This window comes from Corvus moneduloides, chromosome Z (genome assembly GCF_009650955.1).
Source record: "Corvus moneduloides isolate bCorMon1 chromosome Z, bCorMon1.pri, whole genome shotgun sequence".
NCBI lineage: Eukaryota > Metazoa > Chordata > Aves > Passeriformes > Corvidae > Corvus > Corvus moneduloides.
The window spans coordinates 49857051-49989248 of NC_045511.1; the positions used below are offsets into that span (position 1 = coordinate 49857051).

Below are 132198 nucleotides of genomic sequence, written 5' to 3' on the forward strand. Positions count from 1 at the left end.
AGAAAGTCAGGAACTCATCATTTATGGAAGTCTTAGAGGGAAGATTTTCAGCACTTGCTTTCTCTGGTTTAAGGTAACATTTTTATAACTAAAGCACACTTGAGAAAACAGCACTTCAGGCTGTTCCAAGTGAGTGTCGGTCTACCAGAGCAGCACCATCTTCCTCTTCTTCCTCTCCATTTACCATGCCAGCATAGGCATGTGAGGCCTGTGGTGTCCATTTACCGGACATATGTAGCTAACCTTTAATTTTCTTTTTTTTTTTTTGGTGGCTAGGAGAATTTAAACCGCAACTAGCTCTCTGAATTTTTTTTTTTTTTTTAAATATATATGATAAATTAATTGCAGCTAAAAGTAAGTACTTGTCTCAAAAAGAAGGGCTTGGATGATCTCTAATCTAGTTATAACCACTGAAAATCCATACCTTGCTCATTTTTCCCTCTATTAAGCAAGCTTACACTAGTGAGCAATGTTCAGGCAAATTTCAGGTGTAAACTCTGGTTACCATTTCCACATTGCATTAAAAATTCAATGTTGGACTTCTATTGATTGCTCTCAGTTCCAGTTAAAAAACCCAAACAAACAAAACACATCAGAATTTTGCTGGACTCCAAATGAGTTTATTTCATAGATGTCCAACTTCTCAACGATTTTATCCACTTTACAGGAAACTCATACCTCAGTCTTTAGAATGCTTTAGCAACAACAATAATACAGTCTGCACTCCGGGGCTCAGCCAAACTGAATACCACTTCACAGGGTTATTGCAAGACTTTCAGGAACTATTTCAAGTATTCCGTTTCCAAAGGAAAAAAAAAAAAAATTGTGGATAACAAGATCTGAACAAGACTTCTTAGTCTTGTTGCTCAACATCTTGTTTACAGAGAGCTGAATTATGGCACATACTCAAGACGATTTACTTGTTCAGGCAGATGGTCTGTCAGGGCTGTGCTTCAGCAATTCTTCCTAAAGGCTTAGGACTTTACAGCATGTTTGCAAAATCTGAGGCTCAGTATGGACAATAGCTACTATCTTTGTCCACTAGAAAATAAATGGGACAAGAGAAAGGAAAAAGACTGCCACTGACTCTGCACAAAAGGAATGTGGCACTTTGATCAGAAATGCCCTGTAACAAACTTCTGAGAGTTGCACTGAGGTCAAGTCTCAGAACAGATCCACCTGCTTCCCTCTGTGAATCCCACATCCATCTCACTCAGGACATCTGTCAGCAACTGATGTAGGTCATGGAGCATTTGCTGGTGGTTTTGGCCAATGCCACGAGGTGGCAACAGTGCCCTGAGTAAAAAAGAGCAGGTCCTCTTCAAAGAGTTTTGCTCGTTTACGCAACAGAGCAGGAGAGCGATGGTTAAAAGAGGTTTCCCATACACCCCTGTGATAGCATTTTATACTGCAACACACAGAAAGGCTGAAACTGTGTTTTGTACATGCAGGACTGGCAGATCTGGAGACCTAAATGCTTCTGAAGCAGAGGACATCACCTGAAATCAGTCGGCAAAACATCAGGTAGCAGTACAAAACACCTATCATTTTTTTCCAACCCAAATCCCAGATAGGTGTGAAAAAAACCTTAAATACATCTAGAGGATAGCTACATTAGGATGGCAATAAAGCAGATGGTGTAGGGGTAACAGCTTGGCTCCATGAAATTGAAACCACACCAAAATTTCAAGTATCACTTCAAAGTATGGATACAATTGTGCTACTCATGATACTCACCCCTTGCTCCCAGATTCTACCTGCAATGACTTATGTCGGCCCCGCTCTGCTCCCTATGTTTTTCCCTTGCCTATCCTGCCATTGCCTTTCCAGAAATGGGATAGTGTAGCCTTCTTTTTTTTCTCCCTTGGAGGGATGTGCTGAGTTACTTGTAACTCAACTTTCCAGCTGCAAAGTCAGTGCCAGCATTTCCTCTTACCAGACATGAGGGATTGTTTTGCATGCAGAGGTGGTGGATTACTGAGGGGAACAGTGGATGAAGCAGGGGCCTGGACTAGACTAGATTGCCTCTGTTTCAGGAATTCAAATAGGATAAATGTGACTCCTCACACAGTAGTCAGTTCTGTGAAGAAGTGGTCATGCCAGAACAGTTTCTAGGTAAGGGTCCCCAGCAAGGTACAGCAGGGTGGAGGAGCAGTGGGGAGGTCAGTGTGGGAAGGGAGAGAGGAGTTCCAGCTCTCAGCAAGTCACTGGGAATCCAGACGGCCTCTCACCCGATGTGCAGCAGTTATACCAGGTCTGATGTTAAGAAGTCTCAAATATCACTACTATGTAGAACTAAAGTGCCCGACATAAACCAGGAACACCATGTATAAAGATTCCACATACGACATCAACTAGGTCTGAAAAACATCCCCAAGTATTAAACTTTTTTTTTCATCTTACCTCCACAAAAAGACAGTGTCTCATTAATTTTGTGAGAATTCAAACACTCAAAAGATGTTTTTCTTTCAAAAATTAAGAGCAACTCAAATGGTGGCACAAGGATGGTATACCTAAAATTAGGTAATAGTTGTTGTTTCTGTTTTCCACTGTAAAACTGCAGTTATCTGGGGCACCCCCCTCCAATATTTTTTCCCCAAATATTTTTTTAAAACCTCTAGAACACACTTTTTAAAAACGTAGTTAATTTATAGTAACAGAGATGTGATCAGAAGAAATAGGATATTCTAGTTCAATCAGTGTTGGGTAGAAACAAATGCTTACCATGTTTTTAGGTGTGTATGAAAATAAAAAGTACTAAATCTATGTTTTCTACTTCCTGACTGCCTTAGAGCATTTAATCCTAAATGTATGACAAATGCACTTACATTCCCTATGACAAAAGATGAAGCAGGAACTGCCACCACTTAAAACATTCCCATTACTCAAAACAATGCTATCTAAGCAAGTGAGATTTTCCCAAAAATCTTGATCTGTATTTTAAGCCAATGTAGAGTTATCAAGTTCTTCATTTCTGTAAGTGAAATTGAAAAAGCAAATCTACAATAACCAATCTCCGTTACCAAATACCAGAAATTACACACTTGTCTTAACTGTGAAACTAAGAGAATAGTACTAAGGAACACATTAACTGAAAGCATTAAATAGCATCTATTTAGCACAAAGCTCATATGTTCACTTGGCTATACAGCTGTTTCATTCAAACCAGATTTTTATAACCGAACACTCTTACTTGCTATCAGTGCAGTTGACTGTGAGGAGAAAACAGTAGCAAGTCCAGCTGATGAACAGGAAAGCAGAGCTGAAATGTGGCGTTATGAGGCCAGGCTACAAATATATTTGACTCAAAGATAAAACAATGCATTCCCAAAACAGATTATTTCAACATCTACATAACATAGCTTATTTTTAACATCAAGAAAAAGCCAGCAGGAACTTACCTGAGAGTAAACAGTGAGCATGTTTGGGAAACATAAAACTAAAGCTATCATGTTTCCCCATTTCCTGAGAGTTTGCTTTCATAATCCTCTGTGGTTTCTACTCCACAGTTTATACTGTAAATGCAGACTGACCTTCAAGCTTGGGACCAATTCTTGACAGCTCTTCAATAGTTGCTGCACAAATAATCTAATTTCTTTTCAAAATTCCTATGGAATTTAAACACAGCAGACTCAATATGTAGATACCTGTAAATCTAGAAAGAAGTGTACCAGTCTATCAAACAATGTGAATTGGGGGTTAAGAAGTGAAAACTTCTCTGCAAAAATCACAGGCACGACAAAATAAAAACAAGAGCATTTTTGGTCCTAATGACTGCAAGGGAAAAACAAAAATTCAAATTTGTCATAGTGGGTTTCTGATCTTTATGCCAATATTTATCAGAAATAGGTGAAATACAAACACTTAATAGTGAATGACTGGGCAAACAGTGAAAAAAAATTACTACTACACTAAAATATGCAAGTATTTAAGACAAATCTGTCTAAATATAAAACTTCAAGAAAAAGAATGTAATTTAAAAAAAAAAATTACTACTCAAAACTGGTATATTGTGATGACTGACAACAAACACTGTTGCTTTGTTTTAGATTTGTGAACTTGATACATTTTTTTGTTTCTCTAGTTTTTAGGAAGCATGCAAGTACACTTAGCATGAAATGTTGCATTTTAAAGTCATAAGGTGTAACAAATGTCAGCATCCCCTGCATGACTCTGGGCAACACATTCTGCAGAGCCTTCACTGACCACGCACACACGGAGCACCTCCGGGTATGTACTGTCTATCTGTTTCTTCCAGATCCTTTGAAATGTGGTATCTATGAATATTTATCCTTTGAAGGGTGTTACACATGAAGGCCAACTCTTTCTTTTAGATGCAGACGAAAAATTCTTCACAGAATTAGATGTACACAGGCCAAAGTGCACAACAAAAACCAGAAACCATTCAAGTTAATCATGTTTGTGCAACAAAGATCTGAAAGAAGATAATGTATTTGATAACCACGGAGATTTATGCTCATCTTATCTGATCTCCAACTCAAATCTACTTATGCCTTCTTACCAATTGGTTTCTAAATGAAACCAAAATTGAACAGGGTTAGAAATGCTTGATGTTGTGTGAGACTTGAAGTAAGAATTTTTTATCACCTTGAAACTATTTCTAACACCATTATATAAAGAAAATAACAAATCCCCCAAATTATATTTACTCCAAATTCATGTGTAAAGCTACAGTTTTTCATTTCACCTAGTACTGGCTTCATAGAGTAAAAACACTGTAACTACAAGTGTCTATTCTAAAATTGGCTGTACAGGTAAGTTAATTATTCACGGATGGTTTATACTAAAACTCAAACTAGAGGTACATGTTATTTTGACTAAATAAGACAAATGAAACAGTATCTTCTGCATTTCAGTGGAACTATCAACCCCAACAAATAGTATCTGTTTCTGCACTGAACCGGAGAGAAGCTATTGATCAAAGTGTCTGATATACCTCCAGGAAAGGAAAAAGGGTTAGCAACATTATGAAAGATAAAGTCCAGGTAGTGACAAAAACCATCAACAGTTAAGATCTGTGAAGGCACCCAAAAGGCTCTTGTTTAACTGTATTTGTGATACCTGATTCCCTCTTAATTGAAATATGTATTTCTACTTTTATATACATTTTAGTGATTACAAAGTTTTTGGGACCACTTTCATTACAAAAATTAAGAAATTTAGTTTTAGGCTAAAAGCTTGAATATATTCAGTACCCCATGACAAGCCTGTCCCATCATTCTGGTCTGCATAAACCTTGATTTAGTACAAAATAAGACAGCAGTATTAAACAACTGCCTACCTGGTAGGCTGTTCAGAAATAGTCCTAAGTCATGTACACTTCATCCACAAAACAAAGTGCTTTCAAATGCCACTCTGCTGTATTCCTAAATGTTTATGTTACCAGTAACCAATACCTTTATGGTTAAAATACTTTAACAGATACTGTCCACTCACATTATGACTAAGCATGACTGGAGCTGCTGGGGGCAGAAGTGCTCACATCTTCTCCCCCTAGGAGGACACAAGTAGCTGGATCCTGCTGCTGTATTCTTGGTTTCTTTACAATCTTTAAATATCAAAATCAGTTGACAGCACTTGAAGCAGAATGACAGAGGACAGTGAATACAGATAAGCAACACATCTGGAATTACCTGTAGTTATCAATAAACAGCCCTCACATGTTCTTCATGTGAGCGCTCATTCATGCTCACACCCTTCTCCTCCAGAGGAAACAAGGTTGCCCAGGGCAGCGACCTTGAAAGGCTCCTTTGCAAAAGACACCTACGCCTGTCGAAGGTACCCTGCGAAACCCTATCCCTGACCACAGGAAAATGCTAAGGAACTCAACTGAGGCCTGACAGGAAGACATGCCATGCCATGCATTGGCTAACCCTGTCTTTAAAACTAACAAGCGCACCTCATGGGGCTGAGAAAACCCCACGTGAATGGGGCTGAAACCGTCTAGTTGACAAGAGGAAGCATTTGGGAAGGGACGCTGTCCCAGTACTCCCAAGACTTCTGAGTATTTTTGAAGATGAGGAAGAAATGCTCAGTAGAAGCTCATACCTCAGACTGAGAAAGGGGGAAGGCATCCAGTTGCGGTGCTAGGAATCCATAGGCTCAGAAACTGAAAAGCCATTACTTTTTATAGTAAAAAAGAAAGGTAAGGCTTAGGACTTCTTATTTCAAGTTCTGGGGTTTTTTTCAGCTTTTATGCTGTGTCTGTCATTAGCAGCCCAGATGTTTAACCAAACTGAGCTATCTTGTAAGACAACCTCCCAGAAGTCATTGACTTCCCTACGTAGGAGAAAGATCTCACTATTCTGTTTATGTGATATATTATGACTGTTGACTGTCAACACTAAAGCATGACAGCTGTTCTCTCAGTGGGAAAATGCTAGACATCCCTCCATACTCCATGGAGCTGCTGTGCAGAGGTACACAGAAATGCTGAGCCTTAACCATCCAAGAGTACTGGGGAGAGCAGCTTCCACGTAATCCAATTTGGATGGGTCATTCCTCTAAAAAACCTTGTCTCGCCCTGCAGCATCCAGAAAGAATTTAGAATTCTCAGGACAGCAATCACAGCTATTGTCAGGGAGTGCTGATGCCTTGCATATGTAGAATACAGCATGAGACAGTATGTCAACTGATGACATCACACACTCCACTATATCATACACCTGAGAAGGGATGTTCATCATGATACAGCTGCAACAAAATGGAAATTGTACAATCTGTGTCCAAACACAGAACAGAAGAAGAAAAAAACCACATCCTTTCTGGAAGGAGTCCAAAGATGTGGTGGTGAGATGCAATTGGAGGCAAAGACAGGAAGACAGTCTCTATAAGCAACAGTGCTGCTTCGTTTCCTGAATATATGGACAAGTACAGATGGTCGTAACATTAAGTAAGAAAGGCAGCATTTCCTAAATTCTGGCTTAGCTTCTTTCAGAGACAGTACAGAAAATGAAGGGAAACTCCTCAATGGCACAGGTCTATCCTTGCTGTTGTGACTCCAGAACCTCTTGCAGTGAAAATTCAAAACAAGGTGATCTTCTGGAAGAGTATTGGAGTCAGCTTACTTCTTTGAGAAAAGGAAATTACTTTAATAATTTAAGTCTAGTGAATATAACCTATTTCAATAGTTTATATTCAAATAGTTGAATATAAAACAATTTCAATTTGGTGTGCTAACCTGTGAAGTAGCTTGGCAATACAAACTTTAACACAAGCACCATGGCATATACAGATTTTCACCAAAAGATCAGATTAAAACTATCAGTCTTCTTCATAGTCAATAGCATCAAGTGAATTCAAGATGGATAAAGAAGAAACCAACAAGTTAAGCAGTAAAACCATGTGAAACTTGTGCTTTCCAAGGCTTTTATTTAGATAGTCTATGTTGATATTTGTTGCTTGTGGCACATTGCTACCCCAATTTCTGTAGCAATCAGACACCAGAAGAAAGCCTCATAGAATTTGTCAGAGCCTTCAGACTTGTCACCATACATTTCAACAACTTTGGGAAAGGCCCCAAAGCCTGCGTAGCAGCAGATGCTGGAGGTGTAAGCCACCCTTGACTGAGGTGGAGGGTGAGAAATCACCATTTGAGAAATCACTGTTCTGCAGCAGATGGAGAACAGAGCATGCTTTCATGTCCCTGTATAAGTGGAAGCATCTTGAGGTTGTATGAGTACAAAATAAGCTATGAGATAATTAAAAGAAATAAATTTTAAACTATTAAAGAAATAATTTATATTTTAAACTATTTTAAGGGTGAGGCTGACATACATGAATGAGGAAATCACCAGAAAGGATAACTCTCAATGCCAGAAGGTACTCTACCACCTTCTGAGTTAATCTTACCTGCCCTCGAAGGAAGGAGCTGGAGAAGTCAGCTCTCAGGCAGCATCTAGCTGACAATGGAGAAAAAACTGCCAGGAGACAGGCTTTCCTTTGCAGTTTCTTCACCCTGCCTTGAAAGCTCAGAACATATCAGGCTCTTCAGTAAGAAAAAAACACATGTTCCTTACAGTACTAGAAATCTCCCAGTTCATGCACTGCAATGAATGCGAGGGTCTGGGTGGGTGATTGGAAAATTAAGCCTACCAGTGAAGCATAGGCATTAGCAAATTTTGGCACTATGAACTCAGAACACAGCTAAAAGCTTTCCTCACGCTAAATACTCACTTGTGAACACATGGAGCAGCTACACCAGGCCAGAGCAAAGTTTTGTCACAGATGTCTGCCTTCAACGGTGCCCAAAAGCAGGAAAAGCACAAGATATCTAAAGGGGTGCTACCTCCAACCACTATCCCAACCACCTGCAGTTCAGGATTCATCAGAAGCAGAGATGGCATGGATTGCAGACAGTGATGTGCAACATAAAAGAATTTGAGAAAGCATCGGATTTTACAAATAAAAATAGAGAAGAACATAAACAGGAAGGATTAGGAACATATTTGAAAGTTCATAAATCTGTAACTTGGGAAATACATTTCATAACTGATTAAGTTAAAGCTTTTAGCTTGTATGATGTGTAAATATCAGATGACAAGCATATCAATCACTAAGATTTATTACAACATTTACTTAAAGGATTTACATGGGAACTACTGAAACATCTGTGCAAGTTTTTCATGTTTTAAAGCTATTATCTATTATTTGCTGCATCCTGTCCCTGTATCAACCTATCTGCATTTCTTAAATATTATAATACTAGATGAAAGTTATTTTAAATACTTAAGGACCAGCACATAATAATTTGTTTTAATTTACAAACAAATATAGTTAAGGGGCATAAAAATAGGATTTAATTGTTTATATTGTAAAAGCGAACCTGAAATTAAAAAAAAAGTTATATTAATTTATAAGGCAATCAAAATATCTACTTTTGTTCATTTATGTCAATGGAAAAAATAAATCCCTAAACAATGTACTCTTCAAGCATCTCTTGAAGAAGTTGGAAAAAATCCTGAAGAGTAAAATTATACATCTATGTTTTCAGCACTCTGGTTCAGCAGATAATTAAATACAACTGTAATAGGGAGGAAAGTCACAGCATCTTGGCTTCTGTGAATTGTCCTGTTTTGTTGAAGTATCTCTATCACAACTAACGCTATTTTGAATCACCTTCTGTATTGTGGATTTGAGAGAAGCAAAGAAGAACTACAGCAAAAACTCAGTATTCAGTCTAACCAGCTTAAGAAATAATATCATTTTAACTTTCTCATGTATTTTGAAAAAGCGACAGCAAATTAGGATTTAAGACTATCAGCTTTCCTCCCTTAGTTTAACATACAAGTATGTAGAACAATCTGAGTCCTTCTTTCGTATACACTGACTTTCCACTTGCATTGAGAAGCTATACAGAAACAATTAAACAGCTGCCAAGGAAGAATATTTTTAAAACTCTGTATATTTGCTAATAGAAATACAAAAATACTTTGACATGCACATGTGTGTCAGCTACACATGTACTTACTGAGATGTTTATGGAGCAAAGGGTTTTTCTAATACACGATGCACACACGTGGATTGCAGATGCTACATCAGCCCTTCTCATACACATCTTGCAATGCAACCCTGGCACTGCTGACCATGAGATACAAATATCCATAAGAGCTAACTACAAAATTAATCATTAGACACAGCTGTACAAATGGTTAAGATTAATGGAAAAAACCCTCAGTGTCCGGCATCTTTTGTTTTCCATACATCCATTGTACTTAGGCGTTGCTAGGTCAAACTCCCCTGCTCTGCAAGGTAAATCTCTCACTTCACTATGACAAGTGGCACAATAAATGCCACACACTACAGTGGCCCAACATACACGTTACGGATCATAAGCCTTAGTCAAAGGCAGTTTTTTCAGGTATACAAGTTAATGTTTGAGAAACAAAGCTAAGCTGTATCAGGTACTGAATGATCCAAAAAACCCCATACTTCAAAAACTGACATAGAGAGGATCAAACACCCTTCCTAAAAATACATCAGAATCCAAACACTCTGCAAAATTTCCTTTAAAATTCTCATATGCAGATCATGATTATATTGATTTAAGGCTGAATAATTTACATCTGTAATTTAGGAAAACTTCAAAATAGCAAACAATAAAGGGGAATGGAAACAGTGAAAAAGTGATCTGACCAACTACTACTGCCTCTTGGTTTACAGCAGCACTCCAGGTTATGGAATGCTTTTTAAAACGAGGTTAAAGAAACTGAAACATTACTTAGAAATGGCGATCTTAAAAGTGGGTTATGTGAAAACAACCTATTACCTTTTCCAATTCAGATATTATATGAAAAACTATATATATACAACATTAGGTGAGTATTAATACCTAGGTTGGACAGTGGAGTTGCTAAAGGAAAAATGATAGCAGGGGGTATTGGGAGAGGAAATAACAGACTAGAAGAAGACTTCTTCCAGAATTTGGGAAGCCTAAATCTTTCAACATATTTAATCTAAACTTCAGTAATAAAACTTGGCTCAATAAAATTTGTGAGCATTTGTGAGATGTCTCCCACAAAGCTGGGAGGCATCCTTAACAGAGAAAGACAACACACACAGGAAAAAAGGAACAGATCAGGGCAGGGCTGATTTCAGTGAAGTGGGTATCCAAGCACAAAATCAGACTGAGAGACTTTTATGAACACAAACTTTTAAGCACTGCCTCCAAATGAAGTGGTTGCACAATTCCCAACCCTCAGACATGTTATACCCACTGTGTCTTCTCCTTTCACCCAGCCTGAGAGCTCTCTGTGGTAGCAAAAGCATCTGTTCAGCTGTACAACACATCAGATTGAAAAACTGATTCACAGAAAAAGATTGCTGGGGGGAAAATAAAAAAGGCTAACTGATCTCATTATTGAGTTCCTCATTCTGACGAACATGAACGTTTCTGCTGACACAAGGAAGGAAACAATACAAGCATGGGAACAGGACAGCATGACGTTTTTGGCAGCAGCAGGAGTGTGAAATCAGTGCCAACTGACCTGAATCCTTCAGCAGAGAGGATACCATCAACTGAAAACAAAAGGGAAAGGTCCTGTGCCACAAGATGATGACAAATCCACCAATCTGTCACTGCCCCGAAAAAGATAAGACAACAATAGTGGGACATACAAGACACTCATCTGCATACAAAGGATGACACAGACACTTGGTATGTGGTTAAACAATAAAGCACAGTTTCAACTCTTCTGCAGAAACTCACTACAGGCATAAAATGTGAGGGCTTAAGGATGCGTTGCTTTTTATCCTGTACCCAAAGTCATGTAAGTATCATAATTCTTTAACCATTTAGAGACCACATACGTTAAAAAAATTGTTCTGGTCATCTCTTTCCTGTTCTGAGACTGAAAATTTATTAGCTCACAGTATTTCCTTCAGTTATGCAGCCCTTTACTGCAGCTACCTTTCCACTGGTGTATCTGTCATGCATAATCCTGTGCTGCTTGATTACACAGGGGCTCCTGCATTTGTAACAACATTCACACAACACACTTTTTGAAAAATACTTCTTTTGTGTGCCCTATTTCTCAGCCCAAATTCCCATTACCTTCAGTCAGGCATTTTGCACACTTGGTAACAGTTACCAGCCCGCAACCCCTTTCCCTAGGTGCACCACATTTGTTTCTCTCTACCCACCCTTCACCCAACCTGACAGCATTTTGACCATCTCAAGACCCAAATTCAAGCCTATCATGACAATGTCCCCAGCATGGATGTCATTGCATCAAACCTGCTTGTCAGCATTGGTGGCTGATCCCATTCATTTCATCAGCCACCTCTTTCATTGCATGGCACGCAATTCTCATGGTGGAGGTAGGCAAGAAGATAACTCCAAAACCATTCCCGAAATGCTCCAGCACAATATTCACCCCACAGCTTCCTTTCAGGCTCACGTACCCACAATCTCAACACCTACTGGTGCATGAAACACTGTATGTCTAAACAAACATCACCAACCTTCTCTCCTTCTGGCTATTTATCTTATTAAACTGGGCCTTCTTCATCCTCAGGCCAGCTCTAGATGAGTAGCTACCTCAGCAGTGTGTGCTGAGAACAGTGTTTAACCTTCACTTGAAACAAGGATAATTTCCAGGGACCAGACATTTTCCACAATGGCTCTTAAAAGCTCAAATGGCTGATTCCTGACAACATTTGCTGAGGAACTGTACACTTTGTCACATACAGCAAGTGAATGAACCAAACATGCCACATCTCTTTTTGCTTCAGTTACCACTTCACAGCTTTAATTGCGCACCAGGACCTCACCAGGTCGACCCAGGACCTTACAGCCCCATATGCCCTTGAGCTCCAAAAGTGTCTGCTACACCATCACAAACATTGCTCAGAGCAGCTGTCACAGCTAAGCATGAAGAAAAACATGTCTTGCCACATGTTTCCTAATAGTGTGCACAAGAATCTGTTAGTAATGCAGCCACATGAGCCTGCATGTTGATGACTAGTCTTAGAAGCTTAGAATAATTTAGGTTTTAAAAGATCATTGAGTCCAACCTTCTTCCAAGCTGTACCAGAAATGCTGCCACAATAAAACAACAGTTAATGCCAAAGTGTATCTATGCCTGTGGCAGCAAGAAAAGGCTTAGCAGAAGAGTCTGCCTGTCTCTCTAGTAAGAACAGAAGAGAAAAATCATGAGCAGTGATTCCAGCAGACAGAACTCCACCTAGAGATGTTATTTATGACAGATGTGTATGTATGTTTGCAAAGAAAAGCATGCACTTGCCTACAGTGTTCAGGAGAGCAGGATTCAAACCATGGGAATCGCAAAGGAAGAGCATAGCAGTCAAGAGAAGGGAGTGCACAAGCAGGCAGAAGAGTTTGACATATTTACTCTTTAAAAAAGTACACTCATCAGAGAAGACATCAGTCTCTGAAAATATCCAGGGTCTGAATAGCAGGTAACAGAATTATTTTAGCTCACAAGATGATCTGAAAACATGTGAGAACAGGCCAGCCGCAAGACAAGTAAAACTGTATTGGAAGACCCCAACACTGGAGCAAATCCCCCACCTACCTCTGAAAAGAGCGGAAGTGCCTGTGCAGAGTTAAAACCAGGTTTACCACAACATGAGATGCAAATGCTTGCTACAGATGCACCTGTGATTCAGAAGGCAGGCTTCTTCCAGCTATTTCTTCCTAAAGCACAGCCACCACCACCAGCCTAACGAAATTGGTATGAGTGCATAACAGGACAAAACCTATAAAGCTCTGTCTTAATTATTAAAGGCAAAAATTCTGTCAAGTGATTTCAAGCTAGCAGCACAAATTTTAGCAAAAAATATTTACTGATCATCCCAAGGCTTTAAGCAATATAACACCAGAAAACATTTTCTGTGAGTCAAAGTGAATAGCATTCAATATTAACTGAAGAATAGCAGTGAAATTTAGATCCAGAAAACTAGTATTATTTTTTAAAATTGTCAGAAGAAGCAGGAAAATTCCCCATAATGAGTTTGATTCTGATTAACTAGTTGTTATAAATTTAACTTTTTAAGTTAAATCTCTTTAAATCTATCTTCTTATTAAAAATAAAGAATTATTTAGTAAAGTCATAGATACTTCTCAACTTCTGCCATATTAAAAATTATTTTAACAGGCTTCAAATATTATATATTTAGTTTCTGCTTTCAGGAAAGAAGCTTGAGAAATGAGGGGGTTTTTACAGTTCCCATCTGAGAAACAATGAAAGAGAAGAATCTGAGTGAAAGCAGCTGATGAGTGCAGCATTAGAGTTGGTTTCAGTCTGTGACTGAAATTATGCTGGTTTTAACATGCATCATCTGAAGCAGTCTCTCAACAGCTCCAGATTCCTGGCTTCAAGCGCTCCAGTAAGGAAAGAAGTATCAGTCACCCAGAGACTGGTCTCCTTGCACAGTCTCTACAACAAATATATTCATTATTTTGCAAGTAGGCAAACAGCTGCACATCCTGGAGTGTGCTGTAACTTGTCATCTTCTTCAGCAAGTAATGTTAGCAAAGTTCAATGAATTTGAAACAAGAAAAAGTTGTTATACAAAGGATTCTGTACAATTTCCTTATTATATGGCTATTGACAAGGTACACTTCCTGAGAACTATCTGGTGCTAGATGTTGTAGCTAACACAAGGAGGTGCTTTAACTGCTATTCTGAGTTACTGTTAGAACTTCATTCTGAGCTACACAAATAACTTGCAGCAGAGTAACAAATTTCCATAATTTTACCTCTGAAAAACAGGTTCCCAATCTACATATGCTACCCAAGCAAGCATGTAAGGGCTGAAAGTGCTCGCTTCCCATGGCTGACAAATGTTTCTCATGTTTACACATAAACAGAAGTTTTAAGGAAAAAAAAACAAACCAGAAAATACCAAAGTAAGTAATACTTATAAAAATACAGAAACAATCTAAAAATACATTTTCTGAATCTAAGCAGAGAAAAAGTCCAATTCATCTAAAAGGTGTAGTACCCTGCACTCAACTATTTTTTTCTTTTAATGATCTCAATAGATAACACGTTTCTATGTAAATCATCTAGAAATCTAATGCAGATTTCATTTTTTTCTCAGAAATTCCTAAACACTTTCATGATACCAGAATTATCTGGAAGCTTCACAGCTAAATGTTAAATTAATTAAGCTTCATGCAAACTGTATCTTCTTTTGCATTTGCTAAAAACATCTCTTTTTGGAAATGAGACTCTTTCACTTGCTTATCATTCTAAACAGTGAAAAATCACAAATATAATAAAATATTCCTTGAAACTTCTTATTGGGATGCACTGGGATGTAATCAAAGCCATTGAGCTTGTCACCTGGCACAGATACACGACTGCATTCACTGTTCTCACCTTACTAGTCTTTCCAAAAGGATTAAGGCCGTGCATTTTTTTTCATAACATTAGGCAAACTTTCCCTGAAAAGAATACAGACTGGTGGGACTTAAAGCAGAACAGCTTGTGACTTTCATTACAGGGCCTTCCCTTCTTTCTTTCTGGAACGAGCTATTGCCCATCTGTAATGTTCTAGCTGCACAGATTATTGACAGAGGTGTGAGCTGTAAATATGGTCAAGTGTATGCAACAGAATCTAAAACAAAAATAGGGAAAATTGGATATAAGATGGGAGTGTGCCCTTGCAGCCCAGAAAGACATCAAAAAGCATCAGAAGCAGTGGGGCTAGAAGGTCCAGGGAGATGACCCTGTCTCTCTACTCCCACCTTGATTGCTGCATCCAGCTCTGGGGCCCCCAGCATAAGAAGGATGTGAACCTGCTGGAGGAGACCACAAAGATGATCCAAGGACTGGAGCACCTCTCCTATGAAGACAGGCTGAGAGGTGGGGTTGTTCAGCCCAGAGAAGAAAAGGCTCTGGGGCAAACATTTGCAAATCTTTCAATACTTAAAGGGGGATTAAAAGAAAGAGGATGAATGACTTTACTAGAGTCCACAGTGATCAGACAAGGTTAAATAGTTTCAAACTGAAAGAGAGTAGTTTTATGCTAGGTATAAGGAAGAAATATTTTAGCATGAGGGTGGGACTCTGGAACACACTGCCCAGAGAAGTTGTGGATGTCCCATCCCTGTAAGTGCTCAAAACCAGCTGGAGGGGCTTTGAGCAACACCATCTGTTGAAACATGTCCTTGATGACTATGGGGGCCAGGGTTAGGCCTAAACTATCTTTGAAGGTCCCATCTAATCCAGTCCATTCTATTATTCTGAAAAAATGGGAGCACATAGTCAAAGAAACAAGGAGAATACTAACATGCTGGAATTATCTCTACACTAGGCATTTTTCAAGTAAATATAGGCATAAAGTTTGCTTAAGAAAATATTTAAAGAGCTATGAATGAAAATGCAAGTCTGAATATTTTGAGCTACTTTCTTCAGTCCAAGAGTAATACATTGAAAGAATAAGGGAAAAATCAAGTTTTGAGAAGAAATTTAACTTGTGTTCCCAAGCACAGAAAAGCTTTAATCATAGTAGTTTCTGTATGCTATTAATACCGAGGAGAACACTGCTCAGAAGTACTACTCTTACTTGAGGTACATGTAACTACATGCAGCTGTTACAGAGAAATTTAGAGAACTGTGTCTGGATTTGCCACTCTGTGAAAAAGAAAATCAAGAGATATGAATCATAGGCAGAAAAACAACTTTTAAAGCACATGGCAGTTAATGAATCAAATCAATAAATAAGCATTACAATTACATGTCTGAGAAACATTCCTGTGTATAACAAGGTTTAGCTTGGTATGAATTACCTCCTAAACTGTGTAAAAAACCTGATGTTATATAAGAAAACTATCTCAGTTAATACTAATATTACCAGTTACTGAAAGTTCCTCACCTGAATTAAGGCAAAACACAACAGAAATTAAATTCTTCTATTTGACAGTTTGGAAAGAAGTTTTATCCCAATAGAGAAATACGAACTCTTCCCATCATGTAAAGCAAAAGGAATTTAAAGCATCACAGAGAAAGGTTTCCCCCAACAGACTCTTTTCAGCTTGGTTTAGACTTGTTCAAAACAGACAACAGTATCTGGAGGATATTTACCCTGGATCACAGAACCAGCTTTACAGTCACCAGCACTAACTCACTTACACACCTCCATCATGAGTAAGAGATGTTGTGTACTCAAAGAGGAACCCATTTTCATTTAGTGATGATTATTTTTTACTGAGACATCTTGGACTGCCTTTACCTTACACTACTCAAATATCTCCAGGGGGTTTTCAGGAGCAGAAGAGCATGGGAAAGAAGAATTAAGTACAAGCTCTGCATAGAAGGAGCACGTAAAAAAGAGGAACTACTAAATTTGCTAATCAGAGTAAACATTCACATGTATACATGTACATGTATAGTGCCAGAGGTACTACAAGAAGAGATGGGTGTAAAACTAATCCGCTTACTTCCTTTAGAGCGCTGAAAAGAAGAGGGTACTTACTAAGGGAGCTGACAAGTATTGCCTGAAGTCTTCCCACAGTTTTTGAATTTCATCTTCTTGTTTCACTAGCTTATGTTAGAGTACCTTCATCAGTTTATCCTCCCACCTTCTCTCAGCAGTTAGGCTAGACTGCAAAAATATCGTTGCTCTAACATTTTTCCTAAACTATACGGATTTGTGAACCTCCTCAGGATTCCCATTTCAAGTAATAGAACTACTCCATCAATGTCTGTTTATAGGTAAAAACTAAATTATGCATAAATATCACACCTTGAAATAATTTTATGGGAGGCAAAAAAGATGTTATGGTTTTGAAGCACTTGACTGCTTTTTGTTCCCTTGATGCAATCTTGCATCTTGAAGTTTTCAAGATTTATATCCAAAATAGGATTTAGTTTTGCTATAAGTTGCCAGACACTAAGTATTACAGAACAACTGCTGCACAATAACTGGAGGTGTACAGACAACTATTTCCCATTTCAAACCTTGCTATATTCAGCCAAACTTTTCAGACATGGGAGCACAACTTTTGGGACACAGTCACCTAGTGCTGTGCTCTGCTGTAGGTTCCCAGAGTCCCAGATCTTGCTCTGAGGCCACTCATGGAGAACAGAGCAAATAATGCTACAATGTGCTTTTTCACTGAGAAGTCTAGCAGGACCTAACAGCCTTTGCATGTTTTATTCTGGAGAAAGTTACTGTTTTTCTAGTAGTTTCTTTCAGTAAAGGGGGTTGAGAGTGGGATGGGGGCTGTACAGAGAACAGGATTTCCCAGCTCTGACGCTAAAGGGCTTCTGCTAGCAGGACACACAGCTTTCCACAAGCAGCACTTTCTCCAGAGCCTGAACATCATAATTATAATACAGTCTTGTTTAAGGTATAAACAAGCTTAAGGCATGTTATTTTCAGGGTTACACTGAAGCAACACTAAGCACCTGAACAAACTGCCTCCAAATTAGTCAGGCCCAGTAGCGTTGCCCTTGAGGGAACTTCGAATCCAGCTGAGCAGAAGAAATTAGGCGATGGTCACAGCTCTTCACACTGTTAGGGTGACATCAATTGACAAACTGTTTATTTGCTTCTGTTGCCAGCACAGCCTCATGAGATCTGTACCTGGTCACCCACCTAACACAGGGGACACAAACACTCCTGTCTGATTCTGCACCATTGCTGAAGGGAGATGGTTTGTCAGAGCAAGGAACCACACTTCGGGCACATGGTGAGGGCTTTGCAAGGCACTCTGTGTGATGTGCCTGCCCCCCTGCAGACCACCCCAAACAACACAGGATGCCCACGGCAGGCGTGGCACTTCAGGCACTTTTGCTCCACACACCCCTGTGGCACCACACCAGCAATCAACCCTCACAGAGAGATGTGCCCCAGCTGTGAGCTCCTTGTAATGGTACAGATGGGTCTGACAGCTTTTCTTGAGGCAAGTGCATGCTCCGAAGTGCTCTAGAGCCAGCAAGACTTCAACACATTTTTATTGCCATGTTTTCAGCTCATACCCACCCCTCCAAAAATATATATATATCCAGAAAAGCCTTAGTTCACTACCACTTTCACAGAGAACGCCCTTAGTTCACTGAGCACAGAAAAAAAGCTGCATGATAAGCTAGTTTCAGACCGTCACACTGGCTATCTAAACCACTTCTCTTCTATGAAGAGCCTTTGAAAAAGGCTCTCTTCTGCCTGGCACTGTTAAATGTTTTATTAGCTTTAGCTTATTTTATTATGGTGTTACCCAGTTCTTCATCTTAAAAAAAATAAAGCCTTAAACACACTTTTTTTTCCCCTCTTCAGTCTTTTGTTTTTCATCTCAGGAAGTTCATTTAAGATTCTCAAGGTTCTCCTAATCCTTATTCCAGTATTTTATTTGATCAAGTTCTGAATTTAATCCTCCTAGCTAATCTTTATTCCTTTGCCTATCTGTTAGTTGCCATTCTTCTCCATCAATGTATTTATTGCTGTCAAGACACAGAACACCACCTTTCAGATTTGTGCTGTAGCTATTCAATTTTCAAACAACATTGTTGTAAGACAAAGTTGTAATAGGTCACAACTGCATTTTTAGCTGTGGACTTCTGTACTATTTTCTCACGCACAGTTGTGAAAATTAGAGAGAATTAAATGCTGCATGCTGCATTTAAGCTTGGCTAGTAGAGAGGTCTGCTTTCCTATAATTAAAAACTAAATTTCAAAGTCCGCTGTAACCCCACACTCTCCTTCCCCAACCTCAGTAACATACATAAAACTTCTTGTGCTTGAGCAGAAAGCAGGGTTGGTTTTGTGACATGGTGTCCTGTGTACAGAACAGCACATACTCTGGTTTTAGGCACTTAGAGGTTTTATAGGTCTCAAATGCTTAATCCTCATCAGGTGGACCCAAACACTCTGAAATTTTTTCAATACACCCTGTTCTGTGATCACTGAAATTAAATACTTGATATGTAGAACTTGGTACTCCTTGTAAAGCAGATCTTTACACAAACACAGTATGTTTTGGGTTTTTTTTTTACAGGCCTTAACTTTTAAATCAAGTAATTAGAAAAATGAGTATGCTGAAATGCTAAGAAACTTCTAAAAAACGACAGGTAACAATAAACAACTTGGACAAAGCTCATGGGAAAACACAGGCAAACAACCAATGTTTAGGGATCCCAGATGAGATGGACAGCACTGTAGAAGCTGCAGTCAACAGTAAGGACTATGTCCTGTGCTTTTCATCTTTTGATGTTGCCTAGAACATGGTTTCAGCAGATGGCTCTTTTAGTAGCAATTCAGGCTCTCTATATTATCCAATGTAATATCTGAAGCAGAAGAAATGTGTAAACTGTTAATCACCTGAGATTACACTAGAACACCTTATAGGGATAAATAAAAATGCATACAGAATTGTATTGCCTATCACTGACCTCACATTCACTATTCCCCCTTATCTATTCCCCAGTTATCCTCCTGGTATTAACAACAAAACTGACATATCAAGTGACTTTAAACTATCCACCTGCTTATTCAAAACCACTTGTACAGCAAATACTGCTGGCAAACCTGCACAAAAGCATTTGGTCACAATCAGCATACTTTCTGCATCATTGACCAGTGTGGTGTTTTGCAGACCAATACAACACAAATTCATTGCTTGGATTACACAGATTTTTCTACAATTCAAATGTTAATCACATTTCTACTACTAGTCAACTCTACCTGTAATATCTAATAAATTCTCAAAAGCTTCAATCAAAACAAGATTTGAATATTTCTTTTTCTTTAACATGAGGGTAATCTAATGCACTGAAGTACTACAACTTAATGGAGAGCAATTTAAGTAAATATGCCTGGAAATAACTGAATTCACAAAAACAGCAGATAAGATCTTGGTATGAAATTCATGGCAATACAAGTGTATCATGCAAACCATTTCTAGAATAAGATCTTCAAACAAGAAAAAATTTCATCTCTCAATATGTTGTCAAGTACAGGAGCAAAAAAAAAGGTCTGTCAGCTACACAAAAGTATCGAGATTCCTACTCCACTGCCTATAGTAACAGATCTGTATTGTTTCATTAGTTCATCAGAGAGGAGGCTAAAACATCCTGTAACTTTAAATACACAGTAACTTTAAATGCTACTCAGTATACAAGAAACTAAAACTGTAGTCAAACAGAGAAGGACCATCAGCTTCCCCTCAGTGTTTAAATTATTCTGAAACCACTGGAAATCACAGGAATATAGAATCGTAGAATCTTAAGGGGTGTAATGGACCTTAAGGATCAGCAAGTCCCAATCCCCACTGTCATGGGCAGGGACACTTCCCACTAGACCAGGTTGCTCAAGGCCTTATCTGAACTGGCCTTGAACACTGCCAGAGATGAGACAACTCACAACTTCCCTGGGCAACCTGTTCCAGTATCTCCCCACCTCCACAGTAAAAAATTTCTTCCTAATATCTAACCTAAATTTCCCCCCTTTCAGTTTGCACCCATTACTCCTTACCCTGTCGCTCCAGTTCCTGATCAAGAGTCCCTCCAGCTTCCCTGCAGGCCCCTGCAGATACTGCAAGGTTGCCATGAGGTCTCCATGCAACCTTCCCTTCTCCAGGCTGAACAGCCCCAACTCTCTCAGCCTGGCTTTGTAGGGGACGTGCTTCAGTCCCTTTCTTGACTTCATGTTCCTCCTCTGGACTTTCTCCAACAGTTCCATGTCCTCCTTATGGTGGGGACACCAGAACAGGACACAGCAGATGGGGTCTCACCAGACCACAGCAGAGCAGAGGGGCAGAATCCCCTCCCTTGCCCTGCTGCCCACGCTGCTTTGGGTGCAGCTCAGGACATGTTTGGCTTTCTGGGCTGTGAGCACACACTGCTGGCCCATGTTGAGTTTTCCATCAATCATCACCCCCAAGTCTTCCCCCACAAGGCTGCTTAATGAAGAGGTTCAGAAAAACTTTGCTACACCCATCTTGGATCCACTTGAAACTCCAGGAGGAGATAACCCTGCAAATGAACTTCACATATTGTATACGGTTGCTTTTATTAACTTATAAGCAGTTATAAGAGGAGGGAGGAGAAACTTAAAATATTAAACCCATTATCCCACCAATGCAAATCTAGTTCAAATGCAGGACAGTCAGTTTGCATCACGAGGTTAACAAAATGGAACAGCACAACTTCTTGTTTTTGTTACACAAAAATTTCAAGTACAGCACAGATACAAAAAGTCCTTGAGCTTTCTTGTTCCCTGTTTCACTGTAATACTAGCCATAACTAAACATCTAAACATAAAAGTTATCAACTACCTTCTTCTAACTTGACTTGCAACTAAGCAAACTTCAAGGCTCCTACAACATACTCAGATTTGTCTCTCTTGCCCGATCCTCTTGTCCTCCTTCCTGTAGCTTTTGCAAAAAACTTCTACTTTTTAATCTCGTAAAAACCATAATTGATTTTCACTAAACCCCATTTAGCTGCCCACAAAATCATTCCAGTCATACCAAAAAGATAACACTGAAAGTTCTAGCAATACCATAAATAAGATCAACTCTAGACTACTTGAGACACAGATTTTATGTCTGGAATCCCGAACACTACAAGCTGGAGGCCCAACAGTAGCAAAATATTTTCCTCCATATCAAAGACATAAAGGCAAACAATGTTTCCTCAGAAGAGGATTTTTTTTTTTAATAAAACAGTTCTGCAGTTAGTCATAAAGACAGTACTATACACATCAGGATTAAACAAAATCTTAGTATCAACAGTTACTGAAAATAAAACACTAAGATGAGCTGGAATTAAAAAAAAAAATTTCCTGAACAGTTGTTGTTCATTTTTGTTTCACCTTGTAAAGCATAAAATTAAAAAGTCATCTGAAGTGCAGCTGATAAAATGCAGATTTTGTGTTTTGAACTGAGGAGGAAGGATGTGGGACAAGCTGAAGGTGGGCAAAGGTTCTTCCACAGAACCTGAAAATTACTTTAATACATTAAGGGAAATGGGCTAAGCATATATACAAAACAAACAACCTTCTGCCCAGAAGTGGAAGGATATCATAAATAAACACATATCTAATAATGAATACTCCAAACCAACTCAATAATCAGGGCTTAATTGCAGGCCATTTAACTAGGCTTACCTTATCTTTTTTAAGCATGCACATACCTACCACTCAGAAAGAACCATCTGCATCAGATGAGTCAGAAAGTCACAGGTACCTTCTAGTACCAAACTACTATTTTCTACATTCTGAAACCACAGTATGTAAACACTCAAAAAAACCCATCTACCAAAGGTTTCGCAAAAGATGGAGGTATGGTTTTGCTACTTATTTCATATTAGATAACCATGATATACAAGAGAGAGCTCTAAAATGCATTTAATCTTAAATGCTGATGCTTTATTAATAGCAATTAACTTAGCAGCAACTTCCTCTCTGTTCCCCAAAGCAAAGTAGCACAAAAATCCCCTTCATAACTGTTATTATAAAAATAGCACTATGTGCTGGTTTTGTGTGGCCAATTTTGGTATTGGGGGTTACAGGGGTGGCTTCTGTGAGAAGCTGCTGGAAGCTTCCTCCCTGTCTGGCAGAGCCAATGCCAGCAGCCTCCAGGACAGATGTGCCACTGGCCAAGGCTGGGCCAATCAGAAATTATGGTAATGCCTCTGTGATAACAGATTTAAGAAGGAGAAAAAGGTTATTGGGCAGATGAAAATGTGCTGAGAGGAGAGGAGTGAGCACATGTGAGAGAAACAATTCTGGAGACACCAAGGTCAGTGGAGAAGGAAGGACAGGAGGTGCTCCAGGTGCTGGAGCTGAGATTCCCCTGCAGCCCGTGGTGCAGCCCATGGTGAGGCAGCTGTGGCCCTGCAGCCATGGAGGTAACAGGGATGCAGAGATCCACCCAGAGCCCATGGTGGAGCCTCACATCGAAGCAGTTGGATGCCTGAGAGGAGGCTGTGAACCCCAGGGAGGCCTTTGCTGGAACAGGCTCCTGGCAGGGACCTGCACACCTGTGGAGAGAGGAGCCTGTGCTGGAGCAGGTTTCCTGGTAGGACTTGTGACCCTGTGTGGGACCCACGCTGGAGCAGCCTGTCCTTGAAGGACTGCACCCCATGGAAGAGTGACCCACACTGGAGAATTTTATGTAGAACTGTTGCCCATGGGATGGACTCACATTGGAGAAGTTAATGGAGAACTGTCTCCTGTGGGAGGGCCCCCGTGCTGGAGCAGCAGAGGGACTCCTCTCCCTGAGCAGCAGCAGAAACGTGAAATGAACTGGCCGTAAACTCCATCCCCCATTTCCCTGCACCACTGGAGAGGAGAAGGTAGAGCTGGGAAGGAGGAAGGGTGGGGAAGGTGTTTCTAACATTTATTTTACTTCTCATTATCCTGCCTGTGACACCATTTGGTGGATGATCTCTCCTGGTCCTTACCTCAACCCTTGAACACTTTGTTCTATTTTCTCTCCCCTGTCCAGTTACCAGGATGAGTGATAGTGCAGCTTTGATGGGTGCCTGGCATCCAGCCAGGGTCAACCCACTACACACTGGAACGCTTTCAGTAACTCAAGAGGCAGTTATTTACTTCGAACATTGCAACAAAAAATCTGAATCATATTTTAGAGCATCTCACTATTTTTAGCTGTTGGGGGGATAAGCCTTCTGCTATACACTGGACCATTTATGGATAAAAAGGATTTGCTACAAACACTACCTTTTGAAATTGGAACATAACAGAAGATTTATGGGCCCAGACATATCCTTTACTTTTATACTTTCCAATACAAAGTTTAACATTTTCAGTGCCCATGTCCGTAAGAAACCAGTAGACATTATTTTATTCCCATCCCATCAACAATATTCCAGTGATAGCAGTGACCTGGTTATGTCTCAAGACTCCTGCAGAACTGGCAAAAGCAGGAAGTTACACTTTTGTTTCTTTCAGAACTAAGTGAGAGCAACCAATGTATTCAGGTTGGAAGTGCTAGTTAGCACATACACCCAACAGACTTCTGACAGAGAACGCTCCTCATCTCCTGAAGCCCGATTCTTAACATGGTTTTTTTTCAGGATTTCAAGATTAACTTCCAGAATTTCAGCTGTACTTATAGGTAAAGTTCTTCAGGCAAGTATATTATTCTGCAGTAACGCCAACATACTTTAGATAGCTCCATACTATGCATCAAATTGGAAGTGGGCAACACTGGTATATGGGAATTGGGTCAAAACCAACTTATTTAAGCTGGAAGCTAAAGGGAAATTCCTCTTCAAGGAATCACAGTGGTTACATACATCATATTGCACAATCAATAATTCAAATGTGGTAACATTTTCTTTGATAAATTTCAATTTAGCATGTATTTAGATAAAATTATTATCTCCTTCCTAAACACTTTTTTACCTAACAGGCATATTTTTTTTTGCCTCGCTGGATCACTTGTTACTTTAAAATGCCTTTGAAGACAGCCAAATTACAACACTATCTGTGTGCCATATATATGCTGGAGAGGACAATCAGTTATTGGTAAGTAGTGGATTTTATTTCCTTCACAAGAGAGGTGTTCAACTTCAAAGCTCAAGAGACAAATACTTTAGCAGACAATGACATGCAGGTATAGGCTTTCTCCTTTTGGACCTTATTTTTCTGCTTCTCAGTACTTTAAAGTTCAATATATTCTTTCATTTTACACGTGATTAGTATGTAGAGGAATGACATGGACTATAGTTACATGTTTTTCTTCAGTTATTTACAGTTCACTCTGAGTATAACTGAGCCCCAGTAACTTCTACAGACAAAACATCAAACAAGAAAAAAATATATTGTCCCTATAAAAATACTAGGTTATCTGGAAATTTAGTTTACAAGTACCAGACAAAGACACTAAAAGAAGCAAGCATGTAAAGTCTTCAACTATAGATGCCAGTTCTGTTTAAAACACTTTGCTTTGCTCTGACATTTCCTGAATTCCTCTCAAGACCTCCTTAGCATGGGCACATCATCCAGACATGCTCCAGTAAGGCTCTGATACTACAGCAAAAATGAAGCCATTAGTTGAGAAAGGTTTAAGCACAACACACAATAAAAATTTTGCAATTTATCAAGTAATAAATATCAACTTGTATGGCAAATGGAAGTTCCACCAGTTCATTCTGGGGTCTCCAGACACAGGTACAGAACAGACCAAACACTCTTGCAAAGGCAGAGAGCTCAGCCCATGGCTCACAAACACACACCTCCCTCAGACGAGTTGTCACCCATCACTCAGGGTCAGACGTGTATCCAAATAACTACCATTAGCCACAACTGCACCCAGCCTCATTTCCAAAGGCCAACACCAGTGCACTCCTGCTTTCTTCACTGCCTTATTCTATAAAGTGGGAGAAAATGCTGGGTTTTAATGTGTCCAGTTTTGTTGATCCCATTATATAAACTGAGCTTCAAAAACAGTTATTTAAAAACACACAACCCTATTTCTGGAAGAAAGATGAGATTTTGGATTAAGTCAGGCATATTTAAAACTAAAATTTAGAAGAAGATACGATTTTAGTTAATGAGAAAAGATTAAAAGAAATGCAGATGTCTTCCAGACTTAATCCTCAACACACAACTTATCAATGCCAACTAAGGGTTTTATCATCAAAAACTGATGTAACACCTTTTAAGTCCCTGTAAAGTTTGCTCAAGGGCTGAGACACTTACTGTTCATTATCTGGATTTCCAAACAAAAGTGTATTGAAATTAAGGAATAGTTTTAACTCATGTAATTTAAAAGCTATGTATTTTGTTTAATACTCGATCTCACACACCTGCCTTACTACAGAGATTCCAGAAACCACCACAATGAAATGAAGAAAGAAGTGACGTTTTGGCTTGAACTGTCTCAGCACCTGAAACACAGGATTAACAGCTTCTAATACAAATCCTGTATTCCACACTTTTCCCCTTCTTTGAGACTTGTTGGGGATGCCAAGGAAACAGCCAAGTTCTACCACTGCTCTGCAAATTACACACCTAGTCTCAGAGCACAGAGCTTGCTTCTCAGTGGGGGTGAGATCCATCTCTAGGTTAAAAAAGGAAATTCTGGTTTGAGCAAAACATTACTTGAGAAAGAGAATGTAAAAATGCTGTGTGAAACCTCTTGTTCACATGCTTAACTGAAAAATGCCATCTTAACTTTGACTTGAACACACATAACATTTACTCTGGGTCTTATGATCTGATGACATTGGAGGCATAAGAGGAAAAAAACCACCTAATTTCAAGCCATACTCACTTCCAGTGATTGAAAAGCTAGTATCAAATAAAGAGGCCTAGAATTTGCACTACATCACAGCTGAAGAATGTTATAAACATTTTTATTGCTTATACAATTGATGACATGGCTGCTCATGACTGTTAGTAGATGGACACAAAAAATTCCCCAGATCAGCCCAAGAAAGTCCCCAAGTTACTCTGACATTAAATCATAGCTCCTGGAGCACCACAGTCTGTGTACTGATACTCTAAAAAAACCAAAGAGCACTAGAATCTGTCAAATTGAGGTGCACATTACTGGAATTTGTCTTGACACTTGTTCAAGATATATTGCGTACAAAGAACACTTTCCCTATAAAAAACCTCTTCCTATATACTTAAGTTTCAGTAAAATTTTGGTTTGTTCATCAGATCAATCTGATTCACAAAATGTGACTTAAACACAGTGTAAGAAATTTGTCAGTGGGAGAAGATGAAAGTAGTTTAAATTATCTTTCTAATATAGGGAAAATGTAAAAAATGACAAGAAACCTACCTACAAAGGCAGTGGGAAAAGAAAGACAAAAGGAAAAGAAGCAGAGCACCGTCTACTTGCCTTGTGATTTAACTTAGGGATGTAAGAAGCTGTAACCAAATTTACCTAGACAGTGGTCAAAGCTGCTAGAATGTAATAAACATAGAAATAAACTATGGAAAAGATAATACCAACCTTTTAGATTAAGGAGGCAATTTAAAAGGATATATACGATGGTAAATCATGACAAATACCACTTGGTGACTTTTTTCCTTTTCATCTTCATACTGTTCATTTACAAGAATTAATAAAAAACATAAAGGCAAATTCTAGCCCAAGACCTCTATTATGTGGTAAACTCAAGAGCAAACATCTGCAACTTGGAAGAAAATTCATCCTAAGATGTAACTTATCTCAAACCAGCTGCTGTTTACATACCATACATTGCTATTCAGTATAAAACTAATCTGTAAGGATGTGTTATCTGCTTTAATTACAATTAGGCATTTTACTGTCCATCACTTGGAGGACTTGCCTTGTTGTACCAAAATAAGAAATTGACCAAAATTGAGATTTCCTAACCATGTAATTATCTGCTTAGCCTTTTCAAGAAGCAATTATTATTCTCTACCCAGCAGCAGCTATTTAAAGGAACCTCAAAACAGATAAATTAAGCCATGGAGCACACTGAAATCTACGTTTAGTCAGATTAGGCTAGTTACTATTTAACGGAAATGAGCGGCTTCCTGTTGTCAGGGCAAACAGCGAGCAACTTCCATTTCAAGATGCAGTGTTCTGTGCTCCTGCAAAGATCTGCACCGTGACGTCTATTTCAATAGTGTTCCACGTGAAATTTGCTTTCAGGTGAAATAAAGATACTGAATGTACTAGAACGTTTCGGTTCCAGTACTAAATGTAAATGTACTAGAACATTTTAGTTCCTTCTTCCTGCTTCTAAGCATGTTCTAAGTTCACAAAGTTTTGTCTTCCAAATACAGGTCTTGGACCTCTTTCCACCACAACACTCCTCCCCTCCAGAATTTTTTTTTTTTTTTTTCTCTTGTTTCCACTGCCGACGCTCTTTCATAGCAAATTCCCTATTTAGAGCTGAAAAAAGATAAACAGAGCTGGCAGCAGTCAATCCAGCCAGAGAGTGCGAAAACGACTGCTGGGAGAAGCTTTGACCAGGCAGTTTGTAACGTGAGTGGTTTCACTGATGAGTTACACAAACAACTTGCAAAGGAGCGTAGCTGAAACCAGACACGTGCAGACAGAGGGAAGCATCACTTGGACCGTGTTTTGCTTTATTCGTGAGAGAGTGGTCAGGTAAGACTGTGAATATGTACCTCTAGAGACACACAGACCTCGTACGTGGAAGGTCCGACCATTCAGGTTTCTAAAAAAGGAAAAGCCCACACTGAACTGTGATCTCTCTTATTTAATTAGTAGTATGTAAATAAGATACAGCTAATTCTACTGGCGGAATGTCAGGATTTTTGCTAGTAGTATTTCAAAGCCAAACTGGCACTTCTCAGAAAAGTTTGTCTTGCACCACCGTGCAGACTTCAGCTGCATCACGACGCTTGCCTCTGTCTCAAGAGCTACAGGTCAGTTGCGTACAGCCCAGTACAGTCCGCGCCTAAGCACACCCGAACGAGGGGGACGGCTCACTCCGGGTGAAAACAGAAACATTTCTGGAAAAACAGCGACAAGCTAAGCCCAGGAGGAGCGGAGGTTCGATGTCCCCGAGCAGAGCAGCCTTCACCCAAACACATCGGCGGTGAGGAAACTCTCCTCGCGTAGTTCCGGGCAGCTCCCACCTGGAGCGCGGCTCCGGGAGCCGACGGGGCAGGAGGCGGCGGCGACCCGGCCCCAGACCCAGCGCCGCATTTCGCCCCCCGCGCTGAGTCCAGCGTTGCTGCCGGGGGCGCCGCCGGCCCCAGCCCGCCCCGCTGCCGCTCTCGGCCGCGGCTGCCGCGGGCGCGCAGGGCCGGGGCCGGGGCCGCCTGGCGCGGCGGGATCGGGACGGGGCCGGGGATGCGGCCCCGCGGAGCGCGGCGGCGGCACTTACTGTGTGTGAGTGCGCGGGGCGGCGGCAGCGGCGGTGCCGAGCGGAACGGGCGCGGCGGCGGCGGCGGCAACTCCGGGCTCCCCGCCGGGACCGGGGCGGGGCGAGCAGCCGGCCCTGCCCTGCCCTGCGCTCGCCCCGGGCCGGGGCGGGGCCCGCCCGTCCGGCTCGACCCCCGCGCCGCCTCTCGCCCAAGCCTAAATAAAATTTATATCTACTGAGCCGTGTGCCGAGGTATTTTAAATTTTGGCAGCGGCTTGCTGCGAGCCTGACGAGATGCGTGCTCTACTCACACCCACTGTGTGAACTCGCGTAGGGGCTGTTAGAAGTTAAGACCAGGTACCTGTCTTAAACGCTATTACGGTCAGAGAAGAGACGAATTTGTGCCAGGACGGTGCTAATTCCAGGCTTGGCAGCGGCAAGATCTGGTTAGCACAACCTGGTCAATACATCCCCGCTGGGACAGACTGTGTGAAAAGCAGCAGCTCACAGACCTATCACCGAAGAAAGAACAGACAGACTTTGCAACCACCAACAGTCTCCAAAGTACCCCCGAACAGGGCTCTGTGGATACCAGGAACCTGGACTGCATAAAGCAGTACTGTCCAATGACCTAGGGGAAGGTTAACAAAGCTTGTGAAGAAGGATGTACCACTGACAGTGGATACAAAAAGCGCAAAATGCACAGGCCACAACGACATCTGGCAGAACTCCGAAGACTAATAAATCCAATTCAGCAACTGTGCTACAGTCATCTCTGACTGGATAAAAGGTAACTCCAGCACGGGGAGATTGCAACCACCTGCTCACAGCCCTCCAAGAAAACCACTGACACAAAAGAAGAGAAAGAACTGACTAATTAGCACAAGAAGCAATGGAATCATTAACCAATGGAAGACAGAGTACTAACTAGAGAACTATGCAACTTGCAGCCAGTAAGCATGAATTCCTTTGTTTGCAAAATGCATAGTGAAAACTTTCCATAGTCAGTGTCTGATCTTGTGTACCCAACACCCCTTTCTGCACAGAACTTACTACAAGAAGAATGAACCAGGTCCCCCCGCCACACCACTGAGAAGCCCAGAGTGAAAAAGGACCAAAAAGACAGCGCTGGGTCCACAGGTGGTGACTGTCCCCTGCTGACGCTCTCTTTCTCCTACACACTAAAAGCTACAAAATAAAGTCAGTATTGTTGAACTGGCATTCTGTCTCGTTTGCACCTTAATTGGGGCCTCTCTCACTAATCGGATTGTTACAGGTGCATTCATCCTTGTACCTCTACTAGATGTGGAAACATAGAGGTGGGTGAAGCTCCCCAAGACCTTCACAGGTTTTCAAGCTTAAATGAAACAGAAAAGGGGCTTCAAAGGTTAAGTTGTGGCAGACAACAGAAAGTGCCATCACTACATCAGCATTACACTGCAAAATAATTTAGTTTTATTCAGCTCTGCTACTTATGCATTGAAAAAAAGAAAAAAAAAAAAAGAAAAAACCACACCCCAGCCCTCCCTCCCAAACACCAAAAAGCTAGAACAAGGGAAGATAAAAAAGCATGAGATGATAAGACACTAAAAAAAAAGAAATATTAAATCATGCATATTTTAGAGCTAGAAATGGGAGGAATAAGAAACACTAAGAAACTTGGTAAATCAATATCTTTATTTTATAGAAAGTTTGATCAGTGTGCTGAACCTGCCATTAGCGATGGTTTTGCTATTTTTAGTAAAAATAAACATTTGAAAGTAATTACCTTGGAAAATAATTCTCCAAGTTTATTTCCCCATAATCACTGTAGCTTTTTTCATAACTATTGCATCTAATCTAACACTGGGTGCTTTTAATAGGAAGGGGGTACCTAGCGTAGGATATCTCCATAGTTTATTTCCTGCAACTGGTTCTGAGGTTCCTAAAATGCAGTAGAACATGTACGACCTCACTCTGCACCACCACGGCACAGTACAAAATCTGCATCTATTCCACCTTTCTCCATCAACATCCTGCAATGTCAGCTGTCAGCTGAGAATTTTCTGGTGTAAAGTCACACAGTAAGCCAGTTTAAGTACCCAGATGGCCAGAGTTTTAACTTCCACAAGTTACTGAAGTAATCATAAAGAACTTGGATCATGTATCTGAGGTAATGGAATCAGTTAGCAACACAAGAATGACACACTCTGACAGCATTATGTATTGCTACACAGACAAACACAAGTCACAACTCCCAGTCTATGATACTTAAAAGGGACATCATCAACTACAAGCTAAATTATTTTGTCTGGGCAGTAAATTAGTATTGATTAAGCACTGGCAAAGGCAAATTTTATGTTCAATTTGTGCACACGGTTACTTTAAGCACGGGGACCTCTACAGGCACTAGTACCCTTAAGTTTGAGTAACTTGCATAGCAACAGGGAAAAAGCATTAGTTGCTGGAGGACAAAAGTCAGTGGAAATTAAGGGCAACAGCCAGAGAGTTCTGAGTTCAGTTTTTCTCCAATGACCAGATTAGAAGTTGAGAGTGTCCCTTTAAAAATTTCAGATACAACAAAATTTAGCTCATTTTGACTTCATCATTACAAGAAAGCTATTGATAATTTTTCTTATAATAATTAAACATCAATGAACAATATGCAAGTGAACAACTGATTTGTAAATGAAATAGCAGCAACATGGAACTCTAGAAGGTTGAGTTTCTGCAGGATTTATTGGAAAGATTATAAAGGTGTGGCAAATACATTTTGATTTTACATAATTTAGTTTTGAGAATAGCTTATGGTAACTATAAATATTATTGAAAAAGCTTGTTCATGGTCAGTACTTTTCTGGTATAAGCATAATTTTGTCAGGATTTTTCAAAGTGCAGCTTTACTCAGAAAAATGACAACATTGTATGTCTTGGCAAATTACATATAAAATCTGCTCATTTCACAGATGGTAAGACAGCTTTTTGTGATTGCCAGTACAATAGAATTGAGCTTGACGTATTAAAGCTAATGAGATATAAATATTTAGGGACAAAACATCAAGGACAATTATATTAATACTGCCATGATTTTTGCACATGTAACATTGTTAGTTCAGTGGATGTATAAAACTGATGCATGTATATAAGCAGCTACGAAGTCAGCTGATAGTAAAGGAGTGTGCTACTGTTTACTCCACTGTTTTCCTTCTTCCATAAGAATAAAGAATATTAGAAACTCAGCCATTGAGCAGATAACACGTACTCATTGGGCAAGTCTGTTTTGTAAGGTGGTGTCACTTTTAGTCACTTTTCTGGTCCATCACTGTACTTAAACTGTTTTGATATCAAGTTCCATTTCAATCTGTAAGTTTTAAGGAAGAGCAGTTACAACTGAATCACTGAACAGCTGTTCCAGTTTGAAATGCTGTCACATGTTTCTTCACGGCATAACATTCACATTCTTTTTATTGCACAATTTGAAAATTCAGGTTATGTGCATAAAAACCTTCATAGTGTTTGCACTGCAACTTGCGAAACATACATTTAAAATGACCTTAATACATTTTACAAAATCTTTTTAAACAACTTTATATTCTTAAGATAAAAGCATCCTGAGAATGTTACATAGTTCATTATACAAGCCCTTCATTTCTGCTATGCTTTATTTATCCCCATAGTTCCTAATTTGACAAGTTTATTTTACAGTTAATATCTTGGTGCTATATTTCACAAAATATCTTTTAGCAAAAAGTACACCATTGGCATTCAAGTAATCCAGCCTCACATCTAATTTACAAATTAAACCTTTGTCAAGCTCTCAAGTAAGGAAAAGTAAACCAAAATACATACAGAAACAGTTTAGCTGACTAAAATAAAAAGTAAAGGCCTTGTGCATTAATAATTTGGTCAAACATTTAAGTTATGCAGTTTAATATTTTGGCAAAAAAAACCCTCTACATCTATCCTTCCCAATTTGTTTTCTTTCATCTGACACCAGATGTAAACATAAACATCAAGAAAGAAAGACTGACAGTGTAGAAGTACTTTGCTGTTGAACTACTTTTTTCCTTTTTTAAAGTACTTAGGAAAAACAGACAAATGTTAAGTGCTAAGAATGAACTATCTTTGGGCTAAATTAAAGTCTTACTGGAAAAAAGAAAGTAAAAATAAATTAGGTTCAGTTTTTCTTTTATTTCCTCTACAGACATCTAAATAAATAGTCTTTGAAGAAATTCTAGTGCCATATCCTAAAGCAGTATCTTCCTGTATCTTTTTGATCAAGTCTAAGGCTTCACACACAATCTTGACTATTTTACTAGGAAGATATCCATTCATATTTACATTTTATTCTTGTAAAGGGAGTGTTCAGGGTTAAAAATATATTTATTTTTAAAAGGTAAGCCTGCCATCCTGATGGCAGTGATTCAAGCTATAGAACAAAAGACAAGTTACAGAACATCCTTCAGTTTCTTATACTCTAGATGAGAGGAAGGAGATCAGGCAAGTTAGAGAGGTAAACAGCCTGGATTTCAGGAATGGAGAAAGAGAGTGGCTCGTTATATGAATGCCTGCATGACCAGGAGTATTCACTCCTGGAGACTTTATTTCTCTTCTGCATACAGGTATAAATTTTTGTTGTCGGCCGACTAAACAAATTCAGAGGTGAGACAGTTATGGTTGCCACAGTGAAAAACATTACCTAAGCTCTCCATCAGGACAGACATGCTTTTACAAGGTGGCCAGGTGTTGAATATAAGCAGAGGTCATGCCTAGATGGTACGCTCCAGGTGAGAGTGTAACTACCTCAAAAGAAAGAGTAAACCACTACGGCAACATCTTAATAATATTATAATGATGTAATTTGGAGTCATATTTAGCTTGTATTTTAGGCAACAATCAAAATCTGAAGGACCTTTTAATCTTTAAGGCATTAGTGCATCAGGGACTAAAAGCTCCAGGTAATTAATAAATAGGGGGTTGGTGGCAGAAGGGGAGAAAGAAAAAAAACCCAAAACATCTTGTGTCACAAGCTTTCATTACGCATCTGCTTTGTTGGTTAGTTCCAGGAAAAATACCTTCAGGGATGGCAGAAGGGGAATGTTACTCACTATTCTGAAAAAAACATTAGATCATAAACTTCACATCATTTTTTAACACATCTTTTAAAGGGCTGAATCTATCAGGCAAGATTCTCATCTTTACTGTTCCATCAGCACCACAGGAGAATATGTGATTTGCTGGTCCTGTCTCAATTTGCATGACTCCTGTCCCAATGTTTCTGAAGAGAGACTGTCGAGCATGCTCACTGATGAAAGTGTGAAGAAGATTAAATGTAGACAGACTCCATACCTGAAAAAGCATCAAAACATCAACCTCTTATACAGATAATTATCATGACCTTAAAAATCATCAGCAGTGAATTGTGGAGAAATTGCACTGCATTTTGCATTTATTTTTCTGACACTAACTGTAAAAGAAGAATATGTAGCAATATGTAATGACACATTTAGAGAATACTAATACTCATTTTCTGTAATAGGAACTATAGAGAGACACTAAGGTATCAATAATTAAAGGAGGTATCAGCATTAAAAAGAGGTAAGACTGACATTTCATAATTAAATTAGTTCATGTGAAGGTCAGAGTTAAGAACAAATGCAGTACATATGACATCTGATGGTTCCACACCTGCACAAGATTCTTTCCGAATGTACACATCATCTCTGCTCCCTCCCCCTCATTAATACCTTTATGTTGCCTTCAGCAGATCCTGTGACAAAATACTCCTCTGCAGGATCAACAGCAATTGCTTTGACTGGAGAATCATGACTCTGGAGTAACTGTTGCTGCTGCTTTTGGCGAAGATCAATTATACAGGTAAAACCTTTTCTGCCTCCAGATATTAACAGCTGGTGTTTTGGAGCATATGCTAGCACAGTTGCTCCACTATCATGACAGATAAAAGCTGAAAGCCAAAGCAAAGTAATTTAAATAAAACACAGTACTAACTTCAATTTTCAATCAACCTCTAATAGTTCAAGACAGTAGCAACAGTGACTTTGATTATGTAATCCAGCTGCCCACACCCAGTCCACTTATTGCAGTATCAATACATATGTAAACCCAGGTTCCCATCAGACATTCTGAACTGCAGTATTCTCAAATTAAGAAATTAAAATATGTATTAACAAAATATTATATCCTTTTTTCTAAGCCTATGTAATCACAATCTATCAATCCAGAAATAGATTATTTTAATAATCCGCTATTAAAGTAACAGGTTTATTTGTTATATTAAGTAATATAATTTGTTTGTTCTTTTAAGTCATATAACGCCCACCAGAAATTCCTCCTAAATGACCTGCCCAAATCTCTTGCAAGTTTCCACCAGTCATTTTAGTGTTAATTTGTTTCTATTCACATTTATTTGGCTATGTCTACTCCCCTAAATGCGTGGAAAAAGTGAATGAAAATTACAATTACCAGAACACAGCTTGGTACATTGTACTTGTAGTTCAAAGGGCCTATGAATTTACATTTAGAAATTCCATCTGTCTCTCAAATACACTTAGGCATTCACCATACTTTAAGTACAAGGAGTTCACAACTCTGTGATCTTAATTCTGTATTTCTGATACTGAAAGGCATTTGTTGTATTACATGCAACAAAATATTAGTAATAAAACTAATGAAACCCAGCTAAATATTTATTGCATCTCCAAAATCCTACTTAGAGGAATAACTGTTCTAAAGCAGAAGCTGCCCAGAACCTTTTAAAAAAGAACAGAAATGTCTGGCTTGCACTTGTGCTGCAGGGACAGAAGGTATGCGAAGGAAGGTGCTCATGTCCATGAAACCAATCATGTACACAGAACACCAAGTAATTTCTCAAGAATCTGGTTTTATATTCCAACTGGTGCACTCACACAGAATGGTGAAAGACATTTTACCACCAATGTTAAAATTACTTCCCACAATAACTCTTCCATAAAGAGAGACACATAAAGAGAGACACAAATACACCTTTTTGTAACATGGTCAAACATTTTGGTTGTTGCATTTTACTTACCATGCACCAAGCTATTTGTAGGAGAAACCAGAGTATCCCAAAGACAAATATTTCTGTAGAACAAAAATATGGCTTAATTCAGCAACAAATGTTCTAAGGTATTTTGAACACTTGAAAAGTCATCTGCACCTTAAAAAGGTTGTTTCAGGCATAAAAGCACTGTAAACAGACTTTCAATGATTACTTTTGAGCAGACCCCAAATTACTTCTATAGTTTAACATACACTGCAAGAACATGCTTCTACACAAATGATTCTATGACTGGCTATTTCCATAAAGGATTTATGTTAATAATATTTTGTAGCTGAGTTCACTGGAATGTTAGCAGGTTTTGATATTTTTTTATCATTAGTTACTTATGAAAACAAATGAGAAATGGACAGCTATGCAAATCCCCCACAGCTATAAAAATAATTTAAGACAGGTTCATGTGTGCAGAACAGAACAGAATAGTTCAGCTGGAAGGGGCCTAGAAGGATCATGTAATCCACCCAGTGGACAGCTTCAGGGCTGACCAGGAGTTAAAGCATGTCATTAAGGGCATTGAACAAATGCCTCAGACTCTGACGGGCTTTGGGGATTGACCTCAAGGAAGCCTGTTCCAGTGTCTGAACCTCTTGGTAACAAAATGTTTCTCAATGTCCAGTCTCAACCCACCCCCCCCACCCCCAGCACAGCTTTAAGCCACTGCCACATATCCCTCACTGGATTCTGACAGAAGCACTCAGGGCCTCCCTTTCTACTTCCCTTCCTCACATGGAACATGAACAGAGTATCTGTGCTTCCCTATAAAACCTCCTTTAATAGGCACATGAATTTAGCTGCAAACATTGCTTCTCTCCCCCTCCTGCTAAGAAACAAAGCAGAAGTACTCTTAAACTGCTCAAGAAGAATCATAGGAAAAACAGAGTGGGGGAGAGAAAATATGGCACCACTTCACTTTTATGCATTATCACAACAGATATTACCTGTTGTCAGAAGAAAATCCTGCTGTAGCTATCAAAGATGATGAACTGACGAAAACAAAGTCATTGGCTGTTTTGTTATGACACTGCCATGTCTGAAAAATTGCAGTTAGAAATTATTAATTAAAAAGGAATCTATTTTGTGCAAGCAGGCAATATTAAACTTCCTTGAGAAGGAAAGGTGTTTCCAAAGAAATTTAAAGAACATGGGATATAAAGGTATTGGTACGCCCTGTAAGACTCTTCGTTTTTCATGGAAATACACTCTGCAGTCCTGCGTAACTGTCAATTAACTGACAAGTGACAACTATTGACAAGTCTCAACGAACATTAAAGCTATTTCAGATCTCATGTTACATTTTCCAGTCTCCACTTAGTCAGTATGATTAGAATGTAAGAACCTGTCATACAGATCACAGGATGGCAGCAACATATAACTTAATCTTGATTAATACTGGTTATCAGCACAATCCTTGCCCTCTCCAAGCTATTCTGAAGGGAACAGAAGTAAGGAACACAACATAAGTTTATGGAAACTAATTTAGTTTTCATCTTACCAAATATGGCTTAGGTGAAGTTCCAGTAAGTGGACAACATTTCCAGTTTGTCTGATATAAACTTATATATCCATCAGCATCAACAATTCCAAACTGAAAGAAAATATATAGTAATAGTAAATACATATGTATGTCTTGCAGAGAAAAATAGCCACAATTTTGAGAAAATACTTTCTATTTGAAGCATGTGATGTTTCTGCTAATTTACGGGGAGGGGAGGGGAAGGGAGGAGAGGGGAGGGGAGAGGACGCGTACAGAAGCATTTTGTCAGTTACCTTATTTCCTTGGTAATTGAATCTCATTCGAGTTACCCTTGAGTTGCCACCAGATCGAAAACATGTGATTTGTTGTGCATGACCCCATTCAAACATTCTTACACTACCATCTTGAGCACCTGTCAGGTCTGCAACAGAAAATACTGACATGACTTTTCACAAGAGTTGTAGCTTCTATAATTTCAAGAAAACACACACCATCTCAAAATAACTTGTGCCACAATTATGCCATAGTATCTGGCTTAGTGTAGGAGCAGGACATACCACTGCAACTTAAAGTCGTGTTATTCCTTATTTGATTAAGAATTGTATTTAGATGCTCATGAAATATGAAGCTATTTACTTGGAGGTAATAACACACCTTTTTCCTACTATCTTTCATTCTAGTCATAAATAAGAGAGAAATGCAGTACTTTTTGCTGTTTCTAAAGGCTATTCTACATCCCCCCCATGTTTTTTAAAATGAAAAGTAGCTTCAGTACATATGGCTTATAAACACCTTTCGAAACATATACTAACTGCTGTGCTAGTACAAAATAGCACACTAAGAAACAGGTGAGTGAAAAATATATAGTCTTTAGATAACTTTCCTCTTTTTTAAAAAAACCTGAACTTACAATATGGCAGTGTTGGATGAGAAGCCATTCTTCTGACATTATTAATAGCTTTCTTGAGCATCTGTTAAATATATAAAAAAATAGAAAAAAATTAAACAGTTTTACTGAACAGAAGTTATCAAACTAGAGAATAATTAGTGATTGCACAGAGTTGTTTCCGATCAAAAGTTCTACTGAAAACAAGTACTGGGTTTAGAGATTCAGATAGAAGTCAGTGTCTTCCAAGATAATGTAGATGTTAACACTTTTGCAGCTTTATATATCTAGATAAATATTAAACTTTTGCTTCAGAAATGTATGGATCCAAATATAAACACTCCTTAGACTGCAGTCTTACCTCTTTTCTTGCCAATTCCTTTCTGATTCCATTAAATTTATTGGAATATTCCTGAATATTGTAAGATAAGTAAGAGAGAGGCAGAAGCATGTAAAGAAAGAGGTAAACAAACTTTAACAGAAGTAAAAACTAGGAAGGAATATATCTATTTTCAAGTCTAGTTAACTTATTGCCATTGATTGAAAAGTGGTTATTTGTGACCATCCAGAATAAGCAATATACCGTGTAACTGGTATAAAAAATAAAAATAAAAAAATTAAGAATTCTTCAAAAGTGTTTATAATTTCACAAATACAGATCCAATGAATTTTCAGTAGCATATTTTTTCCTAAATTCCAAAATTTGCCTTGTGCAAAGTGCATTACCAAGACTTTTGTTTTTCTTATTTTATTAGATATATTATATATACTGGGAAGAACTGGATGTGTGAAGAGGACTGGAGACATTAGACAATTATATTTAAACCCCATCTATTTAAATTATATGTTCAACACACAAAAGGAAAAAACCAGTAGGGATTTTCTTATCAAGGAAATACACCTGTGCCTGTGATGTCTCCTCCCTTCTTTTCTTTCTATTAATGTATGTTAAAGTTAAGTTTTCATTCCTTTATGGCCTGACAGCTCTCAAAAGTATCTGACTACTTTGAGGACTGTCTTTCATCAGAGAATTGTTGGATTTGGTTTGCTCATGCATGTATTATTTACCTCAACATTAGAGAAGGACAAAATATATATTTGTGCAGGTGTTAACTTCAAACGAGAAAACGTAACGAAATTTTGTTGCCAGGACACAGCAGCTTATCACTTACCACACACCAACAGCAAGCTGGCTCTGAACTGCTTTCAGAGAAACATTTAGGTTGGAAAAGACCTTTAAGATCATTGAATCCAACTGTGACTTTCAACTGCTATAATTTTGTACAGTCTTATAACACTGCTTTGTCATGGAGCAGTAGATAGTGATGAGGTATTTCAAGTATGCTATTCTGCCCTGGCCCCCAATTATATCAGGGTGTCTACTGGATGGAGGCAGGAATTACAAACTTTCACGAGCTTCATATTCCTAAATATGATCAATAGAGTTTAAAAGAAATAGCCTCTAAATTATCAGTTTGTGAACAAAAATGAGAAAAAGTACTTGGAAGGGAAATAATCAACTTTCTTGTAAAAATTTCCCTGGGTTTGGATTAGTGGAATAACTGCAATTCTCTTAATTACATTTTGGAAGCAGATTTAGGTCTTTCAATTCTCAAAGCTTTATCATTGTTGAAGAGAAAGCCACGTGCCCCTCAGTTATTCATGTCCATTTCACAACACTTTCTGAAGATAAAAAATATGATATTGAAATATGTATTTCCCTTTCTTTTTTCTGAGTACTTTAAATGTCAAGGAAAAAACTCAAATGGTTTGGTAAAACTATATATACACATTTTAAAATTTAGGACAAGACAACAGAAAATGATATTCCTCAAACATTTACGGATTGGCATGTGCACTTATAATTGCAATACTTTGCTCTCTAAACTCACAACTTATCTTCTATATGTAAATGGCAGAACAGTAATTCATGTTCACTCTATTTCTTCCCTAAAATGAAGGGCTGTGTGGAGTTTTACAGCTATTAACTTTTATCCAGAAGTCAATGGAAGTCATCTTCCTCCATTCAATAGATAAGCACACATCATGATCTCCTAACCCTTGCTGGATTACACTTCAGAAAAATGCAGATTTACGGAAATGTGCCTTTGAAAGGCTACACTAACATAACTCTGTGGTGCAGTATCTCCAATTTAGAAGACAAGTACAATTATCAAATGCAAATACTGCCATTAATAATGTAACTGACATTTGACACTGCTAGCCCTCAAGTTTCCCCTTAGAACAGCTGATGGCTAGAACAGTGCTTTGCTGAAGAGCTGGGTGCTTTGGGCCTAATATACATTAAGACAGAAAAATAAAAATGCATGTAGAATCCACCCCACCACTAAACTGGTAAATATTGGTGTCAGTCACACTGACTTGTACAACAAGCTGTTGGTAACACTGCCTGAGTTTCAAAGCTGTAGGTACACACTATTTCCTTCAGTACTCTCTTACAAACACCTCCTGTAAGAACTGTGTAAACAAACTGGGCTGAAGTCTCTGGTGGTGACCCTCCTTACTTACCTTGCATGAACTGTGTGACAGAAAACAGTGAAGAGTGACAGAAAAACCTTACAGCTAATAAAATGTTAACTGCCTGAGTGTCCCTTGTTGATGAAAGTGAAGCAAAGATGAGACTGAAAAGCCAGTAATGGTACAGAACAGCTAAATGGTCTGCACAATATGGAAAAGCAAAGGTGACACCAAGGATCTGAAGGAACAAAATAGCAAATAATAGCAAAACAAAGGTCTTAGTGAAGCTGCCTTTTTTCCAGCTTTGAGTTTTTCTACAGCAACACTATTTCCTCCCAAGAGTCCCTATTTCTTCCTTCATTTACTTCGTCCTTCATTAGGTACCTCTGTCTTTCCTCCCTAGTGGGCAGGTGCCGTTCTGTGCTGTGGTTGGTTCTCTGCCACAGTCAAACAGTATGCCAGACAAAATTTAGGTCCAAAGCTTAACAGCAAATGCATTCCAGACAAGCATAGCCAAATATATTTAGGAAGAAAGTTTTACTGCATGCAAAATAGAAGGTCATGTAAGTACCATTTACATTAATTATATGCAATTATATGCAATAATTAGCAATTATTTAATGTTGACAAATACACAAACACAAAAATTCTTTATGTACATATATATATATTTAAAAAATGGAAGCGAGAGGAGAAAGTGGCAAACGCATTCAAAGAATACTTGTAGAAGTGACCTGATTGGGATAGCAGAGCTGTAACACTGGCACCTAGGATCACTGGTTCCCAAAGTGAAGGCCGAGGCGTAGGTACTGGCACAATACCCACTTCCATAAGTGGAAAACGTTACCATTCTTATACTGCTTATTCCTTATTTATTCCACCTATTCATCAGCTACTTTCAAAAGCCAACTACAATATTAATTAACATACGGTTATTTCATTCTGCCACCAGTTATGGACTTGCTTTGAACTGTTAAATGACAGCAAGTGCAGCCAAGTCACAAGACTTAATGCATTTGGTTACAGGAACACTCCTCTTTCTGCACTACATGTGCAGAAAGACTGAGAGATGCTGGTGTCTTGTATGACCATTGCAGCTCACTTAAGTGTCTCCAAATAAGCATCTCCCAGCCAGCTAATCAACAGATCTGCATCTGTGCTCCACAGGAACTAAGATAAGAATGTCAATGGCCAGACTACAATTATAATTAGATCTGAATTAAATCTAACCTAATAGCTTTCTGCTCAGGGCCAAGCTTCATTCCAGACACAAGATCTCTTTCTAAAACTCAGAATGAAGCTGAAGATTATGCTTAAAATAAAAGCTACCACAACATCTCATATAGATATTTCTACCCTATCCTTAAGAATTTATATTCTGAAACCTACTGAATATATGCTTTTTAGATAAACCATTTGGCTTCAAGTCATTAAAGAAGAAATTATAGGGCAACTTCTTACCCAAATGCTGATTCTTTGCTTTTAAATGATGCATTAAGTAAGGAAAAGCATATATGGTTTGATTGAAAGTTTTTCTTGTTTAGTTGGTGTGCCTTAAATTCTGCACAGCATTTTAACCTATTAAGTGAATTGTTATAAAAAAATCCAGCTTGCCTTGATTACACAGAAATGCTATATTTAGTTGTATGTTAATTGTAAAATATAACAAGCAAGACTGAACAGACAAAAGGAGAGAAGTAGACAGAATACATAAAGCTAACCTTTGACAAGTGACTTACCACAGATGCACCCCTGCCAGTTTGTGTACTACCAAGCCAAGGCATATTGATAGGTGTGCCAGGATTACTATGAGTATAAGGAGTGGTTCCCTGAACATTTACCAGATCATCACGAGCATGTATAACTAGGAAATCATCAGCCCTATAAATGAAAGAAACATTTTGAATTAAGATTCCGAACAGCAACACTAAATACCATGTTTGGTACTCTGATTTATGTACAGTCAAGTGTGATACTGCAAACAAAGAATATATACCCTTTATTTTCTATTTCTGTATCATCATCAACCCAGGTATAGATCTGCGTAGCTAAAATTGCAGAAACATCCAATTCTTGAATATCATGACTTGATGCTATTGCAATGCAGTTCCGATTTGCCTGAAAAAAATAACATGCAGAAAGACAGATGCAAAAGGAAACCTCAAAAATTCATTTATTTTATTTTTTTTCTGGTTACGGCACTGTTGCTCATAAAAATACACACTTAATTTACAAACCCCAAACATTTACATCTACAAATCTATGTAACTTTATACTTGACATCTTCCTTTTAAAACTTATTTGCATCTGGGATAGTATCACACACTATTTGCATCTTATACCTCTCAAGCAGCTCAAGTATCTCCTCGCTTTTCTCAGAGGATAAGCAACAGGTAACTATACTACATGGCTTGCAATCAGGCTCCCCTCCTCCAGCTCTGAAGGCTGAACAGAACATGGCTGAACAGAGAAGGAAAGATTATTTCCTCTTTGATAAAAAAGGACAAATACTCCTACACACAAGCCTAAAGAAAAAGTAGAAGCCACCCTCCCTTCCATCAATCCATTACACAATAGCAAAAAGATGACAATTTGTAGTAGAAGTTTATGAAAAGGTAATTTTGAAGTGCTTTAGAGATGGGACCACTAAAAGTTGTAGCTGCTAAAAACAGCAGGATGGCTGGCAAAGCCTATCTCACCCAGTCACAACGGGACTGTGTATCAGGTGGAAGTACACGACAATTAGATTATTCTACCTCCTTTATACTCTCACCTTATTGACTGCAAAAGCAGTGATGATATCAGACTCTTTATGGATTATTCTTGCCTTGCCACCTGGGTATCCCAAATCTGTTTCTATCTGTATTTAAGAAGCAAAGCACAGTTAAATGCAAACTTCCGTGTAACACCACTTTTTACTGGAAGTACAGAGACCAAACAGTGTTTTGTGTGAAATTTTTCTTTTTCCTTAATTTTAATTCTAAGAAAACTCAGCAAACATAGCCTGTAACAATTACAGTAAACCTGTTTTGTGTAACAATACAGCTTCCCATTGCCATGTTAAGATTACCACAGCAAGAGAAAAAGTGTAATTTGTCACAGAAGACACAGTACTGTGTTCATTCTCAGGTTTTTCAGGGATGCTGAAAACCAGCAAGGCTACACGCAACACACTGTTGATTGAAATTTTGAATCTTGATGTTTTGCTCTCAAGAAAGTTTGCTAAGACTTTGATTGCTCTTAGCAAACACCTTTTCCCACTGAAACTGATGAGATAGTCTAAAAGAATGTGCAGGCAAGCTCCTGAACAGGAAAATGTAACAGGAGAATTTGAACTTTGTCAGTGCATCTATTCACAATTATTACAATTAAATAAATCTGGAATCCTGCACATTCCAGAACCATAAACCTTTTGCTAACACATACTCTTTTTTTTTTTTCCTCAATGTGGTATACTGTTGGATTTGAATGTTGCCTCCCATTTTGTATTTTAGAAATGCATCCAGGTACATGCCAGCACACAACAAAACTCTACGCTTTACCAGCACTGTAGCAGTCTTTTTCAAAATTAAAGAGATCAGCACTGCAAGTACTAAATTGATTAGTTACAGACCCAGACTGTTGCAGTTCCAAAATTATTTTACAGTAAAAACAGTAACACTGCCAAATTAATGGTGACCTGTGAATTCAAACCTGAATCACAAATGTAGTATTTAAATTTTTTTTTTTAAAAAACCCAAATAATTATTTCAGAACTATTTCCAGCCTCATATCCTCAAATTCTTAATTTTCTGTGCTTTAAAAGAAAACAGTAAGATTCTTCTGTCAGAGAACTGCAAATGATCTTTTTCAAAATCTGAAAAAAATAGCTGTTACAGACCAAGAAGTAGAATATCTTTTTTAATGTCAAGACAAAATTGTTGCTTCACTGATTTTATGTATATAACACTGCATAAAACTGCAGTGGCAAACAAATACAAAACCATGATTTACGTGTGGTGATGAACAAACCCGCAGGAAATTAATTTTTTTTTTTTCCCCAGTTAGTTCCAATGACCTACTTGCTAATATTGCTTTATCACATAATTAATATTAACAAAGTAGTCCAAGGACACCATAGGGTTCACATTTCTGTCTTCACACAAGTTTTGTAAAAGAAAGCTTAAAGAATATGGTATTCATTTGAATTTCTAGGCATAGTACTCTATTTTTTTAGTATGTCATACCAATCCTTCAAGACAGTTGCTAAAATACTGTTACATGGGTTGATGTGTCACCATCTTTAAAGTAAGGCTCAGTCAGTGAAAGTTTTCAGTAGCAAACTCTATCATGCTAACTGACTGCTCTAAGTGCAGTTAGCCACCCTCATTCATAAGCAACTATGGTAGACATCTCATACTGATCAAAGGCTCTGTATGTACTGAATACCATACTACTGCCAAATTTTTGTCACTTGGGCAAATCTCAACTTCAGCTCTTCACTTGGCCAAGCTAAAGAATTTGGTAATACATATTGTTTGTACCTGGTTGCTTAATCCACCTAAGGTAATTAAGTTTCAGATAATCTATAACAAGACCAGTTTAACTCAATCCCTTGCATTTTTTTAATTTTTAAGTTTGTTTACTACATGAGCAAAGACTTTTTAAGTGAGATCAGCACCATTTAGAAAAAAAAATTCATAACGATGTACAGTCTAATAAATTTGAGGATTACTACTGTGTACCTTACTGATGACGGGCTCCTCCACTGCAGAATTTTTCATGGTTTCATTGTGCTCCTCTAATGGCTTCACCAAGGAAAGAACAACCACAGAACAAAGCATAAAGATAAGACATAACACGTGCAGTATCAAGGAAATCCTTAATTTGTTGTTGTTTACCCCAACACAGGACAACTGAAACACAACAGCATGTTTGCACACACATGCACATATTTTACAAAGTAAGAATAATTAACAACTTCCAAACTCTGTTTTCAGTACAGAATACACCGATTTACCTATTCTGTACTGTTACACCAGCTTGTCCATTGCAAAAGTCAAATTTCTTGAAAAATAAGCAATCTACACTGACATTTTACCAGCAACAAGATAGAAAATAAAGCCAACACACCTATGCTGTGTAAGGCTGTAAATGAGCCTACCTTGAAACATATAAGGAACATCTAAGATTTTCCAAAATACCTGTTCATACAGCATAGCAGCGTGTTAATGTTAAGATATGATCAAAAATGGTGCACTTTTAAAGGCAAAAAGGAACAATTTTCCTTTTAACTGCACTCTGTAGTGAACACAATTAGCCAGCATTACTCAAACAAGCTAATAATATTCTAGTTGTGACAGGACAAAACTAGGTCATGCACAACTGTCTGCTGCCATGGCTTTACTAGTCATGAATATTCTTTCTCCTGCACGTTTAATTTGTTCACATCTGCTTCTTTCTCCTCCATTTCTGCTACTCCACAGTTTTTCTGTAATACCAGCAATTCTTTCAAAATTAGGAGTAGGGGTAAGTAAAAAAAAAAAAAAAACAAAAAACAAAAAAAGAAACACCAAAAAAAACCCAACTAAAAAAGCAGAAAAAAATCCAAAAGCTCTTACAGAACCTAAAAACATTTAACTGCATTTGGAACTGGAATCCAGCTAGACACTGGGACAAATAATCAGGGACAGAAATAGTAACTGCTGTATGAGCATTTTTCTTATTAAAATTGAATCATAACATGATTGTTATGGAAGCAGTGGATAAAAGCCAGGATGACTATGGTAGGGACAAACTAAAACTTTCACAACTTTGGCAGCTCCTTAGGTTATTGGTTTTAATCTTTGAAATGTTCCATTTTGTCATTCTTCTGAGGCAGCTTTTATACTGATCTTAAAGGAGAGACTGACTGTAGCAACATTGTTGTCATTTTACAGTCAAAGTCTGATTATTTTTGTATTCTATGAAACAATGGACAAGTATTTTTTGTATGAAATACTGCAGATTTGGAGTCATAGACAAGTACATTAACCACTCAAGCACCAGAAGTAAACAAGCCAGCCAAATAACCAAAGTAAAGTTGACAGATTGACCTGCAATATTTTCTGCATTTTATATACCATACCAACCTCATTTAGGCATCGCTTCTTTGTGAAAATATTTCTGATGAAAGTTTCCTGGACTTCTTCCTGTTTGACCAAGTACTGCCAGAGCCTCTTCACAGACAGTGCCACATGACTGCTAGATCTACAGAACAAAGTTGAATAAACATTTACATCACGCTCATATGTATTACAAGAGTGCAGTATTTTATATTCTAATCAAACTATAGTCAGAAGAAATGCTGAAGCAAAACTACAGAGCTAGAGACAGTATACAAGGCCTATCTGAAAGCAGTTTAATACTCTCTTCCTGAAAAACCTACACGTGAGAGGAGGTGCAAACGGAAGAAGAAAAAGAGTATGTAGCATCTTCTTGTTCTATCCTGGGACAACTGAGAAAAATCTCTTCAAGAGATTACACAATGGTAAGAGCAACACACAGATTATTTATTAGTCCAGCTCATTCTTTACAAAATGAATCATTTCTGTTTAGTCCTCACAAGTGATCCTTTCACATGGCCTATGAATGACTAACACTTCCTGCTAGGAACACATCATCAGCTGTGTAACCTCTCTGAAACATCCATGATTTTTCGGGAACAAAATTGAAAGGATTGTAGAATAAGACCAGAATTCAAATGCTTATGCTTATCCCTAGAAATGGCACACTCAAGCAAAAATTATAAATATAGCTGCTTATGACAAGCCAAAATCCATCAAACTCTGAATTGCTTTAAATCATAATTTAAAAATAACACCAGACAGCAGATATGTGTTAAGATGGTCCCTTTTAATCAACTCGTTACTGAAAGTGTGACCATGATGAAACATTTTACAGTAAAAAACTAGACTGTCTCTACTCTGAAAGCCACAAGTAACAGTAAGATTAAAAAGGCAGAAATCTATTTTTAAAATGACACTTTAAGAGACTGAGCACACTCTTCTGGCTGAACATGCAATTATGGTAAGTCACAACTATACAAATATAAATAATAAGTACTTCTCTGATTTTAGGTAACAATACTGATAAGAATGTGAAGTAATTTTATTACCTCTAAAGGTGGGGCAGTTATTTAATTCACTGTGACTTAACCATAATTATCTCTCAAGGCAAATTTTTTATTCTTTATTTTGTTGTCAAGCATACTTTTTCCAGAGACACTCAAAATCTGTATGTTAAGCTTAAGTAAAAGAATTTTAAAAAATTAGAAACTGTGGTATGTTTTTTCTGCTCTTGCTTTTGACCAGAGATGCATGAAATATGACATGTACCCTCCATATTTCACATAGTTATTGAAGTTGCAATCTATCATGTGCACTAACAACCTAATGCTTGATTTATATCAAAGATATTACAGTCAGTGTTTAGAGGAATTAGACTCACCTGAAAGGAGTGTTCGTAGGCTCGAGTAAAGTTTTGTGGCGAAGCAATGCAGGACCAGCAGCGAGAGCATCTTCAGAAGCATGAACTGAAATATAATGTTGAGGTGGACCCCCATACAGCTCAAGACGTCGGAGAAGAACTTGTTCCCAGCGCTGTAAAGTTTTCAAAACTGCATGGCATATCGGGGAGCTAACTGGAAGCTCTAGAAAGACAAGTAAACAACAGTAAAACCCTTCCCCTTTCCATTATAACCTTGATGAAGATAATTCCAGCAGGTGAAGGCTGAAGTTTATTTTTAATATCTCCACAAGTTAAGCTTTATTCAAACCTTAAGTTGCTATTTGCAAGTATAAAAGGATGAACTGCTTTGTGCTTTCATTGCTAAAAAAACAAATAGATTTCTCCAATGCTGACATTGGAGAAATTATATCATGGAACAGATCATCATGAAACAGATCCTCCTGGAAGCTGTCAAGGCATATGGATGACAGGCAGGTGATAAGAGAAAGCTGGCACAGCTTCATAAAGGGCAAATTGTGCGCAAGTCATCTACTCATGGCATTCTGTTGTGAACTGACTGCACTGGAGGGCAAGGGAAAAGCAAATGATGTCCTCCACTTTTAACTTCTGTAAGGCCTCTGACTATGTCTCACACATATTTACTTCTCAACTGGAGGAAAAAGGTGGACTGTTTGACAGCTAAGGAACTGGTTGAATGACCTCACCCAAAGAGCTACATTCAGTGGTTCAATGTCCAAATGGAAATCAGTAAAAAGTGGCAACCTTCAGCGATGCATGTTAGGATTGGTACTGCTCCATCTCTGTGACAATGACACAGGCAGTGGTAGTGAGGGCACCCACAGGTAGCTGGCAGAGAGCACCAAGGTGAGAGGTGCAGTTGGTTTGCTGGAGGGAAGGGATGCCACCCACAGGGACCTTGGCAGGCCTGAGGAGTGGGCCCATGTGACCCTCACAAGCTGCAACAAGGACAAGTACACCTGTGTCAGGGCAATCACCAGTACAAAAACTGAGTGGTGAATACACTGAGAGCAGCCCTGTGGAAAAGGACTTAGGGATACCAGTGGATGAAAAACTGGGCATGACCAATTTTGCATACTGGGCTGCATTAAAAGAAGGGTGGCCAGTAGGGCAAAGGAGGGAATTTGGCCCCTCTAATCTGTTCTTGTGACACTCTACCTGCGGCACCACATCCAGGTATGGGGCCCCCACTATAGGAATGACAGGGACCTGTGGAGGGGATCCAAAGAAGGGCCACAAAAATAGGTCAGAGGACTGAAACACCTCTCCTATGGAGACAGGCTAAGAGTGTTGGGGTTGTTCATCCTGGACTGGAGAAAGATCCAGGGACATAATATAGCAGCCTTTCAATATTTAAAGTAGACTTACAGGAAAGACACAAAGAGACTTTTTACCAAGGCCTGTAGTGATAAGGCAAGGAGTAATGGCTTCACACCAAGTGAGCAGATTTAGATCAGACAAAAGAAAGACATTTTTTATGATGAGGGCAGTGAGACACTAGAACCAGTTGCCAGAGAAGTTGTGGATGCTTCAGACGTGGGAGGTCATGTCAGATGAGACTTTGAGCAACACCATCTAGTGAAAGATGTCCCTGCCTACAATGTGGTGGGCAGGGTTAAACCTAGATGATCTTTAAAGGTCTCTTCCAAAACCAAACCATTCTATGATTCCATGAAACAAGGAGTAAGAATGATGTTATTTCAATTACAAAAAAATAATAGTGTTTCCATGAGGAAATAAATATTGCAAACATTCCTACATGACTAACAAGCAAAGAAAACATAAGTATGCAGAGACCTCTGCTAACTACTGAGCATCCTCTTTCACCCATTCATCTTATCCACCCACCATGTCATCTCATAAATATACCTGTATGATGAACAGTATCAGAACATTTATTCCCATATCACTGAAAAACTAAGACCTTTTGGACTAAAAGCTACAACATATATATATTATTCAACACATCACTGATTTTAAAAGTGCTAATTAGGTATGAAGAGACAACTCTGCTGCTTATTACCTGAAAGATCATGTCCAGCCAAAGGGTAGAAAATCTTCAAATTGTGAAGTACCAGCTGAACCATTGCCAATCTCATCAGTGACCAACTAACAAGAAAGCACTAGTAAGTCATCTACTAATAGGAAAATAATTTTCTCACTTATTCAATATTAGGTTTTAAATTTAGAGCTTCAAATCCTCATTATAAACTACTGAAAACTACAAACCATATTTTAGAATATTATAAGTACTATTATATGAATTCAAGTCACTATAACACATACTAATAAAATGAATAAAATGATTACTGTGAAACATTACCTACTATGTCTAGATAACACACTGAAATATCCAGTAACTGGTATATTATCTCAAAAATAAAAAACCAGAAATGCAAGTCTAGACGTGGCAGAATATCTTGCATTCTAAAGAGTCATTTACCTGTAAGAATTTGAATTAGAATGCTCTTGATTATGTGAATTTGATCCAAACATATCTCCATCAATGTCTTCATCATCTTCATCACTTTCCTGACTCTCTTCTGAATCATATTCCACTCTACTTTGTGATGAAAGAAAGGGCTAAAAATTTAAACAATATTCCGTAAGTGTCTTCTAGTCAACATCTCATTCTAAATTACCTTCTAAAAATTGAATCATTATAATGCTTAATGCTTTGTATAAAAAGCAGACATATCATCTGACTCAGTTTAGAAACATTTGGAGCTTGTACCTCATGAAAAGGGTAATTATCCATAAACAATACATACTTTAACAGCTTAACTATTTTTTACATTACTGAAAATTCTAATGCTGAAAATTAAAATGCTAATGTTTTCCAATTCTTATTATATTTTCATGCCAGATATATCAAACCAGACCGGGGACACACAGGCTTGTCAGACACAAGCCAAAACCATCAGGGTGTTCTCTCTTCAGTTCTTCCAAGAGCTCAGAGAAATCCTATCCTCTCCCAACAGTGCTCAATATTTACAATCAGCCCATTATCAGTGCTTCAATGTACTATTCAGTATTTTCAATTTCTTTTTTGTCCTTGTTCCTAAAATATGCTTACCTAATTTATTTTGCTTATGTAGGTAACATTTGATATAGAAATGTGCAGACAATTCAACAGAAGTATGTAACTTTCTACAAAGAAAGATCTGACACAACGGACTTAACAAGGCAACATAATTTGATTTCCAGTAGGTATGCAACATGTGTTTCATCCAGTTGAAAAAGCTGATAAAATGCTTCTCACATTTCCTTGTTCCCCTAAATAGCTGACCCATCTTTATCTACACATTTGTACTCTGCATTTATAAAAACCAACACAATTCGTTCATACCATTATCTGAAAACAAATTAATTGAATAACAACAGTTTTCAAGGAAGCTGTTTCAAAAATATGAGTAGGCAGCATTTTAGAAAAAGCTAAACTTGAGCAATAAAAATATGCAGATCCTATCAATACTTAGAATAATGACTAAGAAGAGAAAAACTATCAATCCAAAAGTGACAGAAAACACCTAATTGTTCAAACAGCAAAAAATTACCTTTGCAATGAAATAATCCCAGATGCTAAGTTCAGGAGGGATAAATCTTTCTTTGTAAGGTGATGATTGTTGGTCTACCAATGGCAATGCAGGCAACTGAGAACTCTCTTTTGGAGAGGTTTTTGATGAAAGCCTGTAAGGTTTTTGCTGTTTCTCTCCATCATCTATGGGAGAAGAAAATACAGTACGTTGCTTTAAACCATCTGCTTTACCTCCTGATTGCTCTTAATAAAGTGATTAATAATAAAAAGTAAAAATTTTCATCATTACATTCATTATTACATTTCAGAATTTTATCTTAGCATTCCTGTAACAATTAAACATAGAGAATGTTAATCCTCAAATGCATAAAACTAATGTGCAACTAGAACTCCAGAATGTAAAAACTCCCTGCACAAATAATACATCCATAACGGCATTAGAAGCTCTCTTCTTACAAAGGTGAATATTATTACACAAACAATAATCTTGCAAAACTTAATTAATAATAATTACTGAATATTGATTATAATTGCTTTTAAGACAAGCCTGGAGTCTTGTTTTTCAGAGTATTGCAAATATGTAAGCTTGCCATGCCTACTCCAACTTTTAACTCCATGTCTCCCTCTAGTGGAGATCTGTACTTTTTCTAAAGGGTACAATTCTGCTAAATCACTACGCCCTGACAATACATTTCTCCAGCAAATATAAAAGATCACATTTTAACTAACACAATCTAATATACACCTTATTAAACAGGAACAGACTAACTATTTGCAGTAACACCCTAAATCCTAGGAATAGAGAGGTCCCCTCACTTGCCTCAACATTGACTTTCTTCCAACTAAGTGTCAATGGAAGATTTTATTTACAGTCTTGATTACTATAGTACTCAAGGAAATAGTTTATCCAACCTTTCACGAATACCTGAACACAGTTGTATCACCTGATATCCTGAAGTAATTTTGGATCTTGTTAGGATCATATTCCAATACAGCCTTCCTATTAGTAGAGGAAGAATGATACCAATTGTCACTGTCCCTAAACTTAAGTAAGCTAGTGTTCTGACTCTCCAAACACATCAGAAGTGAAAGTGACAAGGGAGAAAAGACAATGTATTTGGAGATTTCTTGGCCATCTTTCATAACAGACAAAATGGACTTGAATCAATTTCCTACTTGATTGTAAAAGGTTGGGGGCTGTGTTTGGGTTTTTTTGTTCTTATTCAGTTGGGGGCTGTTTTTAGGTTTTTTTATTCAGTTTTCAAATAGATACATGTAATGTCCAGAGATCAGTTTCTACAGTGAAGGAGTGGGTTCAAGACTTAGGTAAAACAAAGAAAGATAAAATATGAAGATAAAAAGGAAGTTGATATTTTGAACTTTGTTTTGGAGTCCACAGAACTTCAAACACCTATTTAACTGAGTCAGTTTTCTTAAGCAGAGGGGAGTATGGGTTGCCTTATGATCGAACAGCAGTAATAGGTAGGAGGCAAGAAAGCAATTCTGTAGGCTTAAAGAGCTCACCTGATGAACAGATATCCCTGCCACTGAGTTCAACCACCAACATGTTGGGCCAGACTAGTTGCAAGGATGAACTAATATTAACATCACAAATGCAATGTGTTGTTTTTTATTATTGTTTTAACTTTCCTATTCCCTTCTGCTACCAAGGGCCAACAAAACTACCAACCAGTGCAGCTTCCAAAATTACCTTCTGTACATAATGCTGGGGGATGGCAAAAGAAGAGTCAGCACACCTATGTAATCCTGGAGTACACTACCCCAAAGAAGTATTTCCTATACCCTTATTCTTTTAATGTTTTATCCACAGGAAACTTTCTGAGTCTTGGTAGGTGCCTGATAGGACTGTCCTTCAAAACTGTTATGGGTATTCCAACCACTTGAAAACAGAAGGTCTAACACTCTGAACAAGAGAAAAAGTGGTAATTTACAAACAGGTATTTCCATATATAAGACTTATTTGCTCACAACACATACTGAGCTAACTGTAAGATTTTTAACTCTGAGCCATGTAAGATTTAAATACATAGCATTAAAAAAAATTTCCAGGTTTTTTATACCTCATCATGTTTTGTTTTCTTCAAATGGACAAATTATCTGTACTCACACTAGTTGATGGAATTTATCCATTATTTCTGATCATTTCTGGACCAGGAATAAACATGTTATTCCAAGATTCAGAAAGATTTTTGACCCCATATGAAGACGAACATTATCATCACAAGCAGCTGAACTACTGTGCTGGTTGTGGCTGGGGTAGAGTTAACTTTCTTCACAGTGGCTAATACAGGGGCTGTGTTTTGGATTTGTGCTGAACACAGGGCTGATAACACAGAGATGTTTTTGTTTTGCTGAGCAGGGCTTACACAGAGCCAAGGCCTTTTCTGCTGTTTGTATTCCACACTGGTGAGGGAGTTGGGGGTGCATGGGAGGCTGGGAGGAGACAGAGCTGGGACAGGTGACCCCAACTGACCAAAGGGACATTACAGACCATGTGACATCATAGTCAGTACATAAAGTGGGGGGAAGTAGGATGAGGGTGGAGGACATTTGGAGAGATTGTGTTTGTCTTCCCAAGTCACCACTGCACATGATGGGGCCTGCTCTCCTGGAGATGGCTGAACACCTCCCTGCCACTGGGAAGCAGTCAATTAATTCCTTGTTTTGCTTTATTTGCATGCACAACTTTTGTTTTGCTATTAAACTGTCTTGATCTCAACACATGAATTTTCTCTATCTTTTACCCTTCCCATTTTCTACATGGTTCCGCCAGTGGGGGAATGAGTTAGCGGCTGCCTGGGGCTTCGCTGACGGCTGGAGTTAAACCACAATAGCTACAAAATAATTTATATATGGAATCTAATAAAGGATGAAGATATCTTTCATCTTGAAACCGGAATATCATAACACTATGTGTTGGGATAGTATTTGAAATCCACTTACCTGTTCTAAAAGTCAAAACCACAATAACTGCAGTACAAAACATTTTCATTTCATTATTTAAAGCTTATCAGTTAAGAAAGAGCATGCACATGCATCACTATGAATTTTTAGCTAATTTTTAGCAACTGCTTAAAAAAAAAGAAATTCACTAGGCATGAAATAAGGAACAAGTGTTGCATGATACAGAAATGAGCAAGTATATGCCTGCAGGTCGTTTTTCTAAGCAGAATTCAAAAAAAGTGTTTCACTTTTAAAAACTACCTTATTCCTTTCTGTTGGATCACTCTTTGTATTTTTAAGAATACTGCAGGCTAGCCATTGTAAAAAAATTCAGTATTTAAGGCAAATGAAAGTAAAACCACCTAAGTGGTTTGAAAAACACACTACTAATATAAATATCTTTCTATACATTGTAAAAGAAAAGAAATACATTAAAAAATTAATTAAAATTCTGACTGTCATTTGGGATTGGGATTTCAAATTACCAACTACATGGCCTTTCAGATTTCTCATATATTTCTAGTTAAAACTCTTTTAGTTTTTTGGTTTGGTTTTGGTTTTTTTGTTTTTTTTTTTTTTTTTGAAGCGTTTATCTTTTCTCCCATTTTACTTATAAGACAAATAAAAAATTTATGTTATTTCCCAAGAATATTGGGCTGTTTCAGACAAGGAAAATCCTTTAATTTCTGCCAGGTTCTAAGACATGCAGTGATAATCAAAAGATCGGTTACCCCCCTTCCACCCTCCCAGGAAGAGCTAAAATGCGTATTTCTTTCAACTTCCCTTTATTTGCTCTTGCAGCATGGAATAACTGAATATATGAAATGAATCTATGGATTTCTAACTGTTAAAGGTCAAATTCTTCCTTAAGAACCTTCTGGATGATAGAGAACTTACCATCTCTATATAGACTTAAATTACAAAACAGTTTTCTAAGGTAGTTTTCAAGAGAAATATGGTAAATATTATTCTGAAAAAATCTACTGTAATCAAAAACAAGGTTCTTTTTCAGATGATAATTGCCTCTTGGAAAAAAAACCATCACGTGCTAGTTCTGTTTGCCAAAATCATTTGCTGCAACTGCAAAAACAAGTAACATGACTGAAAAGTATAGTGCTCTGAAAAGCATTCAAACTGCTATGTTTTGTCTGATCTTTATGTGACAGAGGCAATAAAACCGATTTTTCATAAAAAACTTAATTCCTAATAGAGGTTAGGAATTTATAAGACTACCAGGTACTGGTTTTTGGTTCCGTTTTCACAGTTTGAGTCTAAGAGAAAGACCATATTTATTTAAGTGAAATTTTATACTCAAAGCTACTATGTGCTCAAGTCAACTAAAGCAAAGAGCAGAAAGGGAAATAACATAACTTTATTGACCAATGCTGTACATAGTGTTATGATCTCTTAAAATAAGTTTCAAATTTGGAGATCAACATCCATATTCAGGTATGTACTAAAAGATTGGAGGGGAGGCAAGAAAGAGAAGACATGTATAGCCTTACTGCATTAGAAATATAAGTGTTCAGAACTTTTAGCTTTTGATCTCCGTTTGAGAGTGCAAACATTTCACAAAGATATAAAAGTACATATAAGGGAAAAGAGTCTAGTTAAGCATAACAAAACGGTAAGCTATAGAAAAGATCTAAATAATATTATGGAAGAATATGGCATAGTTGACTTGAACAAGCATTTCAGTCACTTCTCAGTATTTGTTTCTGGTGTCAGAAACAGCAAAGGCACAAAAAATACAGCTGATTTTAATCCTAATCCCTCTGCTTCTTTGGAAGTCTGGGGGTTTTCTCTCTTCACCCACCATTTTTTTTCAGTGTGACAGAGAAAAGATGTTGGAGAAATACCTTTCCCCCAAATTTGCTTTGCATAAACACACATTAAAACAAATAATAACCCACTGAATCCCAGAATTACATAGGTTGAAAGACACCTGGTCCAACCCCTTGCTCAGAACAGGGCTGACTTAATTGATGGCCTAGTGTGTTCAAGTTTTTGAGTAACTGCTAAGACAGAGACTCCACCACCCCTCTAGGCCCCTTTCTAGTGATTAGCCCTACAAACCAGTATTTAAAGATGTCCCTTCTGTCCTTAAATTTTTAGTTTGAGCTTCTGGATTCTTCCAGCAACAGTTTTATTAAACCTGTGATCAGAATGCCAGCACTCCTTCTTAAGAAAAACATGCAACAGACAGGCTATATTTAGCATACATTTCAGAATACACTTCTTTGTAAAAATACTCATAATTTTAAATCAGTGGTAAATCATTAACACAGCTTAGTACACAGTTACCAACACCTAGTTAGCAGAATTGCCAACAAAAGCCAGTTATGGCTTCTGACAATTCTGTAACAGCAAACATATTTACCTTACCAGACTCATAAAGAGAAATCTTTATTCAGTACCACAGAAAAAGCTAATCAGATCTAGCATAAGAGCTCACTCTTGGTTAAAGATCTCTACTCCGAAAACACTTTCCTAAAAGTTTGATGAAGATACTTAAACAAGCCGCATTTACAGTTTTCCTTGAATGCAAGGTAAGACATTTTGATATGCAACATATATCTAATATAAATAATAAAATTTTTTTTAAATATATAAAGTTACATTTTATCTCTCTACATATATATTCAGATGTGATTTAGAAATTCATCACAGTTTAAGTAAATTTATCTTTACAAAATCTTCCTTTAAAAAACTTGGTTAATGGTAGCATTTTTGCACTTGGTTTTATAGAAGTCCAACTAAATTAAAAAGCATGTAACTGTACCAAAATAAAACCATTACAGGAATTCATTCTGGACCTGAGGATAATTTATCATTACCTGAATTTGAAACTTGAAGGTTGTTTGCTTTTTTAAAGGGTTCTTAGAATATCAAATTTGAGTATCAACAAGACACCTTTCGTTTGTAATGTCTGGAATGAACACTTAGAAATCCACATGCATAATAATGCTTATATTCAAAAAGCAAAACAAGCAGCTCTCCAAAGATATGAAACACTTCTGATCTTTTCAAACCATGGTTAAAGTAATTATATATTTAATATTGATTTCAAATGAAGAGCTGTAAGAATATGACAGCACTAGCAATTTTCTTTTTTAAAAGTGCCCAATTCATGTGCTTCTTTAATTACAAAATTTTACTTTAAATTTTGATGTCATGGCTTGCAAACAGAAGTTTTTCTGTCTTTCTGCATATGCAAAAAAAAACCACACATAGCAAACTGCATGTAGAGGCCTAGTACTAAATCTAGGATCTTGCCTGAAGGTTTGGTAGGACTATGAGTACTGAAGGAGGTAAGGGATTTGGAAAACCCCACGCATTCCATGGAGAACACTACTACCTGATGTGGGCTAGGCATTGGGAAGTGCCTACCTGTCAAAGAGAGAAAACATACTGTATTCATAAAATGGGAATATATTCCAGTTACGAGAGAACTGGAAAGCTTTAAAATAAACATAAAAAACTAGGCTGTAATAGTATTGGAAACTCTCTAAGATCAACTTAATTCCCTCATATTAGAGCAGCTGTGCTACTTGGAAACCTTATTTCAGTAGCATTCACTTCCGCTTCACTATTCTCTTCTACACAGTATCTACATCAATAATTTAAGATCCTTGTTTTTCTATGCCAATCCAAAACCATACCAAATTCTTATTGAACACAAACTACTTAAAGTAAAAAAGCTTTCAGCAGTCACATAATTTTCTTAAAAAACCCAGAAGACAAATATACATAAAACAAGAGAACTGACCAGTTTTTGTCTTTAATTGCTGTTGTCCTTTGCTGGGTGTATGAGCTCCTCCTCCAAAGATAGCAGACCACATTTTGTTGTTAAGTGGATGAGCCATAATTCTATACAGCTTGTTGCTAGAATGTGTTGCGAGGCCATGGATGAACAGACTGAGATAGACTGCAGTCAGAATTTCACAAAGTAGAACTGTGAGACCTGGCTGGACTTCCTCACCAGCAGAATTCAAGAGACGTATTAGAGCTGTCATTCCTATATATATAAAACAAACATATTCTTTAAGAAAGCACATATGTGTGTGTAAACATACTCCAAATTATCATGGGTATTTTGTCTGGCAATCTCTGTTACTTAGTAGTTTCTAGTGTAGAAAAATTCTAAGTTCTAGACATGGAAATCTAAGTTGAAAACTCCAGGAGAAGGAGGCGTGCTCTTTATTTTTAACAATTCATTCATTTTTTAGCTTCACATTTTGGACTAATGGTTAAAGAAATGTATAACAATTATTCTACTATTATAACTACATTATAATCCCATAAATTGAAATTCTATCTTCCCACTTTACAGTAGTAAAACCAACCAAAAGCCATGAGCATCAACTTGGGCTACATTGTCTGGCAAGTGTTCTTTCACCCAAGTACTAAACATCGTGTAGTGTTTTTATGCTCCCACAAAATGGTGTGGTTTCAGATGTGGCTTCAACTGTGACACTTTGTGCACACAAGTGAAAGTGCAAATAGCGGTGGCCAAAGAATTCTGCTTTTTGTCATGCTCTCCAATTTGCACATACAGCATGTGAATCCATTAAAAAATAGAAAAATCAGTTCAAGGTCATGTTACTCATAAGAACAACTGCTAACAATTCCTTGACCCATTAATCAGAAATTTAACTCTGTGATTAATTAAATAAAAATAAAACAGATGACAATCTGGTTTCTCTCTAAAACCTCTAGATACAGTGACAATGTTTGGCAGAAAAGAAAAAATGGCATAGTATGAAACACAAAGACTGGTTGTGGCTCTCCAAGAAGATTTTTAAAGGTAAATTTTCTGATTTAAAGAACAAATCTCATAATAAGTAAGCATATTTCTTGGCTACGCTTACATTGAAGTTAGTGCTGTAAAATGAAGCTCATACCTAGATATATCACATTGATAACACTCCCTCTAGTTGATAACTAGCCCCCTAGTGTAGTTTCACCAGCATAGATTTTCAGCACACTTTAATATTACCTGAAATCTGACATGAATTTTAGAGCTACAAAAAAACATGACTTATTATTAATGTCTTATTTTTAATAGTTTCAAGTTAGTTCAAAAGTTGTCTGAAAAGTAAAATAATTCTTAGTTGAAGTACAAACTAAGACAGCCTTCCCAGTCCTTCTTAGCAGTAAGGACGTACTATACTGGTGCTCCAGGAGGATCAAGTAGAGCACAGGACATGACTTTATCCTACTTCCTGTTTAGTTGCTCCCTACTAGATCCAGCAGTAACAGTTTTTGGCTAAAGAAAGCAATATAAACAAACTTGACTTAGTGAATAATCAGAAGCACTAACTTAAGAGGATCTGAAAAAAAACCCCCAACATTTTAATCAAAGAACTCAATTTCACCACACAGCTATTGCAAATACTACTAGAAAGTTCAGAGCACACCCACATGCTCGTACAGATAACTCAGTTTTCTTTAAGAGGAAAGAAACAAATCAAGTCCAGATACCTGGCCACTGAGCAGGTGATGTGTTGGGAGTCACTGTTTCTTCTAAGCTTGTTGCTCTTAAAGAATGATGCTGAGTTAACAGGACTGTCTGATACACTGTCCCAGTGAACTGATTTGCGTGAAATGAGCTGTGAAACAGAAAAGCAGGAAATCATTTTTATTTTAAAAAGTTATGGTTACAACTGTTGGGGAAGATGAAACAGGAAAACCTTGTAAATATGATTGCCTGACAAAAGATTTTGGGAATATGAAAACTACAGGCAACATCGAAATGAAAGCCACTTTTGAAATACCAGGTCTTAGTTACTGAACAACTAGAAAACAATGGTATGGCCACTGAAGTAATCCCCTCTTGATGGAACAATACCCTCTGCTTGCAAACAGGTCCAAGGGTCAGAGCAGACCCTACTAGCTCAGCAGAAGGGGTCCAAAGAGTAGTTTTTAGAAGTTAAGATGTAACACTCTATGGTAATATAAGAACTCTTATAGGCTGTATGTAAATGCGATAGGATTTGTATCTTGTATTAGATTGGTTAGTGACAATTAGAATATTCAGTACAGAAGATGATTTATTGTATTGTAACCAGGACTTCAGACACTCTCACTTCCATTCTCTCTTACATTCCTTTCCTCTCTTCCACTTCTACTCTTGCTCTTACTCTTGCTCTTACACTCTCCCTCTCACCCGTTCACTCTCTTGCTCTCTTGGGCCTGCTCAGAGCTGAGTCTGGCAGCTCTGAGCAGTGCCCCAATACCCACGCCCTTTACAATAAACCGACTGTGTCCCAAGACCTGCCTATAGAGATCTCTCCGTCTCCGACTGAACCCGCCCGAAACCTACATACAACTATTCAAGTGATAGCACTTTCTACAGGTAGGCAAGTGTCAATACTGCCTTCTGGTGCCCTACCTATTATCACAACTACAATGAGACAGCTGTCTAAAAATCACTTTGCATAGACTTTACCTGTAGCTGTGGCCATCACAGAGACATTGGTAGATGCAAGCAGAGAGCGATGCTGCTAAGGTATGCATGACATATATCTGTAAGACAAAGTTTTACAGAACATATTACACCCAAAGTAACCTGTGGTTAGTATCACAGCCTTTCACTCTGCATAGGGATTTGTAACAAGCACTGGACATGGAAGGTATAAGTACTTCTCTTACAAAGCCACTTTTCTCTTCAGAATTTATATCAGACAAATCAGTTCACTTTGCAATTAAAAGGATGGGGGAAAACTCACCCTACCAACACAATCACAGATCAGCTCTATCTGAAATGTTTTCAGCTAATGAACAGCAACATATTAAGCCTGTATAAAACAGTCCTAAGAATTACACCCTAAGACAGTGGCAGTTTGCTGGCTCAGAATACAAAGACTTAATTTCAGAATGAGAACTATAATGCAGCTTACTTTTTGACCAATTCTTGTGCAGCTCTTGGACACATACTCAATTTACTCAGTATCACACTGATCACTACTTTTAACACAGCGATACTTTTCTCCTAAGGTATCCCAAAACACACTTAGGTAAAAGCTAGAGAATCTGTTGATCATAAAGGTTCCCTTAAAACAAAAACAGTTTATTATATTTATTTTTTGCTACCTCTAAAACAAAGCTAACTAGGAACTAAGCCATCTTTTAGTGTTCTCCAGAAATCCTTAGTAAAAGCAGACATGATTTGGGACCTAACAAATACAAAACTTTAGGAAAGACTAAGTTTTATTTCCAGTCAAAGGTTAAATACAGGAGAAATCTTACAGAAATTATTTTTAAAAACTACTATTTCACAAAAAAGTCTGGGTTTACTGAACTTTGCTGACAACCAGTTTTTATACCTCAACATTTAATTTTACTTAGGTCTAAGAATGAAATGCAGAATTTGCCATTAACATAACAGAAGTAATGATCATATTGTCATAAAGACAGATATGATGCTGATGATGTAGTATAACATGTTTTCCACAATAATGTCCTCTTGGACAAATATCCATTTCTGAGAGAGGCCAATCTACAACAGCTTGTTGAACCAGATGCTCAACACCTCAACAATGAGTAATGATCAGTGGACAGCTCAAGACAAGTACTACAGAAAATGTTTATCGTTCATGGTTTTATTATTTGTCACAGACAGGCACAGCACAAAGTTTTCATGCTGTCAGAAAAAAATTTGTGACTTCAGCAAACCAGATAATAACAACAACAAAACAACTGTAAAAAAATACATACCTTGCTGTTCTGAGTATCTGGATGAGGTGGCGAATCAAGGTTTATTATAGCATGTAATATATCATGAGTTAAATTGCCAAGATGTAGCAATGGATTAGCCACCACTGTTTTGGCACTAGCTGTGCAAGCAAATAGGAGAGGTATGGAGCTTTGCTCTGGTGGAGGGCTGGAAGGTATCTGTACTGACTGCTCCTAAAAACAAGCAAGAAACACACAGAGACAGCAACAGTATATATTCTTTAAGGGAACATAAGAATTATTGAAAGAGGGAAAAGTATTCTAAAAATCAACAACAAAAATAAACAATCTACAAAAAACATAACCTGTTAAAAACAGATGTAGATTTATTACTAAACAGGTGTTTGCTATAGCAGGAAAACTTAAAAAATATTACAAAACACTTCAAATGAATCTACGAACCTGAAGCAGAGAAAACACAACCTAAGCTCCCCCACATACCTGCTGAGATTCCTGCAACAGCAGAATTAATTCCATTCTGACAGATGCCAAGCCTCCACCATGCGAGCCATGAAGTATACAGTAACTAAGGAACATTCTTAGGAGTGACTGGTATTTCAAAAGCCATTGACGTCTTTTCTGAAAGTCTTCTTTCTGTAGCATAGTTTTTTGTTGGTCAGCAAAGTCTTCAGTGTTTTCATGTAATGTAGCTTCTTCTGGCATCCCTCGAATTCCTGGCTGTATCTCTTCTTCTTCAACACCATAATCACAGGTCTTCTGAAGAGCTACCACTTCTCTCTCAAGCCACTGATAAAGCTGATACCGCAACTTTCCACCATCTACTTCATAGCCAGTGGACAGTGTACGAAGCTCCACAGTAAGGATTTTGAGGCATGCTCTAAACTTCAGCTGTGCTGAAAGGATATCTTCTGATGGACTTAGAATATCTTTGTAATCAACTACACTAAAAGATTCTGTGTAGCTAGAACTTGTCTCATGTAGTTTTTCAGTTTTCTTCAGAGGTTTTAGCTCTTTCATTACCAGGGAAGAATCTTCACTCTCATCATTTTCATCACTGTCTGACTGTAGTTGAAATTGTTCATCTTGGAATAGAGCACTTGGCTGGCTCCAATCAAAGGAAAGAGTGGAACTTGAATGCTTTTCTGATGAACAATCTGAAGATGAACCTAGACCATTGAATACCGGCTGTGACCAATCAATACTGGAAGCTTGATCTTTTGTTTCAAACTCTTTAAATGGAGAGTATGGTGAGAAATCTTTACCAGTATCCATTAAACTAGGGGATTTACTGAATGACTTTGACCTCTTGACAACTTTGGGCATCTTTGATAACACTTCTAAGGCTAACATAGGACAACCAGATTTTAGATGAGCATATGCAGTGGTGAAAAACAGCCGTCTTTCACCTAGGTTGATTTTGTCAGCTAATCCGTTTTCTACTGTAAGGCAAATGTGTGTGGAAGATGTATCAGAAGAGCCAAAATGACGTCTCAGCAAGAGAGGATGTGTTCTTAAGTAGTTATAGAAGTTAAACACTGCAGGGTTGCAACTTGATGAGCCATCTCCATCTGAAAAGATATGGCAGCATAAGGAAAATCTACCACTCCATATGAAATAACCGATTTGCAAAGTCCTAAGTTCATCAGAAGGCTTTTACGTCTTAATATCAATTCTATTGTCTACTTCATACATCCATTCTACTGTTTACTTCACTGTACCCTTCTTTGCACCTTTATCATTTGAATATTTCAGCGGGGAGAACATTGCCAAACCTACTAAAAAGAACCAGGGTGGGGCAGCAGGCAAGACTTTTTAAATTAAAACAGCTGCTATTTCTTTTCCTTGTAGTCAGCCCGGTTTTACTGCAGCCAAACAAGACTACTTTTCGGTTCATTTTAGATTTCTGAAGTCTCCATCATCCATCTCTGAATGACAAAAAGGTGTTATATCTTACAAATTTTTTACTTAAAGTCCATTTTAGAAAGTTTAGATTGGTATATTTTTTTTGTCTACATCTTTAAAGAAATGCAACTTACAATAGAACTAGGAAAACCATAACATTTATACATAATAGTGGCAGTATTACATACAAATAAATGAATTACACAACAGTGCAACACCTAGTCATTTTATTTTCATGTCCACAAGAAGAAAAACCCTGAAGAGAGAGAAGCATCAGCACAGGATGATTCACACAGCTTTCAAAGGGTTCAGGATAGCAGAAATAAACCCCTACTCTCTCCTCTGTCAGGAGTTGTGGCACAACTGATGACAGTTAACAGAGAGAGGTACATCAAAAAGCACCTTCTAGGTAAGAAAATAAAGCAAGACACCACAAACAAGACAATGAACTGACCACAGAAGAATTACACAGAATCACAGAATCACTTTAAAATTATTTTACACAGAAAGATGGGACCAAGATAGAAACAACCAAACATTATATTCCTCATTTGCTCAAAATCATCCTGAGGCACGTAACTTCTAGTGAAATCAGTTTCACAAATTAGTTACCCAGTGTTAAGTATTTGAGCCTTCATTTATTCCCTTCCAATTTCTCTCAGCAGCCAGGACTGAAACCAGCTAACCACCAAGAACTTGAAGCATTTAACTTCAGTGAAAACACTACCTTCAGGAAACAATACAACTGATTCTTAGAAGGCCTACAAAGCCAGCAAATGAACATAGAAATTAACTGCTCTAGAAGACTCACATGCTGTCAGGATGCACATAGGCCTCCTTGTTCCATAAGAAGCTTCAAAATCTTTCTGTTGGGAGTTTATTATTGTAGTCAACTGTTTTTACCAAGGATTAAAAGCTACAAAACACCATGTCTTTCAGACTCTCCTATGTAACTGGACAATCAGAATTTTGTTTTAGGCTGTGATGAAGTAAAATTAATTAAGAAGTTACTTTGTCTCTTTAAATCGCTTCTGGAAAAACAGCTGCATTACTACAGGGTCATTCCATTATCCTGATATTCACATGCTTAAAGGACAAAGTATGTATTCATTGGATACAGGATAATAACAATACAGTCACTATATTTGCGATTAAAGTCCACATGCATTGCTGCAGCAAGCTAATTACTAACAATGGTGAGGAACTGTGTGGTTTTGTTCAGATGACACTTTAAGAAATGGTGGCTGAAACGAACATGTAGTTAAAACCAACTGAACAGGCCAAATACTTGTATTCTTACCTCCTTCATCTTCAACAGAATGTTTAATTAAAGTGTCAAGAGCCTTGCTATAATCTTCCAAAATCCAGTATGCCATACTTCGCAGAAAGGGGTCACAGTGTATGTTTCCTGAGCTCTCTTTTCCAGTAGACACACTTCCCAGAACTCTCTTCTGCAGTACAGATTTGTAAGTACTAGACACTTCAAACTCCGATTCATAAAGTCTTGATATTACAAGAGCCAACTGAATGTCATGCAGTTTTTCAAGGCAGACCTAATTGAGAGTAAGTATATTTAAATGACCAGACTTTGTAATTTCTCCTCAGTTTAAAATTATTACAGGACAGGAAGTGAAATAAATCTGCTCAGATTCAAGTAAGTTGGACTATCAACTCCATAAAAAGTGAGCAAGAAGTATACAGAACAGATGTAGCTAACTATTACATGCAAGAGCTGATTCGCATTTCTTCAGTTTAGATATGGCATGACAACAGATCTTTGAAATTGACTGGCTTCAATAGATCACTGTCAATGTGCACATGCCACCTCTTACCTCTTGATTCTGGTTGTTTTAGTTACAAAGCTTTACAGAACAAATACTTCATTATCAAAGAGATTAATTTCCTCACAATATTGCAATTCAAACAGACTGAGGACATAATTTTTGTTTGGTTTGGTTTTTGTAAAGGGATTCTAGGAGCTAATCCACATCACTGCCAAAACACCATGTCTGGAACTTCCTAATAAGAAACTATGTTGTCTTCATATAGGACTGGGTAGACAATCTGAAAGGAAACTAATGGTAGGTAGGCCCCTTAGTATTAGAGCAGAGAAATTACCCCCACGTCACTTTTCAGTGTCACTAATATGACAGCTAAAAGGATTCAGAATGTAAAGATGAAGGTTTTGTATTTTTCATTGATTTCGGGTGGGAAAGAAGAGCACGGATTGAAAGCATAAGAAGCTTCAGGGGTCATACTAATGCAAAATGCAAACCACATTCAGTCTATCTGTATATTTGGGACAATGTAACAGTCTTAAACATAAAAAATTTTATTACCTCCACTGCATCTTTTAAGTGTCCTGCCAACAAGAAAAATGCTGCAGAATGTTCAAAACGCTGTTTGCCGAGCAAAGAAAAAGCATTTTTTAATGCTGCTTTACGCCATCTGTCCTCAGTGAAGTTGTTTCCAAAAAACTGTGTCATTTTAGTATCTTTTTGGGACCTGCATATCAAACATAATTGATAAAAACATTTTACATTTTCTTAGATGCACAATGGTTCTTCATTTCCTCAGATGTCAGTATAATTTTACACAGATCTCACATTAGGAAATGCAGAGTCTCTCACCACACTGGGAGTTAAGAAGGCTACATATTTAAAAATAGCAGAAACTTTAGTAAATACAAAACCTAATGGTATTTTCAATAACCCAATACAAGTACAGAAAACCTCATTTTTCTTAAGGTTAGCTCTTAAGTGACAATGCAAATTAGTTTTCAAAAGGTTTGCAACACTGAATGCTGTATTATGAAACATCAGTTAGAAAGACGTAATTCAGTCCCCTGAACTTAAGGTAAAATTTTTAACAGCAAACACTCATGCAAAAGATAGGCATGGCATTTCACACACTACACTGCTATTTCTCAAAAGTAAATCAGAATTAAGCAGTAATTAAAATTACAGGACATTTGAGACTAAAACTTTAAGCATCTACCTTCAGAAACAGCAATTAAATTCCTTCAGTAAATATAAGATCAGAAACTACTCATTCAATGTAACGACTGGTTTAGAAATCACACCCCAGCTTTCAATGGTAATATTTGTGCTTCCTTTGGATTACCACCACATTCAACTTTTTTCCCCAAAATTATACTAGACTGTGAAATTCCATGTAAGAGCTTGAATACCTGTATAATCCCCAGATAACAGCCTTCTTCTTCATCGCAAGGTAAAAAATGGCCGCGTCAAGCGGATCGTTGTTTCGCTGGAAAGCTGCTTTAGCCACCTGTGAAGACAGGTCAAAAGCAAAAAAAAACCAACCACAATTTAAATTAATCTTAAATGGGATTCTTGTTGCTTCTGGCATGCCATACCCCATAATGCTCTGACGTTCTCTTTTATACAGGATCCCTCCTCTCATTATGAGTCTGATGTAAGAACAACAGCCCCTTTGATATCACTTAGCTCATGCTCTTCAAGTTCCAGAAGTTTTTTTGCAGATCAAAAGGAAATCCCTATATCCAAAATCAGTTTCTAAAACCATAACAAAATTAATTTACTAATTTCTCTGGTAACCAAAAGACAGATGGAGTCTTGAAAACCAGGATGGGACCAGTCACAACAGGAAAAAAGGTTTATAGGTTACTTTTGGAGGTTGGAAAGGAAACAGGGTAAGTGGGAGCAAGACTAGTTCAAGACCCATTTAAGGTAACCTTAAACTCAGGCCCAGAATATCTGGATTTTTTTTAATGCAAGGCAGTTAAGTTTCATAAAGTGATGATTAATTACTGAAGATTTAAAAGTAAAAGTAGAGACATGCATTTTACCACTTCATGCTTTGTAGTCAAAGTATCTTGTGCATGTCATTTTTTAGCTCAACATACTTGGCTTTTCCAAGAGCTTAAAACAAGTGATAATGAGGTTAGGCTTACTGCCACATTTGTGATGATTAAAATATTTAATATAAGAAACCCAACAAAATTCTCGAACAAACAAAAGACCCCACCAAGCCAAAACAAAACAGTAGAAAGTTTGTTTATCATGGAAAACAATCAATTTGCAAGACAGATGTACATATAATACCTAAATTGTTCCCACTTCTGATAGGTTTCTAAAGAGAACCTTTTCCCACAACTTGTTTCTCAATTTTGCCATAAAAAAAACCTGTATGCTCCATCTGTATCTTGAGCATCCACAAGAAGCACGGCACAATATTACCTTTAAAATGGAGTATCTAAGAGCAAAAAATGTACTCCACACTGGAATTTGAAATCTAAAGTACTAAGAAAAATTTAGTTAAATACAGAAGTTCATATTGATACAAAAAAACACAAACAAAAGAATACAGCACAAAACTTTAGGAAAACATTCAGAAAAACTTCATTATCTAAAAACTTAAAACTACATAAACAGAAAGTAAACACTGGAGAACAGCTGTTTGGAAAGATTTTGGTAAGTTGTTTTTTTTTTTAAGAATGCTATGATTACCTTTTCTATGCATTTCCGCAGGCTGTGGATGTTTCGAACCCACCATCCTACCCCCATAGCTCTGAGCTCTGACCATGCTGGATCTCCCTTCTGCACTGCAGGGAGCATACTCAGGAGTTCTTCTTCCGCTACTGAATGAAACGCCCAGGCAAAGTGACTGGTAGATAAGCCTACATAATAAACATTTAGGAAAAAATAAAACCAAAAAACAAAACAACAGAAAATTCAGGAGACATTCATTAATAAAATAATCCAGAATCCGAAAACAAGGGAATGGGAAAGGGAAAAGGGAAGAAGGTCAAACTGAATTTTTAAGTGCATTGCTGATGAGGCAACAGAAATTTAAGAGTATTTCTTAGGACTCCGTATCAAATATTACAGAAAAATCATACAGCTGGAAACAACTTTTCATCTGCAAACTCCTTAGGTAAGTTTGCAAAGACCAGAGCTTCTCTACGAAGTTCAAATATATGGATAGTAAGTGGCACTAAGATTAGCCATGATAAAAAGTGCAGTGTATTGGTTAAATTTTTCAGGATTTTGAAAGGTAGGTTCACTATTTTGACTTGGATTAGAAAATGCACAGGCTTGAGATAATCAGAGCAGAAAACACATTTGAGGATAAAGATACAAAAGAAAACTTGAAGTAAAAAAATCTCATGAGGAAGACAGCAATTACTAAGCAGCAACATAGCTGGCTATGGACAATTGCAACTCCAGCGAGGGCCAGACGCTTCTTTAGAAAGGCACCTCCGTGTGTGCCCCGGAGGCACTTCTCACTCTCACTAGTTTCTAAGCTCACCAGAAGCAGAAGTATTGCAACTAAAACTACTCCATCAGAAAGCTAACTCTGCAATGCTCTGCTGTGGCTGTCCTGGCAAATTCCAACCTCTGATTCAGCTGAAGGGTGACAAGCCATGCGATTGAAAATGCCATCAACTGTCATGATTGCTAAAGGAGTAATCACAGCCAGTCCTTTAGATCTGATTATGACTAATCAAATCCATCTCATTCTGTCATCTGCAATATCAGGATAGAACTAGTTAAATTATAAAAAAACTTGCAACCCTATATGAAATAGTTGATTGTATAATTACAGTAAGCATATAGTAATATTTAATATCTGAGTAGTAATTTTTTTTTCCAACTATGTACCAAACCCCTACATATGTACTGTTTTCTACTATATTATTCCTGCAGAAGGTTACTGGAACAACATGGTACTAGAAAGCCATTTACTCTTGGGAAACGGAAACACTCCCCTGCCAACTAAAAATTTGTTAAAAAAAAAAATCACTTCAGTTCCAAGACCTTTACCAAAACCAAAATATTTTCTGCTCTAGCATTCATTCATATTGGACAATATTTTCCTGAAAAACCCCAACCAATTAAATCACTGATTCTGCAGACGAACATCAACAGCACACCAGTCATACATACAGCTACATCACTAAAACTCAACTCATCTAAGAAAACACATCAGTTACCTTGGTGAAGCAGCTGAGCTCGATGCACAGGAGGAAGCGCTGTTGTCAGAAATGTGTGAAGCCGAACAGCCAATAAAAATTTTAAACCACACTCGTCAAGAGTTTCTCCACCTGGAAATGAGTATTTTTACACACACTTTACAGAAATAACTCAAAGTATTGTGTATCTTAACAGAAGAAATATAATTTTGTGACTGCTAACGCTTTAAATTTGTACGTATGATTGCTTAATCTACAATTCTTCCCTTCAAGAAAAGACAAAGAAGAAAATTTCAAATATAAAGCCTTTTGAAGTTATTTGTTCTGTTTAATGCAAGAAACAAGTTTTGGTTTAAAAAAAGTAAACCAAATTATGTCTCAATTTCTCTACAGTGTACAACAAATATTTGTCATTAAGAAAGCTGTCTCTTCGAAAGTGAATTAAAAATAATTATAGTATGTGGACTGATGGACTCACAGTGGCATTACCAGATAGCAAAAGAAAATCTGCTTTTTATCAAAGCATTAGGCCTTGAAAGTCTAGTTAAATAGTAAATACTGTGATGGCACAGTTATACTATGAAATGAAGGTGCATCGTTGCTTTTTAAGCCACAAAAATATTCCAAAATAGGAAGAAATCTCAGGAAAGATTGTGAAGCACAGTAGCACGTTTAACTTGGAAGAGAAAACTTACCCTGACTTCTGTCTCTGCTTTCTCCAATGTCAGTACTGGTAGTAGCAATTGTATCTGCCAAGGCCATCAAAGACATTTGCTCCATCCTAGTCAGACCTGGCAAGCTTGAATGAAGCAAGTGACCAGAAAGAACTTGAGCGTGTTCTGGTCCAAAGTAAGTTGGGCTGTACTGAGAAAGATCGATGACTTTTGGTTTTGAATTGTCTTCATCTGCCTCAAACATGACGAGGTCATCTGTACTTATAACAGTATTTTGAAAGAGATTTTCGTAACTGTCATTGGGCATATCCTTTTTATTTTGACTATTTTGATTATTGGACTTCTCTGAACAGGAGTGAGATGAATCATCATCCGCAGCAAGCAGAGCATACAAAGGCAATGGTGGAACAGAGTCTATTTCGATATAGTCTGTAGTCTCGGTTTTGCTGAACGTTTTGGGATCTCTTGAGGTACTTCCACTAGCACTGATTGTCAGAGATCTGAGCCTCTTGTCATGATTAGGCTCAGACTCATTTATAGCAACAACTTCTCCAGCAATGCACTTCACCAAATGGGACAGAATGGCTTTTGCTCTGCGTACTTTACCCAGATCCATGAGTTCCAACAGTTGATATGGATGGTACTGAGGTAAAGTTGGAGATAATGTATGAGCTGCTTCAAAAAGACCAGAATCTTCCATTTCCATAGACAGATCACAGGCAGATCGTTTCCCACTAAGTTTCTGTGCAAGGCTGGTCATAGATCTGGTCAAGGTTCTCTTTGGTGGATGCGAACCTGAGGCAGCTGACTGGCTTTGTTTCATTAAGCTAGTTATGCATGGCATACTTCCACTGTAGGAATCTGTACCAACTAGTTCCTGCTTAGAAGGAGATTGCCACTGAGAATAAACATGCATTTCGCAATCCATTCCAACTACAAGAATGCCATCACGCACCCAAGACAAGGAAACAGGAAAAGGAGGTGACCCCTCTACAGATGAAACCAAGTCAACACAACGCAGCAGAACAAACCCAGAAAGGGTTGCAGCCTTAGGACTGCCACTGTGGGAGATCGCTACAATCTCATTACCATTTTGTTCTTGCCTCTTCCCACACAGCTGACCAAACATATAAAGTTTTGATCCAATTCCCACTGTCAGAATATGGGAACCATCTTCCCTAGACATCCAATCTAAGTGTACCAAGTGCTTAGCGTTGGGTATAATATTCCCACCATGAGACAGAGAAGCATCTTGTTGGTTATATGCCACTAAATTCCTATCAACACTAACACCAGAGTCCAACATGGTGCCTATCTCATCTAAATTAAGCGTCTGTTCTAAAATCCATGAAGAACCCCCTGTGGATTCACATTCAAAAATACTAACGTGCATCACAAAATCTTGAGAAAGATGGCTGTTTTCAGAGGCTACCTGCTTGTATGCTACTGCTAATCTGTTTGTGTGTGCACAGCTAACTTCAGTTGGCCTCCCTGGAACATTAATAGCACTACTACTAGGAAGTCCATCCTCAATCAGTAATGGCCATTCTTCCCATACATATTTAACATCACTGTCTGTGCTATATTCTGGCACGGAAGAAGATGATGATTCAGTGACAACCCTGCATCTCCAGAATCGAACTTTTTCATCAGAGCAGGAAGTAGCCAGCAGATAAGGCGCACGACAAACAGGATATATGGAAGAAGAACTGAGATGTCCTAAAATGAAGTAAAATACACTTTTACTAGGGGAAATATTAAAAAGCAAAACCAACAACATTTTTATTCAGCCACCATTCTATTACTCCAAGTTAAAAAAAGGATTACTGCTTCCTCACAAAGAGGTCTTTTACAAGGCCTCACAAATGAGACAATATGACAAACATACGATGAAACTGTTCTACCTTTTGATGGCATTTTGTGCTCTAGAGAGGAGACAAATTATATTATTTAAACACAAATATTAACATACATTCTCTTCTGTCAAATGAACATTTCGCTATTGAAAAATCTAAAACTCTCTATTTTTGAAAGAGTACTGACGAAAACCTTAACATTTAGTACAGATCCTACAAAAAATTTCATGAATGACTGCAAAGCAACATTTGTGTTTCTACTATTCTATTTATTGCAATAATGTGGAATACAGTAAATAGATAAGAGCTTCATTTTAGTGTTAGCTCCAGGACAGAGATATTAAGTCAGGGAAGTACATTTTAGCAAACCTTTTGGATTCACCTACAAATATTCAATTCTAACAACAAATCCAAAACTTCCTATTACTTTATTTCTATTTTAAGACCAAAGGCAGAAAGGCAGAGATTCCCTGTTTTAGTCTTTTAAAAAAGATCACAAACCTGCTGATGGCTTTACGCTTATTATCTCTACTCCTTCTGGCATACTCAACTCTTGACTATACACCATTTTGGAAGACAGAGTAAGCCGGCTGGTGCTCTGAAGATTTGCTCTACAGGCCCGATACTTTTGAGTGAAAGGTGACTGGATCTTCTCTGGATCTGGTGAAGAATACAATTCTTCTGTTTGTGTTGCTTCTTCAGACGGATATGAACCTATCTTTTCATCTAAAAAAAAGTTTGCATTGTTAATTTGAAAAGGTCAATTATTTTTTTTAATGTAAGAAGTGATTTTACTCACCTTAGCAGTTCCAAAAGAGACAGACAAAACATGACTTAAAATTTTACTTTCATTCTAATAAAATGCATTTTCGTATTCAGATTTAAAGAGAAATGCGAGGACATCTCAGATTAAATACTTCTGAGATATGAGAAATATTGAGAAATTATAAAATAATTGAAGTATAACAAAAAAGGTAGTCAAAAAGTCAAAAAGGTATGTATTGTGGCTATCCACTGAAAATAAGGTTTCACTAAGCAAAGAATACCTACAGCTAGAAAAAATTAAGACCTTCATGTCTTAACTCACACATTGGTGAAAGTTATTTTTCAGAGAAGTTTTAATAACAGCTATTTTATTCCTTAAAACATAGACCTACAGAAAATGTGATATGAATGCTTCCCTTTTTTAATAAAACAATAGTTGAAGTATGAAATTGATGGAACATGAAAATTTCCAACAGGTCTGTTGAAAAGCCTTATCAGTCATCTCCTCATCAAATGAGTGCATCAGAAAACTTAGATCTTTATTATTCTCACTAACTTATAAACTAATTGCAATAATACATCTCTCATTTGAAAGCAACAGTAAGAAATACTAATTTAGTTTATGTGACAAATATGTAATATAACAGATTCCTCTGGTAAGTGGAGAATATCAGATTTACATTTTCTTAAAATCTTCAAGTGTCAACAGAACACTACCAAAGCATATCTTACCTTTCTTTAAAGCTTTATAGTTTTAGAGGTAGTTTGGTAGTTTGAAAGAGAACCAGATTTCAGAACATCAAAATTTTTTGGAATCGTAATGGCATCACTGATGCTTAGGTGCTTCAGACTATGGTCCAATTTAAAACTTATGTACAAACTCAAAAATTGCAGAACAAAACCTTCCAAAAAGCAAAACAACTTAACTGTTAGACTGTATCAAAGCCAGTTAAACACATCTGGCCTCAGAAAGCATGAAAAATAACAAACTCTGGGCTTAGGCTGAAGAGTTTCAGCAATCAGAAAATTAAGTAACCAAGAGAGAACGGTTGTGATAAAATCTTGTAATCAACTGCAGAATCTTTTCAAAAAGATGATATACAATTTAGATTACACTGAACAGCACATATTTACTAGATAGCAGGGTTTTTTTAAAGAAAAATACAAGAAAGAGGGCTTACCTATTGAAACAGGAACTGACTTCAAATGTAAATGCCACATATGTAGCAAGGAATGGTTTTGTGTATACTCTATCACTATCAAGTAGAATTTTTCTGAGAATCCATTCTGCTGGTTACCTGGTGAAATTGAGAGCAGGAAGATCTTAGGGGTTATTCACCTGAAAGGAGAACTAAATTTTGCTGGCTAGCAAATAATCATATTAAGCTAACATGAACTAATACTGAAATACAAGGTCTGACTGTATCTAAGTGTTACATTAGTTTTCTCAGTCTTTTATCACAACCAACAACCACTACAATTACAGGTACACTCATGTAAGAGCTGTCAATGTTTTCATTCAGAAATGACAATGTATTTGCCTGACTTTGCTACGTTTAAAGTTAAATTCCAGAATGTACTATCAGTACAGTATAGTCTGGAACACAAGTGATACAATGCTTCTTCCTAAATTCTGCAAGAATTCACTTGCTCTAGTTTTACACAAAGAGAAGAGGATGTGAGCTGTACTATCAATAGATGCCCATTTCTGGAGGGTGCACCTATGCATTCTCTTCCTTTCAAGTCAAACCATTAGAACCAAGAAGGAATAGTTAATTTAGTGACTCTTTTTCCTCCATGATTCCTCCAACCCTTTAAGGTGCATGTATACATCAAACATTATGAAGAATAATCTGTATTTGCCCTGTGCTTTTCACATTGCAGTGCTTGTGGTACCATAGAAAAATGTATGGAAGTTAATTTGCTCTTTTTAAAAACAACATGAGATAACTACCTTCATGCATTAATAAAGAGGAAAGAAGCTTTAAAAGTATTACAAAATACTTTCAAATTGGAATGCATGCAAATGATACAGTTCTAATTTAACAGTTTTTCAAAGGGTTCATTTAGCCCAATTCCTTACAGTGATAGCATGCAGCAATCTATACAGACTTCCAGAACACATACAGATGTCTAAGATATTTTCCATATTTCTCTTAAAATTCTTTCTGTATATCACACTCAAGATGTAAACATACAATTATGCTGTAGAGTAACACTGTTTTTGTTCTTTATTTTGTTCCTAATTTTCAACATCCCATTTGCATTTTTTGAACTCTGCTGAGGGCTGGAATTATCTCCACTACGCCAAATCTCTTCCTCAGGTAGAAAGAGCCAATTCCCAAATAATCATTATGTATATCCAGTTCAAGTAATACTTGCCTAGGTCCCTTTTACACTTTTTCACACCTTTGCTTCCTTTCACTCAGGACTCCATTTAGTACTGCAGATGACCTGGTATCACAAACTTTACTCTGACTCCTATTCGTCCCCCACATTATTTCATTGGAAGAGAACAATGTGATGGCTATATAACATGGTAACTGGGCCACTTCACCGAGGAAAACTAATCATGTATTCCAGAGCAATTCAGATCTGTCCAAAGACCTACAAATCCACACACTACTCAAGAGTATTATAGCGAGGATGAATTGTTTGGCCTGCCATTTTTTATACTATTTACCTGAGGAACAGTATTTGGCTGATGTAAAGGAAGAGCACCTACCATGAAAGAATACAGTAAGTTTTGTCTGTGTCATATACCCTACAACTACAGGCTTCACATTTAAAACTCTTTCCCCCTTCATGTAAGGGACTGCTGAATACAGTATACAATGGGTATCTTGTGATTTAAACTACTTGATCGAAAATTTGGTTGCACACAACTCAAAAGGAAGTGAAACACTCATGAGTTTCATTAGACCAAATGCTCCTCTGAAGATCTCAAATAAGGTATTTGACAGTAAAATGATCAAAACCATTTAACAACTTCTTTTTCTTCTGTGGAATGAAAAATAAAACAGTCCTCAATGTTCTATGAAACAGAATTCTTTACCAGAGACTGATAAATTGTTCTTCTTTGAAGGCATCTCCCTCTCTGGGTTACTTAAAATAAAGTCTTCTTGAAAAACATGGAATAACTGTGTTTTCCGGCCATGCTAAGAAAGTAAAAACACACAAGAAGTGAACACCATGGCGTATACTTTTCAGGACTGCTCTCTCTCGGTAAGTTAAACACATCAACAAAAGACGACTCATGAAAATGCACCTTCATTACTCCCACTCTTTTCATTTACAGGTACTGTTGAAAACAAGTACATGTCAAAAACAGTCTTTAAGTACCTCCAGTTCACCTGATGGAGAGCTACAGGTCTTGCCTCTGTTATTAACACTTTTTAAAAAGCTAATTATATGGCATAAAATGAGTATAGCAGAAGATCTTACAAGCTCTGTGATGGCATCCAGTTCAATGATACATCCCGGGCGAGCTGTAGATTGCTGACTTACAATGTTAAAAACTTCACCGACATACTTCTGTTTGAAAAGAATCAGGGGAGTGGTCTTGTTAACTCTTGTGCATTTCTGTGGCATAGCCTGCTAGATAGGTGCAACATCACTATGCAAGTGTTAACTAAAGCATTAAAAATACACTAGTAGTGATTCAGTAAGAACACAAGTAACATTCCCTGTTTTATGAAGAGCACATTTGGTTTTGACGGCTGAAAGGTGATAGGAGTATCTGGAAAGCCCCACATGCAGCAATTTATTGTCCTTTCCCCAAAAGCTGCATTACTGTCTCAACTTTTCGTTAGGATGGCAATGTGCACACACAGTTATTATTCCTTGTAGTGCAAGCACTTCACAGATATTTCCCAATCAAACCTGGACCTGCCTCAATATGCATAGCTTGAGATTAAATGAAATACAGTATGGCTAAAAAACCTTTACCTAATCTGTTTTTACAAGCAGAATCATCTGTGAAATCCTCAGCAACCAGCTTAGTCAGTCACCAACAAGTCTGAGTCTAGTGCAACTGAATGAAGTTGTAATACGCAAAAACTTGAGACGGCTTTTCACTTACAGAAATTTCTGGATTGGAGAGCTCACACAGAAGTTTCTTAGCATCTATTACAGCTTGATATAATCTTAAATGCTGTCCGTCACTAGCCACAAAGCAGGCACTTGGAGAATTACAGTATGCACCTGAAAAGCAGGAAGGTAGAAAGTGCTCAAATATTCAAATACCATATAGCTTCCTTTTTTTTTTTTTTTGATAAGAGGAAATTTTGAAGTTATGATGAAAAACAATACAACATTAAAGAAAAATCTCCTGTTAATTGCCATTCGCAAGCAAGAACTACAAAGTCTAAAGCTGCACGTAGCAACCAAATCAAAGTGTATGAAAGGAAATAAGAATTCCATTTGCAAACTAGAGCTATATCTCCCTCAGCTTTTAAATCTTCAGCATGCTCTGAAGTATCCACTAGTCTAAAAGAACTTTACTGCATAAGCTCCTAAAATACCAAGTACATAAAAGACAGAAGAACACAGCAACTTTTCAAATAGGAATAAAGAATTCCCAAGTACCAGCAACTTCAAATTTGTGAAATAAAGGACCCATGCTTAACATTTTTTTCAGTACATTCAAGTATATCTGTATTATCTATTTAAGAGCACTATTAGGTTACATTAATTTTATTCTAGAACACCTCACTAATCAGAAAATGAAACTCACCAAGGCAATAGCTGGGTATAAGTGTGGGCAGCCATGCAACATTAGAAAAAGCTGAAACATGAAGAGAATTGATCCGAGCAAGTTCAGAAACTCCACCAGAAAAGGACAAAGGCCCAACAGGATCTACTCTCCAAAGAATAAGTTCACTGTAAACAGCGTTGGGATCCTGGGACGTCACATTTGCATTGCCTCTACTCTGAGGTCTTACTGGTGACTCCCGAGACTTTAAAGAATCATCTGCCTGTAGTGCTGTCTCAACATCTGGTGAAATTAGAGCATTGTGATGTGAGGTTGTAAGCAGCAGTGGTAATACTGAGTGGCAAGCCAAGTCATTAAGATGAAAACGGTGACCACAGTATCGGGATTTATGTGAAATACTGAGTACAGTTGAAAAAGCAGATTCTTCAGCAAAACTCACTAGCCACTGGTTCAGTGACCCATCTGCATGTTTGGAAATCATCATAACATTAGGTGTGAAGATACTTAGTTTTAAACTGTTGGTTGATTTACTGTGTCCAGAAGAGATAAGCATAGATGAAGATCGTGTAAGGCCAGGAGGCTTTTGTTTGCCTTGTTGAATAGCTAAGTCAACATTTTTGGTACAAGCATACATCACTATACTTCTGCAAAGAGAGTTTGCATCACCCGTTGGAAATGCAACAGGAATTCTTGAGACAAACGACACCTGCAATTTTAAGAAAGAAAGAATAAGTGTTAGAGTTCCCCTCACACTTCTCACTGAACAGCAGTGTAAAATGCAGGAGGAATGAAGTACCTGCACCTGGCGAAACATGCCAGGCTGGTATTCATCTAGCCAGTCCACATGCCACACCAGCAGGGAGCCATCCATAGGATGTATACTGAAGAGCATGTCAGCATTTTTACCCCATTCAGAAAGCAGAATTTCAATTTCATGATCAATAATAGCAGAGGATAAAGGAACAAGGTTTGAATATGGAGCAGCTTTCTCATCATCCAGTTCCTTCTTTTCTTGGTTTCCTTTTTGTTCATCTCCATTTTCATCAGCTTCTAGAATACACAGATACAGATAGATATACATAGAGAGAGAGATATATATATACATAATATTCAAAACCAGAAGTATAACAAGCAGCATTATTCATGCATTGGAGCTAATTTCAGGCCTTTTATAAGCCACTCCTATGAGAGCTAACTTAAAAGAATGAAAATTATAACCATAAATCCTCTAATGGAGCTCAGTGTCTAACAAACCAAAATAGTTTATGTCGCACCTTAATTTGAAATATTTTTCTTTTCCCCTATTTTATACTAATTTTTGCATGCATAGACAGAGCAAAGGCAATAATCTCCAGAATGTATATATTCAAACTAATTGACTGTATTGTATTATATTATAGAATAAAGCTATTTAAATTAGCTGTACATTAATATCGAAAAAAAGAAAGTTAATTCTAAAGTTGCTCCTGTTTCCTTAATATTAAAGTAACACTTTCATGCAAAGGCCTCCAGTTGAGCCTAATTAAATAATACCGTTTTCAGCATATATAACTCAAAATTTCTGGAATTCGTCTCTCTAAAAAGAGAAATCAGAATTTCCAGATAAATTTTTTTAAAGTCACTTAGATACTTTCAGTGTAAGGGAAGAAAACGCATTGAAATGCTACTGTAATCTGCCTGTATCCTTACATGTCAAGTTGCCCATCTCTTACTTCCCCTGGGGGAACATTACAAATTACTTTATAAACTGAAGGCCATTTCTCTATATGACATATGTGTAGATGACTTTTACCTTCTTCTGTTCTGCCATCCACCTGATTAGAATCCTCAGTATTAGTCTCAGGAGAATGATGTTCAAAACTCTTTTTAAGTTGTTGCAAAAACACTTCCATAGATAAGGTAAAATGAAGTTCTTTGTTGTTTAGCCAGTGCACAACAAAAGGTCCACTTTTTTCTTCATTTTCACCAAGACTTAGAGATGTGATAGAAGGGAGTAGAGGAATATCTACCAGAAAAAGATATTGACATTTCTGAGAACTAAACAAGCTTGGTCAAAAAAAAATTTTAGATAAATGTTTTTTAAGCAGAAACCCCACAATGAAAAAAATAAATCTAAGTGTATTGCCACTTGCCATTCCTCTCACCAACATCATCTGCTTTCAGACTTGTTCCACACAGAGGTTCTTTGGTGTGCTTACATTAGGATAACAGTAGGGTCCTGCAATGTCATATCTCCTTGATGTAACACTGTCCATATAGGTTAATTTACCTTATTTTTTGCTACTACAGCTCAGTATGAACCAAACCATTTAAACATAATTTCCCAACATTTAGTCTACAATGGATGCTGAAGTAGATATACACTGTAATCAAAGACCACAGGCTTACATTAGCAAAAATTAGTACAGAGACCAGAAAATGCCCTCTGTCACACCATCATAAAACCCCAGGAGTTCTGGTTCTGATATATTCTATTAATTCACATTGCTGTTTGATGGTGTTTGGTGTTCCATGTTGCTCTGAAAAAAAAAAGCAGTAATCACAAGTGTGTGACAGAAGCAAGGATGAGACTGCTGCAGAGTAACATAATCAAAACTAAGCAAGGCTAAAAAGCAGGTAGGTGACTTATAGCAATTTCCTCAAATCCATGATACAGCAATATGTTAAAATCTCATACTGCATATAATTCCCACCTAGAAGTCTCCATGTATAGTCATTTCCTTCTGCTCCCTATTTATGCAGCATTACTTAAATTCCATGTCCTGGGAGACAAAATACATTTCACTCCAAATCCGTTGTTTTTATCAGAATCAGTGATGGGTTTGAATTACTAATCCTCCAATCTAGCCAAAGAAAACTGTAACTGAGAGCATACAGATAAAAGAAAGCAGCACCAGGACAACCAGCAATTTTGTTGTGGAGAGGGGGTATAGCAGGGGAAGGGGGCAAAAGTAGCACAGCTCATTTAAGAAATACAGTCTATCTTCCTACACAGGGCAATGCCAGTCTCAAAAGTATCATAATACATCTGGCAAGTAACAGAACCTGGAAGGAAAAATTCTGTTGACCCTTGTTGGAAGATGAAGCTACAGTAAATGTGAATAAAGTGAACTAGAAAGATTACTTTTCAGATTAGATTATAAATCTATGTGCTTTTTGAGTACTTATCAAAGTCACTAAAGAAATCACTTTTTTTTCCAATTTCCATCTAAAACTACCAGCTTCTAAATGATGTTCATCTCTGGACATTATTCTTAGTGAATTTCTATTTGCTTCATAAATCACAATCACTCTTCCCAGAAAATTTCTGAAGTCTTAGGATTCAGTAACTTTTCCTGAAATTGCCTAGAGACAATTTTGTCCTAGCAACCACCGCTTATTCCTTTCACTGAATTCCACCCAGGCTGAACACCAGTGAAAGTAAAATCATTATAAAATTAGGTCTCAAAGATTTTAGTTTCACATGATATTTATTCTTATATAAATATACATGACAGTATTATTCTTCAAAACGTGAAGTGAATGAGAGATAAAGCTGTTTTGGCTTTAGCTTTTATCAAGTACTTCAAAATATTTTAGTAATGGAAAATGTTCAAGTAAGAGATCACAAACCAATTTTCTTTAAATTGAATGAAAGGAAATACAATTAGGTTTTTGAATTAAATTTAATTTCAAAAGGGAAAACAAAAAGGCCTACTTAGAGAATTCGGTTAGACTGAGGTACTTAAGGACTTGACTGTAAGGGAGAACATATATTTCTTCTAATTAAGATTTAAAATGTGACAGTTACTTCAGAGGTTCCGCATTAAAGAACAACCTGTTATCTTCCAATCGACTGAATTAAAGACCAAGTGATCCAAAAGACATTATTAAAACAGATACCTATTAATACAGGTAACATTAAAAGAATACAAGATTAGAAAGGCCCAAGTTTTAAGTACCTAGGAAAATATTTTTCTAATCTTTTTCAAGATTATTTTTATCCTCATTCTATGTGTTTGCTGCTTGGTATATTTATACTGCAAAGTCTATCAAAAGCAAAATTCAAGTTTGCATAGTTGTGCTTGTTTTGGCTGAGGTGGAGTTAACTTTCTTCACAGTGACTGGTACGGGGCTGTGCTTTGGATTTGTGCTGAACACGGGGTTGAAAATACAGAGATGTTTTTGTTATTGCTGAGCAGGGCTTGCACAGAGCCAAGGCCTTTTCTGCTTTTTGTACTGCCACACTGGAGAAGAACTTGGGGCTGCATTGGACATTGGGAGAAGATACAGCCAGGACAGGGGACCCAAATTGACCAGGATATTCCAGACCATGTGACATCATGGTCAGTATATAAAGTGGGGGAAGAAACAAGAAGAAGGTAAAGCTTGAAGTGATGGTGTTTGTCATCACAAGTAATGGTTACCTGTGATGGGGCCCTGCTTTCCTGGAGATGGCTGAAAACTTCCCTGCCAATAGGAAGCACTGAATTAATTCCTTGTTTCTCCTTGGTTGTGTACACAGCTTTTACTTTCCCTGTTAAATTGGTTTTATTTCAACCCACAAGTTTTCTGGCTTTTACCTTCTGATTCTCTCTCCAGTCTTGCTGGGAGTGAGCAAGTGACTGCCTGGGGCTTGGCTGACGGCTGGGTTAAACCATGACATTAGCTATTCTGTATCAAAAATAAGAAATGCATTAAGAGTAGGTAAAAAAAAAAAAAAGGGGTCAAAGATTATGTGCTAGCCACATGAAAAAGTTAGCTAGCTCACTGCATAATATGAAGAGGAAAAAAACCAGAGGAGGTCTACAAATCTCCAAGAAGCTTTCGAGAAACTTTCCTGTGTGACATTGGGCAGTAATAAATAATCACTGGAGACTTTTACTGTAGAAATAGGATAGCACTGATGGTACAGCAAAAAAATGCAGGAAGTTTCCTTCTGGTAGGCTCGATGTGATTCTTGTCCTATCTATTAAAATATGAAACAATGAACCACTACTCAAAACACTGAAGACTAATCAAGGAGAAAGTGTTTAGAGATTTCCTTAGTGCAGCAGTGTTAATGGAAACTACTTGTTCTTTCCAATCATACCAACGGCTGTACAGCTACCAATATGAACAAAACATGAGTGCCCTTAGCTTAAAACTGGCCTTTCAAACAGGAGGAACAGGAAAACAATACTACGAAACAGAGCTTAACTAGTTTAAGAAAAGAATTACACAGTATGTTTGTTCATTAACTCTAGACACAGAAAACCACATCACAACCTTCATGAAAGGCTAGTCAATATGGCTTTTCTATTCAGTTTTTCAACAAGCAGACAGGCACTTCATTTTCAGCATACCAAAGATAATAAAGACAGAAGTATCAGCAGCTATAGGGGTGTTACCTCAACCCCTATCAACATGTTGTTCCAGTTCAAGGCAATATCAAATTATAAGGAATGCAGGGTGAAGGCATGTTTTGTCTGGTTCTGAGACAAAAGTACAGGAATGTGTGGTTATTTCAAGAATTAAGTGTCAGGTGCTCACTTTAAGAAGCTTAGAAATTTTTTATTTTATCAGTGGGTTCCCAGTATCATACACAATTCACAGTAAATTTTGAACACAGATAGAAATACTTAGCTTTCTCCATCTTAGACACTATCAATCTCACTTAAGAGACATACAAAATAAAAGAAAGGATTACTGCAGAGGAAATTTATTCAGATCATTTCATTACTGTAGAAAGTCCTTTCATGCATAAATGAAACCAACATACTAGCAATTTTGCATGATCATATACTCTACAAATACACCTGCTAAGTTTCCACAGAGAACACGTACCTAACAGAAATTGGAGTTTATTTCATAGCAAGCATTAAATTTCTTACCTGTGGCTGGATTGATACTGGCAGCAATATGGAAGTGGCAAAGGGCATTTGCATGAGGAGGAATGCTCCTGTGAGCTTCATGAGGATCTTGCTGATGCAGAGCATATCCAGTATGTGCTACAACAGCACCTGACCTCCTCCTTCCTCGCCGGAAGTGCCTCAGGTTTAACTGCATGAAGAATAAGGTATCATTTAAAATCCTTCCAAAAAGAAAAAGGCAGATTTCATCTGTAAGTGGTTTTCTAGGCACTAATTAATGCTACTTTTCAGATTAAAAGCTAATTTTTGTTTCTTGCAAAATTGTTTGTGTTGAGTCCACAGCTGAGAGAAACCAGTGCCTTTAGATTTATTTATGAAGGCCCACAAAATACCTTCACATAGTAACTACTTCAGTGCACAATTTTCATAGAGTTTTTATACTTACACAGAAGATACTATTGGGTTTCATAAACATATGCCATGCTTATTCAGGATTCTGAACAAAGCAGCAAATCTGAGTAATCTCATTTCAGTCTGAAAAACAAGATCTGTACTTTGGATCTAATTAAATCTGCACTTCAACACTCCTCAAAAGGGCACAATGAGTTTTAAGGTCTTCCTCTTTTATATAAATACATGTTTCCAAGCAAAAAAATAATATTCAGTTTTTAAGACTGACTCACACAGTTCAAGCCTTTTGTGCTGTAGACATCTATGCAAGCACCCAAAGCTACACAGCGGTACACAATCTGTATTAAGGATGGTATTACATGCTTGGTATTCCTTTTCACTTGCTGTGCTCTGCATCTTAACACAGCATGCTCATATCAAACAGTCTTCTCTCAATTCTCACATAATTGTTGCTTTGGATCTCTAATGTTGCCTTTTATTCTCCAGAGGAAGACAGAACTTTTTCCATCTTCCTTTTCTCTCCTCTCTATTTTCCTTGCTCTGTTGTGCCTTTCAGCCTGTCATATTTTTCAGGTATGCTATATGTGCTAAGAAAGCACTGTGAGCATGCAAAATACATCAGTTCATTAAGATAAAGGCACAATGCCCACATATGTTCTACATACCTTTGATGCGGACCACTAATGCTACACTTTCTTACTAATTCCCACTGGTTAGAAAACACTATCTAGTAAAAATCACTTGCCTTAATGCTTATGAGCAGTCTGCTCTGAGGACTACAGCAGAAAAGTTATTTTTCTTCCCTCCATATTACTGTTCCTCCAGTTGCAGAAGTCAGAGAGAGCACCCCACAATATCAGAGGTAACAAGTGAGCCCCCCTATCATACATTTTAAGGCAGCATCACTCCAGGGTTTCACAAAACGTATATATAATGTGTGCTCCGTACTGTTTCTAGCCCTTTGAACTAAATACTGCAAAGCACTTTTCTTCAGTCACCAGACCAAAATAGGCAGTTGTGACTTTGGAACAGTGTGTCTTCAATGTGAGAAGCTCAGCAGAAGAGCTGTCAGCTTAGCCTGCCCAAGGAAGAGTTCAAGGAAGTTCATCCTTTCGTAACATTTTATGCACATCTCCAGTATAAAGGATTTCAGCTTGTGATACATGTCTGAGTTACAAAGGACAAACATGTCTAAAATGACAGGTTTGTACGTGTGTTTATTCTCACTGTTCAATTTCAATTCTTACCTCTAATGCACTCTGCACTTTTTCTTTACTTGAAATATTTCTCTTGAAGTTATTTGTGAAGTTCGCCGCTTCACTCCAATTGCTGTATCCTCCCCCATACAACAGACTGTCATTGGGTAACAAAGTCTCTGCCCAGAGACGACAAACATTATCCTTACAGCAAGTCAGGAGTACATTGCAGACAGCACCACTAATGAAAGAAAAGTTAAGGAGTGAAAAAGCTGCTAACTATTACATAGCATCAAAATAAACCAACAGTTCCAAACAGTTTTCCACTATCAGTTTTTGGAATTGAACCAACTTAAAGATACCAGCAAAAGAAAAACTCATCAATATATTGTTAGGAAAATAAATGATGTAGGAAAGACTTTCCCATCTGTTCAAGTATCTGACTACAAATTACCTCACATGCCATCACACAACAGTGCAATAGCAAATTGTGGATTTCGATGTAAAGAAAAAGTCATACCCAGAACAGCAAAATCTGTATTTTTATCTTTTAAAGTCATTCACATAAAAAGCCCATAATAATACTGGATACCTGATCTTAATTCCAGATCTTACTGGTATCTACCACTTACAAAATTACACATCCAAAAGAAAGAAACTCAGGTAATAAAAGGGATACAACAGAAAATTTAAGTCTACAAATTTTTAATTACTGTTCTCCCAAGTACAATTCGTGTTAAATATATAGCCAAAAAATCCAATTACCTTAAGCTGTACACTGTAAAAAAACTAAGCAGATCATCAGGTTTCCTGGTCATGTAAGTTCACAATTTAGCTCTAACTAAGGCTTGAAAGCTATGACCAGACTGTCCAGCAGCAAACTCCCTTAGGAATCATGGAGCAGGTGGATTTTCAAAAGTGACCTATATAGTAAGAACTACAGCAATGGCTTTATGAAGAGTCTTAAAGACTGCTATAAAAAAACTAAACTGCTAACACTACTTCAGTTTAAGACTGCAAGTACTCATGAAAACTAGGGACAGGTCATTTTGGAATCACCTGAACACAACCCTAAAACCCCAAACTCAAAATATCAGTTCCAAATGATTACTTGAATTCAATTTCCAGATACTACTTCTGACAGAGGTTTAGCTTTGTACTAGGTTAAGAAACAAATGAAAAGACATGAAAATATTTGAATGTTTGTGAAAGAGGACTTCAAGTCACAGGACTTTGCTCTGATTCCATCAGGATAGAACAAGTCGAGATTAAAAGCATGAATGAACATTTAGTGCAACCAAAAAAAATGCAAAGAGAAATGGTTTTCCAAGAGCTGATTCTGTATTAAGTTCAATGCCTAAGTCAGTCTGTGAGACTTACTCTTCTATCTTTCCAGCTCTTTGCCAGGTAAGAGGATGCTTACCATCCTCTCAAGAGCACAAACAGTATAAAAGGTGTGCACACTCAATAACTGAAGTAAACCACACAATAGCATGACTGTTGACTGTAGAGAGAGGCAGACTGCGAAGAGCGAGGGGGTTTTTGGGCATTGCATGAACCTCATGTTATTAGAACTACTGACCGTGGCATGAATTTACTGGTCTTTCTCCATGAAAATGCATTTACTGATCGAGGATGAGCCAAATAAACAAACGAAAAATCAAGTTCTTTTGCTTGGTTTTCTGGACTGGCACCAGGTGGTGTTACAGCTGACCGCCAGCTCTCCATGTTGTACCATACTTTCACAAGACAGTCATCCTGTGGAAAGACAAAAAAAAGACAGTAAATAAGAGTACCTTGCATAAGAATATGATTTGTTTCAAGTACTTTTGAGTACATCTCTTGAGGTTTGATTTTTCTTTAAAGTAAAATACTTTTCTGATCAGAGAGAAACAGTTTGTAAGAACAGCTTCAAAACCTGATCTTAAAGGAAACACAGCAGCAGAGCCTCCATTTAACTGTTGCCATTACTAACTTGGATTTCATTTTGGTCCTTCTGATTAACTGCCAATTTTTAATCACAAGGATACAACTTGTACTCGCCTGAGATGGTATTCAAATGTTAATATGACTAATTCTACCTTGTCAGAAAACCACCCAAACCGCCTGCACAAATTTAACTGCTAGGAAAACAAATAAAGGTCACAGATGGTATCTCAAAAACCAAGCTCAGTACTGCTCAGCCTGCTTTTTTCAGATATACACATATATTGATTATGCCTTCGAGGACTAGATAAATTAATCTGGACCTAGATTCACAAGTTGTTGATCAGCTACTAAATGTGAATGGCACTGAAAGATTGAATTAACCTGGGTATACATAACATTACCCTACTGGGGGGAGAAGGGGTTAGTTTTGCTGACCATCCCCCATAAAAAAATTAAGTAAAGGAATAAGACCCAGGAACAAATATGTGTTTTAAAGATTCTCCAGGCAGGTAACTAACTTAGGCATTTATGATAAAAAATATGATACTAATTCTCCTACTTACTAATTTTCTTACTTATTCAGTAATTTGCTTTGCAGGAGTTTATAATGTAAGATAACAGGACAGAAGTGACATAAGAGTCAAAAACTCTGCAAGAATATTATCCCTATACAAGCTACTTGCAGATTAATTAATTTTTCCAGAATTCCATCAAATTGTAACATTAGAAATCCTCAAACTTGGCTTGTAAAAAAATATTAACTGCTACCCATCAAAAAAAGGGGGAATATATATAGTATATATTGCCAACAACGAAAAAACAGTTGATTTTTACATAAAAGATATACTCATAGATTTTTATGTTATCTGAAACATGGCTAGAATGGCTCTCCTTTCAGTCAGTAAATGGCTAAAGGCAACACAGAACTTACAGCAAGGAATACAACGTTCAAATAAACACAAAAATATGGACCATTAGAACTTATTGCTTTGTTGTTATCCAGGTAATAATTTATCGCTAGGAAAGTCTAGTATTTCACTTTATATGTTGGAAGCTCCTCAGTTGGAGTATTTTCCCTGAAAAAGGAAATCTAGGTGATTTTACAGATTTGTTTCTTCTTTAAAGATAGCAAATGCCTTAAAAGTTAATCTTCCAATCAAGCATGGTGACCTGAGATAGCAAGCTTTAAAGGAAAAAACAAACACGTACAACTAATCAAGATGCGCATTACTCATCTGTTCCTGATACACGTAACTGAATTGTAAAAATATGCATGACAACTACATTTCAAAAGCAAGATGTATTTGCAGACTGAATCATCCTTGACTCTATTTTTCAAGCATGTATTAAGAGACATTATTACCCAAACAGCAAAGTTCCACATTATTACTAAATCAAACGCTGTTCTAACCACTTTTTATGTGCACACACTTATTTTTCACTCATACTTCCAAGACAGACTAGAGCAAATTGCAAAACTGTCTTTTATTCTTCAGTCTGAAACACATTCTGTCAGGTTACTACTACTCAGGATTCTGTGACACTTAAACCAGGTTTTCACCAATCTCAGCAACTGCATTCTTCTAATTAACCTTACATATTGGCACTTTGTTTCGTATCTAGTAATTCTGCAGCCTCTCCTAAGTTCTTTAGTTGGCAGCAGAAACTTGATGCAGAAAACAACTACTTATCTCAGTCATATTCCTTAACAAGCAGTATAAATTCGTGTATGGGTTTGTCATATTTGTTCACTGGATCCTCTACAGAGTCTTGATTTTTTTTTCTGCTTTGACTTATAAGGACATCACTCTCTTACAAAACCTGAACAACAAGTTTTGGAGTATAAATAAAAAATTTGTTTGTTTCAGGAAAAGACTGACATTTTACTTCAATTTTTTTGCTTATTTTGCCAAGGGGTTTTGTTTTTGCTGATAAACTGCTCAATGTTGAGCACACAGAACTAATTAGTGAGACTGGCCACAAACACTGGCATGAATTATGTGCCAATACACCTACGGTGGGGAATGCAAATTCTCTTCTATGTACACAAAAAGGCATACAGATATGTTTACACAAAAACATATGAAAGAGCCATTTTTTATTATTTTTTAATTTTTTGGTATTTTTATTATATTTCCTCACTAGTAGGATATCCAGCAGTGATCTCATCCACAGATTTCCCCCATTCCCCAAAACTCTTCTTTTTCTGATGTCTTATAATTTGGTACAAATTAAAAATTAGTGTTTTAGAACAGTAAGCAATGAATATATAGTGTGTTACCTCCCTGCCTCTAACTACCTTTCTCCCAAATTCATGTTTACCAAAATGTAAAGACACATACACAGACTATGCAAAAATTATGAAAAAAGTGTTTTTTTCATTAAGTAGCCTTTTGTTTAATGCGTTTTTCTTGGTTTGCTTTAATAGCTTACCTGAATTAGTACAAAGCTATAAAGAAAAAAAATGCTTACCTTTCCAGCAGTAGCAAAAAACTCCCCATCTGGTGAGAATTTCATCAAACAAACTTGAGAAGCAGTTCTACAGAATAAAGAAGAGGAGAAAATTAATTTTAACAACTTTTATAGAATTCTAAAAAATTATTTTTCTTGAACTCATGAGAGGTTTTTAATTCTTAAATACAAGTGTGTATTGCGTTGTGTGAAACAGTTAAGATTTAACAAAGTCCAAAAGGACTAAGAAGTAAACTCATGTACAACACATGGCTGTAGTGATCCAGAGAACCAAACCCTTGTAGCTGAATAGCCAATATTCAAAAATATCATAGGAGAAAAGCAGATGCTAATAGATTAAACTGCTCCGACTTCATGATAACACGGATCTTGAACTGGTCTCTGCTGTACCATATTATCTTCTAACTTCTCTAAAAAATAGCTCCACTTCTCATATTTTCTACAGTTACAACTTAGGAAAACAAAAAGGTGTAAAAAGAATAATGTAGTTAAAAAGTATCTGAAAGTAGCTTTTACTTGAATGGTCACACTGATATAAGATGCTACACCAAAATATTCTAAGCCTAATTATGTGGTTAACTTTTGTAGTGTTTTAGCTTCTTTTACAGGGTTTGAAGCACTCAGCTATTGACTAAGTAACAAAGCTTATTAATAAGAAGAACAACAGACAGGAATTTAACTGCACTGCACAGATACGGTGTACATTTTCATCTTGAATTTAATACATGTGTAACAAGTTGTGGAGGTACAACTTTCAAGAGGGATTAAGTTATCCAACAGGTCAACACAAGTAGGATGCATTTAGTGTGTGCAGTAACAAGCGAAAGGCAATTACAAGAGTCGTGTATGAAAGAAATCCACCCAGTTTTAAGCAAAATTCTCCTACTGCAGCAAATATGAAAACATTTGGGAATGTTTCCTTCAGGCATTAAAAATTATTCTGGCAAAGGGTAGTATGGCAAAATCACTTTCTTGCAGACTTCTCTACAAGAAAAACCTATTCTAAATCTAATTGCAGTCCAAATGCCAGCATACAGGCATCAAAGGAGAACAAAAAAAGCAGGTTCTCTTGATCCTTTCCAGGACCTACTCCTTCAAAGAAGACGACACCAAGCTCTATCTCCAACAAAAAGAGTTAAAGAGAGGAAAGCAGGTGGAGACCTGAGAAGAGTTCTGTAAGTCTTTATACATGATACAAATGCAAAACCTATTATAGAAGGGACAGAAGAAAAGCACTATCTGTATGATTTTGACTACTGTTACCAACACCCCAGATTCTAAAGCCACACTCAATGGCATTCTGTCTATAACCTGACTTCTCTTATTAGGTTGAGAGATGAGCACCTGGAGATGTCTCAAAAAATAAACTAAGTCTTCAACTTCTTGTATTTGGAAAGTTTATCACAGGCAAAGAAAAGCTTTTCAGTTGTCATTTGGATGATCTCGGGTTTTTAAACACGTCATTGATAAAAGCTGAAGTACAGAGAAAAAGGAACAATTGAAGGATTATAAAAAGGACGTTCTTCTGGTACATGCAGAGAACTACCTATAGAACTACCTACTAGAATTCTAAATGCTTCAAAAAGAAGAATTTCAGGTGGGTCTGCCCAGTCAGCCACTTCGGTAAACTTCTTTAGGAGACAGTCGCATGGTACATTGCTCCTGAGTGAACAATGCACCCCACTGTACTAGAAAAGCCTGCCTATGGCAGAAGGACCATGATTTAAATTGTCTTATAAACTTAAGTACTAAACTAAAACTCCTCTGAACGTATAATACACAGCTGTAAACATCAAACTCAACATGAATACAAAAAGAATTCAGAGACACAGAAAAGAGAATGTATCAATCTTGACATGACTGTACCAAACACCCAGAATAAACTGAGAAAAAGTAAGAGTGAAAGGCAGGGGGATGTGAGAAGGAAAGAACAAGGCAGTACATTGAACACAGGAGGAAGTGTTTTTTTAATCAGTCCTGCCAGCACAATAGTTTTCAATCACACAGCTTTCACCTTATTTCTTGTACAAGGAAGAGTGCCTATTGGGACAACTTCAATATTAGCCTTCCCTCAGCATTTTACCAGTGTTCTGTGTAACTGAGGAACTGTCCCAAAACCAACTGCAACTGATCTTGTAAGAAGAAAGAATGTCACATAGTCAAGGGAAATACGATTCAAGTTTATCTCATATCAATAATATTTATCAAATAACAGTATGCAATGGCATTTCACTCAACTACACGAATTATTTCATCCCAAAGGTATGAATCAGTAAGGAAAAAGGAATTACGTGTCTTTAAATGTGTTTCTTACTTGCATTGCCAGATACATCTCCATTCTCCAAGTCCAACATCTGTTCTTTCAGTACTGTCATTGTCAGTAGGGTTTTCCAAAGGAACATTGGACCAAAGTTGAAGACAATTGGAACCAGTCAGAAGGCGAGTACCTGGAACAAGTATTTATGAAAATCTAACTACAAAACAAGTACCAAAATACAGACTTCTGTAAAGAGAGAGAAAAAAAGTTCTACAAATCTGAAACTGCAGAAAAAAATCTGGCAGATACACCTTTACTAGATTTTTTTTTGGTAGACTTGAACATCTACAATTACAACCATGAAAATTAATCAAATTTTAGTTATGCTCTAAAAAAATGCCTAGGTCTACTGTAGACATTCCTCTTTCTCAACAAATATTTACCATTTAAGCCATGTTTTCTTATCTGTTCAGATAAGAATAGTCAAGTCAGACCATACAGATGCACTTAGTATGTTAGTTCCCCTGTAGTAAGTGACAGAAGGTACATTTCACTCTGCTTTGGTGCTCTCTATCATGCTAGGACAGAACAAAAACCTTTTCCTTGTCCACAAGGAATGAAAAAATTAAAATTAAGAAATCAGTTGTGGTATCAAATAGGTAAGTGTTTCTTTTAATCTGTTTTTACCTGCAGGATCCCATGTTAGATTATGTGCTATGGCTTCCAGTGAGATTTGAGCATTCTTCTGCCATTGGTAATCTAACACCTGAAATTTTAAGTATTTACAAACATTAGCATGAAAACACTTCATTCTCCTCCCTCCGCTTTTTATAATTTTAAATAGCTCATGTTCACTGCATTCTTCAAATTTTATGAAAATGTTTAACATAAATTACTGCTGATCTAATAAAAATTGATTCATTCTGATGTTAAAACAAAATAGCCTTTTACTAATATGACCATACTTATAGAGGGTTTTAAGTTCTTATTTTAAAAATCTAGATTGGAAAAAAATCAGTACACAAAAAAACCCTGGAATTTGAGAATTCTTTTAGGAGGAAGTAAGATTTTATTTTTGGAACAAAGAAAAGATATCAAAAATGACACAAGTTAAATGTACCTGGTATTTGATATCTGTACTGCTGTTGAATTAGAGGAGTTCAAAAAGGTTAAGATAACAGAGGTGATACTTCCCCTTTCCCCCCCACCCCCCTTTTTTTTTAAAAATATACCTTAGGACTGTCAAATATCTTTCATTTTTGCATCACTACTTCACTCTCTAAGACAAATTGAGGATTAAGTTCACAAAATATTTATCTTGTCTGTTTCCTTAATAGACCACAAAGGCTTGATGTTTTGAATTATAGAAGAAAATTAAAACATTTCTGGAAATAATTTTAGGAGCCAACAGGTTTCTTTCTTAACTCACAGACTTTTTTAAAAGTAGTCATCCCTCACTCCAAAAATATCACACTAAATAGATGTGAAGTTAAAACATGACAACTCGGTCTTCTCAGAAGTTTGGCAAAAGACAGTAAGAAGCAGCTGCAGATAAGGATCTAAACAAAGTATTTGCAAAGCTGGTTTGCTTGGGGTTTTTGGACCCTGAACACTCCAGTAAATGGAAGACAGAGACAAGCTTACAATAACTTTGAACAATATGCTGGAAATTATTGCATACTTAAAGAATGAAGTAACAGAGTATTTCTTCAACTATAAACATTTGAAAGCAAAGCATGGGTGGTGAGTGCTTCCTCTGCTTACAGTTATTGCTCTAACTTTGAAGTTTCAAACTAAGTGTATTCTTTACCAGTATAGAAAAACATTCAGGATGGACTGAAAAATGAGGTGGATGGACCAAAAACAAGAGCAGTACTTCCAAAGTGTTCACAGGAGTGTAAGAACTTACATCTTACCATAATTTTATTCTGTTTTCCAGTGATGTAAATATTACACAGGTGTTCACTTCCAACTATTTATTTAATATATAATATACCACAGGTTTACATGTACACCAAGAATCTTATGACTGAGCCGGTTAATACAAAGAGGGGAATCCACTAGACAGCCACATAAACAATTTGTTAATACAAAGGGAGACCAAACCCCTGAAGAGGGAGACAGAAGCTCCTGGAGCAATCACTGTCTCATATCAACAAACTGACTTTAATTAGAATCTAATGCTTCTAATTATAACCATATTCCTCTTCATGTAAGACGCATGGTTAAATAACTTGCCCTAAATCATATTATTCAGAAATTAAGATTCTGGACGTTAATCACTAAACCACTGTCACCAAAAGTAAGCCCCAAAAGAATAAATATTGTTCTTATTCACCATTATAACAATGAAATATAATCATCCAGTCAGATATTCTTGAAAAGCCACAGATTTCTGAAACTATTACAATTTGGCCAAGGGCATGTAAATACATAAACTAAAGTTAAAGTAAGAACTGTAAAATACATCAAAACATAAAGGCTACACAGGATGGTTCAAAAAAGAATTTGTATTTTAATGGCTACACTCATTGCAGAATGGGGCTGTGTACGTCTTTTTGGGTTCTGGAATATTTTGGTAATGAACTGCAGGGTTACATAAATAAGTAATATGAAGCATTATCATAAAGCCTATCTTCCTTAAAACTATTTTGAATTACAGGCCTCTGTCCTTATCCCACCATGTTCACTTCCCAAGGACCACCTTACGTCTCAACTTTATTCTAGCATTATAAGAAGACATCAAATTAACTCCAACTTTAAAGCAAACCAATAAAATCAGTCAGGCTTTCTAACTGCTCAAATAAATTAAGGAGTGATGAAATACTCACATTATGATGACTGCTGTTCTGCTTCAAGAGGCTAACTGGCTCAAAGATACAAATCACCTTGCCGTAAGAAGCTGCAACCTAAAGTAGTATTTATTTAAATGTATATAAACACACATAGAAGAAACAAGCTTTTGAACAAACAAGAACAAAATGCAAATGGTTGATTTTACTTTTAACCCTGCTTGTAAGATAAAATTGAAGCTCATATCCATATTTCCTTTTGATAACAGAAAAATGACATCTACCAAAAATCAAGAAGTTAGTGTTGTGAATAATAAAAATACAAACCTCTATTTACTCATTAATCATGATGAACTACTGAGATTATAGCTGGACAAGTACCTTTTTTTAAAAAATCAGATTATTAGCAACATTCTTTCCATATTAAATTAGGTAAACACTCAAAACAGTCTGCAGAGTTCACATTCTCAGACATGGAACCAATATATGCTCAGAGTACTTTTGGGCACTTTCTAAGCATAGAACAGGCTATCTTTTAAAAAGTTTTTTCAAAAGACTATGCAAGCAAAACACTCAATGCAGAAAACTGCATATAGAACTACTACTAAAGGCTAACATAAAACAGTTCAGAAAGAGTTGCAACATGGTCATTTGATCATTTAACTGATGTTTGAAAGTCTTATTACATTACAGGTTATCATCCACCTCAAACTTGCAGCAAGACAAATTAACAGTATTTGGTCTCAAGGTATCCATATAAAAGCAAGCTTGCTAGGAAGAGCCCAAACAAGCCAAATGTATGTTGAAGACCTCAGGCAGACAGCCTGAGAGAACTGTCACAGAGCAAAGTTGCCAAAAAGTGTTCTGAATTACAAAAACGAAGTTTACATAGTTTCACACAGAACAGACATCCTGCATTCTGAAGTGATGTTCGCTGCTAAAAGAACATCTACAGATACGATACGCTGTAATAATCAATTTTGTATTTCTGTAAAATTCTGACTTAGAAAGTATTCACAGTTTTCCTTTAAAAATAATAAAGAAAGTTAGATTTACACTATAAAATATATTTTGATTCCAGTATCAACCACAAAAGCTTGAAAAATAACAAAGCTAAACCATCATACCTAAGATCTATACAAACACAGAGATTCATACAGATCCTAAAATCCACAGATCCATGGCCTTAAGAGAAACCCTCTACATTAGAAGAACAGATAGTTAAATAAATTTCTATCCTTCTAACAACCTAAACATCAGCCTGACCCAAAAATGCCAAGAATAATTTTGTCACATTTGCAAGGAAAAGGTTTCTTCAGGCATTTTGTATCTCAGACTAATATCTGCCCTCTCTAATTCTCTTTAACTAACTCACTTACTGTTTTTTTCTCGAATAATTCCATTCCACACCCAACAGCAAAAAATTTATATAAACTCATATTGATAAGATTTTTCCTTTTTCTCCAAATGTGGACACTTTTTCCATATTTTATTGTTTAATGGGTTTTAAAGACAAACTAAGATTAGCATTCCAAAATGCTCAACTTGTAGTGTCTAGAGCAACTGCTACCCCTTGAAAATCTCCACAGGCTTCCGCAGTGATGCAGCCACTCAGCCCTCATCCTCACTGAGCTGCACACCACCAAAAAGAATAATGGTGGGATGGAAAGCACCCTCAGCAAGTCCCTTGATGATTCCAGGCCGTGTGGGGCAGGTGACACACTGGAGGGAAGGGATGCCCGCCAGAGGGACCTTGGCAGGCTAGAGAGGTGAGACCATGTGAACATCATCTACTTCAACAAGGCCGAGGGCAAGGTCCTGCACCTGGGTCAGTCAAAATCAATACTCTCAGTATGGACTAGAGAAACTAACAGATTGAGAGCAACCCTATGGACATGGATTTGGGGGTACTGGTGGACAGGAAAACTGTACGTGACCCGGCAGCATGTGTCTGTAGCCCAGAAAGTCAACCATGTCCTGGACTGCTTCAAAAGAAGGGTGGCCAGTAGGGTGAGGGGAGTGATTTTCCCTATCCTAGTGAGACACCACCTGGAGTACCACACCCAGGGTGCTCAGCACCAGGAAGACATGGACATGTTGGGTCCAAAGAAGGGTCTGAGAGCTGGAGTACTTTTCCAATAAAGACACACTGAGAGTGTTGGAATTGTACAACATTTCAACAAACCAAAGAGGAATCTGTGTGTTAACACCAGTGAAGAAGCTCTATGAAGAAATTCCATCCTTTTAAGAAAGGCCTGAAAATACATTGATCAGTCTGGTCAATAGGCAAATTCCTAGCCATCCACTAGCCAGCCATTAGTACTTCAGCACTCTAGAAACACATTCAGTTTCCTGAGAGCAAACAATACCAACATGCCAACTCAAAATGACCTCATAGGTCTACTTAAGAAATGAAAAAATTCTGAAGCTTAGGAAGCCTTACAGTATGATATATTCACATGTTAACTTATAATTCAATGACAGTTTGTCATTTAAATGCATACAGGATTGGTATCATGTAATCAAGATGACCTTGCAATCAGAGAAATAATGCTCAGTGAACTCAAAAAACAACTTCTAGTTAACAGCAGCCAGTGGAGAAACCCAGGCAGACTTTATGGCTATGAGAGGCCAGAGACACAGAGAACATTTCCTCATTTTCATTTTCGTTCCTTTACTACCACTGCAAGAGTTTATCACTCAAATGCTAATAAGCAGGAACAGGGCGTGGCCAGGGTTTCATCAGCACAGAGTTCACATGTAAACACAAACTGGATTCCATCAGAGGTCTTGTCTCAAGATGGACACCAGAATCTAACCAAAGGTCTCAGCAGCTTATAAGGCTTGTGGTAATGAGCAGAAAGCTGATGTTATCTACTCACAAGGACAGGCTTAAAGAAACAAAAGAGGTAGAAAACCCATCTTACATGAGCAAATATTTATCCAGACAGAGTTCCTACTGAACTGGTCAGTAGTTTAATCCCTGTGACATCCCAATAGGGTGTTACATAACTGTGACATCCCAAAGGACAGTTACCTGGTTATTTCTTTTTCACTCTAGCAGGAAAATTTTTTAAAAATGCTCTGTTAAAAAGACTTAAAACCCAATCTTGTCTAAAATACAACATTTCTGATGCAGACTTACCTACAAAAAACAAAAGCTAAGAATTCAAGACAGCAAACCCCATCCAAGAGAGGCTTTATGAATTGCTTGAAACAGATGTCATTTTTCTGGATGATCTGAAAGTAATTTTTGTGGAGGCACTCATCTCCTGCCAGCCACTAACATGTCAAAGCATGCCAATGACATGTCTAGCAGTGCAAAGCCATAGTGAATAAATTACTTTTGCTTCCAACTTAGTCATCCTATAGTCAAATTCCTGCCATGTCCTCTATGTAGCCCTGAATCCACAGCCTTCGTGCAGTCCTACCTATCTTCTACAACTATCAATCATATCTATGGTTACTATTTCACATTTACTGTGCTGCTTACAACAAGTAAAGACAGAAAGCAATCAGTCATTTTACTATTCATTGTAGTATATTTGCCCTACCTTGCAAGTATCCACATTCCTGAGAAGGTGCTTAACATGACATTGCTGGAACATTATTAGAAACACTGCACCACATACCTTCCCCTGTTGCATTGAACAGTCCACACATCCCACTTGAATGTTTCCATGTTTTGCTCCAGGGATTATCTGTAATCTTTCAAAGTCAGTCCCAAGTACCACAATATCACATCCTGATGCATATGCCTAAAGTATATAAAAAAAAAAAATACATAAAAACACCCCAAAGAAAACAAAAACCCCCCAAAATAGCGTAAAGCTTTATCTACTCACAGTGTATCAGTGAAGTATGAAACAGTATAGTCCATGCATCCTATCCATGTAAAAAACTATACAGACAGTAGAACAGAGGTATTTGCAGAGATCATACAGATGTCTGCAATTTAAAACCGAGCAACAGAAGTGGCAAATTACTCCTTCTCCATGCTTACAAGTGCATCACAACACTTGCATAACAAGCAAATAGTGGTTCATGATAGAAAAGGCAAACAAAAGATGGAAATACAAAAACATCTAAAAGAAAAGCATAAAAACCAAAGTTCTTGCAATCTAGGAAAAAGTAATATATTTCTTAGACTGGAGACAGACTTTAGAAGTTATTTTACTGAAACATTCAGTAAGGACTTTGTATCGGAAAAAATCAAAAGGGTAACAAAATGAAGCTTAATTATACAAAAGCAAACCTGTCCTCTCAGACTTGTTGAGTCTCCTGTTATCTGCATTAATTCTATTCTCTCTTAAGTTTATGTTTATGTTTCACTGAGCATGCTGATATATCTAACACATTCAGAGCCAGTTCATTGAGTCCTGCAATGTTTGAGCCAAAATTTCTTCCTATATTCTATTAAGTCTTATAAGATACTGAGTACAGATAAAAATAGAAGATTAAATGCTGGAGAAACTTGTAGAAACAACAGTGAGCAGCATCATCCAATTAGCCTAAGAAAGCAGCATTCAAAGATGAAAGTCCTGGAAGAAGGAATGCACGCCCATTAAAACATTAGTCAGAAAGACAGCAACAAAATTAAGAGCACAAACAACAGTGTTCTGTTAGAGAGCAAGAGAGTGATAAAAGGATCAAAAATATCGTTTTAATTGACTAAAAGTTTCAAGAGCAGAACAGTCTCACAGAAACTGAAGATGGAAGATTTCCATACACTGACAAAAATGATCATGCCTTACAACCAACTCCTCTACTAATTTCTGATATATTAAATAAAAACTGTGGACTTGAAAACAAAAGCAGAATAACTGAAGGCTAGATATATAAATTGGAAGTCTGATGATCGTGTTTTCAGGTGTTTTACATGAAATAATATTTTACCAAGGCTGGCATAGACTAATGTACCATAACACACATTTAAAATAAATAAAACTAAAAATATGGAGATTTTCAAAGACATTTTTCCCCACAAAGGATTAAGTGATGCTTCAAAAAAGAGTCTTAGCCAGAAGACTGTGACCACCATTACCAGCCAATATTCAGTTACCACATTGCAACCAGCAGAACACTAGGCACCACCTCATAATTGAAAATGCTGTCTATAATTCTGCAGACCAAACAGAACCATATATTTATTTATGATCACTTACTACTGGTAAGTTTTTGAGCCCCTTCCTGTCCAGTTCCCCCTTCAGCTTCAAGACATTCAAGCAGTGTAATTCCTCTTGTAAAAAGAGCAGCATTTATTACTAACTGACATACTGAACGGCAGGTTCCAAAGCAATCTAACTGAAAACTCATTCCAAAAGAGGAGTTTGAGTACTAATTTTTGATCAAATGTTAAAGTAATTATTTTGATACTGTGAAGGCATGAACTTTAGACCTGTTCATCAGAGAACATTTTTTTCTTCAGTTAAAAACGATCTCACCTGGTGACTCACTGGTGAAGTCCACAGTTCTCCAGAAAAAGCTTTTTCAAAAGTATCCTATGCACAATTTTTCCCAAAGCCATTTTGTAGAATTTAGAGTTCTGTACAGAGGCAGTTTTAAGGAAAACAAATACAAACAAAAAGAAGTGCTTCCATGTAAAGATACAACATAGAAACATAGACATAGCTTTATTAAAAATGTATTTAAGATTTAAGTGTCAAAGGCTGTATGAAGCCCATCTGCTGTGTATGCCCCCCTAGGCCTCATGAGCACTTCAAAGACTTACTACTCATATCTACTTCTTCTGCTCCTATTTCTAGTTTTACAGGAAAGCCTGAAATCACCTCACGCCACCACCACAATCATAGGATAGAACACAAAGAATGCCTTGGATTGGAAGGGACCTTAAAAGTTCCAACTCCTTTGCAATCGGCAGCAACATCTTTCACTAGACCAGGTTGCTCAGAGCCCCATCCAACCCAGCCTTGAACACTTCCAGGGATGAGGCATCCACAGCTTCTCTGGACAACTATTCCAGTGCCTCATTACCTCACAGTAAAGAATTTCTTTCTAACATCTAATCTAAATCTATTCTCAGTCTGAAGCCATTCCCCCTTGTCCTGTCACTACACGTTCTTGGTCTCTCTCCATCTTTATTGTAGAGTCCCTCCAGTTTTTGGAAGACCACAATGAGGTAGTCCTTAAGCCCTCTCTTTTCCAGACTGAACTTCTTCTCTCAGTCTTTTCTCATGCAGAGGTGCTCCATCCCTCCAATTATATTCATGGCCCTCCTCTGGACTTGCTCCAAAGGGTCCATGTCATTCCTGTGCTGGGGACCCCAGACCTGAATGCAGTGTTCCAGGTGGGTTCTCACCAGAACGGAGCAGAGCAGAGGGGCAGAATCCCCTCCTTCCCCTTCTGCCCACGCTGCTTTGGATGCAGCCCAGGACATGTTTGGCTTTCTGGGCTGTGAGTGCACATGGCTGGGTCATGTCCAGGCTCTCATCCACCAGCACCCCCAAGTCCTTCACCTCGCTGCTTTTGATCTGTTCATCCCCCAGCCTGTGTTGATACTGGGAGCTGCCCTGACCCAGGTGTAGCACCTTGCACCTGGACTTGTTAAACTTCATATAAAGCTCTATACTTCCATCACAGTGAGCAGGGACCAACACATGCAGTAACACATACTATTAGTAGAAATCACGAAATTCATAAAATAACCATTTTAATGAGATCAATAACTCCATCAGTTTTAAGTCCTCAGGACACCTCGCATTTTGCACTAAAAGAACTCTGTTAGTAACTATCAAATATTATACATTGGAGACTTGAGGAACTGGCATATTCATCAGTGCACCAGGAGAAAAGATTTTAAATAGAATCACAGAATATACTGAACTGGAAGGGACCCACAAAGACCATCGGAGTCCAACGCCTGGCCCTACACAGGAAGCTCCAAGAATCACACTACATGCCCCAGAGCAGTGTCAAAACATTTCTTGAACTCTGTCAGGCTGGTACTGTGACCACTTCCCTAGGGAGCCTGTTCCAGTGCCCAACCACCCTCTGAGACAGCAACGTTTTCCTAATATCCAGCCTATACCTGCCCTTCAGGACATTCCATAGAGTCCTGTCACTGATCACCAGAAAGAAGGGATCAGTCCTGCCCCTCCATTTTCCCTCATGAAGAAGATGTAGGTTGCCATGAGGTCTCCCCTCAGTCTCCTCTTAGCCAGGCTATCACTGCTGATGTGGCTTTACTTCCAGACCTTTCACTGTCTCCTTTGGATGCTTTCTCATAGCTTTATGCCATTTTTACATTGTGCTGCTCAAAACCCAGAACCCAGGCTAGCTCCTGCTAACCTGGGATGTGATGGACAAGAAATATTAAAGAAGGATTCAAGCATCCTAGACTTGCTGTTTCCTGAAGGTGTCCCCTTTATGAATATGAAGTAAGAACTATACCTCCTCCTCTCTTCTGCTATGTTTAAACATGGCTATTATTTTATATTCAATAATAGCTTCATATGCCAGGTGTTTAAAAAAACATCAAATTGTCAAACTGGGGATGATAAAAACTTGTGATAAAAACTTGGGGAGTATCTTCTCATCCTAGCAGTTCAACCAATTAATTGTAAGTGCACTTGTAAGAAGGTAAGGGTAAGATGACTGCCCTTTCAAAATTTTGTTTTTAGAAGAAAAATATAATAATTCCACCCTTATGTTCTAGTATTTCTCCACACTACTTGAAAAAAATGATATTTGGGGAGAAAAAAGAATCACTTCAGACATTGGTCTGTTCAGATAGATTAGATCATACTCAGTCACATTGGCTTCCCAGTGCCCAACAAGCTGCAGAACCACTGACTACCTCTGAAGCCTGTAGAGCTGATCTGTTCCCAAAGAGATAGAGAAAAAAAGACATTTTCAAAGAGCTTCCAAATACAACTACAGCCAAGCAGAAGGATGATGACTTGGAGGTTACTTCTGATGTTTAGTTAATGTTGGCCTGCAGGAGAACCACAATTTCAAAGACAAAAGTCAAGGGATGCAGAGGGTAGGGAAGTTACATATTGCAATGGAAGAAGTCTCTAAATAAGAAGGTGACTAAGTTTTCTGGCAAATAATACCGCAACTGGCACCCTTTTCTACTGTTGCCTACTGTTCCCATTACTCCTTACACTGACCAGACACTTTAGGAGGGAAGCTTGTGTATTCCCCTCCTCCTAAGGTGTCGGTCCTTTGGTTCTTTGTTGTCCCCCCTGCAACTCATCCATTAGACTCTATCTGTGCCAAGATATCAAATCCTTTTACACACTCACTGGAGCCCAGACTCCAGCTCTAAATGAGGTTCCTGAGCAGCAGTATCTTACCAAGACATGTCTCTAAACAAAGTGCATAAAATTAACTGCTGGACTAATTTTACACTTAGATTTTTTTATTCACTGCAGAGGTATTTTAGTGCAGTATAATAGAAGACTGTACTCAGGAGTAAGAAATATCTTCCATACCCTAACAGTGTCTCAGATACAACAAATATTAATTCTGCCGACCAGTCACTTTATCTAACTTTTACTGCGAGACTTGTCCACGATAGTTCACATGCCACTCATCTTAATTTTAACAGCAGCTAACAAGAGTGCATTTTTATAAGCTATGGTAACTAAGAAAAAAGGTAATTCCAGTCTTCTCTTAAGCAGAGGGCAAGAAGTGATTCCAGTACAAGAATTTCTTGTATGTATATATATAGAGAGACACACACATATGTATTATAACATACATATACACACACACACACACTTACCTATATTACCTGGCCCTTGGCAGGGAGGGGAAGGGAGGGAAAAGGGAGCACAAAATGCTGCCAGACAGTTGAATGAAGAAAGAATTCCTAAATATGTATTAATGTATTAAATATGTATTAATTTTAAAAAATAGTAATAATATTAAAACCCTAAGATGAGTTTTTGAAGCAAGCAGAGCCTCTAGGTCTGATGCTGGCAGGCCATAAAGCCTTTCACCTTAAGAATGCCCTAGAACATTTACAAGAAAGTTGTCTTTGCACAGTAAGACAAGCAGATAACGTGATATTATCATGTACTTGGAATGTTTATTAAACAATGCTTTGTTCTTCTGTTACAGAAATAAACAAGATAGAACTAGTTCAAACTGCAGTACCATGGATCTCACTTGCTGACATAGCAAACAAGCCTGAAATTAGGGAGTAAAAGATGTTCCAGGCCTGTGAAAATAAATGTGATTTTGCATTGCAGAAGCGGGTTTTCACCAAAAAACATTTCAATCCATTCTTTCAATCCAATGTCGGCTCTTATTTCTAAATTAATATTTCTTTGAAGAAGAATAACAGATATTTTGACTCTAGCAGTGCTTTAAAAGCATGGAGTTTTAACAGAAAATAATGAAGACAATTATATGAACTCTTCTGACTTCTTTCTAACATGAAAGCCTGATATACACAACTCACAATTCGAGACTGGTACTGGGAAATTACTATCAACAGAAGGAAAGCAAACGATCAGGGGTCTCGACCTCTTACGTAGCACAGCACCTCTAATACAATTATTTCCCTTATGCTCAACCTTCTTGACATATTTCTTCTGTGTACTGACATACAAAGGTTTTGCTGTAGTTTCTGCTACAGCTACGTAAGGACTGACACATTACCTTGGACAACTTGTACAAACTTCATTTAACCTATGTCTCTTACATGAATGGCACAAGTACACCTAACATTAATTTGCAGCTATTATCCGTGGTTAAATGCGGCAGAACGTGTGTGCACACATGCATATTTATAAAGACTTTATATATATATATATATATATATTTAAACACATGCAAGCACATATGGGATGAACATACACTAGAAAGGTAATGCAGAACCCAGTAAAAGTCAAGATAAAAACTAAAGACAAATCTATGAAGCAGATGATACTGAAATAATTGCTATACTTTTCTGCCCTGCGCACAGAATGGTCAAAATCAAAAGAGTCATCGTGAGCCACATGGTATCTTGCCAAATTATTTTTTTCTATTTTAGTATGGTCTCCCTCCATCCTCACTTTTGCATCAGAACTTACACTAGTCTAAGTATTCCACTTAAATATCTTCTTTTAAATAATTTAATTCTTCTATTAGGATGCTAAATTGAATTTTAAGAAATAATCTTTCATCATATTTGGAAAAGAAACCCCAACTTTCAAATTTATCAAAAGTACTTGAAATATTATACTACAACTGTATTACAGTATATATAAGTACCAAATTGATTGGCCATGCACTTAGAATCATATTTCACTGAAACTGCACTTTTCACTGATGTGTAAAGAAATGTTACCAATTTTTTAAGATTAATTCAGTTAAGAAACAATTGATTTCTTATGTCCAGAGTAGCTTAACTGAAATACCATTAAAAAAAAAAAAAAAAAAGGAAGTCTTAAAAAGGTTCCCTTACTAAATTCCTTCCCTTCATTTAATCCCAACCAAGAAGCAGGTGAGGTGTAACCAGTGTAATTTCTTGACTGACTCTTATGAACACTCAGTTAATTTTCTGGACTACAGATAACCAGGGAGCTCTAAGTACAAATATTAACTATTTTCTAGACAGATAAGTAAGAATACCATTGAGTCACAGAAATTACTTTTATTTATCAAAAAACTTTGCAGAATGGGAAGCCTTTTTCTATTGCAACCCAATATCTTTAGAAAATTCAGTGCGGTCTTGACCAAGCTATCAAACCCCAACCCAGCCCAAATTTTACAAGTACCTTTTAACTTCATATTTCAAGTTCCCAGTTCTATTAATTATACAAAGCAGTCTCAAGTCCAGAATTAGTTTAATCACACATAGAGACGAAATCTGTCACGGAAATATTTTTATTCCTTTGAAATAATCCATGTAATTAATCCTTCTCTAACATATTTTTACCTCTACAAACAATTGCTCTTTTGTGACTTTCATTATGAGTCTTGAGACTTGTACTTCTAAAGTTGCTATTGCTCACTGAGATTTCCTGCCCCCCTGCCATCTTCTGCTACTTTGGTGGGGAGAAGTAATAAAAAAACTTTACCAAATCAGAACCGAACATGCAAACAAATTGTATCAGTGCTGGTTACCCACTTAATAACTTAAATACAACTTCAGTAATAACTAGTTCAGAGGACTCCTGTGTGATGAACTCCATGAGCTTTTTAAACTTTTACTCAAATATTTCAGATCTGAAATAAATAAAAGAAAGCAAAAGATGTCTTCCACTGTGGACAAGTACATGGAAAATAAAACAGTTCAGTATCAGGAGAGGGACATAAAGAATAACAGGTAAATTCTGAGAGCCAGGTTCTCATTGATTCAGTGTGCCATACGCCACTACCACCTGCCCTCAGCAGAGAAACAACAGGTACGCATCTTATGGTATCTTGATGCTTATGAGCCTTTTTATACCTATAAATAAGAGATGGACTAAAAACTTTTTATCAGTGTTCTCTCCAAGGATGCTCGTGCTCCACTTTACACTTCACATTCTAAAACAAAGTCAGAACAACAAACCTGCTCCCATTAGAACAAATCTCTGAAATACCTCCTTAAAACATAACTGCACATATTCAAAAAGGTGGATACAATTTGGTGCATACAAGCAGTCTTACACTAATTTTGCTTCAAATTTTTCAGAGTTTAAGAGAAGAATCTTGATATTTTTAACTCAAAACTGTAGTATTTTAAAACGCTGCACTTTAAATATTCAGTGCTGCCTATCAGAAAATACCCTGAAGCATACTGTAGCTAAAAAAAAAAATTATAGACCAAGTCCTGCTGTTGGACAAAGACAACTTGCCCCTCTTGTATAGTCCATAACCCTGAAATATCAACTCCTATGAGTTCTCAGCCACAAAAACTGGAAGCATAGAAGTTTGACATTTTTGGGGTTTTTTTCCATTTCTAAAATACAATTCAATAGTATTTACACTTATTAATGCTTATATCGTAATTTCAGACAGGGAAAAACTATGGTCAATTTTTTTTTCTTGGGTTTTCTAAAGGTTAAGTCCATTGTCGCTTTCCAAAAAAAGCAGAAATTAGCTTCAGTATCTTTCACTTCTTAATCCTTCTGAACAATCTCACTAACTTCACACAGCCTTATAGAATCAGTAAAGACAACAAAAGCAGCCCTGAAGCAGTCAAGGATATTTCTGTTAGCCTTTTTAAACCTGAGGAAAAGAAATCCATTAATAACCTTCCAGGGAAATGGATAATGAAAGGGAGATGAATGCAACTATAGGAAACATTGTTATTACATTTATATCACAGAAACATTGTTACACTATACTTATATGAAAATAGCTCCTCCAAAAGAGAGACCACAGTAATGAAAAGCCTAAACTACACGTCCCAATCATTCCTTTCTCCTCAAGAAGAGAGTCCTACTCTTCTTATCCACTGGAGACCTCTAAAACTTTACGTAAGTTCAGCTGTAACAAGTAGAAAGCGATTCTAGTGACATGAATGACTTGAAATAATTCCCTCAAAAAAGAATGTCATCAAAATGGCAAACTTATGAGAACATATTTTTAAAGCTTACTAGCATTCCACTGTAAAGCAAACCTCCTTGTCTCTTACCAAACAGCTTCCCACCACAGGTGAGTCTTTGACATTTCTGGATATGTAAAATTAGAGGGTTTGGCACAGTTTGGTATCTGAATTCCCAATTGCTGTAGTTTAAGAAATCTTCCAATATGAACTTATTTATAGGAAGCAAGGACATCTCCGGACAACGCTGCAGACAGACTCCGCAGAGCCAGCCTAACCCTGGGGGAAGCAGCTCTTTGCTCCACTGCCCCAGAGCCAAGCTGCAAGTAGCCAGATGAACTTAACTGCGTACACCAGACGGGACAGCAAACAACAAGTTCTCATTCCTGCATTTCCATCTACCATTTCCCTATCAAACTGGAAAGCACACCATGCTGAAGCTGGGGGCAGCCATAAAAGGTAAGGTTAAAAATACCCCAGCGTGCTGCCCTGAGAAACTTTGCTGCGTCTGATTTCATTCCTCTTCAGCCTCACGCAGAGGGAGGGTAGGAAGAAGAGCACAACAGAAGTCTGTTTACAAAACAAAAGCAAAAGGAAGGAAAACGCACGCTAATAAAGACTTTGGCCTTTACAACTCACTCAGGTGTTTTCTCTCCACTCTAAGAACAAACATCGACAGGGAGTTCAAACACGCTTTGAAAACCTCAACAACACTAGGGCTGGGTATTCCAAGGTCTTCCTCAGCAATGCCCAGGAGAAGATTTCAGCCACCTTCCCGACTGCAGGGCAGGGCTGAAACTCCCTTCCCGAGCGAGCCGCACGTCCCGGCTGCCGTTTATGTAATCTTTTATCACCGCCACCATGCCCCGCGTTCCCGGACCCGGCACGTGCCCGCCGCCCCGCCGACCCCGCGCCCGGCCCGGGCCGCCTCCGGCACCGGGGCCGCCGCTCCAGACAAGTTCCGCGCGTCCCCGCCCCCGCCGGGCCGGGACCCCCGGGGCCCTCGAGCGGTGCCGCCGCCGCCGCGGGACGGCGCTACCGGGGCGAGCCCCGCGCCCGGGGCCGCCCGCGGCCGCCGCGCCTGACGCAGCCGCTTTCGGCGCCGGGCCCTGCGGAGGCGCCGCGGCCGGGGACGCTCACCGTGAAGGGCTGGTCGTGCAGGCTGCCCACGGAGAAGCAGCTGTCCCCGGGGTTCACAGCACCCGTCAGCACCTGGTGCAGGTTCATGGCGGAAGGCGCGGCCGCTCGGCCACCGCCGCTCGTCCCCCCGCGCCCGGCGGCGGCGGAGGCGGCGCTTCCCGGGGGCGGGGCGGGCGCCGCGCATGCCCGGCCTGGCCGCCGGCCCTGGGGTGGCTGAGGGCTTCGTGTGCGCCGTGGCGAACTCGACTTTCCTGTTAAAATAACCTGACTTTCCTGTCAAAACAGCCCTGGAAAACGCTGCCGCCGTGCCGGAGCCAGGCGGTGGGTGACGGAGCGGACTCGAAACCTGCCGAGCCGCTGCGCCTCCCGCCTGCTGGGGCCGACAGCGGCGACCCCAAGCGCATCCCCTCCCAGCCTTTTCACAAGGGCAGGGGCTCAGCCGCAGCCCTCCCATCAGGCAATGACAAGAGAAAGCACGTGGTCAAGGGAGACGTGGGTCCCTGAGGCTTGGGAAACAAAACGTTTTTACTTGGACATCAGATTGCCTGTAGGCAGCAGGGCTTTTCACCGTCCTCATAAAATGAGAGGAAATGGAGCCGTGAAGGATAGGCACTGCAGCTCGTGAGCGGGGTTAGTGCGGGCCGGTCTGGCCCGACGAGACCAGGCAAGGTCAAGCCAGGCCCGAGCTCAGCGGGCAGTGTACGCTCCGGCTCTGCGGACCCGTCCTACCGGCGCTCCTCACCGTTCCAGCAGCTCTTCACCACCAAATGTACGGAAAGTTGAGGTGTCTCCCAGTCGTGAGGCAGCGTGGCTATTCTCTCTGCTACACTGAAAGCACTTTTTAATATTTCTTTCCACTGTAGCTAGTTTTTTGTCTTCTATAATTTTCTCATAGGAATTTCAGCACTACAAGTATTTTCTCTTGTAAATTACTGGTCCTGCATCAATTTTCATTCTTAGATTATCTCTGCATCAAATATTAGAGCCCCTTTCTGCCCACCAGCTCTTCCAAGAAAAAATGCAAAATTAAAATAATTTGACACTGTTAGGCATAACTTTGTGTACCACATCCCCGGACACTTACAAAGTCATACTATGTATCTGTAGATGGCAATGTACGTTTCCAGTCTTTGCATAAGCAAGGTCAATCTCATACCCTTTGGGCATGATGTCTTACACATCATTTTAGTAAATATAAGTCTTGCATCCTTTGAAAAGCAGATTGACAAGCATGTCACCATAACACTATTTGCTGCTGGTAATTCATGCATACTAAAGAAAGATTTCTCTTATTTTTAGAGTCTCCTGATATGAGAAAAAAATCCATCAGGTTTGGTAATCTGTATATATAGATGTTCCTCCAAAGAAAATTGTAAACTCTTATAACCCTAATCACTTTTGTTTGGCAAAAGATCAAAAAGCTTATCAAATTATCCTATCAATATATAGTGATCTTAATCTGGCTAGGATTACTGATCACTGATAAATTATCTTAATTCTTCTGCCAGTTTGAGAATGTCAAAAATCAACCTTAGTGAATTTTTACGGTAACAAAAATTCTGTTCATTGGGTTCTAGGTAAGAAAGTGAATTATGACTGAAAACAGTAAGAGGCCCTCACTTGCAATTTTCAGCACAACCAACTACTTCTGGGCTCACACTGTGAACCACTCTGACTTTGCTTGCAGCCAGCTGGAACTTCTTCCCACAAGGACTGATCTGGAATAGACTGGACAGAAGAGGTCAGAGGTGCTACAGATCTATATTGGTTCTTCAAGTCTTATTCAATCCACAGGCGCTCATAGGATTTGCAGTATAACGAAAGAGAGGGCTAACAGTAGACAGCAATCCCAGACCCCTGTCTGAGGAAGGTGAAGAATTCAGGAAGGAGGGGAAACTCAGGACACCAACAAATATAATGAAAGGAAAATTTTACTCTGTAGTTGATAACTGCTGTTTAATCTATATCTATTTACAACACAGTATGACATTTATAACTAGAATAACCCTAACCTGCTGATACGCTAAGAAAATACAGAACTTCTCTTTTCCTTTCTGAGTGGGTTTGACCTTTGTCACTACTCAGATTAGTATGTTTGGCTTACTTTATAAAAGAAAGGACATTAACTTGTGTTCTCTCCTCTGTGGAGAGAGTGAGAGCCTATGTAATGACCTGTCAGGCATATAAATCCATATCAAGGCTCCCAGGAATGGGGCACTACCTTCCCCCCCCCAAATTTGCTGTCAGCAGTGCACAGTAGCACAGGAGCTTTCACACCTCACCTCACTGCTGATCCCTGACACTGCTGCTGTGCTTCTTCCACTTCTCAGCCTGGGAAATGGCAAGGACAGACACTAGCATGTGTTCTGCAGTTTGATTGATGCCCCTTCTCACTTCTGCAACATGTGTGAATTCAGCTGCAGACAAATTATGTACTGTATATTTTATTATAATGTCAAAGCGAATGCACTGTAGCACACTGGCATTTAAAAAGAAAAACTTTAAATTATTCAATACAGTTAAAAGTGTATTTATACATTGTCTTGTTGACAAAAACACAGAAGTTGGTTTAGCTCAGAATTTTAAAACTCGACAGTTTCTCAAAGGTAAAAAAAAAGCTCAGAAAACTAACAGCCACAACAACAGGTTTTTTCATGTGTTTTTGTTCATTTTGCATATTTCCTCACCTTCTCAAAAACCACTTTTTTTCTTTTAAGAAGACCTTTGGTTTGCCTTTCACTCAGAAGAACTAAAAAACCAGAGTGGGCATAAAGTTTAAGCTACGGTATTATAAAGTACCATCATAAACTCCTTTTCGTTGTTTTTCCCTCTAACCTCAGTAAATCTTCTTTATTTGAGTGTTTCAGGAGCTGCAGTTCTTCTCATAAGCTGCTGACTCCTGTCATTCACACTTGCTAATGAATATGCTCACTCAGTCCCTGACTTCGTGTTTTTAGAGGGATGCTGTACAAAATAGTGTCAGTATCAGAGCACCAGGAAGGTCAGAAAGGAAAGACTCTAATTTCCCCAATATTTTAACATACAGTGTCTGTGGCTGTTCTGAAAGCCTGACAGAATTGCAGCATTTGTGCATGTACAAAAGGGTTTGGAACTGAACAATTTACCACTTTTTGATTATTGAGAAAAGTATTACTTTTTCAATAACAATGAGGCCCTTAAATGCTCCATAAAGTTATACCAAGTATATGCATACACACATTTCATTAGTAAATCCTGCATATATTTTCCTGACAGTATCCAAGTCCAAAGGAGCATTTTAAATCTTACTCCCACGAGTCTCTTCTAAATTCAAAATTGCACATCTGCACAGCAAATCCATATTAACAATATTATTCAGTGTAATGCAGTACAAAATTGATATATATATGTAAATTATTTCACTTGCAGAATTACAACATATTTTGTGTTCTTTCTGTACAGGAAACATCCGCGAGTCACTCATTAACAGCTGTGAGGCCACTTATGTCAATGATATACAGGCAGCTTTGAAAGAAGTTGGCATTTTAACTGGCATGCTTAGAGTTTGTCTACAGTACTAGAAAATGTTGTGTTCTTCCTGTATTTCTTAATAATTAGTTACAGGAAGGTAAGATACTTTTTTATGTCTATATTTTACCTATCATGTTAAAAACCAATGCACTGCAGCTGGGAATAACTGTCCCGCCTCATACAGTGTTTGACCTTGTCTTTGTTGCCCTTGATCTTTCTTCAGGGTTTCTCTGGTTTGTGAATACACAAGGCAAATGTTGGACGTTAGTGAGGTTAAGACTGAAAAGTCCTTACTGATCTCCTCAAGATCTGGTGTTGCCCCTTTGTGATCACACTAGGAACCCCTTGAAGAATTACTTGACTCTCCTCTTGAGCTTTTGTGACTTTAAACAGTGTAAAGAGTCAAAACACACCACAGAATCTTGGGAAATGTGAAATGCATAAATACATAAATATTGGCATTTATTAGTGAGGTTCTAAACAGGTGACCACTTTGTGAAACCTTTCTTTCCAAAAAGCTTGCTTTATTCATGTCTTCAGTACCCTGAGTTTCATATTTGTGCCCTGAAGGTTAGAGTGATATTTGGTTGGGTTTTTTTGGGGTTTTTTTTGGTACTGTTTTCATTTGGTCAAAGACAGTTTGTAACAGCTAATGTTGCTGTCACATCTCCTATACAGTGCAGTACATTGCCTTTCACTTCAGTGATCTGATATAACCTTTTACTTGATGAGGGAAATATATACTGACTGGTATCCCTTTTTACAAGGTATTGGTAAAGCTACTTTCATTTATTAAATTCAGGTTTTATTTGGCTTTTGGTGATACTTTTGTTCCAGCTGAGAGTATCATAAAGCTTAGTTGATTCTAAGGTAAAAGTCAACCATTACTAGATCCTTCAGGCTTGCAAATTAACAGTTTACAATTAACAGGCTTTTAAAATTTCCATTCGTATTCAGAGTTTTACATTCATTTCACATAACTGAGATTTAAGCTACTTTTGAAGAAAATCGTGAAAGGGCTGCTAGATAATACATTAACTGTCCACTCCTTCCCCATGTATTTATAAAATATTCTGTGATCCCTGACAGCTGAGGATGCTGAGCTGGACTTTATCCCTTGAGTGAGAGTGATGGGGGGCCCTGGCAGGTCTGCCCATCACTTTCCAGCAGGCTGCTGCCAGGACATGGATCTGCACCACAGCAGAACTGGGAGAGCCAGGAGGGCTGCTCTGGCATGGAGCTGCAGTGAAAAATATCTACTGGTGGATTCCGCAGTGCATGGTTGAGAGTGATCTTTTTTTGACATGTTGAAGTCCTGTCCTACTGCAAATACTAAAGAGTGACGATTTCCAGATGTGTCAGTCAGTTTTCACATCAGTTTTCACGTCATGTCATCAGTCTCATTTGCACAGGGTACTTTTTTGCCATGGTGCTATAGTCAGTATCCTGGAAATGACTGAGTCAGTCTTTCTCCACCCATACAGTTGGCCAGTTATTTGTGTAGACCTGGGAAGTTCCATCTGGCCTTGGAGAAATTCTGCTGACAGCTCACCTGCTGGCACTGAACTCTGATTAGGCTGCTGATATATAGTCTGTTACTTGAGATTCACATGAACAGCTGTTGAAATAGTCATTATGCAGTATTATCTACGAGAATGTATTTGTCCTTTTTATGTCAATTCTGAATTATTCAGTAAGTCTATTTCTTTTTTATAAACTGTGAATTTCAGGTTGAGCATAATAACAAATACTATTTTTTTTAGTTTACTGTGAAATGTGAAGTGATATGTAAATAAATATGTAGACTCCATATTCACATAATGAATTGTCATACTGCCAGTCTATTCCAATAAAGAATATTCTTTTATAAGTTTTGAACTCTCTGGGGTATTTCAGATGGCATATGGTTTCCATATCAGGCTTAGAAGAATGACATCCCTTATATGTGTCCCTAAGAAACTTACCTGAGGTATAATGCAATCACTTTACTTTTCTTTTCATGTTTGTATCAAGAGCTTGGATATGTGTGTTTCCAAATTCAGTATCAGCACATCTCCACAAATCTCTTGCATACAGACATTTGTATTTAGGCCTTTAAAAGAGCTTGAGATGCTCAAGGACTAGCCTGGAAAAAAAAAAAAAAGAAGTGATTTTATGCTATTATTTCAACCTGTTAAGGTTGAAATGGTTAGGTTGTTAATGGTTAGGTTTTAACCTCTTAGGAGGATGACTGAGCTTTTGATGGAGGATTGGTTATTCCTTATACCTGTACACAGATGGCCATTCAAGTATTGAGAAAGAAAAAAACACAAAACACAAAAGCTCATTGTTCTTTCCAGTGGCAGTGGAACAAACAATTTTATCCTCAAATGCATACACCCCTTCTTATCTCACAGCCATTTTGTGAGGTAGACCTGTATTTTGTTCTTTTGCCAGCAGTTTTCATGGTATGCTGCTCACAAGTTGTTTCTTTTTCTGATTGCTACATTTCATTAACAGAGTTCACATTCATATGTGCAAATACAGGGTGTCTGAACTGTCAGGCATACTTGCATTTGCAAGATTAATATTACCTTTTTAATACAGATTTTATTCCACAAGTAGGGAAGAGAAAGGAAGAGCAACCAAACGAAGGACGGTTTGTCTGTGTTAGTGCACATTCATTCCACCATTCAATGGCATATTCATAATGCTCTAGAAACATATAATTTGACAAAGGTGCTGAGACAAATGAAATGTTTCAGCCTGGTGGTAAATTATCCACTGACTGTTATATGCTGAGTAGAAAATGGTGTTCCAGTTATTGATTTGAGTGGAACAAACCACACACTTAACAAGGCTGGAAAAAAGCTATTAAAATTGCTATCTTTCTCATCACTTGATCACCTATATGTCATCTATTTTTCATTATAAGGTAATAAAGTGTTTGTGTTTCTATAGGAGAGAATGGTCTTGAAACATCCTCCATTTCATAAACAAAAAACTGTAAGATTTTTTAAAATAGTTGTGGACAGGAAATAAAATTTACACATGCATATTTTAAAACATATTAAAGGGTGGTGGTTGTTCATTAGTACCAGCAAAACAGTACTTCATCTGTTTTGCAGATAAAGAGAATAATTTTTTACCAGATTAAGAAATAAAGCACATGCAATTTCTTTGTTTAAAGTTTGTTAAGAGTGTAAAATATCACCGTATTTTATGAACACTATGACTTTCCTGAAACAGCATGTGGGTTTGTGGTGTACATTGCCCAAGAGCAATATTGCTTTCTCATGACTCTCTTCCACCACATATTGTACAGTCCACCTCAATGGACTGATTTTATTTACTGCTGAGTCAATATTTACCACTTTGCTACTGCCTGCAGTAGTTTTAATCCCTGTCTGAGCAACTGAATGGTACCAGGAGCTTTTTAAAGCTTCAGGCCTTAATCCTGATATATTCAACGAGTTTCTAGTGAAAGTTAAGGATGTTCAACACCCCAAAGTAGTAGAATGCCTTGGTTATTATTGTTTATTACTTGTATTGCAATAGCCCTAGAGGACTTGATTAAGCAATGGGGAAATACTCTGTGAGGCAGGGCATATATAAAACCTAGAAGGTGCTTTTTTTCCACAGTTTTTTTCTAACACCATGGAACAAGTAGTAGGATTTCTTTTTCCCTGCATGTGTGAACAGAAGGGATCCAGTTGTACCAGAAACATACACCTCAGAAGGAACCAAACATAAGAGGAAATATGAAAGAAATAACATAACATCAGCCATCAAGAAGCTGGTGTCCTCTGCTTTGATATGCTAAATCACTTTGTAAATGCAGACTGCAGACAGGCCTGTTTCAGTCTTTCTTCTGCAAGTAGGTATATGGCTTTGTAAGCAGTTTATTCTGACAGGTTTTCAGCAGTGATTTAAAAACACAAAATCTGCTTAAACGTACAGATATTAAAATGCCAACAGGACAAATGAAAAACAGCTGTACAAAGCTTTCTTCTGTAAATACATGTAGCTCACATGTAAAAAATTGTATCAGCTTGTTGTAGACTGTCAGCTGTATTGTAAAGACACTGTCCTTAGACCCATTGCTGAGGAAGAGAAATAAATTTCTCTTCTGCAATTCCAGTGTCCTATTTGGCATGTTAACTGCAGAATTTCCATTGCAAAGACCATTGTGACTCAGTAGCCCTGCTAAATAAGCAGAAGTGCTCTAATTAGTCTAATGTCTACAAGGAATTGTTGCTTGTGCTTAATATCAAGTATATTACCTCTATTTTTTCTGGGGGACTTCACAAAAAAAAAGGTAGCAAATACAGTCACATGGTAAAATATGTCTTCTGGTGTGCATTTGCAGCTTACTCTATCTTCTTTCTAAATAAAAATAGAAAGCCCAAGTCTTGCCCCAGGAAGAGAGAGAAATAAAACTGATAGCAATCATATATAATCTATAATTAGATCCTGTGTTTAAATATACTACTCCAGAGAGGAAAACAATTAAACAAGAGACCAAATAAATAACCAGCACCAGAAAGCCTAAAACTGGCAGTTCAGTCTGGTAAATTGTTTCCTGCACTTCAGGTCCACGTAAACATCACCAGTCCTGTGTACCTCATTGTGAGTCTATGTGTGCAAATGTGTGCATCCGTCCGTGTGTGTTTTTGTGTGGGAGAAAGAGACTACGAATCACCACCAATACATGCTATTTGGCATGTTATCAGCACGTGTAGCAATAATTGCTTGAAATATGAAGAGATATGAATGTTTAATTATGTCATTGGTAGATGATTCAAACAACAGCACATCAGCCTTTGCATTACAGATTTTCATTTTTCTAAGAAGTCACAGTGCTTTCATGTTACACAACAAGTACTGTCTAATATGAAATAGATTTTTTTCCAAGATGCAGCACTACTACAGTTTTTGCATTAACACCAAGTGACTATTTGACAAATCAATATTGAACTATTTTAATGTGCTATATAATAAGCAACAGAAAATACAAAATAAAATATGAAAACCATTAAAATCAACAATTTGGGTTTTACCATAGATAAAATTTACTGTGACAAAGGTAGTTTTCCATTGAACTGTTCATGTACATGTAAATAAAAACTAGTGTTCTCAGGAAAGCTCCAGTGAGTATTATGTCTTGGTTTCTGTATTGCTTGTGCAGTTTTAAAACTGTCATCTTCAATAACTTACAAAACTGTAAGGAAAAGCAGGGCTCAAACCGAAAGCATTAAAACCCCCAAGAACTCTTTAACAAAGGATATAAATATATCTTGGGGAAAAAAAAACAACAAATGAATTGTTCATGTTTCATAGTCTGTGACTTCCATGTTAATTCTAAACTTGTTTTAGTTCTGACTTTTAATTTATAGGGCTCCAAATTCAATGCTATCACAGCATTCTTTTTTGTGAAGTTACATTTCACAAGGACCACAAAAGCATTTTAAATGTGGGAAGTGGTAATTGTTATAAGGCCACTTTGCGTAATATTGCATTAAATAAAATAATTGAATTGGAAGAAATTTAAAGTTTCATAAAAGAAGGAAAAATGAGTAGACTTGCTGCACAATTTTATATTGCCCACTGGTCTGACAACAGGAAGGAGAATGGAAATTAAAGCACAAGGCAAATCATTAACATATTGTCCAGCTGTTAGTTTTATCCCATTTGGAGAAATCTAATAAGAAAAATACCTAGAAATAGCTTCATTTGTTACTAAAACAAGTGATCTAATTTTGGCCAAGTGTGCATTTTATTCACTGATGACAAAAACTGGGAGATGAATCTGGAAATTTTCCAAACCATTTTATAGATACTAAATACTCAAAAAATAAGAGCTTGATCATCTTTTATGTAAATCAGAAAAGTGATATCTGACTTGGAGTGTGAAATTGATGGATATAGAAGTGTATAAATGTTGGTGGAACACTTTACCCCTCAATATATCTGGGCAGTTGCCAATGGAGTGTTTTGAGAAGCTCACTAGTGCCCTCTGAAGATGGTACTTAGTTGCCTGTCTATTGCAAATATTTGTCAATAGCCCCCCTAAGAGCCTCTTGCAAGAGAGAGTAGACAGGACTAAATCAACTGAGCAGAGAGGGAAGTATGTCCCTTCTCATTCATTACCACTGTTAAGTGAAATATGGGAGCCCTTGGCCTAAGATGCTTGGGACACTAAATTTACTCACAGGTGCCCTTATTAGGGTCTAAGTTTTTACAAACTTACCTTCTAGTGCTTTTCTGATGGGTGCCACTGCAGCAGCCAGCAGCTGCATAACCTGCCTGTCATGTCCGTTCAGACTCACGTGCCGTTCCCATTGTTGCTTCTTTCAATCTCCTCACAAATGTGCCATAGGCACAGGACAAACCTGGTGGTCTGTAGACTGCTACAAACCAGATTATTTTACAGTGAGCTGCTCTCCATTAAAAGCTGCCTTTTAACACTTCCTTACCTCTACATAAAGGAGTGCAATGCACACGGTGAGTGACTGAAGATTCTGTAAATACATGCTCTCAGTAATGTAATTGCTCATTCATACATTTCTCTGACTTTGCAGTGCATGCATCCCACAACAAAATTTCTATTGTGCTGTAGCAAACAAGCTGTGTGCAGATCAAGGTAACCTGAGGATAAACCTTTACAAGCTACATATGGATTCATCACCTTTGTTCATATCAGCACACACTTTTTCACATAGAGGCTGTTTTCATAATTTTACACCTGAGAAGGACACACAAAATTGACACACTACTACTTTTTCTCTGCTCCATAACTTTGGTTGGCAGCACCATAACAAAGACCTTTGCTACACATGATCACACAGATACACAACAGAAAAATCAGTGTCAGATGCAGCTCAAGCTACAGAAAATTCTGAAATGTGCAACTTTGTATAATATTGTGCAGCCAAAAGCCTTAATAATTGCAGTATTTGTGTTGTTTGGCTGTTAAGTGGCTTTTGTTTCAGCATTGAATAGACGCAGTGCTGCTGCTTTTCTCGGGTTTTTTTTTCTTTACATGAGACTGTCACCTTAGCTGGCCTGAACCTGCATGAGATATATTCCTTCCAGCCTATTTCCCACTCTTCACTGAAGTGAATGCTGATTTTTTTTTACTGTTCTCAGTAGGAAGTCCATTGAGCTATCTTTTATTATCTCACAGACATTCTTATATAGTCTGTGTGCTGCAGTGTTGCAACATGGGACTTTAAATTCCTCTGTGCTTCAGATCATACTTGTCATGGGAAATGATAGGGTGTGATTATTTTAGGTCTGTTCAGCAAGATACTCCCAAGTCCTCAAATACAAGTCGTGCTGGTTTCAGCAGTTAAACCATGACACAAGTCTATATACGCACAGAATAAATACTATTTAAAAACAAATACAGCTTTCTATATTGCTTTTATGTATTGGATTTTATCTCCCATTGAATTTTTCAGTCTTTATGAGAGGAGTATGGGGATCTTTCAAGTTTCTTAAGGAAGCAGGCCTGAACTCACAGTTCAAATGGGACTGCACAGTCTACAGTAGATGGGAGAAAGTCTCCGGACATGACCCAGGGAGAATGGGTCACCGGCTCATAGCCTGCTCCAGCGCTGCCTGCAGTGGCTGGTGCTCCAGAACTGAGTCAGCCTGGACAAGGCTTGGGAGCACCTAACACCAGCTTCCAGTGCCTATGACGGACTGTCAGAAGCTGGGATCTCCTCAGTGGGGCACAGTGGGCAGGTGAGGGGCAGGAGAGACTGAAACCAGCCATTTGGAAACCTTTCCCCAGGAGGACAGATGAGCAGCAGCTCAGGCTGCCCAGGGGCTGTGCACACTCCCTCCCTCCCTGAACAGCCTGGTCTGACCCCCATGGCTGATAGTGCTAGGAGCAATGTCTTGCACTAGGCACCTCCTGAGTACTCTCCTCATCTGGATTAGCCTGTGACACTATGGTCCTTTGAACCTAGTTTTTGTTCACTCTTAATGATGGTGAGCCTATCCTTGACATCAAGAGAAAAATACTTAACCTCACATTTTTCTATTACAATCTTCTATTTGGCAAGCGTTTTCAGTACTAACAGCTTGAGAGTGCTGAAGAACCCTTTCAAGAGTGTATTTGATGGAGCAGATCCCTAAGAGACACTTCTCCAACCCAGCTGCTCACTGCAGTTGCTGACTCCTTTTTCAACGTGAGAGCTGGTAAAAAAAGATTTCTATACTTGTTCCACTTATTGTTTACTTCGCTGTTACATGTTCTTCCTTCGTAACACCCACAAAGGATAAGGAAGAAATGGCAGGCTTTTCCTGAAAGACTGTAATTAAAAAGCTTTTGTTTCACAGGGCTATGAGTAGGTTCTTCAGTAACAATACCACATGCTGTTGTGCATACAAATTTCATCTTAGTGTTTTTAATTAATTTAGCTCAATTATGTTTTTGCTGTCTTTGTTAAAGAAATCTTTCTGGCTACTATTCGATGTTAATTAACAGCTCTCCTGGAGATGGTCTGCATTTTAAGGCACAGTTCAGCATAGCCAAGCTGGGATCCTTTGTCAAAGGCTAAACTAAAGGAAAAACCTGTTTGCTCTTTTATTATTGCACTTCCCAGTAAACAGTGTAGTGGATAGTACCTGGGAATGTTATGTTTCTCAATTAACCCTTCAAATCGCCACTTTTTTTAAAAAATCATGACCAACTAGGATGAGCTGCTGGTAAGCACATCTGTTATAATATTTTATCTATGACAAATACAGATTTATGGTATGATGGGACATAATTCATTATTAGAGTTTCTGCTAATGTAATTTCATCTTAATGACACAAGGTCATAAAATCATCTTTGCTGGAATGTACACACTTCAGGGTTTGGATTCTGCATGTCCAGAACTGCATTTGTCCACTTCACTAATTTTCACAGGTTTCATACTTCATGTATTTTTCTTCTCTCTTTTACAGTTGGTTATACTATGTGACCTCTACATGTTTTTTTGAAGCCTGCTGTAAGACTTGCACTGACATAATTCTATTACCTTGACTGGTAAGTCATCAGTGATATGTATCTCTGAATTGAGCAGGTAATAAGGCACTTAATGTGTACTTTCCTGTCTGCCTTACTGGGATGGACTTAATGAGTTTCTGCAACGTCTTATCTTTTGCTGCAAATTTATTCCTAATTCTTTCTGAGACTGGATAATCTATGGAAATTACTTGGGTATAAGTAATCGTATAATTTTCAAATACAATGGTCAAATACTTTTCAAAGAATTCATCTTATCAGATGCTTCATCAATCTTTATTTCCCTGTTTGTATCTTATTATTGAATCATAGAGTAATATCTGGGGGAAAAAGACCCAGTCACTGTAATTTGGGAGGCATACCCACTTATTCCACCTTTCCAATGGATACTGTGAATTTCTAACTTGCTTCTGTCACAAAGAATATCTCAAAAGGAATATCATGTATTTGATTATCTCCAAGCACCACAGTGTACTTACTGTATTGTTGTATCTTTTCTCTCTAACATTTCATTTCTAGCCAATTTATTTCAGCTAAGACACCCAGAAAGTTTAATAAATGCTAGTCTGTATCTTCTGCCAGTCTTTTCCACACTCTGTATTCTTGATTTGAATTACAGTGTAATAGCAAATATGTATAATTAATATAAATATGATTAATATAATGAAGTGTGTTTGAATAATTATTTTAAATTCAGTTTAAAAAATTGTCAGAGATTTCCCCTCCTTTCTGCAGTCTGGTGTGAAATCTGCATTTTTTTCAAAAGAAGGTTTTCCTAGGAATGTAGTTATCCCTATGTCCTGCTTACTGTCTTATAAAATCTCATTGATTGCATTCTCATCCTGGTTTGTTAAAAACTCTGTCAATATTCAAGAAAATCGATAGCTTCTATGAGTCTCCTAGTTTCTCTGGTTTCTTCTCGGATCCAGCTTGTTAAAAACCTTGTGGCCTTTTCCCCATGATTTCACAATATTTTAAGTTTCAAGCCTTCTAATTTACAGAATCACAGAATAGTTAGGGCTGTAATGGACCTTCGGAGATTATCTAGTCCAACCCCTACAAATTTTATTACTTTTCATCCCAAAAATCACAGAATCACAGAATCATCAGGTTGGCAAAGAACTTTGAGATCAAGTCCAACCCATGACCTAACTATCAGGTCTTGGTCTTGGGAAGAAAATGATGCCAGCAGGTCCTTTGGGATTCACTGCCCCCACTGCTATCAAACCTGGCTCTGATTCCCCAGAGAATAGGCTCATTCCTGAAATGTCTGTCCGACACCTTGAGTGACCATGCTCTGTCTTACTAGACAATGCTATAAAATGCAAACACACTCCTTAAATTCCTGTCCAGGGTGTTCCTTAAGCAGTGAACTACCTTATAATAGTGACATATTCCCTCCCTCCAGTGTCCTTACACTTCTAATAATTTTTCTGGCCTGGCATCTACAGTATGGTATAAAACACCCTCCTCTCTTCCCCATCACTCCTATGCAGTCTCATGACTAAAATCCTCTACATTAAAATCACTGCTACATTTGTTGTCCGCATAGGGACAGCTCTATTTAGGTGTGCAAACACACCCCATCACACCATTTAACCTCTGCGTAGCTTGCTGTCCTTAAAGGGACAGAGCCAGAGAGAAGTCAATCCATCATTCTTTTAAGAAAATCCCTGTTGTGACTTGTTGCAAAGTGAGAGGGGTTTTGTAGACTGGCTGAAGTCATGTTAAGGTTGCAGATGAAAGATAATAGATGCCATGTCCTTGTCTGGGGACTGCCCTAGGAAGTACATGGCAGGGCCATTATGTCTACATTATGTCAAAGTTTCTACTGACATAATTATGTTAGGCATTGATCTTGCCTACTTCATTATCTGTCAAACAGATGGTAGAGTAGCACAAATATATCGACACTACCACAACAATTTACTCTGCAAGGTCACTCATGCAACTACACATTCAGGTTATTTAGCTCTGTTCAAAACTTTTTCTAGAAAGTAATATTTCTTGGGGAAAAAAGAAATCAGTCCAGCCTAAGAAAAGAATTTGATCAGGGTTTGACAAAGCATTAAAATCAAGGTATTAAGAAGGAAACTGTCTACTCTGCAAAATAATAAGACTCCTAAAATTAATAAGACAGTTTATTTTCACTTCCTCTGATTTGCCAGCTACTTAAAGAAAGAGGATGTTTTGCCTGACAGTACTTTTTATAATTTTATAATTTAAAACAACTCTTTGTAGGGGATACAAATCCATGAACTTGAATTTAACTTCTTTAAATGTCTGATGCCATTAAGGATATTGCTGGCATTATGAAGGATTAGCAAGTATATGCCAGAGTAAGCACAATGATCAGAACCAAAGCAAAAAAAGAATCCCAGAACCCAAGAAGCAGGGGCAACTTATTATGTCACGCACCATTGCTAACACGTTGTCTAAAAATTATCCAAATTGTTTATGTGCATCCATTTAACAATTCAGGCTTAACCATTAGAATAACTATAAACTAAAGATATTGCTGTGATAGATGCAGTGTGTCTCAGAGTGTAAGATAGGGAGAAGAAACATACCTAATAGCACCAGATTTGGGACAGCTACACTGTTAGATGCAAAGTAAAAGAACTGATCTGCCCTGTGAGCTAGAAGCATCCAAGAAAGGTCCTGCCCAGGACCAGGAAGCACCCTGAATAAATCCACTTACTGCACCTTTCCTAGCACAGAGACAAAAATGATCTCCTGTGCTGTACACTTCACTAAAGCATAGTTTTGTTCAAAGTTCTTTCTACTGGAAATATGTGTTTCATTAATGTACCTTTCTTTCCATGTGACATACTATTGTCTTCTCTCTTACCACACAGGATGAACTTTTGTTTCCATAATTGTCCCTCTCACATTTTACTGTGATCTGTATTCAAACTACAGCCTAGTCCTAGAGTAGCATGGCAGATATCCAGATATACTATTTAATACCAGTCTAGTGTTTGATATATAAATCCAAGACAATAGTGCAGCATGGATGCTGCTTTGGAAGAAGACAGCTTTTCTGACTTACTGTATGCTTTCACATCTATTAATCATTTTCTTAAACATTCTAGAGATGAAATTCAAATGCTCACATTTTACGGATTAATGTTGTTACTTTCTTTTTCTTTACACGAAGACTCAGCTGAATTTCCTGTGCTATTGCTGTCACCTGAGGCTTTTACTCCATTTGATGTAGTCACGTCTGGAAGACTGTATTTCCAGAATCAGAAAAAATAAATCCTATAGAATGTATTGTGCATCCAATCTGTGAAATTGCCCAGGCTAAGAAATGGCAAGATATTGCTAAGCACATGGACATGAGTAAAGTTGCCCTGACATTTCCCCTTCGCATTGTCATATTTTCCAAATGACCAAAACATCTTGGATTTAAAGAGAGAGGTACTTCTGCTTTTCAGACGTGCATTCTTTTCGTCCGTAAATCATCTCTGTTAGTTGCATATGCCTTTCTGATAGAAGAAAGAGAGCACAAGCTGCATATTACATTGCAAGACAGGTACAGTTTGGATTTCTTTCATCCACCCTTAATAAAGCTTTTTCCTTCACTGCTAATTATGGGCAGTAGTAGCTCAGCTACACTTACTGTGGGAAGTTAAAAGAACAGGCAACACTTTCCAGACATATGGAACCTGTTTCCTTTGATCACCTAGGGTAGGGCATACCATTACTGACACTGGAGCAGGAAACACTAAAAAAATACTTAAATTATGGTGTTTGACCAGCTTTCCAACAGAGATCTCTGAAACTTCACACTTAGGTCATAATTTTCTTACGGCTTTGAAAAGAGTTGCTGAATGCAAAGCTTCTAAATTGAATGGAAAAAGGGGTTGGTTCTGACATTTCAAAATGCCCTGTAAAGGTACAGCTGATTGGAACATTGACTTCTAGAGGACTTTAATAAAAACCTCAAAGATTTACATCAGTATTCTGAATAGTGCACCCTTTTCTCTCCCTGTAACAAGCCACATCTACATCAGCAGTACAAGCTGATAAAAGTGAATTCTCTGCTGATATGCTTGTCAACTTCCAAGAGACATGTAACATACAGCAGTCTCTATTGGGTAGTCCTGGAAACAGAAGCTTTATGGTTTAGCCATAAAGCTATAAATCTCTGGAGGACATATTGACCCTTGCCTATAGTATTTTAGCAGATAGTACTTCAAAGGCTATCTATCATCTACTTATTTTGATTTCCATCACTGAAGTTTACCTGCTCGTGTTTTATACCTGCTCTTTGTATTTTCAAATGCATTTTACAGTTACAAAATGGCATACACAGCATACCAAGATTATACAACCAACTACACTTGTCTCTATACAAGTGCATAGATTTTGATTTTTGAATCTGACTTTAGTCAAGTGTTTTGGAATTAGCATGAAGGTCTCAGTTACCTATTACTGTAATGTGCTCCAAGTCATCAGAGTTGCAATCACACGCTGCAATTAACAGGCTTAGTGATTGGAATCACCTGTTATTAGCCCAGTGTCATGAGTGAAGCCATGATGCCATCAGAAGCCATCAGAAGTTACCAAACTTTCAAATCAGTGATGAAATGACTGTGTTTGAAAATGTGTTTACACCTTATAAATGTTTGCTTTTTCCTTCTATGAAAGAAGCAAATGAATGTGAGTGGTCTGTCACATGATATATTTCACTTACCTCAGATGTTCAGTCTAAGATGTTTGAAAAAGGAGATGACACTTACATGTGACCTCATAGAATAACTTTATGAAGTTCCATGTGACTTTCTTATGCAACATGAGAGATCTACTTGCAACAGACAAAATCAATAGGAACCGAGAAAGCAGTTAGTTTTTACAAGCATAAAAGCAATCAGACTCATGAGCTGAATTAGGCAACCAAACTACAATTCAGTGCATTTTTCCGGACTACGATCTCTTCACATCTTTTGAAAACAAAGAATTGAGTACACAGAGATTTTCTAGATCAGTGAAGCCTTGTGCCTGTTGTGCTGGCAGGGAGAACAGCTCAGGCAGCAGGCTGGCAGGTTGTTTCACAGCACACCGTGGCAAGGGCGAGATTAACACTGCAGCAGCAGAGCAACGGGAAAGGAAGAGTGGCAGCTCGCAAAAGGAAGGGTGACAGAAAAAAAACACAAGTAAAGCTGCCATGAAGAGTTATTTTTAGCTGGCAATACTTGCATGTATTGCCATATGCCTTTCCAGTATATTATGATTGTACTCCTCACAGGGCTGGCCCACACCACGACAGTGACTGGTGACCAAGGTCAACCTCTGCAGGCAGCAGTACATGCCCAGGAAAGCAAGTTTGTTTTCCCCAGCATTTACATTTTTACTGATCTTTCACTTTTTCACTGACACTAGAGATCTGAATGGAAAGCTGGGTATTTTTCTCCTCCTCATTCTTCCCACCAGCATGCTTATGCCAGCATGAGTGTCTGGCTGGCCACAGGGTAAACCCAGCTGGTCTATCTGAGAGGAAATAGAGAAAGAAACAGGCAGGGTGGCTGTGTGGGCACATGGGGACTCGCAGTAGCACCAGGCAAGATAGGGAGTGTGGGAAGGCAGGCAAGATCATAATCTTCACCAGCTCTGACAATTTCTGTGCAACTTCACATTATTTGCTGCATTTAGAAATAAACTGCAATTTTTAAAGTTTGCTGAATGTATGTAGCCTTGAAAAACATGCTGATTTAAGTTTGATGGAAATTGGCTGGAGGCAGCCTGCAGCAGCATCGTCTAACACCTGCTACCCTGCCAACACTCACCAGTTTTGAGCTGGAACAACCCAACATTGTTTCATAAGAATCCAATATGTGCATGTTTGTTTACAGTTCTCATTAGGAGAAGGAATTGCTAATCCACCATTAAAAGTGACTACTTTATCAGGCACAAATATCTGCAGAGCCACTGGCATCTGCCCACCAAGTGCAGAATGCTGAACTCCCAGCACAGGTAGACTGCAAACAGCCATCCAAGCACTGCAGTTTTTATAAAGTTCATTTGGAAGTGGCAATCTTTCTGTATAAATAGCAACATTTTATAGTAACAAATGTAAACAAAATGTTCAAAAGCTGACTCTCAATAATGTCTGCTGGCATAATTGTATCTATGCCAGAGGCTTAAGGCTCTGTTAGTTTATCTGTGTGAAGTACAAAGTGTTTGCAAGTGATGAATGGCATCTGCAGAAGTGTGCAGTTGCAGACCAACCTTTGGCCTTGTCAGGGTTTCTCTCTTCAAACTGAGACTAATATAAGCCACTGAGGCTTAAGGCGGGTGAGACTTCAAAAGCAAAGCTCCAGTTTGTACTGATACTTGTCCTACCCCAGTACTCCTCATATTCCTGGAAGGAAAGTATTACTATGTAAATACCTTTATATAACTTCATTGAAATTCATTCCAATGCAGATTCACTAAAAGGTTTCACTGTTTTAAGACCGAGTAAAGAAATAAGGTTCTACTCATAGTATCATTGTCTTCACTATTATTTTTTTTTCAAAATGGCTGGTAATTATCCTTAAGGGAGAAAGAGAAAGAACACTTCCTGGTATTAACAGTATGTGAAAACATGTAAACCAGTAGTTTTGAGATGCAGTAGTTCCTTGCAAAGTCACACCCTGATTATTTCACTGTAACTCACCTGTGTAGTTATGCCAAAAATGAAAATATATATACAGGAGATAGCATGAGACAGTTGGGATGGAATGTTATTTTTGGCGATTTCCTCACATGAAAATAGTTCCTAACTGCATGTTCTTACAGGGTATCTGCAAGCTGTGGGGAAGTTTCAATGGACAAACATTATTATCCCCCAAATGCTGTGATTCTGGGAACTAAATGAGGATATGGAAAGTATCTCTTTTTTTGGCAAATATGTGGAAGAGAGCTGCTAAAGAACAAGCTCTGCAGAAGACTTTTCATCAGATAAAGGCATAATCACTGCTGCAAAGCATTTTGGACACAACTGCACAAATTTTAGTTCTTAGGTCAAGAGAAAAAAACCACAAAGCAAGATTAAGTGACAAACTGGGTTGTTTCTATTGCTGCTGCTGCTTCTCTAGTTTATGTAAAGGACACTTCCAAGCCCCCAGTAGCAAATAAAATAGCTGAAATGAATTCTTCATTTTTCAAGCCACTTGCTGTCAGTATTTGCAAAGCAGTAAGTTGTCATGAATGACAGACAAATCCAAAGACTTTAAATATAATGAGTAATGTCTGAAATCCACAGGATCAACAGATTGGGAGACAACATTATACACCATATGTAATTGTTATACAGTTCTTACCATGCAATCAGATTTTCAGTACTGGATGGCTAAATCCTTGCCACTGTTTTTTTAGTTTGTTTTGTTCTGGTTTTTTTTGTGTTTTGTTTTGGTTTTCTGTTTGTTTGTTTTGTTTTAGTTTCTATTTTTTGTTCCCTGAAAGGTAATCCTTAGCTGGCCAGGCAAAGAAGATGGGGTGCTTTACTCCCACCCTTTGTGTTGCAAATGTGTGATAATATAGTATCTCCTAGAATAGAGACAGCCATAGGCAATTTTTGCCCTTAAGTCTCACAGTATCTCTGTGCATATGGAAAAATACAGTACCTCCAGCAATAGTCACCAAGTCCTTGGTGGGAAGTTGGAGATGATTATTCTGGGCAGCTATCTTGTCTCACTAAAACATTCTTTTTCCTTCAAAAAGGCCTGTCTTGGGAAACAAGTGGGCTGACAAATCAGGTCAGTACATGCTTGGGTCAAACAGAAAGCAAGTTCTTCCCCAAAATTCAACAGTTCCTGGTTTTGAGTTCAGACACCCCCACACTTCTCCTGCACTGAGCGCTATTTCCACCCTGAGTGGTATTTACCAGCATTGCTCTGGAACCCCCGTATCTAATATACTGGCTTCCATATTGCACATGGACTTCTGTTCACACGTTTCCAGCTTAGAAGGTGCTTTGTTGATACCATTCTGCTGTACAAACACCGAGATGTCTGTCTGTCTTCTGTTGTGAGGCAGCCAGGCAGAATCATACAACAAACAAAAGCATCACCCTTCCTTCTCATGGCAGCCCTTGTATGAGCATCTCCCAGCTCACCTGTCTCCAGCCTTGTTCCCCTTGGCTCACATTTCTCAGTGCTAGTCAGTTCTCCAGGCTCATCTGTGGGGCCCTGAGGCAGCATCCAAGCTCAGCAAGGCTTCCAAGCTCCCAGCTCCCACTGCACTTACACAGACCATGCCTCTTGCTGACACCAGTGACTCTGCAGTAAGACAGCTCAGGCAGCCCCTCCAGCTTCACTGCTGGATCAATCACCTGAATGCATGGACAAGTAAGGGGATGGATGGGAAACATGAACCACAGCTAGCCTGAATTCAGCATCTGTGAGCTGCCATGAAGGAACATTCTGTACAAGGATACAGCTTTTACAAAGAAAACAAAAGAAAAAATACTATGTGTCCAGCAGAATTTCAGATTACTTATGCTGGTATTTGAAATTCTGAGTCAAACCAGGCAGTAGAAACATAGGACTTGGAATTAAACTGGCTAAAGCTGCCAGGAAACTACACCTTCTGTTTGAATACACTTCTTTGACAACTACCACCCTGAAAGCTTTTTCACATCTCTTAAAATAAATGTATATTAAATTTGAACTTCTTGGCACGGAAGGGCTTTTTTGCTGACTTCTAACAGCAGGAAATGTAACTTGTTCTTACCCAGTAAGGGCTAACCCCAGAATAAAATAAATATTACATCCTAGAATAAAAGAGAAATTGTTTACATAAGGATGCAGAAGAGATCGGACATGCAGAATGGTACTTTCCACAAAATTTAATGGACTTTCCATACTACAGTGAGTCTACAGCTAGTCACTAAACACATGATCGTTTATGATCCCAAAAAGGGAACAGTGCAGTACATCAAATGTATTAAATGCAAGCAAGAAGCTCCCAGTCACTCCATCTCATTCAGGTCTGTAAATTTACAGATTGCAAACACTGGTTCAAAGGGATGCTGTGAATTCCTCAGGTTTCTAATACGATGGCGGAGGTGTTAATTTGCATTCAAGTATGCACATCGAATACTCAAGCTATTAATGCATTAAAAAGATAGTGTGAACATAAATACCTATTAGTCCCCAAAAGATTATCAAAATTTGCCATAAAATACACTGGCTTTTACTTTTTTGTCTCAAAATTCACTATTCAGGCATTTTTCTTCTTAAATGTCTCTTACTCAAAGAAGATGTTTTGGTTGAAAAATAATGCTCCGAATTTTTAAAAATTAGTATTTAGTGTCAGATTTTTAGTTTTTTGGCCTTTAGTGAGACAAGATGCTGGTCTGTTAAGCTTTGAAACAACAAAGATACAGCAAACATTAGCTCTGTTTAAAAAGATAAAAATGCTAGGGCTCAGCTGGCTTTTAATCCCTTCTGCTGTGGTTGGTAGTCCAGAACAGCAATGTTCTGCTAAGAGGAACCCTCTGTCCTCAAGCCTAGCTTTTAGTCATGGCCAGGTTATCCTAACCTGATCTCATGTTTCCATTTTCCTTCAGTTTCAACTGACTCACTTGGCTCTTCTAATGTACGCATACAGAGAAAAGCATTCTCTCACTGCTGAGCCTCTAGGTATTCACTGCCACATTCATGCATTTCCTTGGGAACAAAATGACTTCAGACCAAGTTATTACATTTATTTTAGGCATCTATCTGCAGATCTATTTTGTTCTTTTGCGTGGTCAGACCAGAACAGCTTACAATGGTTTACTTTCCTTTTAAACTGATAACTGAAGCTTATTGTACTTTGCAGAGCAGATAAAAATCTTTGAAGACTTGTGGGAAGCTGTGAAAGCATATCCAGGCTGCTGTTAGTAGCCCTGCATGGGGACTCTTCTCAGTAAGGTGGAAGTAGGAAAGTGACCCTGGACTAAGTCATCAATACTCCTTGTCTTGTCCACTTCAACTGTGATCCTTCTAACAACAGGCCCAAGTAAGCTGTAGGTTATAACAATTTACCCTGTAACGAGGCTTTCAGCTTAATAAAAAAGTTTCAGCTCTCCCCATCCCCCACATTAGTCTCCCTGTCCTAAATTAGGTGGCCTATAATACTAGCAATAGACGACTCTAAAACTTAGAATTTGTAGTTTCCTTTTTACCTATTTTTCTTTTATTTTGTTTAGTTTTGCATTTACAGTATGTAAATATATAGCCAGCTTCAGAACCAATGGTCTCTAAGTTTTTTTTAATCTCGTGAGTAAAATTTTTTTTAACGGCCACACAAGAAAATTAGTGTATATGTAGCTTGAGCTACAAATACAAAAGTACTGTACAAAAATACACAACCTAAAAGGAAAACCATGTTAATATTGTGCATGAATCTAATACCAGGAGGCCTGA

The 132198-nt window shown here is 37.8% G+C and overlaps 1 protein-coding gene and 1 long non-coding RNA gene across 6 annotated transcripts; both read right to left on the reverse strand.

Moving 5' to 3' along the window:
- Positions 1-28647: 28647 nt before the first annotated feature.
- On the reverse strand, positions 28648-29388 carry LOC116438614. The gene is made up of 2 exons (XR_004237840.1): positions 29301-29388; positions 28648-28923 (listed from the first exon to the last, which is right to left on the reverse strand). It is a non-coding gene; the product is annotated as an uncharacterized LOC116438614 (long non-coding RNA).
- Positions 29389-30937: 1549 nt separating this feature from the next.
- Positions 30938-109439, reverse strand: DMXL1 (Dmx like 1). 5 transcript variants are annotated; one of them, XM_032095110.1, is made up of 46 exons: positions 109287-109439; positions 99289-99414; positions 95696-95773; positions 93552-93630; positions 92922-93054; positions 90608-90674; positions 87789-87964; positions 86258-86447; positions 84621-84789; positions 80561-80773; positions 79565-79818; positions 78790-79474; positions 78136-78257; positions 77499-77588; positions 77110-77212; positions 75236-75352; positions 73791-74015; positions 71455-73152; positions 70781-70891; positions 69294-69463; positions 67994-68091; positions 67143-67308; positions 66104-66356; positions 63382-64469; positions 62923-63114; positions 61655-61731; positions 60688-60815; positions 58973-59221; positions 58480-58593; positions 52259-52422; positions 51145-51284; positions 50725-50810; positions 48663-48864; positions 47306-47423; positions 45920-45982; positions 43969-44055; positions 43192-43313; positions 42935-43076; positions 39079-39129; positions 38742-38802; positions 38125-38252; positions 37850-37942; positions 37296-37387; positions 36328-36380; positions 35006-35223; positions 30938-34607 (listed from the first exon to the last, which is right to left on the reverse strand). In XM_032095110.1, exons 1-46 carry the CDS (start codon positions 109371-109373, stop codon positions 34383-34385), a joined length of 9303 nt encoding a protein of 3100 aa, XP_031951001.1. In that variant the 5' UTR covers positions 109374-109439; the 3' UTR covers positions 30938-34382. The 5 variants fall into 5 exon arrangements, with proteins under 5 accessions (XP_031951001.1, XP_031951003.1, XP_031951002.1 ...); XM_032095112.1 differs by lacking the exon at positions 58480-58593; XM_032095111.1 differs by lacking the exon at positions 39079-39129.
- Positions 109440-132198: the final 22759 nt, after the last annotated feature.

What these genes read in the sequence shown, in the direction of transcription:
- DMXL1 (XM_032095110.1), bottom strand. Translation starts at nt 109,373, where the DNA reads ATGAACCTGCACCAGGTGCTGACGGGTGCTGTGAACCCCGGGGACAGC. An exon ending in GCAATTAAAGACAAAAACTG is followed by an intron (nt 58,594 to 58,972) that starts GTCAGTTCTCTT and finishes TCTCTTTGACAG; the next exon opens with GTAGGCACTTCCCAATGCCT. An exon ending in TACAAATAGCTTGGTGCATG is followed by an intron (nt 35,224 to 36,327) that starts GTAAGTAAAATG and finishes TTTGGCTTTCAG; the next exon opens with CTTTTATCTGTCATGATAGT.